This window comes from Pelobates fuscus, chromosome 8 (genome assembly GCF_036172605.1).
Source record: "Pelobates fuscus isolate aPelFus1 chromosome 8, aPelFus1.pri, whole genome shotgun sequence".
In the NCBI taxonomy this organism is placed as follows: domain Eukaryota; kingdom Metazoa; phylum Chordata; class Amphibia; order Anura; family Pelobatidae; genus Pelobates; species Pelobates fuscus.
In genome coordinates this window covers 60,590,776-60,710,765 of record NC_086324.1, presented here as the reverse complement: position 1 = coordinate 60,710,765, position 119,990 = coordinate 60,590,776, and the positions used below count along the sequence as shown (strand labels likewise).

Genomic DNA, 119,990 nt, shown 5'->3' with positions numbered 1-119,990 from the left:
TAACAGAGATAAGCAGAGTAAGGTAAACAAGCCGGGTCAAAACCAAAAGGGATAATAGAATACACAAGCACTGAGTGACTAGAACAAGCTAGAACCACGACAGGGCAATGAGCTAATGAAAGAAGCTCTGTTAAATACCCTGTTCAGAGCAGTAACCACGCCTCCGAGGCGTCCTGATTGGTCCTGCAGCAATTGACTGACAGGTCGTTCCGGGGGAGTGTCCTGATGACTACTTCCTGCCTAGATGCTGTAAAAGGCAGTCACTCCCTCGCGGCCGGCCTAGCATGACCGGATAGACCGCGGGGAAGGGAGCCATCAGACCGTCTGGATGGAGGAACAGCTAAGTCTCTACCTCTTTCGGAGGTAGAGACCACAGGTACCCTGACACTCTGCCTGTCATTTTTTTGGGGGTTAGTGGTACTATGCGTGCAAGCTACTGTGAGACCAGATATGAGTGGCAATGTGCACTTGCAGAGGTTGGCAGAGTACACACTGTAGGCCTGACACACCCGCTTGAAGACAAGTAACTGCTATTCAATCTATAACAGTGAAAAAAGTTTTTGGGTTTTAATTGCACGCTATTGTGACACCAGATTTGAGTGGCAATGTGCACTTGCAGAGGTTAGCAGAGTACACGCTGTAGGCCTGACACACCCGTTTGAAGACAACTAACTGCTATTCAATCTATAACAGTGAAAAAAGTTTTTGGGTTTTAAATGCACGCTATTGTGACACCAGATATGAGTGGCAATGTGCACTTGCAGAGGTTGGCAGAGTACACACTGTAGGCCTGACACACCCGCTTGAAGACAAGTAACTGCTATTCAATCTATAACAGTGAAAAAAGTTTTTTGGTTTTAAATGCACGCTATTGTGACACCAGATATGAGTGTCAATGTGCACTTGCAGAGGTTGGCAGAGTACACGCTGTAGGCCTGACACCCGCTTGTGAACAACTAACTGCTATTCTATCTATAACAGTGAAAAACGTTTTGGGGTTTTAAATGCACGCTATTGTGACACCAGATATGAGTGGCAATGTGCACTTGCAGAGGTTGGCAGAGTACACGCTGTAGGCCTGACACTCCCGCTTGAAGACAAGTAACTGCTATTCAATCTATAACAGTGAAAAAAGTTTTTGGGTTTTAATTGCACGCTATTGTGACACCAGATTTGAGTGGCAATGTGCACTTGCAGAGGTTAGCAGAGTACACGCTGTAGGCCTGACACACCCGTTTGAAGACAACTAACTGCTATTCAATCTATAACAGTGAAAAAAGTTTTTGGGTTTTAAATGCACGCTATTGTGACACCAGATATGAGTGGCAATGTGCACTTGCAGAGGTTGGCAGAGTACACGCTGTAGGCCTGACACCCGCTTGCAGACAAGTAACTGCTATTCAATCTATAACTGTGAAAAAAGTGTTTTGGTTTTAAATGCACGCTATTGTGACACCAGATATTAGTGGCAATGTGCACTTGCAGAGGTTGGCAGAGTACACGCTGTAGGCCTGACACACCTGTTTGAAGACAACTAACTGCTATTCAATCTATAACAGTGAAAAAAGTTTTTTGGTTTTAAATGCACGCTATTGTGACACCAGATATGAGTGGCAATGTGCACTTGCAGAGGTTGGCAGAGTACACGCTGTAGGCCTGACACACCCGCTTGAAGACAAGTAACTGCTATTCAATCTATAACAGTGAAAAAAGTTTTTGGGTTTTAAATGCACGCTATTGTGACACCAGATATGAGTGGCAATGTGCACTTGCAGAGGTTGGCAGAGTACACGCTGTAGGCCTGACACACCCGCTTGAAGACAAGTAACTGCTATTCAATCTATAACAGTGAAAAAAGTTTTTTGGTTTTAAATGCACGCTATTGTGACACCAGATATTAGTGGCAATGTGCACTTGCAGAGGTTGGCAGAGTACACGCTGTAGGCCTGACACCCGCTTGCAGACAAGTAACTGCTATTCAATCTATAACAGTGAAAAAAAATTTTGGGTTTTTTTAAATGCACGCTATTGTGCCACCAGATATGAGTGGCACTGTGCACTGGCAGAGTACACGCTGTTGGCCTGACACACAGACTCTTGCAGACAACTAACTCCTATTCAATCTATAACAGTGAAAAAAATGTTTTGTTTTTAAATGCAAGCTATTGTGACACCAGATATGAGTGATGGCACTGGGAAAGTGGGCACAGTATCCACTGTGAGCCTGACACAGAAGCTGGCAGGCAACTGCAATTGGATTACACACAAAAAAAAAGCAGACTGATGTTCTAGCCCTAAAAATGGCTTTTTGGGGTGCTGTCCTTACAGCAGAGTTCAGATGAGTCCTTCAGGACTGTAGTGGACACTGAATACACTAGCCTAGCTATCCATTTCCCTATCAAAAGAGCAGCAGTTACACTTTCCCTCCTCTATCTAAGAATGCAGCTTCAGAATGAATCTAAAATGGATGCTGTACAGGAGGTGGGAGGGTCTGGAAGGGAGTGTCTGCTGCTGATTGGCTGGAATGTGTCTGCTGACTGTGAGGCACAGGGTCAAAGTTTAGTCAATGATGACGAATAGGGGGCGGATCAAACCGCGCATGTGTTCGCCCGCCGTGGCGAACGCGAACACGCTATGTTCGCCGGGAACTATTCGTCAGCGAACAGTTCGGTACATCACTAGTTGAAGCAATTGCTTGTAAGATTATTGTAACGGAACCGCTGGCATCCCGACCGGGTACCCTCCGCTGACGGATGCTCCTAGTGCTTTCCGAGGTCTCCAAGCACTCCACCAGACACCATAACCACTGCAGACTCCCACGAACCGCCGCAGCTTGGTTGGGGTCTCGCCACGCTACCCACTCTGGACCCAAGACCAGGGTCTAGCTTCCAGTAGATGGACCTCTCCAAATTCCAGAGAGCAGGCACAGGAACAACTCTTAGCAGAGCTCAGCGATAATACCCTGGGGAGTATAGTGATTATAGCAATCCCCAGAGTGTAGTTCTCCAATCCCCCAAACATGAGCCGAAACTTCATGAAGGTACAAGATGATCTGAGGTGCTAGCACACCCAGTCTGCTTTTATTTCCATCTTACACATAAAAGACCGCCCACAGGGGCGGGGTAAAACAGCCAATAGCATAACGGTTACAACCCACAAGTTCCCTCCCCTCAGATAACCAGTTAACATAATTATTACAGCCAGGGAAAATACAGTTTTTATACATGTGCTATAACTTTAAAACCGTACATCCAATCTTCCCAAAAACCATATATTTAGAATCAGCACACTTTAAACATACACCCTTCCAAAATTCAGCCAAATCCCTCCAGCGGATCAAAAGTTAGCTGGAGGTCCCTTTATGACCGACCGCAAGCATGTTTTCCTGCCCAAAACAGTTCCATAGATTTGGGCTGTGCGGCCGGTCAATTTCATGCGAAAAAACGAACGGGACTTAGTCTCTGGAGCTGCAAGTTCAGTATGGAAGAAGGTAAGGGTCAGCGGTGTTCGGTAAAATGTGTAGCCGATTTTAGTTCCACAGAATCTTTAGCATACACCGCTGACCACATTCGACTGAACAAAGATGGCCGCCGCCACGTGCAATTAACCTGCAGTAACCTCACAGCCTGGGAGGTAAATTGCCTGCACACTTTAACTTCTGGGTGGTCCGCCTGTGTGGTACATGGTTCAGTAAGCCCTATTTACTGAACCAAGTGGGAGAAAGCCAGGAACAAGTTATTTTACAGGTCTGGGGACATAGTCTTAAAGGGACATTGTTCACCAAAGTTACAAGATGTCCCCAGACGGTTCTTAAAGGGCCATACACACACAATAAAAGTTCATACTTTTCAGGGGCCATAGTCTTAAAGGGTATTGTTACCCAAAGTCTCAATATGTCCCCAGACAGTTCTTAAAGGGCCAGCAGCAGTACAATAAAATACCATTCACTGTGCTTAAAGGGCCAGCAGTCGCACAATAAAATACAATATGCCCAAATATAGTTCTCTAAACGTACCAATTTTCAAGGGGCCATAGTCAGCAGGTAGGAGGCGGGCAAACAGGCTTCTCCAATGCCCAGTGGCGAGGTTGGTTTCGTCACAATTATCATTGCTCATGCATTATCATTTCCAATTCGTATTGCTGCAGAAGATTGTCAAAGCTAAATTGCTTTATTTCAATAAATCATATTTTCTTAAATTGACAGTATCAAATCTCTTCATTCACTTGCGGTTGAGTTCCAAATAAAGTTTCCGTAAAGTATTACATCTAGGGACAACACTCCCTAAAATGTGATTTACGGCCCCGGCAAATGTGAGTGTTTTTTAACCCTAATTAAAGTATATTGTTTTAACAGATAACACTTTAGTATCCAGTTTTTTTGCTTTTACGATACTGCACTTAAGACGTCCCCTGTGTGATATTTTGTCACTACCTATTCTGTGGTTAAAAGTAAAAAAATTTATTTTAAACATTGGATATTCATGTACTGTTCTTCTCCCTTACTAACTAAGTACTATAACTACGATATAGAGCTACAATGTGTCTGCAATGGATTTCTAGTTTGCAATGGATTTCTAGTTTGTAGCACTAGGCAGTATATTGAATCAGCATTAAACTATCTCTGCTGCTAAATAAAGGACTTCACTTTGGAACTTATCTGAATTGGACTTATCATAGCAAGACTGGTTTATATATTTGTTTATCGTATATAGGCGTGTGCAGCCTGTTGCCTTAGGGAGTGCACCCTAAAGCACAAACACACACGCCGCATGTATATGTATTTTTATATACACATACACACACATACATATACATACATACATACATACACACACATATATATATGCAAATACAAATATACATAGGTGCAGTGTGTGTCATTGTGAGCGGAGCAGCGTGTAAGGGGTGCAGTGTGTGTGATTGTGAGGGGTACAGTGTGTGTGTGTAATTGTGAAAGGTACAGTGTGGTGTAATTGTGAAGGGTGCAGTGTGTGTGATTGTGAGGGGTACAGTGTGTGTTGGGTACAGTGTGTATGATTGTGAGGGGTGCACTGTGTGGGCGACAGGGGTTAGGAGGGTGGAGAGGCAGCGACAGGGGCTAGGGGGGGGTGGAGGGGCAGCGACAGGGGTTGGTGGGGTAGACGATTAGTGACAGGGGTTAGGGGAGTAGAGGAGCAGTGACAGGGGTTAGGGGTGGTAGAGGGGTAGTTACAGGGGTTAGGGGGTAGAGGGGTAGTAACAGGGTTTAGGGGTGGTATAGGGGTAGTGACAGGTGTTAGGGGGGTAGAGGGGTAGTGACAGGGGTTAGGGGGGTAGAGAGGTAGCCACAGGGGTTGGGGGTAGAGGGGCAGTGACAGGGGGTGGGGGAGTGGAGGGGCAGTAACAGGGGTGGAGAGGCAGTGACATGGGTTAGGGGGGTAGAGGGGCAGTGACAGGGGTTAGGGGGTAGATGGGTAGTGACAGGGGTTAGAGGGGTAGAGGGGTAGTGACAAGGGTTAGGGGGGTAGAGGGGTAGTGACAGGGGTTAGAAGGTTAGAGGGGTAGTGACAGGAGTTAGGGGGTAGAGGGGTAGTGACAGGGATTACAGGGGTAGTGACAGGGGTTAGAGGGATAGTGACAGAGATTAGGGGGGTAGAGGGGCAGTGGCAGGGTGGGGGGGCAGTGAGTGACAGGGGGCAGAGGGGGTTTTTAAATACCTTCCCTGGTGGTCCAGTGGGTGCCCTCTCTCTTCAGTCTGCAGCTCTGCCGGGAGTGAGCTGCAGACCACATGGTGAGTCTCGCGATCTCCAGGCAGAGCGTTGCCACGGCAATGCTCTGACAGGCTGGAGATGGCGAGACACCTCAGTCTGCAGCTCACTCCCGGCGGAGCTGCAGACTGAGGCTGGATCTCCGTCAGGACAGACTGACAGGAGGGGCCTCTCACCCGGCGGCATTTTGGGCAAGCCGCCGGGCCCCCTCCTGTGTCGGGTCCTCGGTCATAGACCGTGGACCCGACATGTTAGTCTGCCCAAAGGTAGTGCAGCACGGAGGTGTGATTAGGGTGTGCCCAGGCACACCCCGTGCGCAAGCCTATGCTTATATTTAGTTTTATTTGTTTCTGGTCTTTTTTTTTTTAATTCTTTATTTAGATTGTGTATGGATGAACACATAGATTTACACTGCCACAATAGCTGGTGCAATCATATCAATAAACAATGGTGAACAACAGTGTGGTTTCATATACAGTGCACATTTTCTTTTTTATAGTAGAGGAGTATCTTATAAGCTATAGATGCAGGTCTAGACTAAGCATGTCATACATATTTACCCACGGGTTTGTTATCTAGACTGACAGTAGATAATAACAGATAAAAGGGTACCGTAGTTTAAATACAGTGTGCTTGAGTATGAGTAATACTATGTTTGGGTGCAAGTCGTGTTTAGTTATGTTAAGACAGGATTATACTGCTCGCTTTTGGGAGTAACCAAGATGGTGGTATAGGTGCCTGAGGGTGCTGAAGTAGGGTTGCTAGTTTCAACAGAGGCAATATAAAGAAAAGAAAAAAAAAAGAAAAGAGAGGAATGCAATCAACATTAAATCGCACATGTTTGGTACACTTAAGCTTATAGCAAAACCCATAGGTCATAAGATGGGAAATAATAGGTTGAGCGAGCTTGTAGGGCGTGTTTGAAACTGAAGCTTAATACATAAAAGTAGTGTCAACAAGAAAAGATTGTACTTTAGCACTTAAAATTACCACCCCGTGTTAACCCTGAGTCGGTCTGGTGAGAGTCCTTGTCGGCATTTATGGCGATCCTTCATTATGCAGCATAAGTTCCCGTTGTGTGGGGGGATGTTTAATGGCTGCCGCAGTACTTATAGTCCCATATAGTGGTGATGGAAGGGGGGGTCTAAGTTCCCCTCTTGGGTCCCTTTCTGGTTAGCCGGGTGCCTGTCTGAGAGAGTCTCTGCATTGTGGTTGTGGGTGGGCAGCTCTTCTGGTTCAGGCCCTTTGCAGGAGGCCGGGTGATGTGGCAGGTTAGTCCTGTTTGTTATGACGCTTTCCCTCTTCAGGGTCTGCACCCACCGTTGTGTCGGGCTCTTGTTCGCTGGCGTAATCAGTGATCCGTCCGTGTGGGAGCAGGGGAGGAGGATGCGTCCGGCGGCTCTCTCAGAGTTGCCATGCGGTCTCCGCCATCTTGCGATCGGACTCTCGCTGTTGGTATGGCTCTTCATTGGGTCTCAGGGTGGGGACTGGGATCTCCCCCGCCAGCCCAGAGGTGGGGGGGGGGGGGGAAGAGGGCCAGAACCGCCTGGTTCTGCCGTACTGCTGGTGGGCAGGATAGCCGGGCAGTGGCCGTCCACCCCGCTCACCGCCCGGGCGATCTCCATCTTGCAGGGATCACCCCACTGAGGGACTAAAACCTTGTGGCAAGCCTCTCCTCAGGACCAGGGTTGCTTCTAGCGTCGGGGGCTCAGCTGCAGGTTGTCTGGTACGAGTATTGCTGGGTTTTAGGGGCTAAAATTAGATAGCCTTTCAGGAGCTATCCCTCCGTGCATCCGCTTGGCATGGCCGTCCGGCCCCGCCCCCTGTTTCTGGTCTTTTTAATAATATTTTTTAATGTTATTTCTGAAGACTTTTCATATTCTATGGACATTTTCCTAGTATTATACTGTAATGAATTTACAATCATATTCTATTTTATCAGCTTCTGGTCCCCTGAGCAGTTGTTTTAACCGATCATTGCTGTGTGTTGAATGCTATTAGAGGTTTTGTATGATGACTACGTGACCAGTTTTTAGCGCTATATATCAACTTGTATCTTCCTCATGGTAGTGGTTTTATTTTTTCTCTCTTTCTCACTACCCGTTTGTCAGTAATAACAACAATGTGCAATGTAAATCAGCAGTCGCTAAGGCCAGTAAGGTATTGTCATTCATAAAAAGGGAATTAAATTTAGCCTCTTTATAAATCAATGGCAAGTCCTCACCTTGAATATGCTGTGTCGTTTTGGGCAACTTTCTACAAACATAATAAGGGGAATGAAAGATTCTAGTCATAAATAAAGGTAAACAAATCTTTTCATTTTAGAGATACAAACACACCACAAAGGGGATATGTTCAGTTTCAATACAAACCATTGTCTGAAAAATTATTCACTAATAGGACTATATATTGGACATGAGATCACCCTTTTAGACTCGAAGAAAGAAGATTTAGTCTAAAGTAAAGTAAGAACAATAAGGATGCATAATTCTGTGTCTAATGAGGTGGTTTTATTAGAGTCTGTATACATTTTTGAACAGTGACTGGATGAATTCTTGCAAAAGATTAATATTCTGGGATATATATGCAATATGTGACTTAAAGGGACTCTCCAGTGCCAGGAAAACAATCCGTTTTGCTGGCACTGCAGGTCCCCTCTCCCTCCCACCACCCATCCCCGGTTGCTGAAGGGGTGAAAACCCCTTCAGTTACTTACCTGAGACCCCCTCCGATGTCCCTCAGCTGTGGTTTCGGGTCGCCGCCGCTCCTCCCCTTCATCACGTCAGCCGGCGAGGGAGACTAATCCGGCCCACCGGCTGAGGAGACCTAATGTGCATGCGCGGCAATGCAGCGCATGCGCATTAGAGCTCTCCATAGGAAAGCATTGAAAATGCTTTTCAATGCTTTCCTATGGGGAATTGAGCGACGCTGGAGGTCCTCACACAGCGTGAGGACGTCCAGCGAAGCTCTAGCACAGAAAACCTGTGCTATGAAGCAGGAAGTGCCCTCTAGTGGCTGTCTAGTAGACAGCCACTAGAGGTGGAGTTAACCCTACAAGGTAATTATTGCAGTTTATGAAAACTGGAATAATTACAGTTGCAGGGTTAAGGGTAGTGGGAGTTGGCACCTAGACCACTCCAATGGGCAGAAGTGGTCTAGGTGCCTGGAGTGTCCCTTTAACAGCGTCTTGATTCAAGGAGAGATTTGACTGCCATTCTGGGCTCAAGAAGACTTTTTTCCCTAGTTTGTTTGCTAAATTGGAAAGCGTTTCAAACTGTTTTTTGTTCTCCCTTCAACAGCAGAAACAGATATAAGAAAGACAGAACTTGATGGAGTAATTTTTTATCCTATGTAACTATGAACTATGTATATAATGTAACCATGGGTTGGCCCAATGGCTAATTTATGTCCAGCTGTATGTTTCCCAGAATCCCATATAACCCATATAATGTCTAAGTACTGCTCTCTGTGAAGACTCAGTGACGGACAGAGTGTGCAACCATTTAATTTCCCCCCACCCCCCAGATAAATTAATAAATAAATACAAAATATAGCATTTTTATTCATTTTGTTCGAACATGTTAAATGATAGTTGTAGCAAAATAGTACATGCCCGAGCTTGCAAACTAATTCAGCCAGTTCCTTTTTTAAAATCAGATTTCATCATAAAGTCAATGAAAGTTCCTGCTGAGGAACCTACAGCTCTTGGGAGATTATAGTAGAGACAGACAGCAGTTAAACATTGTGGACAGGGGGAAAAACATATGCTCAGACAAATAGCGTAGTCAGTGCAGGAGTGGAGAACCATGGGAGTTGTTCTGAGGAGAAGAACAACCATTGGATTATTGGGTAATTGTTAATTAAATTATTTTATATTTCTATAACCTGAGATTGAGATTAAAGGGCCATTAAACGTACTCTTTCACTACAATTATACAAAATATATATCCATATTATATCTCTGTAACACCACACAGTTTATCTTTCACTCAAAGTATGTATTGGCGAGGCGTAAAAAATTCAATAACATTTTTAAATTTACACCTATTTAATTACTGTTATAAACTCTGCATGTTGCACCTGTCAGTCAGTGTAGAGAATGCAGGCAGAGAAGAGGAAAGAAGAGATGAAACTATGTTTCTATTTACAATGTGTTTGCAATGCCAGTACCTGGACTGAATGGAAAGGTGATTATTTGTTACTTTGAAGAATTATGTAAGAAAACGATAACACAAATTCTAAGTGATTTTCTTTCTTTCTTTCTTTCTTTTTTTTTGTCATTCATTATTTTTGTTGTGCATAGAAAATACATTCATGCCTGCAATGCCACGACAGGCAAAGCAAGCTTAGTTAACTCGAACAATGTATAATATAGGTATGGCATTTGAAGTATCAGCACAGTTTTGCCAAATTAAAATTGTTGAAGAACAAACATGCCTAAGTATTAAGCTGATGTGGAAGAGTAAATAGAGAGATACACATACACATGAGATTGATATAGATAAGAAACCACTAAATCATGTTGCACTTAATGCACTATATTGATACTATGCACATTAAGGCCTAAAATGCAATAAGGTATTTCAAAAAAGAATTAACACAGGTATAAGGTACACAAAGAATTCGAACAATCCAAGTTTAAAGGAGCCAAAGTGGACCATAGACGGCACAATGTTGCCAGCTATAGACAACTGGAGGCCTGTAACATAAGCAGTTGGAGCATTGCCCACATTATAAAACACTAAAAAGCACAACCTAAAAAAAAAAAGTACAAAAGGGAGACCAATAGTGCAGACTGAAAATAAAAAAAATTCGTGTATAAAAAGCTAAAAAACACACTCACAAACAAATGTAAAAAGTAGGCAGGGTATAGTTGGTCCTCTTCAAATATTTCTTCGCTTCTCAGTGTAGAAACGGGTACTAGAATAGAGCACAGAGACGGACCATAGTGCAAAATGTATAGTATAAAGAAAACAGCTTTATTGGACACACTTACAAAATTATGGTAGTAAAAAGGCACTTCAAATCAAACATCGATGTCTTCCATCAGAGGAACGGTTTTATCATCAGACAGTCCCAAAGACATCCGAGATGAAGAAATTGCACAGTGAAATAAATAAATAAATAGTAAAATAAAGCTTGCCACCCTACGCGTTTCGTCTGTTCAGACTTCGTCAGGGGCTTGTGGCATCAAAATATACATCATACATACATTACAATACTTAAATACCCTGCCTTACACACAAAAACAACCAATCCTGGACGTTTCTTCAATCGGAGCCAGCTGTAGAAAATTCCTTCCATCCGATTTCCTCATTTTCGCGCTCGAAACGGGCGCGTGCGTTCCAAGCCTCTTTTTCGTAAACCCGGAAATCCCATTACGTCTCTGCGTGGAACGCGAATGCGTTCCACTTCGTACAAAAAACAGGAAGTGATTCTTAGTTCATGCGCAGAAGTCTCTACCTGGAACGCAAATGCGTTCCACTTCACTGGTAATCGGCAAATTCTTCCTTCAGGCGCAAATGTGACTCAGTCTCTCTATATCCAGGAAACATAAAATAAAAAATGGAACGCATATGCGTTCCAAATACCGTGATGCTCAATTCTATAAGGTGCAAATGTACTCCAGAGGAAAAATATAATCATAGAATCCATAAGGAAAAACACATAAAAATAACACATAAAAGACTAAGAACACATCTAACATCTCCAATTTTCAAAAAATAAAAATGATATCAAAGGTAAAAAATAATAAATAAAAATACAGAATATAAGTATAAAATTTGGAAAAAGATATTCATTTACAGAAAACATGCCATATCAAAATCTACATTCATACCTTCTGGTTGCATTGTTTTTAAGGTATGGATCCAAAAGCCTTCTCTTTGTCTTAATTTTAAAACTAGGTCCCCACCTCTCCCGTCTAGAGACACCTTTTCGATCCCAATACAAGAGAAATTATTAAAATTAAAATTCTGACATCTGTTGCAGTGAACGGGGACTGAGTGAGTAAGCAATTGATTTTTGATATTATTAAAATGCTCTAAAAATCTTTTTTTCACTGATCTAACTGTTCGTCCAACATACTGGATACCGCAACCACATGTTAGTAGATAAACCACATGTGTGGAATTACATGTGATATATTCTTTAATTTTAAAATTCTTTTTCGTCTGTGTACTAGAAAAATATTGGGTTTTAAAGTTTCTGTGATTACAGCTCTTACATGAACCACACGTGAAAAAGCCTGCAGGTTTTTTAGCTTCTTGTTTATCTCCTTTTCTAAAAGTGCTTGGTGCCAACACGTTCTTGAAACTTTTCCCTTTCCTAAAAATAATTTGTGGGACAGAAGGGAGTTCTGTTCTTAAAAAATCATCCTCTAATAAAAGTGGCCAATGTTTTGTTAAAATTTTCTTAATTTTTTTAGCATGCGTGTTGTATTGAGTGTTAAAAGAGAAGGCGAATTTGTTATTAATCAATGAGGTTTGTTTCTCCTTATTTCGTAATAGATCTCCTCTTTTTTTATTATAGGAGTGTAGAATCTCCTTGTTAATAAAATTATTTGCATATCCTTTTTCTAGGAACTTATTTTTTAAAACCGAGGCCTGATCCAAAAAAGTTTTTTCATCCGTACAATTTCTCCTAATCCTTGTAAATTGACTCCGTGGAACACCCCGGAGCCAATTTGGGTGATGGTTGCTCTCTGTATTAATATAACTGTTAGCATCAGTGGGCTTAAAAAAAGTTTTCGTCTTTATCTTTCCTTCTTCGATAAAAATGGTCAAATCTAAAAAATTAATCTCGTTTTGACTAAAAATTGGAGAAAAAATTAAATTAACTTGATTAGAATTAATATACTTGATAAAATCCAGGAGAGTACTCTCGGAGCCATTCCATATAAAAAGAATATCATCTATATACCTTCTCCAAAATACCAAGTTCGCGCCGAATGGGTTGTTTGTCCAAATGAAATTCCTTTCCCAATAATCTAAAAAAATATTTGCATAACTCGGCGCGAACTTGGTACCCATGGCTGTCCCCTGTAATTGTAGATAAAACTCTTCATTAAAAGAAAAAAAGTTGTGTGTGAGAATAAAATGAATACTATCTAGTAAAAATTGTTTAAAATCTTGGGATATCTCTACATCTAAATCCAGTGCTGCCTTAATTGCTGTAAGCCCTAAATCGTGTCTAATGATTGTATATAATGAGGTAACATCAACTGTTACCCAGAGAAAATCTTTTTCCCATTCAAGACATTCTAATTCTTGCAAAAGACTTTTTGTATCTTTTAGGTAGGATCTAGCCCCCTGAGCATATTTTTGAAGGTAGAAATCTATAAATTCCGATAATTTTGATGTTAAAGAATCTATTCCGCTAATAATTGGTCTACCTGGGGGGCTAGTTATTGATTTATGCACCTTAGGCAAAAAATAGAAAGTTGGAATTCTAGGGGTGTCTGAATAAAGAAATGAGAAGTTTTTTCCATCAATAGTGCCTTCTTCTTTGTACTTAGTAAGTAACAGCTTAAGCTCTCCATTAAAGGTTGCGTTAGGGTTAGAGGATAATTTTTTATAAGTGGCGCTGTCATCCAAAAGTCTATTCGATTCTTTTAGATAGTAATCAGTGGACATGACCACAGTACCTCCTCCCTTATCCGCACTCTTAATAGTGATATCTCTTCGATCTTTAAGGCATTTGAGGGTTCTATTCTCTTCCCTAGTTAAATTAAAATTTCTCATTTTGAAGTCCAATTTATTCATATCTTTATTAACCATTTTAAAAAAAAAGCCTCTATCTGGTGTCCTCTTTCATTGGGGAAAAAATTTGATTTTGGTTTAAAATTAGATTTAGGGGAACTGTTTTGTTTATCATTCCTATTAGTCCGCCTGTGTTTAACCTATACCCAAGTCAGGAACACAAGCTGAACATATTGAGGGCATTGGAAGTAGCAGTAGTACGGGCACAAAACAGGGCACCCCTCCAGCCCCAGGCCGGTTTACCGTTCTGCATGTTTGATCCACAGACTCGGAGGCTCATGGAGACCCAGTCCATCCCCGATGGGGAGAAACAGAAGAACTTGATGTTAAAATGCCACAGCGTGGATGATGCAATGGGATCTTATCCCTTTTGGCACTCGGCCTAGGTGGGTGAACAACAGAAGGTACTTGCGCTTGATCAAAAGGGAGGCCCACTCATCACTATCTGAGGCTTAAGCGACACCTTTGCTTGGCAAGCTGCCAAAGAGGCACAAAAACTGTCAAAAAGTGTATCCAAGTGCTGCAAAAAGGTCTCAACGTGAGCATGGTATTCCTCCCCGGTTTGCATTAACTCTGTACCACGAGGAAGAAGCTTAGTTACCATCTTGTAGGACAAGGTTGTGTTCCGAGTTAGAACAGGCAACAGGTTGGCAATGCATGCAGTCATCACTTGTTTCGATGACCATATGCCAATGTTGAATACCCATGTTAATTAAAAATGTCAACTAGGGTACTCACCACTTTGTTAGAGAATCCTTTAAAAAAAATATAAAAAAATATTTTGATGATGAAGACGTTAAAGGGACACTACAGGTACCAAAACAACTTTAGCTTCATTAAGCAGTTTTGGTGTATAGATCATGCCCCTGCAGTCTCACTGCTCAATTATCTGCTATTTAGTAGTTAAATGACTTACAGCCCTAGTCACACCTCCCTGCATGTGACTTCCACAGTCTTCCTAAACACTTCCTGTAAAGAGTCATCTAATATTTACACTTCCTTTATTGCAAAACCTGTTTAATTTAGTATTTATTATCTCCTGCACTGTTACTAGCCTTCAAAACCCTGCAGGAGCCTCATGTGTGTGATTAAAGTTCAAATTACAGAACAAGAGATGAAATCTAAAGTAAGTTAACATCTGACTTACAATTAAACAATATTTTCATGCAGGCTGTGTCAGTCACAGCCAGGGGAGATGTGGCTAGGGCTTCATAAACAGAAACAAAAATGATTTAACTCCTAAATGGCAGAGAAGCGAGCAGTGAGAGTTCAGAGCATGAACTTTAAATGTTCAAAAACACTGCATTACTTTACTACTTTTTTCAGGTTTCCTTTGTGGTCCTTTTATGGTTTGTGCATTTGTGTGTGGGCATATGGCATAGGTGGAGCGGGAAGTTCACTTGACTTTAAGAGAAGATAACCCCCACAAACGGAATTGTAATTTTTCGCAGTGCTTGAGACACACCTCCGGTTCTGAGGTGTTGCATTGAGAGGAAATCAGAAAGAGGAAGATTTGTTAACTGCAACCACGAATGTTACCGAGTAAGTCACATTGTACTTGCAGGAACTTATTTTTCAGGCAAGGATCATCCAGAATTGTGAGGTTCTTTTATCGAGAATAAGTTTCAGATGGGCAGACTGACAAAGTAAAGGTAAGGCTTGATCATCAATAGAATTTGTAGTTCTCTTGCTACAGTTAAAATTTCTCCTCCATTCATTCTGTACACATTCAGGTCTGTGCTATGCCTGTATTTATTCATATTGTTCTTTAGGTAGAGTTGTTCAATGTTAGTATCTTCATATGTGACGCCAAATGGGGACAAATGCAAAACAACCAACAAATTAGAGAGTATTATGAAATAAATTTTCAGAGTAATTCAGCAAAGTCCAAAATGTTGTAAACTGAAATCCAAATTGCAAATTTGAGGCTAAAATATCCAGGATGTCACCATAGCTAAATTAGAGAATTCCTATAAATGACATGTTTTTGCATAATTTTGCCATTTGGACTTCAAATAATTACATTTAAGAGTTTAGGCAATAAGCCCGACTATTCACTAAATTGAAGTTTTGTGGATATTTGCAAATAAATTGCATATTTTGGACTATCTTTTGTTGAGAAGAAAGAACCGCTGAGTTATAGATTTTTCCCCGATTAATTTGATGTAAAGATTGCGAATCTCCAGACGTTTACAGTTTAGGGATTATAACTGAACATACCTACCATTTACTTTTTTTTTAAATTCTTTAATTTTCTTGTGCGTGTAATTACAACATGCTTGCAGCGCCACGACAGCATGTACAAGCTTTTCAGTGTCATACAATCATACAATGTCATGGCAGTTTAAACAGCACATTTAAGTTTTTTAAGATATAACAGGCTTGGTACAAGTGAATAAAACTGTGCTACCATTTACTTTTTAATGCACTGAATGGGTGTACAGAGTTGAGAGAATATATTTCATAACACAGTTTTAGCACTTTAAAAATATATATATATGTACACTTGTCTAATGTGAAACACAATTTCCCACATTTTAAATGATAGTTTATTCACTAAGCAATATATTGCAGTGAATTAAAAAAATTGCAAAAAAAACCATTGTTTGATTAGATCTGCTGATGAATTCAGAAGATACACCTCTGCAATGAACATACAAAAAAACACATTAATTGTACTTTCCTTTGTGGAATGAGTGAGATAGTAGATGGGTAATGACTCTCCTAGAAGTAAGTGTAACAGCGTGTATAGATATTGTAAATGCAACATTAAAGGATCCCTATAGTGTCATGAAAACAAACTCGTTTTCCTGACACTATATAACTCTTAGGTCCCCCCACCCTCAGGGACCCCCTCCCTTGGTGCTGAAGGGGTTAAATCCCCTTCAGTTACTTACTTTAATCCCGCGCCGAGCTCCCTCTCCTCCCATTCCAACGTCAGCTCCCGAACGGAGCCGAATGCGCATGTGCGGCCAGAGGCGTGTGCGCATTAAAAGCGCCCATAGGAAAGGGTTTCTCAATGCTTTCCTATGGACGTTCTGCATGCTGAATACGATTTTCGCATTCAGCGTCGCAGAAGTGCCTCTAGCGGCTGTCAGGAAGACAGTCACTAAAGGCTGGATTAACCCTGCTATGTAAACATGAAACTGCTATCTTTACATCTGAAGGGTTAAAACCTGGAGGACCTGGCACCCTTCATTGAGCTGAAGTGGTCTGGGTGACTATAGTGTCCCTTTAACTTGGGAGATTTCTCTCACATTGAGGAAAGGGTGTTATAACAACTAGAGTTGTAGACATTTTAGACACAGGTTTTATAGACATTTAAGGAGTCACTTACTACAGACATAAATGTAATCACAATAAAAAAAATGAAAAAAAGAAAAATTTTACTTTTCTGTAACATTGTAAAATACTGTGGAATAGGTTAGCAACTGCTTTTGTTTTTTTTTTTAGAAATTGCTAGCCTCCCGACTTGCTTGTTCTTGGATCTGGTTGGGTCATCAAAAGGGTTCAGTAGTAGCTATAGGAGCAGGAGTCTTTTGGGGACATGTTTGGGGCTCACAAAGGTGCTGAAATGCAAAATACTTTAAAGCTCTAATTGCCAGGATATTATTATTATTTATAAAGCGCTAACAAATTCCGCAGCGCTGTACAATAGATGTACTAGCAAGTGTTTGCAACAAGACAAGTTGGACATACACTAGTAAAGGGTGTTGAGGGCCCTGCTCAAATGAGCTATGTGCTTCTGGCACTAAAGTCCTATTAAAAGAACACTGCATGCAGGTGCCATGTCCCCCTGTCACAACCCTACCCTAGTGTTTTTTTTTTAAACTGAGCTTTATTATATGTAATGTCATGACTCTATGCTTATTTGAATTATTTCACCATCGCACAAAATATATAATTTTAAAACATGCTATTTCACTGGTTATGTTATATGTGGATACTGGATGATAAGTACCTATTTAATAATCAATACAATGAGAGCAGGTACATTAAAAATGGTATCTAGGAGTGATAAATTCATTCTATATGAAGTTAGACCATTCTATACACTTACAGAATATACCGTAATTGTTAAAGTGGCACTGTTAATCTGCCCTGAAAAATGAGTATTTCATAAAGACAGAATCTTCACTGGAATTCCAACCTGGTCAAGAGACATACAGAGAAAAAGTAGGGACTACTTTTTCTCTATATTTCTCCTCCGTCTGACTTTCTTTGACATAAGGCAGAGCCTAAGTGATGGCTGCAGGGAATTTGCTGTGTCTATGGAGGATCCCGCGGCCTCCTCTTTGGCCACTGGACCCCGAATGGGGATGTCGCCCCATACGGTGAGAGTGCCGCTTTAATTTATTCAAAAGAATAATTCCATCAGAAGCTGACTAAAACATTTCCATCAAAAAGGAGGAACAGAAAATGGGCATAAAACTGTCTTGCATGCTTTGGTTACTCATAGTGAGTAAGTAAGAGAACTTCCTCTTAACCTTTGGAATGCACAAGATGTCTTTGTATTCATTACTTTGTGTCACTGCAAAAAATATATATCTGTACAGTACTGACAAACTTTTACTGAATGTATGGATGTTGTATCTTACCACATAACTGCTCCGATCCGTTTATGGACTGTAATGAGTGTTAAAGGCTATAATGGTGGGGTAGGGGCTGTAATAGTGGGGTAGTAGATACAGGAGTTATGGTTAGGAGAGAGTGGCTGTAGTGTGGAGACATAAACTGTAGTTGGGTTTTAAGGGCTGTAGTTAGAGGTTAAGGGCTGTAGTGGGGGAATTGGGGCTTTAATAGGGGGATCGGGTAGTAGTGAAGTTTAGGGGCTGTGACAGGGAGAGGATCTGTAATGGGGAATGGGGCTGTAATGGTGGATAGGGGCTTTAATGGCCGAGTTAGGAGCTATATTAGGGAAACAAGGGCTTTAATAGGAGGATAGAGGCAATAATGGAGATTGGGGGCTATAATGGGAGACAGGGCTGTAATGGGATTAGAGGCTCTAGTGGGGATACATGAGCTGTAGAGAGTAGACATGAGTTGTAGTGAGGAGACAGGAGTTTTAGTTAGGGGGTAGGGGCTGGAATAGGGAGACAGAAGCTGTAGCTGAGGTTCAGGGGCTGTAATGTAGGTAATAGGGGCAATAATGGGAGGTAGAGGCAGTAGTAGGGAGACAAAAGCTTTATTTTAAAAAGAAAAAGAAAAAAAAAAGAAAACAACACTTATTCCTCTTTCCCCGTGGCTTACCTTGGACCAGAGAAGGGGTAATCTTTATCCCTGGTGGGATATGCACAATGAAGACTTCCCTGGTGGTCCAGTGTATATGCTCTTGAGAGCTTTGGTGTTCACCGCAGCTAACAGCAGACATGCTGGCCCAGGCACTTTCTAGACTTAAAGATGGCTGCTGCAATGTGCCCACAACAGGTGGCATGATGGGGCCCCTCACACAAGGGATAACTGCTGTGGGCCTGGGTGCAATGGTTCTGTCCTTTAAACCATGCAATGGAAACAAAACTTGCTCACATAACGTGGAAACCCCCATAGGAAAGCATTAATTCAAAGTTTTACTATGTGGAAGCATTGCTAAACTCTACACTTTTTGTCATAATTAAAAAGTAGAACACACTCTTCACATATAAAGATTTTCAGCAAGCTAAAGCATTTTAGGGGTCTGGAGTGTCCCTTTAATTTCCTGGAAGTCGCATAGTGAAACACAGTAAGCCTTGACACCACTATGGCAAATAAAAGGCACACAGACAATGATAAAAAAAACAAAACAAATGTATTCTGTGTAAAAGGTGCTTCTTATTAAGTCAAATATCAAGAATTAGCAGCTATCACACAGTGTGAGTATCTCCTTAACTGCACACAAAAATATATGAATAAACACAAGTGCACTGCATGGATACAAATTACCACCAGTGACAGTAGTGGAGCGCTTTTTTAAAACCACTTACGTGATAAGTGAGGATTATACAGCAATATGCTAGATAAAAATAAATACAATATAGTGTAGTATATTGAGTATTCCAGCGTGTGTATTAATACGTTCTTTATACACTCACATTAATAAACACACTGGAATACTCAATATACTACACTATATTGTATTTCTTTTTATCTAGCATATTGCTGTATATTCTTCACTTATCACGTAAGTGGTTTTAAAAAAGCGCTCCACTACTGTCACTGGTGGTAATTTGTATCCACTCAGTTCACTTGTATTTATTCACAGAGTCAATGAAATTTTTTCAGTGAGACAGCTGAAATGTTACAGCTCTTGATCTATGTAGCATTACACATATATATGTCATTGGAGTGGGAGATAGCTGAGATAAGTCAAATCTAAAAATACTATTGTTCCTAAATAGGTTATGGTGCAAGGAGATCGCTGTTGTCACTGAGTCCCAATACACAGTTGCTCATAACTGTAGAAATCTGCAAAAAATGATATATATCAATAAGTTTCCTGGGCTGAGTTCACGATATATACTCTCCTTACTAATGAATCATAATGGGAATACCAGGGTTGGTTAAAAGATGTTTATCTTCTTCTTTGGTTTTTGTAGAGCTCACTGCAGCAGCAACAAATTCTAACATGTTCCAGAAAACACAGTAACTTTTTAGTTACGTGAAAATCTTACATAGCTTCATCAAAATATTTTCGCAAATAAATGAAAAATCACACGATTTTATTCACCCGTTTGAAAAATGTATATACCAAAGGTACACAAGAGAGCAACATACAAAACTATAAACACCAAAAGCAGATATTAAGCAAATCTACTGCATAGTATGCCCTCCAGAACACTCAAAAAGACAGTGAACCATACAAATGAGTAGGAATGCAAAGGACCGGAGTGACACCTCCCAAAATACAAATAAAAAGATAAATACAACCTTGATCAGAGAATAAATATCTCGCAAAAACACAGACTCAACATAGTGTGATCGGTACGTAGAGTAAATCGACACGCAATATATTAAGGAAAACTCACAAGAGGATGGAAAATATCAGGCATATCATCCTAAGCCAAATCTGGAGTGTGATGTCTTCAAAGAGTAGTAATATTCTTACACTTGAAAGTCAAAAAAAAATGAAAATAGTGCAGATGGAAGTAAAAACACAAATAATTTATTACAAATGCACTTACAAAATAAAGGTTAAAAGGGCATCTCTCCACTTCCTAGTGGACCTGGTTAACACATAGGTATAGTCCCCAACGTCCGTATCCTACGCGTTTCCTCCTGTGGACTTCCTCAAGGATACATGCTTTCCATGTGCAAATAGGCAAATATTTTTCCTGATTGTTTGTAACTCACTCACGTACTTTAGAGTTAATGGTTCTCCTCTAGCACATCAGAATATACATTATTGCACCACCCATTTCCCCTGGAATTTGGTTAACATAGGAATTCTATTTATAGATTCTGATCATAGTCTTCCATATATATATATATATATATATATATATATATATATATATATATATATATATATATTGTAGACAATTTCTCCGAAAACCAAGATATTGTGTGTGATTTTTACTGTGCGCTGTGGGGAGGAGGAATGGCAGGCAGTCCACCCATAGCAAGGAGCAGGCCCGGACTGGCCACCGGGCACACCGGGCAAATGCCCGGTGGGCCGCGATGGCCGTGGGGCCGAGGCCGGCAGGGGAAGTCCCAGGATCTCCCCTGCCGGTCTATGCAGCGCCGGCACTATCCGAGCGCCGGCCCCGCTGTTTTCAATGATGGGCCGGTGGGGAGATCAAAGATCTCCCTCACCGGCCCACATACAGTATATTCCGGCCGCCAGCGGGGAGAGAGGGAGGGAGCCAGGAGAGGACCAGGCGGAGCTCTATCTTGCAGCTCCGCTGGGTTCCTGTCGCGAGATCCGGCGCATTGCCATGGCAACGACCGGATCTCGCGAGAGTGAACTCTAGCCCGCATGCTAGAGTTCACTCACCCACTGGACCACCAGGTATAGTGCCTGAACCCCCCTCCCAGGTACCACCATGCCGGTCCCCCCCTCCCAGGCTAAAAGTTAAGAAGGGAGGGGGGGACATAATGCATACTTGTTTTTTGTTTTTATCTACCCCCCCCAACACACACACACACCACTCTCACACCCATCATCCACAGCACTCTCACACACAGCACTCTAACATACACATCACACACAGCACTCTCACACCCATCATCCACATCACTCTCACACAGCACTCTAACATACACACCACACACAGCACTCTCACACACAGCACTCTAACATACACATCACACACAGCACTCTCACACACAGCACTCTAACATACACATCACACACAGCACTCTCACACCCATCATCCACAGCACTCTCACACACAGCACTCTAAACATACACATCACACACAGCACTCTCACACTCATCATCCACAGCACTCACACACACAGCACTCTAACATACACATCACACACAGCACTCCCACACACAGCACTCCCACACACAGCACTCTCACACACAGCATTTTCACACACAGCACTCTCACACACACAGCACTCTCACACACAGCACTCTCACACACAACACTCTCACACACAGCACTCTCACACACAGCACTCTCACACACAGCACTCTCACACACACAGCACTCTCTCACACACAGCACTCTCTCACAAACAGCACTCTCTCACACACAGCACTCTCACACACACATCACACACAGCACTCTCACACACATCATACACAGCACCCACACACACAAATCACCCACAGCACCCTTACACACATCACACAGCATCCTCACACAAATCAATCACACACAGCACCCTCACACTCAGCACCCTCACACACATCACACCTCACATACACATACTGCACCCCTCACATACACACAGAACCCCCCGACACACTGCACCACACACATACACAATACTTCCAAACATATTTATATAATATATATACATATATATATAAATATTCACACACACACACTATAGCCTGTATGCACACTCTTGCTACATCCCCTATACACACATTCTCTTCAGCCCCTAGCCACATATGCATTACATTACACCACAAACACAACACGACTAAAACCGACCTTATAACACAATACCACACCACAATCAGCTCACTCTGCACACACACAATGGCAGGCTCCAAAAACATGCACAATACTCTTTCCTGGCATTTTGTCTCCATTTATAGAGACACCAGAGACAAGTTGCAAGGAAACACAGTGCAAGCATGTTATTAAATTTGCTTGCGCTGTGCAGAACAAATACAGGGCTTTTTTCTCATGCTAGAGCTCTTCAGCAGAGCTCTGCGCATGGTCTGCCCTGTAAGAGCATTGAACCAACATGCTCACTTTGAGAGGGGGCGTGTTTGTCATTAATGATGACAAAACACACTCTCTCTGCCCCGCCCCCTTCTTAGTGGGCCGCTGTGATAAAAAAATGCCCAGTCTGGCCCTGGCAAGGAGTAATGGAGATCACTGCAAGGAGTTCTGGGTGACAGACGAGGGGACTAAGTCTCAAAAGCAGCAGTAAGAGGTGTATCCAGCTGTGTGATTGACACACCTTCTGCTGTACCGTCTGTAACCCAAGTAAACAGTAAGTGACAGAATTACTATCAGTTATGGTTTTATCTGCTTTCCTCATCTCGAATCTGTCTAAAAAGCCACAATTCCCACTATCACACCACTGACTACTGTCCTCCAACTCCCACTATCCTTCCAATGCCCACTGTACTCCAACTTCCACTATCCTTCTACTGCCCACACTACCCCTTCTCCCACTATCATAAGACTGCCTACTCTTCCCAGATTCCACTATCATACCACTGTCCACTCTACTCCAACTGGCACTCTACCCTGACTTCCACTATCATAACACTGCCTACTCTTTTCCAACTTCCACTATCATACCATTGCCCAGTCTACTCCAACTGCTGACTCTACCCTGATTTCCACTACCATACCACAGGCCCACTCTATCCAACTATCCTTCCACTGCCCACTCTACTCCAACTGCCTATTCTACCCCGACTTCTACTATCATACTACTGCCCACTCTATCCAACTGCCCACTCTACCGCAACTTCCACTATCCTATCCTTTCCTTCCCAGCTCCCACTATCCACTCTCTTGCTATAGTCCACAATTTGCTCTACCCTCCCCATTTTCCTACCATTGTAATTTTTTTCTCTAATGCAACTCCGATTTTCTATAGCATCCACTGCATGTTCTTCCCAATATTGAAAAGGGAGAAGTAAACATCTGTGAGCAGTCACAGAACTAATACAGATCTTCAGCTGTCAAAACTCCCACAATGGAGAGCTACCATTTGCCCATCATAGCAGAGTTGTGTCTGTGTGTCTGAATGCAAGCATGTTATTGTATGGAGTGGGTTTTTGTGAATGTAGGTGTGTATTTGCGTATAGTGTTGGTTTTTGGATTACAATGCCAATGCAGGAATGTATTGGCATTGTAATGCAGGCGTGTATTTGTTTTTAGTATTGGCGTTTCAAGGCAGTTTGTGTTTTTGTAGTAGTGTTGGCATTTGAATGCTCATATGTTCACACACATACACATATAGTGCCACACACACACTGACACACAAACACAGATATACATACACATACGGACATATACAGATACACACATGCACTGACACACATATGCAAACACACATACAAACACATATACAGATACACACAAACATACATATACAAACAGATGCACACTGACATGCACACACACATATAGAAGCCATAATTGACATATTTTACCCCCATCTTGTTTCCATACATTGTTTCTATGAGACCATCTGATTGGATAGCAGAGTTTAACTCGGCTATTGGGGTGGAATTGCATCTTTATACACTCACATTAATAAACACACTGGAATACTCAATATACTACACTATATTGTATTTCTTTTTATCTAGCATATTGCTGTTTATTCTTCACTTATCACGTAAGTGGTTTTAAAAAAGCGCTCCACTACTGTCACTGGTGGTAATTTGTATCCACTCAGTTCACTTGTATTTATTCACAGAGACAATGAATTTTTTTCAGTGAGACAGCTGAAATGTTGCAGCTCTTGATCTATGTAGCATTACACATATATATGTCATTGGAGTGGGAGATAGCTGAGATAAGTCAAATCTAAAAATACTATTGTTCCTAAATAGGTTATGGTGCAAGGAGATCGCTGTTGTCACTGAGTCCCAATACACAGTTGCTCATAACTGTAGAAATCAGCAAAAAATGATATATATCAATAAGTTTCCTGGGCTGAGTTCACGTTATATACTCACCTTACTAATGAATCATAATGGGAATACCAGGGTTGGTTAAAAGATGTTTATCTTCTTCTTTGGTTTTTGTAGAGCTCACTGCAGCAGCAACAAATTCTAACATGTTCCAGAAAGCACAGTAACTTTTTAGTTACGTGAAAATCTTACATAGCTTCATCAAAATATTTTCGCAAATACCGGTAAATGAAAAATCACACGATTTTATTCACCCGTTTGAAAAATGTATATACCAAAGGTACACAAGAGAGCAACATACAAAACTATAACCACCAAAAGCAGATATTAAGCAAATCTACTGCATAGTGTGCCCTCCAGAACACTCAAAAAGACAGTGAACCATACAAATGAGTAGGAATGCAAAGGACCGGAGTGACACCTCCCAAAATACAAATAAAAAGATAAATACAACCTTGATCAGAGAATAAATATCTCGCAAAAACACAGACTCAACATAGTGTGATCGGTACGTAGAGTAAATCGACACGCAATATATTAAGGAAAACTCACAAGAGGATGGAAAATATCAGGCATATCATCCTAAGCCAAATCTGGAGTGTGATGTCTTCAAAGAGTAGTAATATTCTTACCTTTGAAAGTAAAAAAAAAATGAAAATAGTGCAGATGGAAGTAAAAACACAAATAATTTATTACAAATGCACTTACAAAATGCACTTACAAAATAAAGGTTAAAAGGGCATCTCTCCACTTCCTAATGGACCTGGTTAACACATAGGTATAGTCCCCAACGTCCGTATCCTACGCGTTTCGTCCTGTGGACTTCCTCAAGGATACATGCTTTCCATGTGCAAATAGGCAAATATTTTTCCTGATTATTTGTAACTCACTCACGTACTTTAGAGTTAATGGTTCTCCTCTAGCACATCAGAATATACATTATTGCACCACCCATTTCCCCTGGAATTTGGTTAACATAGGAATTCTATTTATAGATTCTGATCATAGTCTTCCATATATATATATATATATATATATATATATTTGTAGACAATTTCTCAGAAAACCAAGATATTGTGTGTGATTTTTACTGTGCGCTGTGGGGAGGAGGAATGGCAGGCAGTCCACCCATAGCAAGGAGCAGGCCCGGACTGGCCATCGGGCACCCCCGGGCAAATGCCCGGTGGGCCGCGATGGCCGTGGGGCCGAGGCCGGCAGGGGAAGTCCCAGGATCTCCCCTGCCGGTCTATGCAGCGCCGGCACTATCCGAGCGCCGGCCCCGCTGTTTTCAATGATGGGCCGGTGGGGAGATCAAAGATCTCCCTCACCGGCCCACATACAGTATATTCCGGCCGCCAGCGGGGAGAGAGGGAGGGAGTCAGGAGAGGACCAGGCGAGCTCTATCTTGCAGCTCCGCTGGGTTCCTGTCGCGAGATCCGGCGCATTGCCATGGCAACGACCGGATCTCGCGAGAGTGAACTCTAGCCCGCAGGCTAGAGTTCACTCACCCACTGGACCACCAGGGATAGTGCCTGAACCCCCCTCCCAGGTACCACCATGCCGGTCCCCCCCTCCCAGGCTAAAAGGTAAGAAGGCAGGGGGGACATAATGCATACTTGTTTTTTGTTTTTATTTACCCCCCCCCAACACACACACACACCACTCTCACACCCATCATCCACAGCACTCTCACACACAGCACTCTAACATACACATCACACACAGCACTCTCACACCCATCATCCACATCACTCTCACACAGCACTCTAACATACACACCACACACAGCACTCTCACACACAGCACTCTAACATACACATCACACACAGCACACTCTCACACTCATCATCCACAGCACTCACACACACAGCACTCTAACATACACATCACACACAGCACTCCCACACACAGCACTCCCACACACAGCACTCTCACACACAGCACTTTCACACACAGCACTCTCACACACACAGCACTCTCACACACAGCACTCTCACACACAACACTCTCACACACAGCACTCTCACACACAGCACTCTCACACACACACAGCACTCTCTCACACACAGCACTCTCTCACACACAGCACTCTCACACACACATCACACACAGCACTCTCACACACATCATACACAGCACCCACACACACAAATCACCCACAGCACCCTTACACACATCACACAGCATCCTCACACAAATCAATCACACACAGCACCCTCACACACATAACACCTCACATACACATACTGCACCCCTCACATACACACAGAACCCCCCGACACACTGCACCACACACATACACAATACTTCCAAACATATTTATATAATATATATACATATATATATAAATATTCACACACACACACTATAGCCTGTATGCACACTCTTGCTACATCCCCTATACACACATTCTCTTCAGCCCCTAGCCACATATGCATTACATTACACCACAAACACAACACGACTAAAACCGACCTTATAACACAATACCACACCACAATCAGCTCATTCTGCACACACACAATGGCAGGCTCCAAAAACATGCACAATACTCTTTCCTGGCATTTTTGTCTCCATTTATAGAGACACCAGAGACAAGTTGCAAGGAAACACAGTGCAAGCATGTTATTAAATTTGCTTGCGCTGTGCAGAACAAATACAGGGCTTTTTTCTCATGCTAGAGCTCTTCAGCAGAGCTCTGCGCATGGTCTGCCCTGTAAGAGCATTGAACCAACATGCTCACTTTGAGAGGGGGCGTGTTTGTCATTAATGATGACAAAACACACTCTCTCTGCCCCGCACCCTTCTTAGTGGGCCGCTGTGATAAAAAAATGCCCAGTCCGGCCCTGGCAAGGAGTAATGGAGATCACTGCAAGGAGTTCTGGGTGACAGACGAGGGGACTAAGTCTCAAAAGCAGCAGTAAGAGGTGTATCCAGCTGTGTAATTGACACACCTTCTGCTGTACCGTCTGTAACCCAAGTAAACAGTAAGTGACAGAATTACTATCAGTTATGGTTTTATCTGCTTTCCTCATCTCGAATCGGTCTAAAAAGCCACAATTCCCACTATCACACCACTGACTACTGTCCTCCAACTCCCACTATCCTTCCAATGCCCACTGTACTCCAACTTCCACTATCCTTCTACTGCCCACACTACCCCTTCTCCCACTATCATAAGACTGCCTACTCTTCCCAGATTCCACTATCATACCACTGTCCACTCTACTCCAACTGGCACTCTACCCTGACTTCCACTATCATAACACTGCCTACTCTTTTCCAACTTCCACTATCATACCATTGCCCAGTCTACTCCAACTGCTGACTCTACCCTGATTTCCACTACCATACCACAGGCCCATTCTATCCAACTATCCTTCCACTGCCCACTCTACTCCAACTGCCTATTCTACCCCAACTTCTACTATCATACTACTGCCCACTCTATCCAACTGCCCACTCTACCCCAACTTCCACTATCCTATCCTTTCCTTCCCAGCTCCCACTATCCACTCTCTTGCTATAGTCCACAATTTGCTCTACCCTCCCCATTTTCCTACCATTGTAATTTTTTTCTCTAATGCAACTCCGATTTTCTATAGCATCCACTGCATGTTCTTCCCAATATTGAAAAGGGAGAAGTAAACATCTGTGAGCAGTCACAGAACTAATACAGATCTTCAGCTGTCAAAACTCCCACAATGGAGAGCTACCATTTGCCCATCATAGCAGAGTTGTGTCTGTGTGTCTGAATGCAAGCATGTTATTGTATGGAGTGGGTTTTTGTGAATGTAGGTGTGTATTTGCGTATAGTGTTGGTTTTTGGATTACAATGCCAATGCAGGAATGTATTGGCATTGTAATGCAGGCGTGTATTTGTTTTTAGTATTGGCGTTTCAAGGCAGTTTGTGTTTTTGTAGTAGTGTTGGCATTTGAATGCTCATATGTTAACACACATACACATATAGTGCCACACACACACTGACACACAAACACAGATATACATACACATACGGACATATACAGATACACACATGCACTGACACACATATGCAAACACACATACAAACACATATACAGATACACACAAACATACATATACAAACAGATGCACACTGACATGCACACACACATATAGAAGCCATAATTGACATATTTTACCCCCATCTTGTTTCCATACATTGTTTCTATGAGACCATCTGATTGGATAGCAGAGTTTAACTCGGCTATTGGGGTGGAATTGCATCTAGTGGCACTCAGGAAGACAACCACTAGGAGCCTGTCAATAATTTATACTGGCCAGATGCTGCTTATTAAAATGCCTGCTGTTACTTTTAGTGAGTAGTGGCTGTTTGCCGACTGCAAAATTTTTAAAGTATGAGTTATTGTCTATACCGTAACTGAGATGCTACTAGATGAGATGCTAAGATGCTACTAAGTAGCTAACAGCTCTCATTATTTTCTGGAAAGATGGTGTCCTCTACTTAGTTACTGATTTCCAATGTTACTACCAACTTCCGCTACCCTTTAAAAAGTGAACTCCAGCCTCTGGCCTAGTATAAAAATGTATCAAAAGTAGTGATGTCGCGAACATAAAATTTTCCGTTCGCAAACAGCGAACGCGAACTTCCGCAAATGTTCGCGAACGGGCGAACCCGGCGAACCACCATAGACTTCAATAGGCAGGCAAATTTTAAAACCCACAGGGACTCTTTCTGGCCACAATACTGATGGAAAAGTTGTTTCAAGAGGACTAACACCTGGACTGTGGCATGCCGGAGGGGGATCCATGGCAAAACTCCCATGGAAGATTACATAGTTGATGCAGAGTCTGGTTTTAATCCATAAAGGGCATAAATCACCTAACATTCCTAAATTGTTTGGAATAACATGCTTTAAAACATCAGGTATGATGTTGTATCGATCAGGTAGTGTAAGGGTTACGCCCGCTTCACAGTGACAGACCAAACTCCCCATTTAACGCACTGCAAACAACCGCAAACAGTCCATTTGCACAACCGCAAACTCCCCATTTGCACAAGGTTGGATACCAAGCTAGCCATGTCCCGTTCCTTGTCCTCACTGATGTCATTGAAGGTCTCTTCCTCCACCCAGCCACGTACAACACCAAGGGTCCCCGAAAGGTGACAACAAGCCCCCTGTATTTTTTTTTTAAATGTACACTACTGTTACACCAGATATGAGTTGCACTGGTGTGACACTGTGCCCTGGCAGGCCCTGAAACGCACACGTGTGAAGGAAACTGACTGCTATTATATTACAGTCAAAAAAGTTCGTTTTTTTTTTAAATGCAAGTTATTGTGACACCAGATATGAGTGGTGGCACTGAGACCACCTTAAAAATATTGGATATCGCTAAAAATCATGATCACTATATACTTTCTCTACAAACCTCTAAAACGAACCAAACTACTCATCCATCCGCTATACCACTTTATCCCACCTAGAACTAGTGCCCAGTTAAAATACTTGACTCTTACTTACCCACACTCAGTCATGCCACACACATTTCACCACTACTCTCACTGAATCCCTCTGACTATGGCTAAATTCATCTTCTACATCAGAACACTACTCCTAAGATTGGATTGTATCCATGTCTCGGGTCTTTCATTTAGAATAGGGGCAGCTTCGGTCTCCTTCAACACTGACACTCCAGTGCATATTATTAAAAGATTGGGCAGATGGAAATCCTCAGTCTACAACCGATATATTCCTCATCCCGAGAAAGAAATGAGGAAAGCTTTTAAAAGTTTGGCTTTGTAAATTTGATGCAATAAGTGTGTTTTTCTTTAATACCTTTTCACCCTCTTTGCATGAACCCGATTTACATATATTACTAATATGTTTCTGAACATATATATTATATTATTCACTCACTCACTCACTCACTCACTCTCTGGGCCGGCCTAAGACATCATGCTGCCTAGGCCCAACGATAAATGACTATGGGGGATAATGTATAATAAAACAGGTTACTGGCTATGGGAGGATAATGTATAATAAACACAGGTTACTGGCTATGGGGGATAATGTATAATAAACACAGGTTACTGGCTATGGGGGGGGATAATGTATAATAAAAAAAAAAAAGAGGCGCAGTGGATATATAATTTAAAAACACTAAAGAATGGATTAAATCAAGACATAGATCTTACAGGATTATTATGATGCCTCCCCCCCCCCCCCTTCTCTTTTTTTTACTGAGTGGGTTCATTGGAATTTGTAGTAAAACATATATAATGTATGTACATTGACTTTATATTAATTCCTATTTTCTCTTCTTCATAGAACATCTAAGAAGGTTCTGTCAATTTTAATTATTATATGTATATCTGCTAGTTGGATAAATATCACCATATTTTGCTACACTCTGAATGTCCCTAGTTGGGTTTTGCTTGTTTGTTCTTATGACTTACATGTACATATTTGCGGATCTACATGAAACTTTACTACATTTTGTAATTTTAATTTAGTTTTTTAATTCATTTCCATTATATTATATATTTTTTATATCTCATTTTTTGAGATGATAGAGGGGTATTACACATCTTATATCTCCTACAGAGTTTGAGTTTTCTTTATATCCGCAAATATAAATATATTTTTATTCATTATGTTTGGATTTTTCTTTGTTTATATTTACAATTTTATATTGTTATATATATATGCTGATTGATTGTGCATGTGCAGATGTCTCTTCTGTAAGCTCGGGCCACCAGTGGGTGGTTTTTCTCCTCCCACTGCTGTCCTAATCTCTCAGTCTCTTCGTTCTTTCTCTCTGTTGTATGCGTTCCACGGTTGGAACGCAGGAATACATACGACGTCATGCGTTCCACCGTTGGAATACGGAAGCATTAGCTCGCCCGGAAGTACGCACGACGCATGACGTCCGCTTAAATCGACCGCCAATGAGAGAGCATATAGAAAAACCCGGAAGTGTCCGTTTCCGCGTTTTTTTCGAAAGGACTTAACAGAAATCACCTGGATCAACTGATATAAAACAAGGACTGTTTGGAACAGTACTCACATCCCTGAAGAAGTCTCCACAAGACGAAACGCGTTGGATTGAGTATTTATACCTATTTATTTTATTATTGTATTTGTTTTTATTTGTTCCTGTATTTTTATGGTACGATCAGCTATATTCCATCTGCATTGTTCATCCATTTAACATCTTGGTCCACGAATTAGTGGAGACATGCTCGCTGATTGCTACCTTGATGTAAGTACAATCAGTGAAATAAATTTTTGATATTTTTATACAGTACTACTCTATGTATCTCTCTTTTTTGCCTATTTTGAGGATTTAACATTTGGAGGAATTTCAACGTGTATGCCACATAGCGAATCGCTACAAACACCCTTAAAGGGAGATAAGCGCAGAACGACTATACCTGTTGTAAGTTCTCTACCTCCTGGATACTTGTGTTTTTGTCCATTCATACTTCACCATATTATTATATTTATGTTTTAGATCTGATACAAGATCCCACCCTATCATAAGGTTGTATCCTCCATTTTTTACGTGCTATCCCTTTTATATAGCGTATATTGCTTGTTTAGCCATATCTGCTATCTTTTGTTTCTAATGTATAATAAACACAGGTTACTGGCAATGGGAGGGATAATGTATAATAAACACAGGTTACTGGCTATGGGAGGATAATGTATAATAAACACAGGTTACTGGCTATGGGGGGATAATGTGTAATAAACACAGGTTACTGGCTATGGGGGGATAATGTATAATAAACACAAGTTACTGGCTATGGGAGGGATAATGTATAATAAACACAGGTTACTGGCTATGGGGGGATAATGTATAATAAACACAGGTTACTGGTTGTGGGGGGATAATGTATAATAAACACAGGTTACTGGTTGTGGGGGGATAATGTATAATAAACACAGGTTACTGGCTATGGGAGGATAATGTATAATAAACATAGGTTACTGGCTATGGGAGGGATAATGTATAATAAACACAGGTTACTGGCTATGGGAGGGATAATGTATAATAAACACAGGTTACTGGTTGTGGGGGGGATAATGTATAATAAACACAGGTTACTGGTTGTGGGGGGATAATGTATAATAAACACAGGTTACTGGCTATGGGGGAGATAATGTATAATAAACACAGTTTACTGGCTATGGGAGGATAATGTATAATAAACACAGGTTACTGGCTATGGGAGGATAATGTATAATAAACACAGGTTACTGGCTATGGGAGGATAATGTATAATAAACACAGGTTACTGGCTATGGGGGGATAATGTGTAATAAACACAGGTTACTGGCTATGGGGGGATAATGTATAATAAACACAAGTTACTGGCTATGGGAGGATAATGTATAATAAACACAGGTTACTGGCTATGGGGGGATAATGTATAATAAACACAGGTTACTGGCTATGGGAGGGATAATGTATAATAAACACAGGTTACTGGCTATGGGGGGATAATGTATAATAAACACAGGTTACTGGTTGTGGGGGGATAATGTATAATAAACACAGGTTACTGGTTGTGGGGGGATAATGTATAATAAACACAGGTTACTGGCTATGGGAGGATAATGTATAATAAACATAGGTTACTGGCTATGGGGGGATAATGTATAATAAACACAGGTTACTGGCTATGGGAGGGATAATGTATAATAAACACAGGTTACTGGCTATGGGGGGATAATGTATAATAAACACAGGTTACTGGTTGTGGGGGGATAATGTATAATAAACACAGGTTACTGGTTGTGGGGGGATAATGTATAATAAACACAGGTTACTGGCTATGGGAGGATAATGTATAATAAACACAGGTTACTGGCTATGGAGGGATAATGTATAATAAACACAGGTTACTGGCTATGGAGGATAATGTATAATAAACACAAACACACAAAAAATAATAATAAAATAAAAAATAAAAAAAATGAATGCAGCTTCAGAATTAATCTAAATTGTATGCTGTCTAGGAGGTGGGAGGATCTGGGAGGGAGGGTCTGCTGCTGATTGGCTGGAATGTGTCTGCTGACTGTGAGGTACAGGCTCAAAGTTTACTCAATGATGACAAATAGGGGGCGGACTGAACATCGCATATGTTCGCCGTGCGTGGCGAACGCGAACACGCTATGTTCGCCAGGAACTATTCACCAGCGAACCGTTCGGGACATCACTAATCAAAAGCTAACTCCCCATGCATTCCATAGGAAATATATGTGATGGGGAATTACTCTGGAAAGCATTTATAGCCTCTCTGCACCATAACTACTGCCATGTGTTTGTATCATAATTCTATCAAGGTGTCTCAGTCTTTTTCCTCTCTCAGATCTGTGTACAGTATGTTTCTCAGAGATTCACAGAATTAAATAGACATAGTGAATCGTAATATAATTGCTTGTGAAACTTCACGAGTTTGCCATTGACAAAACATATACTCAGGGTCAGCCCATTCACGAGTGCTACAACAGCTCTCTGTACATGAGCATACCGAAAGGGGATATGGGGATATAAGACAAGGAAAAGACTGAGAAACACCCAAAGAAAATTACAATGTTTGATGGAATAAAGACAGAATGAGGGGGTGGTTGTTCACTGTTGAATATTATTTTCTTGCTAATTGTACACCAAGTAGATCTAGAAGCCCTCAGTATTAGACACAAGATTCATTGTTATAGAATGCATGTCTTTTCTTTTGTAAACTAAATAAATAATTGTTTTATGTAATGAATACCAAAATGAAATAGTGACCGCTGTTGATCCAAACCTCTTGCCTTGTTTCATCAAGTTGGAAAAGGATGGATTAGTGGGAGCTTGGAACCCTCAAGACCCAAGACACCCAAACAGTAGACTTGGCTGGCCATATAGACTTGTCTAGCAAGAGTCTTTCACCAGACAAGTTCATGCTTTTCATCTCTCTCAGCATATGTTTGAGAGCTCATAATTTTGGACATTGAAGTCACAAAAGAGTTTGCCATAAGGCTTGGGGGCTCGCTTTGATGTCTGTAGATGTTATGGGAGATGACATGATACCTGCCAAGCAGAGTTTCTAGTCCTGCAAATGAGTTTTTATTCCTGATATGAAGAGGGGACATAAATAAAATTCATTTTAATTTTCCCACACTGATAGCTATTCTCTGTAAAGTGTTGAGGAAGGCAAGGCGTTGTGTGGGAAAGTTCTCACAAGAAATACAGTTGCAAAATTCACAAACAGGATATAAAGTTCACACAATATATTTGTCTGATATAAAAAAAATAATTATGCAAAAATCCACAGAGAGGTATAAATGCATATACTGTTACTGTGTTGGTTAAACGGATGTTCTAACACCATAAATATTACACCTCAGATAAGTGTAGTGATTACGATCTAGACCAGTCTAGAATAGTCTAATCTACTTGACTGTGTCTTATGTCATGTTGTCAAACCATTTTTAAAAATATTTACTAAAAGCAGGGCCATTCATTTAACAGTGAATGGCACAGTACAATTCCTTTGTCGTAATCTTGATCCTTAAACTATACCTCTTAAAATATTGGTAAGGGAATTCGAGACGGGGTGCGAGGGTACTGATGGGGTACTGCCTATGACATGAGTTGCATCACTAGAGATGCCAACAATGGGTGATACTACACAGAAAATGATGGGCTCACTCACTGGTACAGTTGGGAAATACGCTTAAAAATGATACTTCTCAAAACAATCTTTAACAAATTAAACAAATATTTGTATTAGCTGGCATTTGCATGGCCCCCAAGTTCCATTTCCATTCTTTATTTCGGGGCCAAATACCTCTGTTCCTCTTTTCTGTCATAATGTCCGTCTTTTCTAGGAGCTCCGTATTGTTGATGTGTCTGAGTGTATAACAGAGCTCCGCAGCAATAATACTCACATTAATGTATCTTTAAACTACAAATTAACTTGTTTAGAAATCAGTCTGTGTAAATAAGATATATTGTTCTTGTTCTAAATTACATTTTAATTGTAAAAAAAATTTTTATTAGTAATTCACCAACAATTTAGCAGAACAGCCCGCCCCTGGCCACACCTACACTCACATCCCTAAAATGAAAAAGTAATTCTTTGTTAATTTGAGATGTTGGGAAGTGTGCATTAGTATTGAATTCTATGATTTACATAAAGTGTTTTTCAACTGGTCACTGATAGGACCTAAACTGTGATCATAGTAAACCTTACTAGGATAATGTCTCTAAGAATCTTGGTCTGTGCCTTGGGGGAAATGTAAACCATAGCGCATGTGCTATGAGTACCACATGCTTACTATCTATATGAGAAATTAGTGAAGTGAAGAGTATAATCATAGAGGAAGCACTTGGGGAAATTAAAAGTTGTTTAATTTTTTCAGCAACTTTGTGTCATACTTATTTGGGAGGGGGTGACAGAACTGCCTTAAAGACCCACAAATGTGAGTATCATTGCTATGGAGTTTAGTTACAGTCAGACACACCAAAAATATAGAGCTTCTTAAAAAGAGTGGCAGAGTGATTTGATCCCAATGGGACTTTTAGGGAATGTTCCTCCTAAATAGGTACAATTGGGAGGTAGGTAACTTCATCAATTCCTAGTGATTTTATTTGGGAATATATAGTGGGTTAGACCTATCTGTCTATACTGTGTTGTCTTGGCACTGGGATATAACCTCATATTAGAGTGCTCTCTAACCCAAACCAGATGTATTTTTGACTCTTAAAGGGATTCTCCAGTGCCAGGAAAACAAACCCCATTTCCCTGGCACTAGAGAATCCTGGAGTGCCCCTCTCCCTCCTGCCCCCCATCCCACACCTGAATCCAGCGCCAATGTCCCTCGGCGTGGGGTCAGGCTCCGCCCATGCTCCTCCCCCACCGGCGTCAGCTGGCAGGGAAGACCTTATGCGCATGCGCGGCAATGGCCGCACGCACATATTAGACCTCCCTATAGACCTCCCTATTATTTAATGCTTTCCTATGGGGAAAATCTGACGCTGAGGGCAGACTTAGAGCTGCAATGTAAATATTGCAGTTTCTCTGCAACTGTAATGCTTTACATTGCGGCACTAAGTGCAAAAAGGTCACAGCACCCAGACTACTTAAATTAGCTGAAGTGGTCTGGGTGACTACAGTGTCCCTTTAAGGGGTTTATCCACTGGACAAAAACATGTAGTGAATTGAAAACAAAACTTCAAACGTTCAGCTAAAATATCCAAAGCTGTAACTAACTATAGCTGAGATCAAGAACTTTTTAAAATCAGTTATTTTGACCTAAATGTTGCATTTTGTTTTTCCGTTCAGTGTTTAGACAATAAAGCTCTATGTCTAAATCATTTAGTAACTTTCGATTGCAAGGGTCGGGCAACTTAGACCTGTTTGTAAAAAAAAAATCTAAATAATATTAGTTTCTTTATGTTTCAGGAAATGTCCTGGAGTACAGTTTTATTGTTGATTCAAGCTGGGATCCTCATTTCCAATCATGGTGAGTAAATGTTTATATTTTTCCTGTTTAGGTGGGGACATGTTCTTACTAGTGGGAGAGTTCTCTTCTAGTATCAAAGAAAATGGAATTAATTGCAATAATATATTGATCAGATGAAAGGACAAAAGGTGATAGAGATACATTGATTATTTAGAATGGCTTATGCGTTTTCCTATGGTGGTTATAAGTTCTAGGTAATAAAGTTAATGAAACATTTGTAGGGCTTTATTTACTCTACTACCTATTAGTCGTGCTGCTTACAATCTCTTGCTTCCAAACTAAGGAATTGTTTTGAATAAATTTATCCTAGATGTGGAATTAACCACATTTATTTTGTGGAGCTAATAGTTGCACATTACAAATGTCTGTTTTGTCTAACTTGTTTGAAGGCATCTGAGGGGCCGTCCCTGGGTGTTGAGAAAAGACCGGGGTTATATCAAACCATTCCTAAATTATTTGATAGGAGGCAGCATGGCAGAGGTGGCCGTGTTGCCTTAGGTGAACTTACGCCTCCAGCAACAAAGTGTTACATATCTGCATATGCAGGTAGTGATTATGATGCTCGCTGTTTAAAGGGGCAGTCAAGAATAATAATTTGTTATATCTAATATAAAGAAATAGTTATTTACATTTCTATAAGCATGTGTCAAATTGATTATTGTGGTCGTTAAAGCATATCACGGATTTCATGAACTGATTAGCAATGATGAGTCCAGAAGAGTTTCCTGTTCAGAATAACACAGCTTATCTTCTCTGGATGCACTGTACACTTAGGGATCTTGGGAAAAGGCTTGGGAACTCTGTGACACATTTAGCAGAATCATTATATAGAGAGGTATAACAAAAATCGAAAGCATCAGATTGTCATTTATGAGAACATTTTTATTATTTTACAAATTATCACAATTTCACAAATCAATCTATCTATCTATCTATCTATCTATCATTGTTTTGTCTGTCTATCGGTAAATTCTGCATATAAAGCAATAATCAGTAGCAATACTGTGATTTTACCTGACTTCTTCACTTGTCACGTAAAAGAAAAAAAAAATCTGGTTAAACCATATTACAATTTTGTGTGCTAGATTGATTACACCGCGAACCAGAAAATAGGTCACCGATTCCCAGATATGTTATTAAGTAAACTGTTGTTGTGAACCTTAATTTCCTGTTTTCGTTTTCTTCTGGGCTAAGCCGCACAGAAACAAAATTATACAATGGATTTGTTAAACACAGAAACAAAATGATACAATGGATTTGTTAAACAGGAAATCTTGGTCGTTGCATCCACAGAAAATCTGATATCACTATAAGACATTCCGATAAGAATGCAGGAAGTCTGTTAAATGATGCTGTCAGATAGCTACCTTTACACATCTCTTAGTTCTTAAAGTGAAGCAGTCATCCTGGAAACACAGACACACATTTATCAGGAACACACAGTTGATGCTTCAGGAGCTTACTTCCTGTATTTGCAAAAATTGCAAACCACTGCTAACTGATATGAATCTCAGATTGCAGAAGAGCGCAGTGACCTGAAGATCTCAAACTTCCCTATTCATGTAGGGCAAGCAAAGGCCAATGCCAACACTACATTTATAGCAACAATTATCTGTTAGAGGTTAAATATACTGAACATTTTCTATCTATGTATATTTTGCCAATATTGCTCACCTATAAATGATCAATTCTTAAAATACTAACATGTGTTTTGTTTTGTTTTGTTGCAGTTGGTGCTGTTGATGTATGCAATAAACTTAAAGTGAGCAATTGCCAGGAATGTATTCAGTCAGGCCCAGCCTGTGCCTGGTGCAAGAAGGTGGTAAGTTACTCCCATTTTAATGCTTGGTTTAAAAGGAAACTTTTTACTTTTCCAATATAGTAGGGATGCACATTCTATTTAGACAGTGGGCCAGATGTCTAACTGAAATTGTTACTGGGGACCACTGCCATATGATCTCAATGAGACACACACAGATACACACTCATGCACTGACAGGCACAGACACATAGGCACAAGCACACACACAAACACAAGCACATACAGACTCAGGTATAGACAGCCTCAGACAAACACACAAAGGCAGACACTGACCCATGCATGCAAACAGACACACATAGTCACACACTGACCCATACATACACACAGACACTGACCCATGCATAAACATACTGATACACATACACTAACCATACATACACACAGACACTGACCCATACACACACATAAATTACATTCAGACACTGATCCATACACACACATACACGGACCTATACACACATATACTGACATACAGACATTGAGCAATATATATACACAGATACTGATCCATGCATGCATGCACTGATACACACACACTGTCCCACACATACACTTACTGACAAAAACTGACACAGATTGATATTAATATACTGACACACACTGACAGCATTCACACACACACAAACGGCCATATACCTTGGGAAGAGTGGGGTTACCATACTGCCAGGTGCCATAGTCACATTAAGGGTAAGCATGAGTCAGTGCCTCATTTTGGCTCCAACGACTCATAAGTCACTGATCGAATCTAAAAGGGTTTGATTATATCGATATTTATATCTTTACAGTGGCACATGTCAAGGGGTGGGATATTCTAGGCAGCAAATGTGCAGTCAGTTCTTACATTTCACGATTGGAAGCAAGAAAAATAGGCAAGCGAAAACATCTGAGTGACTTTGATAAAGGCCAAATAGTGATGGTTAGAGGACTGGGTCAAACATCTCCAAAACAGGAAGTCCTGTGGGCTATTCCTGTTATGCAATGCAGTGGTTAGTACCTCCCAAAAGTGTTGCAAGGAAGGACAATTGGTGAACTATCATCAGGGTCATGAGCACCCAAGGCTTACTGATGCACATGGGGAGCAAAGGCTAGCCTGTCTGATCCATTCACACAGAAGAGCTGCTGTAGTTTAAATTGCTGAAAAACTTAATGGAAGCCATGAGAAAAAAGTGTCAGAGTGCACAGAGCATTGCAGTTTACTGCGAATGGGGTAGGGTGAGACAAGGCAGACTGGTCAGAGCGCCCATGATGACCCCTGTCCACTGCCAAAAGCTCCTATAATGGGGAGGCGAGTATCAGAACTGGACGATGGAGAAATGGAAGAAGATTGCCTGGTCTGATGAATCAAATTTTCCTATAGATCAAATGGATGGCCAGTTGCATTGTTTAGCTGGGGAAGAGATGGAAGCAGGATGCACTATGGGAAGAAGGCAGGCTGGAGGACGCAGTGTAATGCCCTGCTGGGAAACATTGGATCCTGACCTTCATGTGGATGTTACTTTGACACGTACCACCTAACTAGAGATTGTTGCAGTGGTGTAACCCCTTAATGCACCCTATACAAACAAGAAAAGAATGTAGCGCTTTTATGATAAGTAAATCTTTTGGTTCAATTAAGAGGAGTTTTTCACTTGAGTGTCTATAAAAGACAATCAAACATAGTGTAGACAGTATATAACTAGATAATATCTAAAATAGTAATATATTCCATGCACTCACAAACAGAGAGCTATAGACCCAGATCTGGTATGAATCACTTCTGGGTCCGTATAGGCTATCCACCCCTATTGCCAATATGGATCTTGTCAAGAAAGGGGGAATAAAAGCACAAACAATTGCGCAGTATTGCTAGTGATGTTCTTAATTTAATATAAAAAATTCCCAAGTGGGTACTCACAAGCCTGGAGTCAAAATAAATGACTCAATCCATAAGTGTTGTGCAGATTTGGGACTGCACTCCCATCCGTAAAAGATAAATCCAGGAACCAGGATCAAAGAATAAAATAAAAACTAAATTTATTAGAACAATGTATAAAATAAAAAGGCAACAATGTCCTCAAACCGGAACGTGTTTCACCACTTCCACCGTGGCTTCTTCAACCGGATAAATGAATTCAATGTTCCCTGGTTCCTTGTTCGTGTTTAAATACCGCTATAATCAGCAGGTGAAGGTTCAATGCACGTGTACCGTAACACGTTGTTACCACCCACAGGTAAAACGTGTGCGGTCCATGCCTCCCTCTCACCCCGCAATCGGTAGCAGTCGGCAGGTATTCTTGTCTGCGGTTACATCGGCTGAATCTGTTTCATACCGCATTCTTTCAAGAGTGTCTTATCTATTAATCCCAACACCATTTATATATTTCGAAGTCCAAATCTTTCTTGTTCTTGTTAAATACTGCATGTAGTCCAATATTCAAATTCTTAGTGATGGATAATAAAATAAAAAGTCCGTCCAAAATTTCCATTCTTTATAATGTGTGGTGTAATAAAAGTCCATATAAGGCACATTAACTCATTGGTTGCCACAGTCCATATCAATCAATTGGTACATGCAAAAAGAAAAGGGAAAGAAAAAAGAGGATTCATATCTGTTCTTTGATATTTTATATACAGCCAGATACATCTAACCATCACATATCTCTTCTTTATGCCATAATGATACATCTGTCTACATACCTTATAACAATCTAATAACAAAAACTGAGTGCAATGAACTATAAAAAATACATTTACTATGAAGGGCTAGTGAAATTCAGCTTTCCACTTGTCTCATACTACAAAGATGGCCACTCTTTGTTAGACTCCAGAGCAGAGAGTACTCACAAATTGTTTCCTCTGTAATCAAGCCGTGAAATCCAGTTAGTGTGTTTGTGCAAACCTATTCAGGAAGAATTAACTGCTAGAATCTTCGGAGTTGTTTCTTTCTTGAGAATTACAGAGAAATGTGCAGATTGGATAGCTCCCCTTTAAAAAGAGAAAAGGGGGAACGCTCCCAATCAACCTGGTGTTTGGAAAAGAACACTAATTGTTGTGGACATGTACCTTAGGATATGTCCAAAAAGAAAAAAGGTATCACTGAGGAAAAGCATATAGATATTGGAAACACTAGATAAACATGTATCCTAACATAGGCAGTGATACACTGTAACTTTATTAAACAAACTGTAGAGAGGATACGATGTGTCAGTGTCCAAAAAATGCTTAATCTTGAAAAAAATCCTAAGTGGATATATCTCAATACCCAAATAACAATTAAGGCAAATTAAATGCTAAAATATGAATTGTATTGTAGTAGAGTAATCCACAGAGGAAAAGAAAAGGAAAATGTGATACCTTTGAATCTTAATGGAAGTTGGACAGATGGAACGTTAGAAGCAGTGTAGCATAATATAAGGAAGGACACAAGCTGTCCGTTAAACAGTAGCTTTAAAGTTGCTTAGAGTAGTTTGTTACATACTTGGGAGTAATAGGATAAAGTGGTAAATGAAATAAAGGACGAAATTCCCTGGTAGTCCACTATTCTAAACTCCTATAAACTCCCCCCAACACCTTCATGGGTGTTCTATCCTTGGTAGAACGCTATGCTCTGTCCCCTTGAACTGCTATCATTAAACTAGTCCAGCTTCTAAAGAAAAGTACACAGACATTCTGCTAACGAAAATAGGAAAAAATAAATAAATAAGTGTCAATAGAGGATTCCCTCGTGCATCGTGATGTGCTTGGTGAGTGAGGGAGATCCAAAAGAAAAACCCAACGCGCGTTTCAGAGTACAAGAATCCTTCATCATGGGCTGAGCCCCCTTACAATCCGCATCCATCGGGTGGCCCTGACAGTATGGGCCACCCGATGGACACTTTGGAAGGCGGCCCCGGCGGTTTACCGCGTGGGCCGGAGCCGCAAATGGTCACAGCGGTACCCAGTCGCACGGGTACCGCCGGCTCGCACCAGCCCGATCAACCTGGAAATCCCTACCGCCCACCTGGAATCCTAAAACGCCCACTAGTGGGCGGTAGGGACCAGGTTGACGACCCATGATCTAGTGTTTCCAATATCTATATGCTTTTCCTCAGTGATACCTTTTTTCTTTTTGGACATATCCTAAGGTACATGTCCACAACAATTAGTGTTCTTTTCCAAACACCAGGTTGATTGGGAGCGTTCCCCCTTTTCTCTTTTTAAAGGGGAGCTATCCAATCTGCACATTTCTCTGTAATTCTCATGTAAATATCGGGGTCCAAGCCCACATTTAGGTGGAACTGGTACCACCACTCTGACCCCTTTTCCCAAGTCTCTAATCCAACAGTTTGTGGATCAGGGACGACGGGATTCAATACTTAGCTTTCCTATTTGAGTTGTTTCTTTCTTCCTGCAGCACAGGAAATATAATCAACCTAGCTTTTATTTTGCTTTATTTTCTGTGGAGTTGAGGGAGACGTCATAAAATGGTGGACACGCACTTACTGTACCATACCTCCTAACATCTCAAACGTACAGGTGGGGCTGTTTTGAGAAATTTTAGGTGAATTACTAATAACAGTTTATACAACCAAAATGTAATTTAGAATACGAACATTATATCTAATGCACACATAGTGATTTCTAAATATTTTAGTAGTTTAAAGATACATTACTGTGAATATTATTGCTGTGGGCCTCTTCTGTACATTCTCACAAACCAACAATATGAATTTCCTAGAAAAGAGGGACATTAGGACAGAAAAGAGGGACCAAGGGATTTGGGTCCAAAATAGGAATTGTCACTCCTAAATAGGTACATTTGGGATGCATGCTTCCATATGCTTCCATATGATATATTGCAAATTATGCACAGAAATCCCTTCATGCAGGTTGTAATGACTAAACCACAGCAGTCACAGAGAGATCTTATAGTTTTATCTAGTAACATAACACGTTTGCCACAGCACGAAAATGTATTTATTTGTCTATGGACAAATTTGATCTAAATACTAGTCCACATGCCAATAACTAGACACTCATGTATGCCCAAAACACTGTGAAAATTAATCAACATGTGTTCTTTTTATAGAATTTCACTAAAGCTGGTGAGCAAGACTCTGCGCGGTGTGACACCACCGAGGTATTAGTCAGCCGAAACTGCAGTAATGCAGACATCATCCATCCCAGGAGTCGAATTTCGGAACAGACGCAAAGACCATTGGATGATAACACCCAACTGACACCTCGTGATATTCATCTTCAGCTAAGACCAGGTAATCATACATCAGACGTTACTTAATTTTTTTAAGTAAATTTTGAAAGTTCAAGTGTACAATAGGCACATGCATGTGAATAGCTGAGATATTTCAAATGACATCAGTTCAATAAATTATGGGCTATGTTATTTTTCTTTTTTTCCATTTTTATATCATCCCAAAAGATTGCTACAGGTAACATTTTGATACTTAAGATACTTAAGAATGACACTACCTGTGAGATTGTGGGTGTACTACAAAATCTTTGAAGGAATGTATCTTTTTTTCCTTTTTCTTTTTTATATATTTTTTTTATTTATTTATTTTTTTGCATTATTTTAATGCTATACCAATATGATTCTTTAAATGAATCAGGAATAGGTTTGTTTCCCTTTAATACCATTAACAAAAACCTTTTTTTTTTTTATGTGTCGTAAAGTTGAATATCAAGGAATGCATAATGAATGTTAGATCTTGAAGAAATACATCAATAAATCATACAGAGTTATTCACTAAAGTAAAAATTCTAAGTAAATGTCAAATTTAAGGTCAAAATAGCAGAACTGGAAAAATAATCTAAGTCAGATCTGCTTTCAGTTCAGCTACCATTGCCTTAAATTTAAAATTCACCTACTTTAGTAGATAACCTTGATAAATATTAAATGTGTTGGGTGTAAAATCATGTTTATTTAATTCTATACTGATTTGTTTAACTCTTTACCAGGTGAAACACAGGAGTTTCAAGTGAAATTCAGACGAGCAGAGGGCTACCCAGTAGATCTCTACTATCTTATGGATCTCTCTTACTCCATGGTGGATGACTTGCAGAATGTGAAAAAACTGGGAAGTGAACTCATTAAAGCTTTGAATTCTATTACAAAATCAGCACGGATAGGTAGGTGAAAGAGAAAGTATGTGCCCCTTTTCGTCCTCTAGCTGCGTATGTGTTACTGTGCAATGTGGTGGCTGAGCCTCCAGTGGTGTCTCCTTGAGTTTCCTCTTTAAAACATTGAATTATTGTCACACGAGAGAATATCATGCCATGCTTATATGTAGTGTTGACAGCCAAAGAGACCAGCGGCCAGTGAGAATATCTGCCCAGAATCATGTGCTACGAGGTTAAATGCAACTTGTGACTCCAGCAGAGACAAACCACTTTCTGTGCAGAAGACAGAGGAGCAGATAACTGTTGGACATCATAAACAACAACAATAATAAACAAGGGAACGAGGTGGGGAGCAACAAGGTCAAATTGACCAGGTTAGCGAAATGGAGAAAAAATGCGACTAAATGGGAAAACTCTAAAGGGTAGAAATATACAGTGGGGATTAGGTGGCATGATAAGATTCAACAGGTGAAGAAGAGAGAGGTAATAATTATTGACAGAAGTCACGATATAAGACTGGAGGAGAAGGGGGAAACTGTGTTAAAGATGGAATAAAACACTCTGATAATCAAAGTCTTAAAAAATGGAGAGTTTCAGTATTGTTGTTTCTAGGTGTGAGAGGTGAGGCCTAAAGATCAGAGATAGAGATGAAACAGTTATATGAAGGTATTTACAGCCAGGAGGAGCAAAGGAAGGAGAAAGGGGAAGGGTAGAGTAAACATTTGTTCTATATCATTGAAAAGTTTACCAACCAAACACTACCACCCAAAACATTAATAACTGTGTATTATTATTATTGCCATTTATATAGCGCCAACAGATTCCGTAGCGCTTTACAATATAATTAGAGGGGGGATTTAACAATAAATAGGACAATTACAAGAAAACTTACAGGAACGATAGGTTGAAGAGGGCCCTGCTCAAACGCGCTTACAGTCTATAGGAGGTGGTGTATAAAACACATTAGGACAGAAAATCGCAATCAAAAAGGTGGGATTTTAGCAAAGCTGGAGGAGAGAGTAGAGTGCTGCCCTTCAGGAGAGAGCAAGAGACAGGTATGTGAGGTAGAGGTTAGTCTGGAATGCCATAAGCTTTCCTAAAGAAATGGGTTTCAAGGCGCTTCTTAAATGATTGAAGACTAGGGGAGAGCCCGTAAGAAGTTCTGCAAGCACGAGTTGGCCGTACGGGTGTGAGCAGCGGACAGGAGAAGGTCACAGGCAGAGCGGAGAGATCGAGAAGGGGAATACCTATGGATCTGTGAAGAGATATAAGAGGGACTAGAATCGTTCAGTGCTTTATAGGTATGGGTTAGCACTTTGAATTGACTCCTATAGGATACAGGAAGCCAATGTAAGGACTGACAGAGGGGTGAGGTGTGAGAGGACCGACTAGAGAGGAAAATCAGTGTGGCGGCAGCATTCATTACAGATTGTAGTGGGGCCGTACGGCTATTGGGAAGACCAATTAGGAGAGAATTACAATAGTCCATGCAAGAGATTACTAGAGCATGGACAAGCTCTTTAGTAGCATCTTGTGTAAGAAAGGGGTGGATGCGTGCGATGTTTTTAAGGTGGAATTGGCATGATTTGACAACAGACTGGATGTGAGGCTCAAAGGTGAGGCCAGAATAAAAAGTAACACCAAGACAACGTGCTTGTAAGGATGGGCTGATATGAGTACCACCAATCTGAAGGGAGAGTGAGAGAGGATGATTAATATTAGGAGGAGGAAAGACAAGAAGTTCTGTTTTGGAAAGATTGAGTTTCAGAAAGCGGGATGACATCCAATCAGGGATAGAAAAAAAGGCAAGAGGTGACAAGTTGCAGGACATTAGGGGAGAGGTCAGCGTACAGGTGGTATTGGAATCCAAATGAGGTAATAAGATTGCCAAGAGAGGCAGTGCAAAGAGAAAATATAAGGGGACCAAGGACAGAGCCTTGGGGGATTCCAACTGAGACAGGACGAAGGGTGGAGGTATCATTAGAAAAGGAGACACTGAATGAGCATTGGGTGAGATAGGAGGAAAACCATGAGAGGACAGTCACATAGACCGAGTGATTGAAGAGTTTGGAGAAGGAGAACATGATCAACGGTGTCAAAGGCAGCAGAGAGATCAATAAGAATTAGCTGTGATAAGAGAAGTCTCAGTAAAGTGGAGGGGGTGGAAGCTGGACTGAAGAGGGTCAAGGAGAGGGTTGGAGTTAAGGAAGCAGGCCAGACGGGTAAAGACTAGTCTTTCCAGAAGCTTTGAGGAAAAAGGGAGCAGGGATATAGGACAATAGTTAGAATGGAAGGATAGGTCAAGACCTTTTTTTTTTTTTTTTAAATGGGTACTACAGTAGCATGTTTAAGGACAGCAGGGACAGTGCCAGAAAAAAGAGAGCAGTTGAATATGTGTGTTAAGGAGGGCACAAGACAAGAGGAGAGAGATCTGATAAGGTGAGACGGGACAGGATCAAGCGGGCAAGTGGCGAGAGGAAAAGATAAGCACAGCCACCTCTTGTTTAGTAGCCTGGGAGAAGGTCGGAAGGGTTGGAGAGGCATGATCCAGGTGTGGTTCAGAAAGTGAGTGGCAAGGTGGTGAGAATTCTTTCCTTAGTTGTTCAATCTTGTCAGTAAAGTAGCATGCAAAACTATCAGCTGTAAGGTTAGTTTGGGGTGTGGCCGCAGCAGGGCAAAGAAGAGAGTTAAAGGTATCAAAGAGAAGCCTGGGATTGCGAGAGCATGAGCTAATATGAGAAGAAAAGTATGACTGTTTGGCAAGGGCTGCATGAACACAAGATGAATTTGTGGTGTAGAAAGTCTGACTCGGTGTGAGACTTCCTCCAGCAGCATTCAGCAGAATAGTAAAATCTCTGCAGGTAGCGTGTTGATTTAGTGTGCCACGGTTGGGGACGTATCCTCCTTGAGGTGCGTATTTGGAGAGGGGCTGCAGCGTCCAGGGCTGAGGTGAGGGTAGAGTTATATGAGGAGATGGCCAGTGAAGGACATGAGTAAGCAGGGATGGATAATAGTTGGGAATCAATATCAGCTGACAGCTGCTGGAGGTTCATAGAACTCAGATTCCTTCTGAGTTGAGGGGGGTTAGGCTGAGGTTGTTGGGGGAGGGGGCTTTTGAGAGCAAATTATAAAAGATGATGATCTGAGAGAGGAAATGGAGTGTTGCAGATGTTAGAGACTGTACATTCATGAGTGAAAATAAGGTCTAGAGTATTGCCCGCTACATGTGTGGGGGAATTAGCCCACTGTGATAGCCCAAGGGAGGAGGTAATAGAAAGTAGTTTTGAGGCTGCTGGGGTCAAGGGTGGGTTAATGGGAATGTTGAAGTCCCCAAGAATTACAGATGGAATGTTAGAGGAGAGGAAGTAAGGAAGCCAGGTAGCAAAGTGGTCAAGGAAGAGAAGTAAAGGACCAGGGGAACGATAGATAACATCAATGTTAGCAGAGATGGGTTTGAAAAGGCAGATTAAATGAATCTCAAATGATGAGAAAGAGAGGGAAGGAGACATGGGTAGAGGTTTGTAGGAGCTGTGAGGTGAGAGCAGAATCCCTACCCCACCACCTTTATTTTCAGAGTTTCTTAGGTTTTGGGAAAATTGGATACCAAAGGATAAAGAGGCAGGGGTAGCAGTGTCAGAGAGCCATGTTTCAGTTAATGCTAGTAATTGCAGGGAACGAGAAATGAAAAGATCATGCACAGCTGTGGATTTAGTAACACTGCAAACAGAGTGTGCATTCCAGAGGGCAGTGTGGAAGGAGGATTTAATGGAAGAGTAGCGTGAGATAGGTATGAGATTGGAGTGATTGTTGGAGTTAGCACGTGATGGGTTTGCAAGGGAGGGACCGGTGTACATTAAATATTTGTCAAAAACATTAAATGACAATAATAAAAAACTGCATGCACAGAAAAATACAGTGGCAAACTATAGGTATAAATTGTGATATAGTAACAAATGATACTATAGTAACAAAGTAAGAATAAATGAGGTGGAGTACCTTCCAAGCTTTAGTCAGTACCTGGGGGTTGCTGGAAGTTGCAGGGAGATGGAAAATGGAGAGCTTCAGTATTGATTTTTCTGGGTGTGAGAGGTGAGGCCTGGGGGTTGCTGGATGCAGCAAGTAGTGATACAGGAAGTAGTGAGGACAATGTGAGCAAACAGATCGAACGTTTATAGAATTATATACTTATTTTAGACACCGCGATATGGTTTCATTATGTGGTGTAAAAGGGTTTTACTGTACTACATCTGAGTACGCTAATTCTTTTCACTACAGCAATGTGTAGGAGGTGTTATGTGATGGTTAGATTGTTGCTTCATTTTCTTAGAATAATGCCATGTACTCATGTAGAATTCGAGCAGCATTTCACAAAATATTAATTTCTTCAACCCCAAATGTATTTTAGTTATTTTACATTCTTCCAAATCTTTAATCGAGTAAGACATGAACTCTAGCCTTGGACACTTCAGTTGCATCTGTCTTGGTAATCATTGTGGACAATGGCGTTTCACAAATTAGCTTCCTGTTTTAGAACAAAATAAAACAAATAGCCATACAAAGAAAGTACTTATGACTCAATGACTACCTGAAAAATGGCATTAGAACTGTAAGACAGATAATTACAATATGACTGGAACAGTCCATTATGTTCTGCTTCAGAAGCAATGCAACAGTTTAAAATGTATTTTTTTTTCTACTTTGTGCAATGTTTTTATTTAGTTATTTATTTATTTAGCTTTAGGATTTAACTATTCAACAAGTTTTTTATTTATATTAATTTAACATTTTTTTTAATCAGTTTTTTAGTTTGGGGATAATTGCATAGACGATGGATCATAGATGGGCTTTTCAGTACATTTCAATTAATAGGGAATTTAGTGAATATTCGTTGAATGTCTACCTCAAATAATAATTATATAAATGTTAAAGATGCAGCTGAGGCTAATGGTAACTCTAGAGAAAATTACATTGCCGGTGTTTTGCAAAGTAGGACTTGGAGAGTAGAAAGGTTCCATCTATAGTTAGACACAGGTAACATGTGGAAAACGCTTCTCTTGTGAACACCAGACCCATAATGAAACATGGTGGTGACAGTACAGTGATATGATAATATTATAGAACGATCTTCAACACTGGGATAGGACTCTTGGCAGGATTAAGATCAAGATGATGGAGCCAAATATGGGGCAATTCTAGATGAAAATGTATTCCAGACTGGGACAGTGGAAGATTTTTACCTACAGGGGAAGAATAATGTCCTCAAAACCAAATCCTCACTCCCCCCGAAAAAATCAGGGTTTCATTTGTAAACTATAATACAAGACATATTTGAAAACAGCAAAAAGGAGTGAACACTAATTGAAGGTACTGTACATTTACAAGATATGCTTGTATGGATGTGTTGAGATGTGGAGTTGCTTTGCTGGTGATGAGGTTGGAGATCTTTACCAAATCTAATTTTTAACCAGTGTAACTATTATGTAAGATATTTTTACATAGGTTTGAGATGAGCCTAATCCAATCAAATCCATCCAACACAAATTGTGAGGTCTAGAGTCATAGGAGGCGAGGTCATTAGATTGAGTTATATTAACTATGTTGGCACGATTGGCACAATATCTGTAATAGACTTGTGTAAATTGTTTTTTTTTCACTATAAAACGATAACATTTGTGTATGTTTTAGGTTTTGGCTCATTTGTGGATAAAACCGTGCTGCCATTTGTGAGCACACATCCAGAAAATCTGAAACATCCGTGCCCAGAAAAAAAGGAAAATGTTGTGTGCCACCCTCCCTTCTCCTTCAAGCACATACTTACCCTTACTCCTGATGGAAAAAGGTTTGAAGAAGAAGTTGGAAAGCAGGAAATTTCTGGAAACCTGGATGCCCCAGAAGGTGGCCTTGATGCAATGATGCAGGTGGCAGTTTGTGGGGTGAGTCAACTGTCTTAATTTTTGTTACTGCCATGATATTTACCCGATCACCACGACTAATTCTGGCTTCCTCACAGGTTGTACACCTCGAATGCACTGTTTAGTTGAGCAGCCTGCTTCCACATAGCAGTTAGGATGCTGCCCACTTAAATGACGCGTCCTTAAGGGGTTCCTATTCGGAATTGCTCGCGTTACCCAGGCAACTTCATTTCTACACTCTTACTTTTTGGAGTTGCAGGAGGTGGCGTGGACCAATCAGAGCCTAGGCAACCATATCTAATCCTGTCTGTCCCTAGTTCGCTGCCCATCATGGTTTCTGCCTTAGTACCCGATCAGTGCTTTCCTTGAGTCTCTTCTGTATTTCTCAATTTTGACCTAGGCTAGTAAATAGAAAATTTGAGTACCTTATTTTGACCCAGCTTGTTGTATCGATTTTGATTTATCTGTATTCTTTACCTTGTTAATTGACTTTGTCTCTCTCACTGTTTATTATGTTAAGTCCAGCCACTCTAAGGTCCAGTAATAGGTCTACCTCTGTTTCTTCTGTTGGGGATCTCATATGGGTATATTGCTTGTGACACTTACTTTATAAGTTAGAGAGTTCATTTGATTATTTTAAAATAAAGGATCCATTGTGACACATTGTCTATTTATTTATTTTAATATTTCAGACCTGTACCTTTTATAAGTTTGATGGTGCTACTCTGGTTCAGGCTTTGTTACTCTTATCATCATAAATATTTCATGATATTCTACTAAACATCCTAATCCTTCCCACCCGGATCCCCCCTCCTTCCCCAACCCTATTGATTATTTGTGTTGTAAATTCTTGTCTGTTACATTTGCTTTACTCATATGCTTTTGGAGAAGGACAGAACCTCTTACATACCGTATAGTTTCACTGTTTTATTATTCTATTTGTCAGCCCCTTTTGGGGTTGCATTCTTTTCCCTCCTCCCTTCCTCTCCCCTTCTCTTGTCTGGTCCTTTACCTCTCTGAGACTGGGCTCTCTACCTGTGTTAATTTTTGCCTACTAAGGTCATAAGGGAGGGGAATAAGAGAAGCGGTGCTATAGCAGTGATACCTCCTGTTAAAAAAAAAAAAAAAAAAAAGAGGAGGAACGCCTGAAAAGCAGGGGAAACTTGGAGTGGAGAGGAGTCACAAGAGGGATTTTAACTCTGCAATGATATTTGTTGGGTTATTGTTTCCATTTTGTTTATACATATATCCCAGTCTTTTATTTGAGTATATCTACTTCCTAGGTTCACCAAGATACCCCTTTCCATTCTTGCTTGCCATATAACTTGTGTTATTAGTTCTTGAGTGCATGGAATAATCCCTGTTCTCCAATTCCATGCTAAGAGTAGTTTAGCTGCCGTGATTATATGTAATGTTCACATTTGTGTTTTTTTTTTTTTCATTTTTGGCCAGTTCAAGTTAAGCAAGACCACTACAGGCTTAAGAACTAATTTTATTTCCGTTAATTGATGTATTACCTTAATTACTTCTTTCCAGAATTGATTTATGGGTGTGCATTGCCACCAAATGTGGACCAGATTGCCTTCATAAATATTGCATTTCCAGAATCTGTCTGATAACTCTGGGAAAATTTTCTTTAATCGTCTTGGTACTATCTTTTGGAAAGTTTGAATTGGTTTTCTGTAAGGTTTAGGCAATATATATATTTATTTAGTTTATTTGGAGAGCTAATCCACTCTTCTTCTTCTGTATGTACTTGTAATTCTTTTTCCCATTTATTAATCAATTCTATTGTTTTTTTGTGTCTCCATCTATATATGTGGCACATTTTGGTAGTAGATTTTTTATAACTTTTTAGTTCAAGTAGGTGTAAAAGGTTTATGATTTTCTCCTCCTTGTTTTTTTTTTTAATTCTTTATTTTTGAAGTGCAGATAATTACATACAACTTGTCACGCCCCAACAGCTTGTGACAGGAAACAAAATACACAGCTTGTAGGCAGTAAGGCAGTGAGTGAACATGCACAATTTTTAAAGTTACTAAAACAAGAGTAGGTACATGCAGCGTTTCACATTGTATTACACAGGGGTATGTGAGAGACATGCACAGTTTTGTTATCATTTAGTCGTACATGAAAATTGACAAGCGCTTTTACAAGTGCGTTATTACATGCTGACAATTCTAGGTAATTCAGGCTGAGTATGCCACTGGGCTGGCCATGTGAAAAAGAATATAAGTCATGCTACCACAAAAAGGAACATATTATTTAAGTGAAGCAAGAGAGTGCACATATTGAAAACATTAGTTATAGCATAACATGGTCTGCAGTTGCCTGTGGGGGGGGGGGGGAGATGGCATCCAGTATCTGCTAGGCAGTACCAGCGGTGGTAAGGCTGCACAGTTGGAGTTACCCTATGCCCAGACTTGGGAGGCGTTCACTGGGAGCAAGGTAGGTGCTGTACGTAGTGTCACAGTGTGAGCGGGCCCAGCTAATCCTCTGTCCCCAGGGATGTGCGACTGACCACTGCAGCGAGCCACAAGCTCTGGATCTCTGAGAGTCCCGTTCTGACCCCTTTTGGGAGTAGTGGGGGGTCCCGGTAGGTTGTCGCTGTCGGTGACGGGCTGCCCTCTGTTTGCGTGGGTGATGTTTCAGGGTTATGCTCTTGGCAGCCCTTTTTTCTTGGTCAGGCTTGCGGTTGGCAATGTAAGTTTGTGAGTAGGGGTTCTGTCTGAGGGCGACCCTCTTACCAGGCTGTCGTCTTGAGCTTGGCGGGATGCTGGTGCTGTGCGGCTTTCAAGGTTTGCCCAAAAGCGATTAAATATCTCCTCCAGCCGCTTCATGGATCGCTGCCATGTGTCAGGAGGGTCTCCTTCTTGCTGCCACGCGGCGCGCGTATGGAGTAGGCATGACTGCCATCTTACTTCTCCGAGCTCACCATACGGCTGTAGTATCTCGGGTGTACAATCCCACAGGGTTTGCAGTGTGCTGGTGCGTCAGATCAGCATGCCAGTGGGGACCGGGATAACCCCCACCGGTCCAAAGGGGGGGGAAACAGGGCCCAAAACGCTAGGATAGTGAGGTGAAGTGAAGGAGCGGCCGTCCCCTCCACTTGACACTGTAGGCCTCTGGGGCAGCTGGCGTTGTGTGCCTGATATTTTCTCCAAGACTTGGTCAGACTGCTGGCACGGTAAGTGCAGGTATATTGGGCGATTTTGTAGGTGAAAATCGGGTGAAATCCCCCTTCAATCTGTATAATTTCAGGTTTTGTCGAGGAGCCCCTGCAACACACGTCTGCCTCAGTCGGCTGCCAGGCCCCGCCCCCCTCCTCCTTGTTTTTAAGGAGGTATTCTGCTGAGAAACTCTTGATTTGCAGATAACTAAAAGTTTCTCTGGGGTGAATGTTAAATTCGTCCATAATTTGGTTTAAGGGTTTGATTTTATATTCCACTAATATATTTTTAAATTCCCGTATCCCCCCAGATATCCAGGTGCCTGTTTTTATATTGTCTAACATATCTGAGATGCTGGATAATGAGAGTGAGTCTATTATTCTATTTCTGAGTTCTATGTTGGTTGTGAATTTGTCCCACCAGCTCGTTAACTCTTTGAGTATCTGAGATTTGGTTCGTGCCTCTTTAATACATTTTTTATTTACGTTTAGAACCCAGAATACTGAGGATAGATTTCCATCCCAGTTTTAGCTCTTTCCATTTGGTACCATGTTTCTTGAGTTGCCTCAATGTTTTGTGAGAGCATTATATGAAAAAGTCTGCTGGCCTGCTCAGCCAGGATAAAACAGCAACATATAAAGTAAATGTACTAACCAAAGGTAAGTGGTAGTCACAAAATACTTTAATTAAAAACAAAGTAAAAATACACAACGCGTTTCGCCAAACAGTAGGCTTTTTCAAAAACAAAGTAAAAATACACAACGCGTTTCGCCAAACAGTAGGCTTTTTCAAGTGTAGTGTACCTGTAGTGTGCCCTTGTGGAAGATTTCATTCAATTTAATATATATGTTAGGTGGTCCTAGATTGGAGTATAGAGCAGAAATTGCCCTTCTCCAGTGTCTTTTTTTGTAGCCATTTGTATTTTAGTTTGTTTACTCTTTTTTTCTGGAGGTTATATGCTCTTTGCTTTTAGTGTAGTACCTTTTTGTATCTTGTGTTTCTTGCTCCCCAAAGTCTTCTCCTCCTCACCTTCACTCCCACCTTCACCTCTCTATCCTGGTGCACAATTATGTTTTACTTTTCCTTCCTATTCTGTTGTTTGTTCCCCCACTCCTGCTTTTATGAAATAGTGATGGAAAATTGCGCTAAGTAGCAGGAATAGGAGAGAAGTGCAGGTGGTGTGATAACAAAGAAAAAGGATAAAAAGGATAAAAAAGAAAAAGGAAATAATAGTTCCGACAATAACTAAAAGGAAAAACACTAGGAGTAACAAAAGCCCTCTGGGCAGGTCAACTACAGACATTTTTAGCAATCTGTTCCACGCTATAAATCGTATATTGTCTTCTGTATGCTGCTCTCTATGTTGTCCCTTATTTTCACCTCTTTCTTATGGGTCCACTAATCTTCAGGAGACCCAATGTTTATACTAACCCCTACCATGTAGACATACAGTGTGAACAGACAGATTAGTAGCAATTGGCACTTAGCTTGTGGAGGTGTACTCCCACTTGCTGTTTTCTCCTGTTATCCGTGTTTTATATGGATGTGCTTGCATGGGTTAGGCTCCATTTATCCATTGGGGTAGCTAGCTGTGGCTTTATCTGGCATAAGGAGTAGCTTCCTGCATTCCCCTACTTCTCCGCGCGACATCAATTCCTCTTTGTCCGTTTTGTGCGGCTTTGATAGGCACCCCAGGTGACACACCAAGTAAGTCGGTTTGTCTCCTCCACTTTTAGTCTGCTCCCTCGATCGCTCCCTCAGCCGCGTTCCTTGAGGATGCATCAACGCATGATACGTCATCTCGCTCTGCCCCATTGTCTAATTATTAATCTGTTAAGAAATTTGCGGCAAAAATACACACATCGCATACGGTAACCTTTAAAGAAATCAGGATTTGATAAATATTGTGATTTTCCATTGATTGAATCCAGCATTTTTTTAATGTTTAGTATAGCAAATAGCAAAAAAAATCATCAAATAAGCATCTATTCAGACGTGTAATATGACCACCATTTCTGTATTTGTTTTTCTTCTGTTCCTCCATTCCCTCATGTGATGTGTGGATAATTGTAATTTTTGGAACCATACCTGAATGGACACTGCCATGTTGGTATGCAGTTTGTTTAAATAAGTCACCACCTTCATAGAACTGCATGAATTAATAGAGTCACTACAGTACAGTCTACTTTAAGTTTGGATGATGTTATCGCAAACTTCCTGGCAACCTTCTAAATTTAGTAATGGATATATTAAGAGGTCTATAGGCAATACACATATATATTCCATCTACTTTGTGGTGGGAACCATAGAAGAAATATATGTCATCATCTTTTTTCTGTTTTGTTGCATAGGATAAGATTGGCTGGAGAAATGTTACCAGGCTCCTGGTCTATGCCACAGATGACGGTTTCCATATTGCCGGAGATGGAAAACTGGCAGCGATTCTTACCCCAAACGATGGCAAATGTCACCTGGAAGATAATATGTACGCCGAGAGCAACCAGTTTGTAAGTGTGTAGCAAGCCAAAATCTGAATAGAGATGACTGATAGGCTCTCTACCAAATGTAAAGTTATACATTTTCTATGAAGTTAGAACAGTGACCTATAGCTGACAAAACACAAACTAGCTTTAAAAAACAGTTATATGGAACATAGTTTCACACATTCAATGATGGTTTTTGAAGAGAACTGCAACTTCCTCACTTTAACCACTAACAAATAGCTAACTAAAGTTTAGCATCTGGATGTGCTAAAAATATTTTTCAATTCCTTTTATTTCTCAATATTTTACCTTACATACTAATGCCAGCCAAAGCAGGCCTAGTGTGTACTGTATGTAAGATTCCAAACACACTTGTGCCTATACAGAATTTCTGTGTGAGATGCCCAAGTGTGCATGTGGGTGGTGAAGCCACCAAAACGCTGAAGCAAGGTGGAGTATTTTTTACTTACTTACATTGCTTTATTCATCCCCAATTTGAAGCCTAAACGTATACCCCGCTTTCCCTTAAATGGGAAGAGATTCCTGTTGGCTCAGTATCTCGTAACTGTATAAGTGTGCACCTTATATTTTATAAGGTGCACATGGAATTCAATTATGTATATTTACAGAACACAATGATTAGACCAGGTTTGCTGCTCTCAAAGGTTATTCAAATAGCTCTTGCTCTTTGATATGTGAGGGCAGTTCCATAAGCCGATTTGCATGGGAGATTAGAATGTGAGATGCCTCCTGCAACTCCAGACTGCACAATTAGCAATCAAGGTGTGCAGTGGCACCTCCTCTCACACACTGTGCAACTGTGAGTTATTATTCTTATTTATATAGCCCCAAGAAATTCTGCAGCGCTATAGAATGGGTCCACAAACAATCAATAATTTCAATAATTATGCCAAAATAGCACAAAAAAAATATTTAAAAAATTAACCTAATCTCCAAATACTTTTTCTTAAAATGACACATGCTTGTTTAGTAAATAAATGACTAGTAAATTATCTCTTAAAGACCAATGCCTTTTTGTTTTGTGCTTTAAATACCAGAGCTGTCGTTTAACTGTGGTTTCTGACTTTTCATTTGCTGCACCCAGACATATTAGGTGTTATTTTTTTAATGGACAGATAGAACTATATGTATAATATACTGCAACATACAGCGCACTCCAGCGCACTCACTCACTAAACAACAGCTTCAAAACTCACAAAAGTTTATATATTTTTTTTAAAACACCTGACTTGAGAAAAATAATGGGGATTTAGTTACAATATATGATTATAATCTGCATAAGCCTGCCACAATGCAAATGCACACCATTTTTGTCAGGTGTATAAATATGTATACCCTTTAAGAATAAACTATAGAAATATCACCAAAATAATGAACAAACTGCTGAGTCCACACACACACACAGACTGCTGAGTCCATACACACACACACACACACACTGCTGAGTCCATACACACACACCTACACACTGCTGAGTCCATACACACATACACTCCTGAGTCCATACACACACACACACACTGCTGAGTCCATACACACACACACACACACACACACTGCTGAGTCCATATACACACACACACACACAGCAGGAGGCTGTTGCTGGGGGTCAGGCAGCCATCTTTTATCCTTTCCAACAGCAGCATGGGCTGCTGCTTAACGGCAGGGGCGGGGCTTATGTGCAGGAGGTGGGGCTTCATTTGGGGGCGGGGCCTGTGCCGGGGAAGCTGCTGAGTGCTGAAAACACCCAGCACTGTTCCAGCTGCTCTGCCCTGCATTCCCTCGGGCTGTCACACACTGTTACAGTCTGAGGGAATATAATGTAAGCACATGGCCAGCAATTTGCTGGCATTTGGGGGGGCCCAAGAAGGGGCACAGCATGATGTAGGGGGGGCCATGGCCCCCTCTGCCCCCCCCTAGCGACGCTACTGGTCAGCATACCAATTGCACGCTGCCTCAAAACTTGCAACATTTGTGGCATTGTGCTGTGTGATAAAACTGCACATTTTAGAGTGGCCTTTTATCGTGGCCAGCCTGAGGCACACCTTTGCAATAATCATGCTGTCTAATCCAGTGGTGTATCCTGGTTTTGTGCTGCCCTAGGCAGGACAAAACTCAGACACCCCCCTGATCCCCCCGCCACTCCCACCCAACCCTTCCCCCCGCCCTGCCTTCTAAATACACACACACACATTCAATGACAGATACGCATACACTAGCTAACAGAAACACACACACTAACAGACACACTCACTAACAGACACACTCACTAACAGACACACTCACTAACAGACACACTCACTAACAGACACACTCACTAACAGACACACTCACTAACAGACACACTCACTAACAGACACACACACTCACTCACTCACATTAATACTTTTTTTTATTTAACCCCCCCTCCAGCCTCCTTACCTTTGTGAATGCTGGGGGGTTCTCGTTCTCCCTGGGGTCTAGTGGGGCTGCTGGGCGGGCGGGCGGGCAGCTGGCAAGGGAGCACTTCCTCTGAGCTGTCTGCTCAGCTCCCTCACGCGCCGCCCGCAGAGTGAGGCTGGGAGCCGGAATATGACATCATATTCCGGCTACCAGCCTCACTCTGCGGGCGGCGAGGGAGCTGAGCAGACAGCTCAGAGGAAGTGCTCCCTCGCCAGCCGCCCGCCAGCCGCCCCCCAGCGGCGCCCGCCCAGCAATCAGCCCAACATGTCAGTTAGCTGCAAGGCTAACAAGGCATTTGCCCTGGGCATTTGGGGACGGCGTTTTTTGCCGCCCCCTGGAAAATGCCGCCCACGGCAAATGCCTTGTTTGCCTCGCGGCTAAAACGGCCCTGGTCTAATCAGCATTTTGATATGCCACGATATAGAATAGGGGACAATCTGCTAAATGCAAATAAAATAAAGAAACATAGCGTATAACTGTGTGGAGACTGGCACTAATGTGAAATCACAATTGGTCACTCACAGATTTGTAGAATAAAAAGAGCCTTGAGTGGTGTCTTTTCTTTCAGTGTCCAGTCTGTTGTCACTTCTCACATATTCATCAACCAATAGGTGTATATATCTCAAAGAGAAGAATATATACAAAAATGTAGTGCACTTCCAGAGTGTAATAAAAAATATATTTTAATAACTTACATTCAAGTATCAAATAAACAGCATGTCACCATAAAGCGTCCTACGCGTTTCGTCCTCTAGGTTGGACTTCCTCAGGGACTTGGTGAAGTAAAGTGCAGTAAGAATCACAGTAACAGCAATAAAAACTAACCCTCCCTCAGTCCTTTTTATATACATCCCCATTCAATGTTAAAGATCTTTCAGCTGTTCAATTTCCATTTTGGCGGTTCGGAGCCGGATGACGTCATCGCGTACGTCACGTGCGTTTCACTTTGCGTTCCACGGATCCGGGACCGGATGACGTCATTACGTGTGTCGCGTGTATTCCACCTTGCGTTCTACAGACCCGGAAGTGGGTCGCGGTCGCCGGTCTATCATCATTGTTCTAATACATTGACTCAAAGCATGGATAAAACGGGGAAGGGGAGGGAATAGCAATTTAAAATTAATTCTCTGGATGGCACTACAATAGCAAATTAAAATAAAATCAGATCGAAATGTTTGTATATTCGCCATGTGGTTCATGATAATAGGCATGTGTTAATATATCTCATTTGCAAAGCGAGTTCCACTGAACACACATTTTTACATATTTAACTTATGCATTCTATTAACGCTGTCCATACAACATATATGGAAAAGGAATTTTCACAAGGTGTATAGGTGGTAATGTCTATTTACATCTTATATTATTCTAATTCAATAAACATTATATCAAAATGTGCAGATATTGAAACCCATTTGTATTGCACTTTTGTCTCATTCTCCTTGGAGATAAGTATATAACTTTAGATCGAATATATATTTATAAAATATTTATAAAAATAAAATGGACATAAAAATAAAAAATGGACATAAAAATAAAAATAAAAAAGAGAAAAAAGAGAAAAATATAATTGGAACAAATAGAGAGGAGAAAAAATAATTTTAAATATAAATATAAATAAAAATAAAAATAAGAATAAAATGAAAATAAAAATAAAATTAAAATTAAAATAAAAATAAAAATGGAAATAAAAATAAAATTAAAAATGAGAAAAAGAATAAAAATAGAACTAAAAATCATAATAAGGTAGAAAAAAATGGATGCCACACTTGATATGCCACACCTGTGAGGTGGATGTATTATCTCAGCAAAGGAGAAGTGCTCACTGACACAGATTTAGACAGATTTGTGAACAATATTTGACAGAAATAGGCCTTTTGTGTACATAGAAAAAGTCTTAGATCTTTGAGTTCAGCTAATGAAAAAGGGGGTCAAAAACAAAAGTGTTGCGTTTATAATTTTGTTCAGTGTATATACAGACCATGAAAATAAAGATATTGTTGACTTATCTCCTATATAGGATTATCCATCCGTTGGGCAGTTGGCCCAGAAACTTTCAGAGAATAATATCCAAGCTGTATTTGCCGTCACATCCAAGATGGTAAACACATATACGGTAAGGAGTTTGTGAGTCTTTTAACATTTTCCCCGAAAAAATTAGACTAGTGAAAAAAAGGAGAACTGCCGCTTTTTTGCAAATTACACCATTTCATAAAACACTGGAAATCACGTATGAAAGGTGTTAAATGGATACTCTATGCACCATAACAAACCATAATGTGATGTAGTGGTTATGGTGCAAGGAGTCTCCTAGTGCGACATTAAACTCTTACATTCAAGAATTGTTTGAAACGCACCCGTGTCTGCTGGGTGTGTGCACTGCTTCCAGTCTGAGCTTCTATGGTGAAACAAAAGCTCATATTACTGCATTATCTTACAAAATCATTCCAAGTCAGAGCATTTGTTATATTGCAGCTCAGCCCCATCCTTCTTCCTTTATAAGCATCTCCCTTTGATTCCCATTGACTAAGTGATCCCTGTTTTTCATTTTACCTTCTAATGATATAACCCCATACCTTATCCATCTGCTACATAGGACTATATTGACTTTTTTTCCATAAGCCTTTCTATAATCTAACATTTAAAATATGCAATATAATATAAATAAATAATTCTGTAAGCTTATAAGTGGTCACGTCAGATGTTTGTCTATTTTACAGGCCCTTAAGGAATTGATTCCCAAGTCGGTGGTCGGAGTACTATCACAAGATTCCAATAATGTTGTACAGCTGATAACGGATGCCTATCAGGTACAGCAAACATTGCCTACCTACTAGTTAAAATACTCGTATCTATAACTCTGAACTGCTGTTCTACTCAAAATGTTGTTAGGGTATTAAGTACATGTCTATAGACCTTCAGAGGTTCTCTGCGTACGTGCTGCCTTGCGTGAGCCAGTCAGGTTGGCTGTCAGCCAACATTCACATCAGGCTGACCCTCAGCTTCTTTGGATGTCTTACCCTCTTTCCAAGTAGGACCTCTCCTCTTGGGCATTGCCAGTGACACAAGTGGCATCACTGTCATGCCTCAACTTGCCCACCCACCCCCTGTCCCAATTTCCTACCTCCCAAAGTTAAGAGTTATACAGCTATAATCACATATTGGATATTTAAGCCTGAACTTTACCTTTGGGATTTTAACTCGCTATAATTCAGAATATAGTAAGTAAACCACAAAGTGTTGCAATTTATAAGAACTGTAGCGTTTGATCAGTGCTTGTGAACCTTTTGTGACACAGGGCATTAGCTTAGCAACCCATTCTTGAATTTTAAAAATAACTGCTACAGTAAACAATTTGTAAATGCCGGGGATGTGAATAATACAATATGGTATTAAAATCATTGTGGATCCTATTAAAAAGTATGAGGACAAATCTTTAGTTCCAGACTCAGGGGCTAGTTTCTGCATTTCTCTATTTCTGAATCATTCATTTACTCACCATTCTTTCCAAATGTGCCAATGATTGACGTGTTACATTTCATTGAGTAAGATGTTTAGTGTCTTGTGCAAGTTCCTTTTCCTCGATAAGTAGGCGCTCTTAAATATACAGGAAACAAAAGGAAATTTATACACATCCTTGTGCAAACCAATATATATTTTTTTACAAAAAAGAATACCTAGGTCTATAACCGTGAACATGAACATTATTAAAAGTTTGTTGATGGACTGGAGTCTTTCTGTTGAAATTTTAATAACAAGAAAGATCATTAGCAATTGAACAGTGGTCTTTACATTCAAGCTACATCCGCCACTCCATTGGTGGTGAGATATAAGAATTAGGGAAAAGAGGGAGAAAGGTAAATGAATGGAAGAGTTCAACAAGGAAAAGAACAAAGGCAGAGGTGGATGGAAGGGAAACAATGGAAAGAAATGAGGCAACAATGGAGATATAGGAGACATATCTGGCAACTGAGGGGAGAGTCCATGAGGAAATGCGGTGAAGGCTAGGGGAACACTGGAGAGGATTGAGTGAGAGATTCAGAAAAAGGAGCTTACATAATAGGCAGTGTAGAGCGACCGGTGGAAACAGAGTAAGAAACAGGAGATAGAATCAGAATCTAGAGTCTATGGGAAGACAGTCTGTCACAGGAACCGATAACTAGGAAACACAACCATGTACAATCCAATTTTAATAAACATAGTTGAAAAGCTACCGAGAAAGTGATAAAACTTAGTCCAGAATCGATATTACCCGCGAAAACAGAGTTGCTACATTTGTAAACAGAGGAACACAGAGTGAAAAAAAGTTTAAGAGTAAAGATAAGCAATGAGAATTTCTTTTCATTTGTGCAGTAAAAATGTAAGTATCTCTCCATCATTTATAGAAAAGATAGGTTAGGAATCTGGATATTCTTTGGCGTAAGTAGTGGCTTTACGTACTACATGTTCCTATATCTAGAACGAAATCCCCAATATTTCTAATAGGTGGATTCAAGCACTTGATTCAGATTGTTAGCTTGTCAAACTTTGCACACTAACTCTATTTTGTTTTCTGTATAATTATTTTGATCATTGTCTCGGTTGCTACTCATTTAAACAAAACATGTTTGTTCAGGCTTATTCTTTGAAATTATCAGGTAGCTCCTAATTAAGTCTGTCTACCTTCTAAACACGCAAACACAACATTTGTTAGATTCCAATCTACATATCACGTTTACCTGTGGATTGTTATTTTCTCATGTAGGGTAATATTATATTATATTGGGTGGTTTTCAAATGCTACAAAATGGAAATACTTGGGTAAGGTAAGGAGTAATTTTACTACTTACTATAGGATATTATTCTATTCATATTATTGACTTGAAATCGTTCCCAGTAAATGTATTTACAACTCATCTATGCTATTACGCCTTGTTCAATTACAGAACCTGAGTTCAGAGGTCATTCTGAATCATGGATCTACACCAGAATTTCTAGAAATTCTATATGATTCCTTTTGTGCTGATGGAAAAACAGTTGATCAGCCTGAAGGGAGGTGTAACAATGTGAAAATCAAAGAAGAGGTAAGTGATTAGAACAAAGATAAAGCAGGTATTGTTAAGAGAAAAACTGTTTTTTGTTGGATTGAAGCAAAGTGTCATTCCCTCAAACAGAACAAGATAAAAAACAGAGTGGTAAACAGAGGTTATTCTAGATCCACAAACCATGGATTTAAAAAAAAACACTAAAAGCAGTGCATATATGTATAATTCTGTGCATTAAAACATTTAAAAAATAGTGAGGGGATACAGGTGTAAATTACAATCTATCGGTTGATCATTAATACATTAATGGGTGCTGATGAGTAGTTAATAATGTCAATGTGACATTAAATTCAACACCAAAAGGACATGATAAATTACAGTAAACACTATACCTCATTGCGAGTGGTTGGAACTGCTTCTCCTGAGCTGATGACTAGTGGACGCAACATCACTAATTGCATACTAATTCCTTGTCAAAAGAACACTCCAGGGGGGCGTGACTAACCGCTAACAGGACTAACAGGACTAACAGGATGGCCGCATAAAAATCTGCTCTGGCGCCTGGGCACACAATCTGCAATAATCAAAGCCTGCAAAACCCCATCTAGACCCAGAAATAGATAATGTCCCAACACAAAACCAAAAGGAGCACTGCTAAGGCAGAAAAGCTGATTTTTTTTGGCCAGAAACATACCCCTGCGACCCTGGTTGTGCAGGCATCGATCAAAGATGGCGGAGAGGAATCGGAGGACAGCAATCATATGCCTGATCTGGAAATGCAAGACTTCACAGATCAAATCACTAAAAAAGATCTGACAGAAGCATCTTATATGCTATAAGAATGGGCGACATCATACCTACACTAATACATGAAGATCAAGTGTGGTTTGTTAAGGGTAGGCAAGGCGCTGACGGCACAAGGAAATTGCTAAACCTCATGCAGGTGTTGAAGAAAACAGGGGGACCCAGCGTACTCCTCTCGCTAGATGCTGAGAAAGCCTTTGATAGGCTGCACTGGGGCTTCGTCGCATCAGTTCGATGCAAATTAGAATTCCCGGAGAAATGTTTGTCCTTAATCTCAGTGTTATACTAAGAACCGACAGCACGGGTGGTGAATGGTGGATTTACACCTCACACACTAGCACCAGGCAGGACTGCCTTCTGTCACCACTGCTGTATATATTGGCATTGCAACCTCTCATGCAACTCAACAAATACCATACACGGGGTGAGAGTAGGGGAGAGGGAGTACAAGGTTACAGTGTTTGCGGACGATGTGATGGTAATGATGACAGAACCCAAAATCTCCATACCCACAGATCTGACAGCTGTGTCTATACCAGGGAACAGGTGATAATGCACTGCAGAACAAACGATCCTGTAAAATGAGGGCTATATATCAGATAGAAGTGTATGAACAGATCTGAGTGAAAGAGTCCACTAAAGAGACATTAATACTCAAAAACAATTGTACAAAGCTGGACAAGCAGGGAGAACCGGGTGGACAAAGCTAAAAGAGATAGGATAAAGTCCCCATATGCCAATTGTTCCCCTTTAGCTCGTAACTATCTGGTATGTCGAAAGACACAGTACAGAAAAGAAAGTCATGACACAAAATGATTAACAAAATCTCGAATAAAATATGCCCACTGGATAGTCTGGATTAGCAGTTAGCTATCATGCCATCACTGCTTGTTACATATTGTGTACCTATGAACCTTCCCCTATCCCCTTCCCCCCTACCTAAGTTTTATGTCACCATGTTATACAGTTAAAGTTACTTAACTCATCCCTCTTATAATAGTACACTGGGTAAAGATGCAGAGACACATAGTAGACACGAACTGTTATAAACATTGATTGTTTGTTCAAAGATTCTTGTTTCAAAATATTCTACTAAACAATATCTGTGAAGATTATATTGTATGCAAAAATGTACAGTGTACTTTGAAAATGCAAATAAAAATAATGGAAAAAAAGGAAAACTCTAAACACCATAACCACTACAGCTTGCTCCTCAAAAACGTAAAGAATAAATCTCGAGATCAATGTATTAACCATGACAACTGAAGTTAATTCCAGGTTTTAATTTAGAATGATATCTACTATTGGCAACATTACCGACAGAACAAAGTCATAACATTTTTGAATTGTGATTTCATTAAAACCACTCAAATTAAAAGTCATAATTTAAGCTCTTGCAAATTATTCAGATTGCATACAGTGCTCTGGCAAAGTTTGTAACAAAACACAATTGAGAAAATAAATATATTTGACTCATTTGCCTTTCAGATAAGCTTTAATGTGAAGGTCAAAGCCATGAAGTGCCAACCAGGTCAGAGCTTTGTCATTCGTCCCCTGGGGTTCACTGACACACTTACTGTAAGCGTCTCAACCATATGTGATTGTCAATGTAATGACTCCAGTCAACCTGGGGAGTGCAGCTCAAATGGGAAAGCTGTGTGCGGAATCTGCAGGTAAAGTGTTTTATGTTTCTGTCCAATAGGGATTTGTCCACTGGCAAATGCATACAAATACTCAAGGTGTCGAAACAGAGTGAGAAATATCAGGAACTCAGAGTGAATTCAAAGTAGATTTCAAATTTTATCTAAAAAAAAGCAAAAATTAAAATAGAATTGACCTAACTTTGGAAATTCACTGTTTATTTATTACTGGTATATACTTAGAGCGCCAACATATTCCGCAGCGCTGAAAATAGAATTGACCTAACTTTGGAAATTCACTATTTATTTATTACTGGTACTTTTAAAGCACCAACATATTGCGTCCTATGAATTTACTTTGAATTCCCACTAGTTTTCACTTTAGTGAATAATCCTGAGAGTTCAGACTAACTTGTATGTTAGAAATAAATGAATTCAGGGAATTTGTCCTATTGTTTTTCGTGTGTAGCTTCTAACTTTAATATTTTAGGCAAGGCTTTTAAGCAGCTGCTGCTATTTTAATTCTGCTCTCTCCCAATAATGATATGGCATGGAAGGGGCTGAGAAGACAGGCACAGTGTGATTCTGCTTCCCCAGCTCCTCTGCCAGCATATCATTATTGGTAGAGGGCTATATTAAAATAGCAGCAGCTGCAGCAACCTAAGAAAAAGAAAAATCGTGTAAGATAAGATACATAATGGTGATGTGAGCATTAAAGGAAAATACTGCCATCTTGTGGTTTACTATGATATCTCCAGAACCTTTTAATTGAATGGTTAAAGCCATTATTTCACCAGAATAAATGTTTCACTGTTTTGAATAAATCTCAGCATTTACGCATACATACTATGTACAAAGACATGCTTACATTTAAACACAGAGATCAATGACGGACAAATGGCAGATCGCCAGCTGGCAAAGCATTGTGAGATTTGTACAACACTCATATATCTATATCTATGTCTATATATATATATATTACCCTTAGCAATTGAATACTGTTTTAACCCCTTAAGGACCAAACTTCTTGAATAAAAGGGAATCATGACATGTCACACACGTCATGTGTCCTTAAGGGGTTAAACATAGCTTTTTTTTAATCAAAACATGGTCCAAAATGATTAATAATTAATCTGGAGCTTCCTAAAACCCAAAGTAATTAATGTTTTTTTCCTGCATTATGAACTTCTGCATTTGACTCTGTATAAATGTAAAGAATGAGCTGCATTTGTTCACAAGACAAAATAAACTGACAAACTAAAAATTTCAAATAATTGTTTACATTAATAATGAAAAAATATTTTATTGGGTTTAAAATTTAGTTTTAAATTTAATCGTTAGAGATATATCGATCTAGAGGCGGACTTGCTATATGCAGGAGATTCACAACATAAATTGTTCTATCTCCATGAAACTGTGTTAAGTTTCATCACCATTTATTTGGTACTTAGCTGTACACTCACAGAGAGACTTAAATCTCCAGACCATTACTGGCACCTATGGGCGCCTGCAGGCATTTTTCAGGGGGGGAGGGGTAAGCATAATTGTAATGACATCCCTGCTTGGCCAATTTTGGCAGGGCTGGACTGGGGATACAACGCAGCCCTGGGCAAAAATGTATGCCAGCCCCATAAGTCATTATGCCATGTAGTGTGTATGAGTATATATATTATTGGCATGTTTCTTTTTCTAATTTTTCTAATTCAAAATTATGGTTCTGTTAGTGTAAAAAAAATCAATTATATAATAACCTCCTCATATACAGACACAGACAATTTCATGGACACAAGTATACAAGCTCATTAATACATTGATACAGATAAGCTGATTGCCATAAAACACACTCTCACTGATACACACAAATAAGCTCACTGACAGACAATCTAACTGACACACACACACCAAGCTTACTGGTACACACACACAAACTCAGTACAAACTCTGACACTCACACAAGCTTACTACAGACAACTCATTGGTATACAAACACAAACTTACTACAGACAAGCTTACTGACACACACATACACACTCACTCACTCACTCAGTACAGACAAGCTCACTGACACACACATGCTCACTACAGACAGGTTTACTGACACACATATGCTCCCTACAGATAAGCTCATTGACCCACACATACACACACAAGCTCAATGATACACACATGCTCACTTTAGAAAAGCTCACTGGCACACATATGCTCATTACAGACAAGCTCACTGGCACACATACACATGCTCACTACAGACAAACTCACTGACACACATAAATGCTCACTTACAGACACAAGCATACAAAACAGTAGTAGAAAAATGGTATACATAGTGATAGGCCACTCTCATACCAAGTCCCAGTATAATAATCAGCACCTCCCATCATACTTCCTCTTTCTTTGGAGATGCGACCACAATAAACAAACATCAAACAGGAACCGATTAATCAGTCCAACCACAGAATAACCACTGTCAGAGTCCAACCAGGTAACAATGCAATGAACTGGGACAAATCCATCACAAATAACTAGAAATTGCCAACAAAGAGGATTCCGTTATACAATGATCAGTCAGAATTCTTCACACGAGTCCGAATTAGGCTGTGAAAACATAAATAAACAGGAGCCACACGGTTATTTCGGTCCTTGCAACTTATTGCAAATATAAGGTAGAGACATACCCTTCTTATCAGACAATCATGAAACCCAAGAACAGTCCTATATTCAAAATATATTGACCAACAAGCCTAGTGTTATACTAACCCTACTTACCGTAATACCAACCTTACCCAATTATAAACCTACCAGGGAGGGAAGATGTAAACCAATTCACGGGTGTATCACGGGTGGGACAATAATCGCCTCTGTGTCTTTAATAAAATCATGACTTTTCGTCATGTAATAGCAAAATCATGTAATTTTATTACAAGACACAGAGGCTCATATTGCAAAAACATGATTAACTGGTTGGAAATAAAATTCACGGAAAGTAGACTCCAGAGACCTGTCCGATGTCCTCATCAGGTCCTCCAACTGTGCCGCCGAGGTAATCATCGACGAGGCCGGACAAAGTGGGCTCCAAACACCGAAGTGTCCACTCCCGCCTGCTCCAATACCCATTTTGACCAATGAGCCACGGTAGTACTCATTCTCATGTAAACAAGCCACCGGGCACAACACCGGATCCTACTCCTAATCCTAACCCTACCAATAATCCTACCCCTATCCCTAACCCTAGCCCTACCTCTAACCCCAACCCTACCCCTAACCCTGCCACTACCCTAACCCTACCCTTAACCCTACCTCTACCCGTAACCCTACCCCTTCTGTTGACCTTAACCCTACCTCTAACCCTACCCTAACCCTACAAGGGTTAGGGGTAGAGGTAGGGTTAGAGTTGGGGTTAGGGTTGGGGTTAGATTCCTGTCATCATTCCATTAATTTTTCCTCCCTCTCCTGTTTTGCCACTTTTCAGAAATCCGAAGCACTTTGGCATTTCCAAAATTCGTCACTTTGGCAATTTGGTTCAGTTCGGCATTTCCAAAATTCAGCACTTTGGTTCGGTTCGGCACTTCTGAAATTCGGCACTTCAGCAATTCGGCACTTCGGACATTTGGAAGCATCCGAATGTCGGAGTTTCCGAAATTCATCCGAATTTAAATTTGGACCGAAATGAATTGCACATGTCTACAAATGGCCCTTTGGATCCAACCGCGGAGTTCCTCCGGGTCGACCTGCCTGTTATCGGCCCTGGCGTCCTCTGCCAGATCAAAAAGCTTGGCCAGGGGCCCAAAGATATCGAGGTGCTTGTCCTGGCATGATCTGAGTGCCGAGTGCAGACCCTTTTGTGGGTACCAACCCAACTTAGATTTTAATTGTGACATTTTGGGGTCAACTTCAGGGGTGTCACACACCTTGTTAGGTACCACCAGTCTAGGAAACTTAGCTCGAAGCTTATTATATGCCACCTTGCTAAGGGGTCGCCGCACCCAGGTCTCCAGTTAGCGGGCCACATGGCCTGCAGGAAGCCAGTCGGCCAACTGCGGATGATGAAGGTCATCTGGGTTGAACAAGGGTTCGCCCAGTGGGACCATGAGGGCAGTCCCTGTGGGTGCGGGAGGATCAGCCCCAGGGTTGCCTACCGTCATCCCCGCAGCGGTGGAGGTAAAGAGATCACGACCCAAGTCCCCATTATCATTCTCCAAGTCACTATAAGACTCTAACCCAGCCTCATTGCTAGACCAGATTGAGTCGGAGTCGCTCTCATTCTGTGCTCTCGCACATTTCCATCACCGTGCCCGTTCTGCCTGGCATGGAAAGGCTCTTTTGCATGAATTGGACATGCATTGAACAATCGCATTGTTTCTGGAGGCAGATGGGGAGACATGCCTGGATTTATGGCTAGCCTTTTAAGGTGGGACCCCAAGGAAATCCAACTCAGGATGCGGAGCATGCGTTGAGGGATCCGTGGGCCCTGTGCCTGAAAGGCGTGCCAGTAATGCCTGCAAAATAGTTTGGGACAAAGCCGAGGACATATGGCCCATAGCGGCCATAATGGCGTCAGTCACAGACCTCCGGAGCACCAAGGACAGCGGGGATCAGGGTCCTCTGCCATGGAGGGGAGCCAGCTGTAGATGGGGCATCACCCAACAGTAGTGGGGTATCCAATTGCCCTGAGGTAGGGGGGTAAACAAGCACCTTAGGCATGTTAGATGACCCACAAATTATCGGTACTGCAATATAGGGTAATAGGAATGCTTTAAGGAATCAATAAGTAAACAGTGAGGGTTAGTCACCCAGACTAGTACTCTAGAAGGGACAAGGGGGAGCTCACCAGGTCCCAGACCCACAGCTAGAGACACAAGGCAGAAAGAGGCAGGCACAGGCAGAAAAACAGAAGGAATCGCTGGGTAAATTGCGAGATTGTGGTGAAAAAGCCGCAAATTTGCAAGGAAAAATTCCAGAATGGGTGAATTTGTCTCGTGACCAAGGTGTATTCATGTGCTGAAAGCGTCTATTGAGACAAAGCATGAAAATGGCCGCTAAAACCACCAAACGGTCGGGCACGAAAAACCGAATACAATGGGAGATATACAAATGCGAATACCCGGCCCTAAAACCACACGAAAAAAAAACGGAGGTGTGAAACGTTGCAAAAAGGGTGCCAAAACAGAACCGAGACAGCAGGCAGAGATAAGCAGAAAACGGGGGAATAAAGTACCCCCAGAGGGATAAACAAACCGAGCGAAAGAACAAAGAGAAAAAAGGGGGAGAAAAAGAAGACACACCACCCCAAGTGAAGACAGGGAAGAGAACCCCCCCAGCTGGTTTGGGACCCTGGGCACAGAACCAAAAACACAAAAAAACCCAGCTATAATAAACAATGCTATAAGGTAAACCCAAAGCTTAATTTAAACTAAACTCCGCAAACATACAATTAGAAATCACCAAAAAAAATAAATACAACCAAATCTCAAGAGACAAATAAATGTTACTTAATTTACTGTGAAGCAGCAAAGAAAGAAGAAGTATGATGGGAGGTGCTGACTATTATACTGGGACTTGGCATGTGAGTGTGGCCTATAACTATGTATCCATTTTTTTCTTGTTTTGTATTCTGTGCTGCTATTGATGGACAGTAAAGAAAGGGATATGCAATATGAGCCTCCGTGTCTTGTAATAAAATTGTAATTTTATCACATGACAGGAGGCTTCGTATTTTGCATAATCTTTCTTTACTATCTCCATAGCAGCAAAGAAAAGAGTGACAAAACTTTGAACCAATCACAATGTAGTATAGGGTATAAGAGGTGTGACATATGACATAATTTCCTCTTTCTTTGCTGCTCCATCACAAGCTAAGTACAAATTTTGAGTTCTCAATATTCAGTATATATTTATTCTCTATCCTACATTTAGTTCTATCACTGTGTCTTTATATACTTACCCTAGTATTTTTCTCACCTTATCTGTATACCCTGGGACCTTGCCTCTGGCTGCCCAGGTGTCTCTCACGGCTTCACCGCCGTCTGTACTTTCTCCGTACCCTTGTCTTCTGTCAACGTTTTTTTCTGTGTGCTCGTGCACAACCGTTTTCATTTTTTTTCTACCGGACGCTTTCGTTCGGTAGTTTTGCGCGATCGCCATTTTGACGCGAATGCCCGCGGTCGTTTTCTGTGCGACCGCACATTGACTATTCGTTTTTTCTACCGAACGCTTCTCGTTCGGCAGTTTGACGCAATCGCCTTTTAGGCGTTCGCGACCATTTTACTATACGCGCGTTCGGCAGTTTAATTACATGAACGGCAAGCATCTAGTTTTGCCGCCCAAACTGGGGAAGGTACTATCCTCCCCATACTAACGGCTGTCAGTCCGGCGGCCATCTTAAAGAGATAGACACTGCCTGTTTTTCTGCTCCATCTAATCCTCTGCAAGCAACTGGAAATCCTCTTGTATCCTGCCTTTTTCACTCAGTGGGACCAAGTCAGGTTAGTGCCTAGCACTTGGGGTTGGTTTTAGCCAGTTGGTCTGTACCTTATTCTGGCCGGGGTGAGCCCCCATTCTGTGCTGCTAAACGGACCTGTTCATGCAGGGAAAGCCCCTGCTAAGCGCAGAAGAGCCATGGTTCGTGCTACCCACGACCTCACACAACTTTCCTCAGGTGAGGAAGACGTAGAACCCACTCATGCACTAGCTGTGCTGGATGAATGGCAGGCGGTAGTCTCCGACCAGGAGGACTCCGACAGGGCTTCCGCGGCCAACTCTGACCCTTACTTCATAAGGGAACAGTGTCTGGGTGAGCCCCAAGAATCCTGGGCGACATCCATGGATAACCCACAGGAGATTTTCCTTGACAATTCGAGCCTCCAAATGTTTGACCCACGAAACATCCGGCATCCCCATTCGGAAGAATGGTCACCATCCGAGCATTTGGCAAGGTTTATGCACTTCTGGCTCAGGAAATCTCTGGACAAAGAAGTGAGGAAACGGATGAGATCCGAATGCCCTCGGCCTAGCCTACCAGATAAAGTGACGCACACCCCGAGTTTTACCCGCTCATGACTACATTCATGTCCCGAGGGGGTCGGGACCCGTGCAAGGGCATAGAGCGCAGTTTTAAAGGAGCGCAGGACAAACTGCTAGACGCCATTGGGCCACTAGCTAGAATCATGGATATGGCGGATGACGCCTATGAAAGGGCTGACACTTTTACCCCAGATACGGTGCGTGAATGGGCACGAGATACCCGGGAATGGGCACAGAGGTGTTTCTGTTTCCTAGGGAACACCTATGTAGCCCTCTCTTCGAGAGGCGCCGAGCAGCACTTTACCGTATCGACGAAAAACTGGTCGAACTGGGGGATAAAGAATTAGGACCCTTGGCACAGGGTAAATTGTTTGGAGAGGCCTTAAATTAAATAAAATAGAATTAAATAAAAGGGTCAATATATTCACGTCCCTTAAAAAGGCACAAACTTCAATGCGGAAAGTCTTCCGCGGTTCTCACACCCGTGGTGTTTTTGGAAAGGCTGGACGGCAGAGGGGCCGTGCCGCCAGCCGTTTTTGTCCATCCGGCCCCCGTACAGCAAGGACTCAACCGTTCTACCCAGACTCATCTACCCGACATAGATTCCACCAATTCAGGGGATCTGATCGTGGCCGAGGCAGCCGAGGACGCTCACGGGCAAGATTCTCCAACGGTAAGTCGAAGTCATACTCTGCCTCTAACCTCCTGTCATATCACAGGTCATGTTTCTCTGTTTTTCCAGAACAGGGCAGAACTATCTTCAGACGCGTGGATACTCTGAACGGTGCAGGGCTATCGAATAGAGTTCTACTCGACCCCGCTCCAGCTGGCCCCTCCACGTCCGATCCAGACTACACGGGCAGACGCCCGCCTTATAGACGTGGAGCTACGAGAACTTCGCTCCAAGGGTGCCATCCAACCAGCTCCGGATTCCACCGGTTTCTACAGCAATATCTTCCTGGTCAGGAAGAAAACCGGCGAATTTCGCCCCGTTATCAATCTCATGCAGCTCAATTCTCACGTTGTATACCGACATTTCAAAATGGAAGGTATCCATCTTCTCCGGGACTTACTTCGACGCAACGACTGGTTCACTCGTCTGGACCTCAAAGACGCGTACCTTACCATTCCGGTACACAGAAGCAGCCATCCCTACCTCCGTTTCTTCTGGCACGGGACCCCCTGGCAGTTCACCTGCCTCCCGTTTGGCCTCAGTTCAGCCCCTTGGTGCTTCACCAAGATTATGAAGCCGGTAGTGGCGAAGCTCAGAGCCCAAGGCATAAGATGCATCATCTACCTCGATGACATCCTGATCTTCGACGAGGATGCAGAGACTCTGCGGAGACTCACAAATCACACAGTACACCTTTTGGAGTCTCTAGGTTTCGTCGTCAATCGCCCCAAGTCCGCAATGACCCCGGCTCAATCAGTTCAATTCCTCGGATTCGTAATAGACTCCACATCATGCACTCTCCACCTTCCGGCTACCAAAATTACGGCCATCCGCAGGGAGATCCGGAAAGTCCTTCGTCGGACAACCATACCCCTACGATTACTGGCACGGATCGTAGGCCTTCTCTCCGCATCCATCCAGGCCATTTTCCCCGGACCCCTGCACTACAGGGCCATGCAACGCCTCAAGGCAAGATTCCTTCGCAGACAACCGACGTACGACCAACCGGTTCCAATGTCGGCCGAAGTTCGGGAGGAGCTACACTGGTGGCTGAACTGCATGCAGGCTTGGAATGGCAGGGCCATATTCGGGAACCAGCCAGACTTCGTGCTGGAATCGGATGCCAGTCGTTCAGGCTGGGGAGCAACAGACAGAACCACGTCCACAGGAGGAGTCTGGACTTCCGAAGAGCTCTCGATGCACATCAATTGCCTGGAACTCTTGGCCGGTTCATTCGCCATTCGCAGCCTGGCAAAGGACCAATCCAACTACTGCATCCTACTCCGCATGGACAACGTCTCAGCGGTAAGATACATCAACCGCCTTGGAGGCACTCGTTCTCAAGCACTAGTGGATCTCACGAAAGAGATCTTCGATTACTGCCTACCACGCAACATCACCTTGCTGGCAGAGCACTTACCAGGAGACTCCAACACGACGGCGGATTGGTATTCACGCCACTGGCGGGACGCCAGCGATTGGCAACTAGACATTCATATTTTCGCACTACTGGATGTACAGAGGGGACCTCTCTCCATAGACCTATTCGCGTCCCGCAACAATCGACAGACAGATGCTTACTTCAGCTGGCTCCCAGACCCGGAGAGCCTCGCAACGGACGCTTTCCTCAAACAATGGCCACGGGACGGTGCTCACGCATTCCCACCTTTCACAATGATAACAAGGGTCCTTCACCGGATCCGTCTACAGGGAGTGAGAATAATTCTCATCACGCAGCTCTGGCAGAGCCAGCCATGGTACCCGGACCTTCTGGAACTTTCAATCAAGGATCCCCTCCTCCTACCAGATGCCCCAACCATCCTCAGGAACCCATTGGGCCTACCTCACCCGCTAGTCCTGCAGGAACGCTTGCCCTTTGTTGCCTGGACTCTTTCCGGGGCTCCTGGCGAACCGAGGAATTATCGCAGGAAACTAAGGACCTTCTATGGGATTCATGGGCACCAGGAACAAGGAGGTGCTACTTATCAGCATGGCACTCCTGGACAAGTTGGTGTGTGGGACGGGACCTCAATCCCTTTACTGCACCTACCCACTCCAGCATGAATTTCCTGACCTCACTTTTCACTGCCGTAAAATCATACCAGTCCATCAATGTGGTACTGTCAGCCATCTCAGCGGCCCATACTCAGGGGACACCTGTTGGTAAGGACCCGCTCATCTGCAGACTTCTCCGCGGCATGCGCATGCGGCGCCCCCCGGAACCCAAATACTCTAGACTTTGGGACGTTGCCATGGTCCTACAATTCTTAAGAAATTGGCCTCCCAACGAGGAACTGTCACCCCACCAGCTTAGCGCAAAATTCACCTTCCTGCTCTGTCTGGATTCTTTTCGACGGGTATCGGACGTACGCGCCTTTGACGCCGACGCGTTTACCTTCTGTCCGGCGGGTGTAAGTCCAACTCTCACTCGGTCTTCTACCCTTTCTTCCCTTCTGACCCTCAACTCTGCGTGGTCTCAACTCTCCGTCAATACGTGGAAGCCACCGCGAGGTTGCGGCAGTCTTCCACTCATCAACTTCTCATCTCTTACGTCCGCCCTTACGGTCCGGTTTCAGTTACTACACTGGCCAGATGGGTTAGATAGCTACTATCCCTTGCCGGTATTGACCAAACTTTTGGAGCACACTCCGTACGTGGGGCAGCGGCCTCTTCCGCTTATGCGGCAGGCGCGTCCCTTTCGGACATTTTACGAGCAGCGGACTGGACCAGAGAATCTACCTTTAGGACATTCTACTTTCGTCCTCTTGATAATCCAGCGTTTTCTCTTCTTTCACAGCATTGAAATTGCAAAATACGAAGCCTCCTGTCATGTGATAAAATTGAAGATTATGCTAGCTTTAGTGTACAGATAATCTTAATTTTAATAATGACAGGAGGCGAGTATTTTCCCTGCCTGCTCTATTTCGCTCTTCCCTCCCTATTAATTTCATATCTACCCATAGCACTTTGCTATCTCATATTGTTGTATAAATACCTAACTTGGTAGCACTTGTTTGAATGCCTTATTTACATTCATTTGAAGATTTATATATATATACGCCTTATGGGTGGGATATTTATTTAACACCATTAGTCGGGAGGACGTTTAGTTATTATTATCATTATACTAGACGATATTAAGTTAAATTAAGGGACAGACACTCATTGGTTTTAAACAATCATTTCTGTACTCTAACACACTTTATACTCTCGTTTCAGCTTAATCAGAAGCCACACGGAATCATTAAGGTCTCCATACAAGATGTCGTCATCATCGCGGTAACAGAACCTTACAGTTCGCTGATGCATGTGGAATAATCAGGGGAATTGTACTTTATACCATCTGTTCGGTAGTAATCCAACCTATAAATAAATGAATCAGACTACCGAACACCAGACCACCCTGCTGGTAATTAAGGGACATTTTACCTCCCAGTTCTATTTCAGCCGTTCGTATGGGTCAGCACGAATCCTTTGTGTTAAGTATAGGTGGCCGCCATTTCGGGACTTTGCATGTGTTCGCGGCCATCTTACGCACGAACAGCGGTGTTTTCCAGCAATTGTCTGGAACTAAAAACGGCTACGCAAACAGGCGAACACCGCTGAGACCTCCATAGCACCGGGGATTCGTGCCAAAGCTACCGAAGCTACCGAACACCCTGCTATTCGGTAGAAAGACTTAACAGACTATGGGGATTCTAGCAACCACCCAGATTCGAATGGATGGCAAGATTTTTGTGCCTTTTTACCGTACGAACGAGGACCGACCGCAAGGCCAAAACTTATGGAACTATTTTCAGCTAGTTTGTCTGTGTGGTCGGTCAATACTTTGGAACTCCATAACTCCCGAACTGTTCATCCGAATGGGCTGATATTTGGATATGTTGTTCCCCTGAATGAGAGCTATCCGCGGTACTTTAAAGGTGAACCCCCTGTTTTTGGGGTACATCCAGAACTTGAGTAAAATTGTGTAGGTTTTCATTGTGTTACATGTTATCTGAGGGGAGGAGACGTGGGGGTTGAACCATGTATGTGATTGGCTATTTTATACCTCCCTCTGGGTGTGTTCTGTTTGTACTTTACTGTAATAAAAACCAGGCTGGGTGTTCCAGCACTCAGTTCTTCTTGACCCTTCAAAACGTAGCCTCGTCTCCTTCTTGAAAGGGAATTATATTGGATTATTACTCTTTTTACAGCTGAACCTGACTCTCCCTCTGGATCTCGCGGATGGGATTATACCAGCTTTACTTTGATACAGCAGCTTGCCAGGGAAAAGGACATATCCAACGGATGATACCCTCTCACTATCTGGGTAGCCGTTACATTGGTTGGCAGCGGTGGGATGGTCCTTTTATCCAAAGAGCAAGTGCTGAATGGAGTCTCAGTACACCAAGCTGAAAAGACCCACACTAAAAGATTTATTGGAGAGTCATGGTAGAAGTGCCAGTAAGTCAGTAACAGACCACGGAGGGAGCTGATAGCTGATCTGCTGGAGCTGGACGAAATGGATAGATCCATGGAAGTAACCGAGTCCCTTGCACCTGTCAGCGAGGAAGATGTAATTACCGATATTGTACAGCGGAAATTATCTATGTATCCAACAATGTCCATGGAACTAATAAACCAGCTGTTCCGGGAAGCAAGGGAGGAGATACAAACTAAGAGGGGACAAGAACTGGAACTGGTAAGAGCTAGACAGCCCATTACACATGCAGTTCCTACCCCTCCACCCGCTGCTACAGGGAAGAAAATACCGTTCACTGTATTTAAAGCTTTTGTAGAAAGTGAGGAAGAAATAGATGGATATTTGGCTGATTTTGAGAGGCAGTGCTCACTACACCAGGTACCACCAGACCAATGGGTCACTATTTTGTCTGGAAAATTGTCGGGCAAAGCCAATGAAGCCTTTCGGGCTCTTGCTCCAGGGGATATTTTACAGTACCAGCAAGTTAAAGAGGCGCTGCTAACCCGATATGCCGCAACCCTAGAAACCTACCGCCGTCACTTCCGGGAGTCCAAGAAAAAGGTTGTGGACTCCCACATGGAATGGGCTAATAAGTTACAGCGGGTGGCCTCACACTGGGTACGAGGGTGCAACGCCAACACCGGGGAAGAAGTACTGCAGCTATTCTTATTAGAACACTTTTTCCAAGGTTTATCTGCTGACTTACAGGATTGGATAAGGGACCGGCGACCCAACAACCTAAGTGAGGCAGCTCGGCTGGCGGACGAGTACGCCGAAACCAGGAGAGTGAGCCAAAGTACCCCCAGGCCATCTAGCAAAGTGGAACCGCGTACCTCAGCTGCCACCCCTCGCCCGGAGTTCTGTGCTCCCATACCCCCAGGGCCAGCTCGTCCTCAAGGGTCCAACAACTACCCCGGGACTCACTTAGAATAACTTGTCACCGGTGCAACAACCCTGGACATATTGCACGTTACTGCCCTTTGGGGTCGGCCGCTAATAACTGGAGGCGCACCCCACCCACTGCAGAGAACAACACCCCACGTACCTCTGCTGCACACTGTCTAGAGACCGAGATGGGCCCAGAGGAATGCTTGGGCATCTTATATGAGGCAGATCCGATACAAGCCGCATCCCCAGATAATCGTCAGCATCATCGTCAGGAAGTACGAGTAAATGGACAAGTAGCTCAAGGCTTGAGAGATACCGGAGCTACCATTACCTTGATGCAACGACATTTGGCAAAACTGGAGCATCTGTCCAAACACACAGTTGCTGTCCGTGTCGCAGGGGGAGCTGTATTCCGTTTACCCACAGCCCGGGTGCACTTGGACTGAGGGGTCGGGTCGGGAAAGACCACTGTGGGCATCATGGACAACCTGCCCGCTGAAGTCTTTTGGGCAACGATATTGCCCCCCTGACTTCGGCCTACTTACCCACCACAGATGCAGCTTGCCCTGTGACCACCCGAGCCCAGAGCCGTCTTGCAGATGACCCCACAACAGGACGGGAGACCCAGGAAAGCCAAACACAGACACTTAGAGCACCTATGATGGAAAAACCTTTAGCTTGGGACACCCCAGAAGAGTTTGGGAGGGAAACCAGAGAGGACCCAACCCTCCAGAAATACCGTGAGATAGCTGACAGTGGGGGAGATGAGCAGGAACGTTTTGTATGGGAGAATGACAGGTTATACCGACTGACTGTAGGTAGGAAACAAGGCTGTGCCCCTTCACAGAAGCGCCAACTAGTGGTACCCAGAAAGTACAGGTTGGACCTTCTTCGAATTGGCCATGATATCCCTCTGGCGGGACATTTGGGGGGTAACCGCACCGCCTACTGGATCACCCAGACCTTCTTTTGGGCGGGGTTCTCAAAGGATGTGCGGCGCTACTGCAGTACATGCGACATATGCCAACGAGTAGGGAAAAGAGGGGATCACCCTAAAACTCGACTGTCACCTATGCCCGTGATCGAGGAACTGTTTAGCAGGGTGGCAGTTGACCTGGTAGGACCCCTACCTAACCCCAGTCCATCCGGTAAGAAATATATCCTTACTGTGGTGGACTACGCTACCCGCTACCCGGAAGCCGTCGCTCTGACGAATATCCAGGCTGACACTGTCGCCGGTGCCCTAGTGGGGATATTCACCAGAGTGGGATTTCCACAAGAAATATTGTCTGACAGAGGGACTCAATTTACCGCAGATCTAACCCAACAGTTATGGAAGGTCTGCGGTATTCAAAACCTCCTCAGCTCGCCATACCACCCCCAGACTAACTGTCTCTGTGAACGTTTTAATGGTACCCTGAAGCAGTTACTAAGGACCTCTTGGCAGGGCCCTTACAAAGTAGTAGCGCAGGTCTGCGACACTACTTATGTGATTGCCAGCAACAAGGATGAGAGGATTCAGAAAACCTTCCATATTAACCTACTTAAAGAGTACCAAGAGAGGTCAGAGGATATTGCCGCTATATGCATTCCTGCTACAGAGGACCCCGATAACGTACCCATCCCAGACCTTTTAGCACCCAGAGAACCCCATAGCTTGCTTGACACAGTACAACTAGGGGAGCGACGAACCGCAGCAGAAAAGGGTCAGCTTAGGCAGTTAATAACAGAAAAGATGAAAACAAAAGGGTAAGGTCCAAAAGAATGGACATAGGGTAAAAAGAATAAAACACTCTAAAAGGTTAACCCCTCAACTGAAAAAAAAAAGGACTCCACTAAAAAATCCTTATAGGTGCAATAGAAAACTGTATTAGATGGATAATCTAATGTGGTTTCAGGAGTGGTATATACCTTTAAATGTTAAAATAACATGCAGCAATGCTATAATGACATAAACTGTCTTGAATTATCAAAATAAATGCAATATAAGTGTGCTTAATAACAATGAGTCCAGTAGTATGAAAAATGTCTCTACATGGATACAATTGTATCACTTAAAATAGAAGTTTTACACAGTCCGTGAATATTGTAAGCGATAGCCGCCTATACCAGCTATAGATAAAACTGGTTAATATAAAGCTGATTTAGCTAAAATAGTATGGTACAATACTATATAAATCTGCATTAATAACAGTGATGATTTATATGTGACTTTGTACTTTGAAGAAATAAATAAAGAATGACTAACAGGTCATAAGTAATGACCTGCAGTTTAATGGGAAAAAAACCCTCCGTTCTTGCCAAAGCTGTAGTGAAGAATTCAATAGTGCTTACTTATTAAAATTGAATTTATTATCCACATAAAAAACGGAAAAAGCACTTACATATTGTAAAGTTCTGATAGTGCTGTACTGGAATCAGAAAAGTCCGGTGTTAGCAGCTGTTAGGAACTTGTCCTGTCGGCAGATCCTCCGCTCACTTCATCCTCTGCTTTATATTAACCAGTTTTATCTATAGCTGGTATAGGCTGCTATAGCTTACAATATTCACGGACTGTGTAAAACTTCTATTTTAAGTGATACAATTGTATCCATGTAGAGACATTTTTCATACTACTGGACTCATTGTTATTAAGCACACTTATATTGCATTTATTTTGATAATTCAAGACAGTTTATGTCATTATAGCATTGCTGCATGTTATTTTAACATTTAAAGGTATATACCACTCCTGAAACCACATTAGATTATCCATCTAATACAGTTTTCTAATAACAGAAAAGAGACTAACGTTCTCCCAGGAAAAAGGATACACCATGCTAGCGACCCACTACGTAGCAACCCCAGGGCAAACCCCTCTTAGACAGACCCCCTACAGAATCCCTGAGGCAGTCAAGGAGGAAATGAAAAAGGAAGTACAGGAGATGTTGAGACTAGGAGTCATAAAGCCATCTGACAGCCCCTGGGCTTCACCAGTAGTCCTAGTGCCCAAAAAGGACGGAGCTACCAGATTTTGTGTGGACTATAGGCGACTCAATGACCGTACAGTGACAGATGCGTACCCCATGCCCAGAGTGGATGAACTATTAGACCGCATTGCCAGGGGGCGATATCTGACCACCATTGATCTATGCAAGGGATACTGGCAGATTCCCCTGGCCAAGGAGGCTATCCCCAAGTCGGCGTTCGTCACCCCGTTTGGCTTGTACCAATTTAGGGTCATGCCATTTGGGATGAAGAACGCCCCAGCTACCTTTCAGCGCTTGGTAGATAGACTCCTTGATGGCTTCCAGGACTTCGCTTGCGCGTACCTGGACGACATTGCGATCTATAGCGAAACGTGGGGGGAACACTTGAGACATGTAGAGGCTGTACTGGATCAGATTCGGGCAGCGGGCCTGACTCTGAAGCCAGAAAAGTGTAACTTCGGCATGGCCGAAGTCCAGTACTTGGGACACAGGGTAGCGTGTGGGAAACAGCGCCCAGAACCAGCTGGCCCACACCCCACACCAAGACTCAGGTACTGGCATTCTTAGGGACGGCAGGATACTACAGGAAGTTTGTACCTGACTATAGCGCCATCGCCAAACCCCTGACAGACCTAACTAAAAAGAACTTGCCTAGGATAGTCCTGTGGGCTCCCGCCTGTGAAACCGCCTTCCAAGCCTTGAAAAATGCTCTGATTCACGCACCTGTTCTATCTGCCCCCATCCCTAACAAAAGATTTGTCGTCCATACAGATGCCTCCATGTATGGACTGGGGGCAGTTTTGAGCCAGATCGGAGAAGATGGGGAAGAACACCCTGTCGCGTATCTCCGCAGAAAACTGTTGCCTAGAGAAGTGAGTTACGCGGCAGTGGAAAAAGGGTGTTTAGCCCTGGTCTGGGCCCTAAAGCAACTTACACCATATTTGTATGGGCAGGAATTTACCCTGATTACAGACCATAATCCCCTGGTATGGTTGAACAGAGTAGCTGGAGACAATGGACGCTTGCTGAGATGGAGCCTAGCACTACAACCATATAATTTCTCCATCCAATACCGCCCTGGCAAGTTTAATGGAAATGCCGATGGACTGTCCAGACAAACGGAACTTTTGCCCTAGCAGTTGGTCGGACAGCCCCAAGTTGACCCAAAAAGGATCAATCCGGGTCTGCCGGAGTGTTCCACAAAAGGGGAGCAGTGTAACAGAACCTTACAGTTCCCTGATGCATGTGGAATAATCAGGGGAATTGTACTTTATACCATCTGTTCGGTAGTAATCCAACCTATAAATAAATGAATCAGACTACCGAACACCGGACCACCCTGCTGGTAATTAAGGGACATTTTACCTCCCAGTTCTATTTCAGCCGTTCGTATGGGTCAGCACGAATCCTTTGTGTTAAGTATAGGTGTCCACCATTTCGGAATTTGCACGTGTTCGTGGCCATCTTGCACGTGTTCGCAGCAATCGTCTGGAACTAAAAACGGCTACGCAAACAGGCGAACACCGCTGAGACCTCCATAGCACCGGGGATTTGTGCCAAAGCTACCGAACACCCTGCTGTTCGGTAGAAAGACTTAACAGACTATGGGGATTCTAGCGACCACCCAGATTCGAATGGATACTGTAATAAAAACCAGGCTGGGTGTTCCAGCACTCAGTTCTTCTTGACCCTTCAAAACATAGCCTTGTCTCGTTCTTGAAAGGGAATTATATTGGATTATTACTCTGCTCTTTTTACAGCTGAACCTGACTCTCCCTCTGGATCTCGTGGATGGGATTATACCAGCTTTACTTTAATACAGCAGCTTGCCAGGGAAAAGGACGTCTCCAACGGCTGATACCCTCTCACTACCTGGGTAGCCGTTACAGTTGCATCATGGACCTTATCATCAGGTCTTGGGAGATCATCGTTTGAAAACAGGATGCCTTCGTCTGCATTCTACCTGTCCCTGTTCAATTTATTCTGATTAGTTTCCATTCTCTTGTTCTATGGACTTTTTTCAGTTGTTCTGTTATTTTTCTGCATTTATGACCTTGTGATGTCACAATTTTAAAGAGGAAGTGATGTCATATGTCACACCTCTTATACCCTATACTACATTGTGATTGTTTCAAAGTTTTGTCACTCTTTTCTTTGCTGCTATGGAGATAGTAAAGTAAAGATTATGCAAAATACTCGCCTCCTGTCATTATTAAAATTAAGATTATCTGTACACTAAAGCTAGCATAATCTTCAATTGTAATGTAAAATATAAACAGACCAGTACATAACAGTGAGCTGAGTTCCAGCCACTTACATAACAAACACCATGCTTTGAATTCTAGCTGCAATGAAGGTCACGTGGGCAAGAACTGTGAGTGTCGTACCGGAGGAAAGACAAGCCAGGAGCTGGAACAGAGCTGCCGAAAGGATAATAACTCAGACGTATGCACCGGATTGGGGGACTGCATATGTGGACAATGTTACTGCCATCAATATTTGGAAGATCCCACTAAAGTGGACAGTGGCCAGTACTGTGAATGTGGCAACTACGGATGTGAACTTTCTGGTGGGAAAATATGTGGAGGAGAAGGTGGGTTTATGTCAAACATACATTATTCAAATATTCTCATCAGATCACTGCTGTAGCGATCCAACTAGAATAGTAGATGACCATATAATGTATTTTGCTGCCACCTAATGGTAAAAAAAAAAAAAGCAAGACAGTCTTTCATGATGTATAGGTTTTTCAGTGTAGTTTAAATAACAAAAGTGTAGACAGATTAACACAATGAGAATAGTCAGGAATTTTAAAGTAAATTTTAAATGTAAGTTGTCTTGAAGAATCTTTCCAGTTCGGCTGAAAACCACACAGTTCTCACATTAGTAAATAGTCCTGTTAGAGTTTTTATGAGCTGGATAATTGTAGGTCTGTAGGTGTAAGGGACTGGGCAATCTGCAAATAAAAAAGGGTGCACCCACTCAGAAAGAAGAATCGTGGCCCTTGTAAGGAGCACTTTTTCAGCGCTCGTTGAAGAAATCTAGTGCCCCGAACATACAGCAAACTCCTCTAATGATGTGCTTGTACAAACTTTTTTGGGGGACAGTTGCCTGGACATCAGAGAACAAAGTTGGGGTGGTAGAGCAGGACTATGAAATCAGGAATATTGTTGTGGTCGTGACTTAAATATGAATATTAATCTCTTAATACATAATAATTAAGCAATACGGAACAACATTAATATTTTTATAGTTCATGATATTATGGTCCAATATGTGGATAGAAAATACACAAAACGTTGTAATATTAAATGTATATTTAATATAACTATAATAAATAAACAGATGCTAGCAGAATGTCAATTTACCACAATAATTATACAATACAAAAACTACAACATATTACTTACAAAAGATTGCTAAATGTTATACAAAAGGCTATTACAGTTGCTAAATGTTACAATGGATTCATATTACTTGGGGTTAAGTCAGAGCTGATACTACATCTTAGGTTCAGTCAGGTACAGGCAAAGAGACAGAGTTTCTCCTACATCTGGTTTTTATTCAGTGTATTCCTAAATAGGCTGGCCTGTGATGTCACTGCCAGAAGCACATGTCTTCCTACACACTGCCCTTAGTGGTGCCTCCAAAGCATTACACTAAATATGCTTTCTTTATGATGTAAAGTCATTAATTAATAAATACCATTACAAATGTGCTCTCAAAATCTCAAATGTTGAATTCACTTTTTTTTTTCTTTAGTGAATATCCCTTCTTTACTTTTATATAGCCAAGAAGTAACTACCATGGTCACAGGGGTCACAGCTGCAACCGGGCCAGTCACTCCAGGTGGTCTGGCTGCAGCTGTGACCCCTGCAACTGTGAGCCGCCAGCATACCTTCAGGGCTGGTGCACAGCAGCACTGGTCCGGGGCCTGCAGTTGCCGAGTTACCGGCAGGAGGGGAGCACTGTGCTGCTCCCCTCCTGCCACTGTGTGTATGTGAGGGAATGAAACACATGGAGGGACTGGAAGGGGAAATTAGACACATTGAGGAGCTGGGGGGGGGGGGGAGAGGGAATGATGCACAAGGAGGGGCTGGGGATGGAGAGGGAATGAGACACATGGATGGGCTGTGGAGGGAATGAGACAAATGGAGGGACTGTAGGGGAGGAAATGAAACACATGGAGGGGCTGGGAGGGAAAATGAGACACATTGAGGGGCTGTGGGGAGAGAATGTGACAAATGGAGGGGCTAGAGGGGAGGTAATTAGACACATGGAACAGCTGGGAGGGAAAATTAGACACATTGAGGGGCTGGGGAGAGAGGGAATGATACTCATGGAAGGGTAGGGGGCTAACGGGACAAATGGAGGAGCTGGAGGGGAGGGAATGAGACACATTGAGGGTCTGGGGGAGATGAAACATGGTGGTGGGGGGGGGGGTGTCCAGTACAATTTTTTGCACCAGGATCCGGTGGTTTCTAGTTACCCCTCTGGGGGAGATGAAACTTTAGAAACCAAGAAGTTATTGGTTGGCTAGTAAAGCTAGTCCTATTCAACTTACTCATCGGTATCACAGAAAGAACTTTGTAGGAGCAGTGGGATAGAGATAAAGATGAATTATTCAGGCAAGATGCTATGGATATCCTGTGATCTGTTTTCTCTGTTACCCTTAGGTTTTTGTAAATGTGGTGAATGCATATGTAATCCAGGATTTGAAGGCACTGCTTGTCAGTGTAGAAGATCCACAAGAAACTGTTTGAACCAAAGGGAATCTCTGTGCAGCGGGCGAGGGAAGTGCAACTGCAACATCTGTGAGTGCAAATCCGGATATCTCCTACCTTTCTGTGAACTGTGTCCAGGCTGTCCTTCACAATGCCAAAGGTTTGGGTAAGCAATGCATCCTTTGTTACTAAGCAATGTTCCTACACATGATTATATGAATGTCTCTTTCTCAGCTAGTGTTTCAGAATGCAATAAGTTATATGAACTTCACTTTCCTTCAACTAAAAGAGTGGTGAATTTGCCAACAGAGCTGGGCAGGGAGCCGGATGCCTACCCGTCTGATAGAACAAAGCAAACATGAAAAAATTCAGGAAAGACGCTGGAAGAATTATTCGCTAATGTGTGTCTGTCAAAAATTGAACGTGAATTTCACAATTTTAGTCCAAAATAAGTAAACTACAAAAATTCTCTTAGTCAACTATGCTTCGAATGTGGCTAGTTTAACATTAAATTTGAATTCACTCTGAATTTACTCTGAAATCTATCTGGATTTGACAATCACCAAATTTCCCCTACATTTGTCAATGCAAGGACAGATTCTAGGATTTCAGGTTGACACAGTCTATAGGTGTTGACAGCCGATTTGACTGTAATTGGCTACTCTCGTTAGAGTTACTTGCAGAGTGGCACACATGCCAAGTGCTGTCTGTTTGTAACAGAGTGGGGGGAGGGGGGGAGAGGAACATGCCTATTTCTGATCTTTACCAGGACTTTGCCTGCCATCTCTTCTAAGTGCGCTGAGGATAGGCATGGTGCTGTCAGATGTCAACAGTTTGTCATACCTCACACATCTATTTTATGAGTACCACTGGTCCGTGGCATGTTCCAGCATACTCAAACCTTGGGAAATGGTCAAACCCAGGGAAATTATTAAACACTGCATTGAACCCAGGCCAGACCTCAAGCCCACTAGCCCAGCTCTTTTTTTCAGAGACAGAATGCAAAGTTAGATCAACAGAGTTTCTTTGATAGTGGAAGCTCATCCATAATGGCAAGTGGGCAGTATGTTTAATGCAAAATACTAAACACACACAATATAATATTGATTTTGTTTCTCTGGAATATGTTTTTTTATTTAAACTTACACCGTAGAATTATGTGTATGTTTGAATTTGTGTGTTAGGTCTGTTTCTGTAACTATGGGTTCTGCAGCCCCTCTCCCACCACTGATGGATTTCGACTGGCTGATGCTGAAAGGTTTGAGACAGCACACTAAGCATGTCCAGCTTTTTGGTCATTTTGAAAAAACAACAAAATTAGGGAAAGGGAATGCTTAAGTCACTTGGAATGCCTGTCTGACAATCTCCAAATGCCAGATAATGCTTCTCTTTTGGTTGGCACACCTTGCACAAAGGCCTGCCTACTAGCCTGTCCTCTGGGGTAGTCAGTGGCTAAGGACACTGGGGGATAAAGTATCAGAAATTCTTCTCTTTCCATGGTGCTTCATAACTGCCCACAATCATAGGCGTGCGCAGCCTATTGCATTAGGGAGTACACCCTAAAGCACAAGCACACGCCGCGTATATGTATGTATGTATGTATATATATGTGTATATATACATATACACATATATACACACACACACATACACTGCTGTGTGTGTGTGTGTGTGTGTGTGTGTGCTGTTAGTGTGATGTGTGTGTGAGGGTGCTGGTAGTGTACTATGTGGGTGAGGGTGTTTGTGTGTGCGCGCTTGTGAGGGTGCTGTTAATGTACTGTGTGTGAGGGTGCTGTTTGTGTGTGTGTGTGTGTGTGTGCACTTGTAAGGGTGCTGTTAATGTACTGTGTGTGAGGGTACTGGTAGTGAGCTGTGTGTGTTTGTTAGGGTCCTGTTTGTGTTTGTGAGGGTACTGTTTGTGTGCTGTGTGTTAGGGTGCTGTTTGTGTAATGTGTGTAAGGGTGCTGTGTGTTTTTGTGAGGGTGCTGTATGTGTGGGTGCTGTATGTGTGTAGGTGCTGTGTGTCTGTGGGTGCTGTGTATGTCTGTGGGTGCTGTATGTGCTGTGTATGTCTGTGGGTGCTGTATGTGTGTTGGTGCTGTGTATGTGTGTGGGTGCTGTGTATGTGTGTAGGTGCTGTGTATGTGTGGATGCTGTATGTGTGTAGGTGCTGTGTATGTGTGTAGGTGCTGTGTATGTGTAGGTGCTGTGTATGTCTGTGGGTGCTGTATGTGTGTGGGTGCTGTATGTGTGTGGGTGCTGTATGTGTGTGGGTGCTGTATGTGTGTAGGTGCTGTGTATGTCTGTGGGTGCTGTATGTCTGTGCTGTGTGTGGGTGCTGTGTATGTCTGTGGGTGCTGTATGTGTGTAGGTGCTTTATGTGTGTGGGTGCTGTATGTGTGTGGGTGATTGTGGGGGGTGGAGGTGGGGGTACATTACTCAATATCCCCCCTCCCTTCTTACTTTATGTGGGGAGGGGGGATTCTTGTTCCTTGCTACATTCCCTGGTGGTCCAGTGGAGGTGGGGCAGATCACTTAATATCCCCCCTCCCTTGTTACCCTGTGCCTGGGAGGGGGGATCCTTGTTCTGCCATCCTTCCCTGGTGGTCCAGTGGTGAGTGAACTCTAGCCTGCGGGGCTAGAGTTCACTCTGGCGAGATCTGAGCGTTGCCGCGGCAACGCTCAGATCTCGCGAGAGGAACCCGACGGAGCTGCTGGCAAGAGCTCCGCCGGTCCTCTCCTGCCTCCCTCACTGCCTGTGGGTCGGTGGGGAGGGAGGCTGAGAGCAGAGCCGGCGTTTGGATAGCGCCGGCTCTGCATGAGCCAACAGGGGGGATCCTGAGATCTCCCTTGCCGGTCTCAATACATAGGCGTGCCGCGGGGATTAGGGTGTGCCCAGGCACACCCGGCACACCCCGTGCGCACGCCTATGCCCACAATGCTGGTCTGTTATAGGTCCTGTGTATAGAAGGACTGGCTGGGACTGATAGGTGTACTGCATTGAGGTAATTCAGTAAAATGGTTATCTCATGCAGTGTTCACAGACAGCCTGATCCAGTCCCTATCCGAGAGGAGTTATTGCTCACAATGGCTTTATCCTGGCTGCAACAGTAGTCACCTGCCTTCATCTACTTACTTCAGCTCCCTCTCAATCTGAGGTCTATGTCACCTCTGAGGCAGTATGGCAGCCCAGGAATGAAAATTACCATATGATGGCCATGGGCGTCCACAGGAATTTTTCCAGGGGAAGGGGCATAATTGTAATGACATCCATGCTTGGTCCCTTTTTGACAGTGTCATGAAGGGGAGGAGCCTAGTCATTATCCTATAAAGCCAGGGTGAATAGCATTTTCACAACTATGGTGTCAGAAATACATGTTTGTATTCCTGACACTATAGTGTTCCTTTAAGCAAATTAAAGAAACATTCTGGTCACCATAACAACTTCATGTAAATGAAAATGCTGTGATGCCAGGAAGCCCCTGAAGCCCCCGCTCTCAAATGGTTTAACCCCAAAGGCTTCCTCCAGCTCCAGATTTCCAGGTCGCTCAGTGGTATTCGGCTTCTGAAACAGAGTGTCAGGAAGTGCAGATTGAGGTCAGGCATGGGTGCTACAGATTGGCTAGAGTGGTCAGTTGATGCTCTAAGCCAATCGCTAGATCCCGGTTCATAAAAATGTTTAACTTTTTTATGAATGGGGAGCTACTGATTGGCTTAGAGTGGCAGCTGACTGCTCTAGCCAATCAGCGACACCCCTCCCTAGCGGCCCTCTGTGCTTCCTGAAACTCAGTAAATAAAAGTGAACACATTAACACTGATATTTTTTTACCTTGGGAGATGAGAAGGTCCAAAGTTTCCCTGCAAGGCCCAGGTACCAAAGCCTTATGATGTGGTGTCCAGAATAAAGTGGAGGGTTCACTTCACTTGTCCTTCCTGCTCCAATCTCCTTTTCTTCTCCTTCATTTGACAAAGTCATCTTTTTCTTCTGACACTGTCTCCTTGGCTCCTTCTGCTCCTTTACCTTTCTGCTACTTTCTGCTTATTGTGCTCCCCCTTCTGCTCCTGTCTCTCAATGATCTTTCTGCTCCTTGCAGACCCTTTCTGCTCCTTCTCCTACTTTACCTTTGTGCTCCTTGCTGTCATTTTCTGCTCCTTGCTACCCTTTTCTGCTCCTTCTCCTACTTTACCTTTGTGCTCCTTCTGATTATTTCTGCTCCTTTACCTTTGTGCTCCTAATGTCCCTTTCTGCTCTTTGCAGACCCTTCCTTTTCCTTGCAGACCCTTCCTACTCCTTGCTGCCCATTGCAGACCCTTCCTTCTCCTTGCAGATCCTTCCTGCTCATTTCTGTTCCTTCGCCTACTTCACCTTTGTGCTCCTTCTGTCCCTTCCTGCTCCTTGATGACCCTTCCTGCTCCTTGATGACCCTTCATGCTCCTTGCAGACCCTTCCTTCTCCTTGCAGACCCTTCCTTCTCCTTGCTGCCCCTTCATGCCCTTGCAGACCCTTCCTGCTCCTCGCTGCCCCTTCCTACTCATTTGTGTTCCTTTGTGCTCCTTCCCCTCCTTTACCTGTTGTGGTCCTTGCTGTCCATTCCAGATCCTTGCTGCCCCTTTCTCCTCATTTCTATTGCTTCTCTTTTCTGCTCCTTCTCTTACTTTACCTCCCCCATCCCTTACTTACCTGATCTATAGTCTGTCTCTCCCCCCCCCATCCCTCACTTACCTGATCTATGGGCTGCCCCCCCATCCTTCACTTCCCTGATTTGTAGGCTATCTCTGCCCCCCCCCCATATGCCTCACTTCACTGATCTATAGGCTATCTCTGCCCCCCCATATGCTTCACTTCACTGATCTCTAGGCTATCTCTGCCCCCCCCCCATATGCCTCACTTCACTGATCTCTAGGCTATCTCTGCCCCCTCCCTATATGCCTCACTTCACTGATCTCTAGGCTATCTCTGCCCCCTCCCTATATGCCTCACTTCACTGATCTCTAGGCTATCTCTGCCCCCTCCCTATATGCCTCACTTCACTGATCTCTAGGCTATCTCTGCCCCCCCCCCATATACCTCACTTCACTGATCTCTAGGCTATCTCTGCCCCCCCCCCATATACCTCACTTCACTGATCTCTAGGCTATCTCTGCCCCCCCCCCCCCATATACCTCACTTCACTGATCTCTAGGCTATCTCTGTCCCCCTCTCCCCCCATATGCCTCACTTCACTGATCTGTAGGCTATCTCCCCCCCCCCCATATGCCTCACTTCACTGATCTCTAGGCTATCTCTGCTCCTCCCATATGCCTCACTTCCATGATCTCTAGGCTATCTCTGCCCCCCCCATATGCCTCACTTCACTGATCTCTAGGCTTTCTCTGCCCCCCCCCCCATATGCCTCACTTCACTGATCTCTAGGCTTTCTCTGCCCCCCCCCCCCCATATGCCTCACTTCACTGATATCTAGGCTATCCCTGCCCCCCCCTATGCCTCACTTCTCTGATCTCTAGGCTATCTCTGCCCCCCCCCCCCATATGCCTCACTTCCATGATCTCTAGGCTATCTCTGCCCCCTCCCTATATGCCTCACTTCACTGATCTCTAGGCTATCTATGCCCCCCCCCCATATGCCTCACTTCACTGATCTCTAGGTTATCTCTGTCCCCCCCCTCCCCCCCATATGCCTCACTTCACTGATCTGTAGGCTATCTCTGCCCCCCCCCCATATGCCTCACTTCACTGATCTCTAGGCTATCTCTGCCCCCCCCCCATATGCCTCACTTCACTGATCTCTAGGCCATCTTTGCCCCCCACCATATGCCTCACTTCACTGATCTCTAGGCCATCTTTGCCCCCCACCATATGCCTCACTTCACTGATCTCTAGGCTATCTCTGCCCCCCCATATACCTCACTTCACTGATCTCTAGGCTATCCCCCCCCCCCTCTCCCCCCCATATGCCTCACTTCACTGATCTCTAGGCTATCTCTGCCCCCCCCCATATGCCTCACTTCACTGATCTCTAGGCCATCTTTGCCCCCCACCATATGCCTCACTTCACTGATCTCTAGGCTATCTCTGCCCCCCCATATACCTCACTTCACTGATCTCTAGGCTATCCCCCCCCCTCTCCCCCCCATATGCCTCACTTCACTGATCTCTAGGCTATCTCTGCCCCCCCCATATGCCTCACTTCACTGATCTCTAGGCCATCTTTGCCCCCCACCATATGCCTCACTTCACTGATCTCTAGGCTATCTCTGCCCCCCCATATACCTCACTTCACTGATCTCTAGGCTATCTCCCCCCCCTCTCCCCCCCCATATGCCTCACTTCACTGATCTCTAGGCTTTCACTGCCCCCCCCATATGCCTCACTTCACTGATATCTAGGCTATCTCTGCCCCCCCCCCATGCCTCACTTCTCTGATCTCTAGGCTATCTCTGCCCCCCCCCTCCATATGCCTCACTTCCATGATCTCTAGGCTATCTCTGCCCCCTCCCTATATGCCTCACTTCACTGATCTCTAGGCTATCTATGCCCCCCTCCCCCATATGCCTCACTTCACTGATCTCTAGGTTATCTCTGTCCCCCACCATATGCCTCACTTCACTGATCTCTAGGCTATCTCTGCCCCACCATATGCCTCACTTCACTGATCTCTAGGCTATCTCTGCCCCCCCATATACCTCACTTCACTGATCTCTAGGCTATCCCCCCCCCCTCTCCCCCCCATATACCTCACTTCACTGATCTCTAGGCTATCTCTGCTCCCCCCATATGCCTCACTTCCATGATCTCTAGGCTATCTCTGCCCCCCCCATATGCCTCACTTCCCTGATCTCTAGGCTTTCTCTCCCCCCCCCATATGCCTCACTTCACTGATATCTAGGCTATCTCTGCCCCCCCCCCATGCCTCACTTCTCTGATCTCTAGGCTATCTCTGCCCCCCATATGCCTCACTTCACTGATCTCTAGGCTATCTCTGCCCCCCCCCATATGCCTCACTTCACTGATCTCTAGGCTATCTCTGCCCCCCCCCCCCCATATGCCTCACTTCACTGATCTCTAGGCTATCTCTGCCCCCCCCCATATGCCTCACTTCACTGATCTCTAGGCTATCTCTGCCCCCCCCCATATGCCTCACTTCACTGATCTCTAGGCTATCTCTGCCCCCCCCCCATATGCCTCACTTCCATGATCTCTAGGCTATCTCTGCCCCCCCCCCCATATGCCTCACTTCCATGATCTCTAGGCTATCTCTGCCCCCTCCCTATATGCCTCACTTCACTGATCTCTAGGCCATCTTTGCCCCCCACCATATGCCTCACTTCACTGATCTCTAGGCCATCTTTGCCCCCCACCATATGCCTCACTTCACTGATCTCTAGGCTATCTCTGCCCCCCCATATACCTCACTGATCTCTAGGCTATCTCTGCCCCCCCCATATACCTCACTGATCTCTAGGCTATCTCTGCCCCCCCATATACCTCACTGATCTCTAGGCTATCTCTGTCCCCCTCTCCCCCCCATATGCCTCACTTCACTGATCTGTAGGCTATCTCTGCTCCCCCCATATGCCTCACTTCCATGATCTCTAGGCTATCTCTGCCCCCCCCATATGCCTCACTTCCCTGATCTCTAGGCTATCTATGCCCCCCCCCCATATGCCTCACTTCACTGATCTCTAGGCTATCTATGCCCCCCCCCCATATGCCTCACTTCACTGATCTCTAGGCTATCTATGCCCCCCCCCCCATATGCCTCACTTCACTGATCTCTAGGTTATCTCTGTCCCCCCCCCCATATGCCTCACTTCACTGATCTGTAGGCTATCTCTGCCCCCCCCCATATGCCTCACTTCACTGATCTCTAGGCTATCTCTGCCCCCCCCCCCATATGCCTCACTTCACTGATCTCTAGGCTATCTCTGCCCCCCCCCCATATGCCTCACTTCACTGATCTCTAGGCTATCTCTGCCCCCCCCCATATGCCTCACTTCACTGATCTCTAGGCTATCTCTGCACCCCCCATGCCTCACTTTCCTGATCTCTAGGCTATTTCTGCCCCCCCCCCCCCCCATATGCTTCACTTCACTGATCTCTAAGCTATCTCTGCCCCCACGACCCATATGCCTCACTTCACTGATCTCTAGGCTATCTCTGCCCTCCCTCACTTACCTAATCTGTAGGCTGTCTCTGGCTGCATGTGTCCCCCTTGCCCCCCCCCCCCCCCTGGGGACGCCCATGATGATGGCATACCATTTGCAAATGTAGACAAACCAGGTTATTCAAAATGGGGTATTTTTAATTGGTTGATGTAGCCAATCTTTCACAAATGCTCGCCACATTATACTTTTACGTGTGTTTTTTCACACACCTGTATTCCATTTTCAAAGGAAATGTCATAATCCTGATGTTAGTGCAAAAAAAGCCACAGTATTTTTTATTTATCACTGTCTCACAAACAATGTACCCATGTACTGGTTGAGAACTCACAGGCCCAAATATGTTACATGCTATTTGGCAAATTGATTTTCAGGGCTTCTGTCGCCTTTGAGACAGTATTGCAGCATAGAACAATAGACAATTCCCACCACTGATCAGAACAGGTCATTTTAAAACGTAGGTGGCCAGGGTATTGGAAATGTTGTATTTTTAGTTGTTTGGCATACCCATTTCATATTGACTGCTATAACAAGTTATAGATAATTGACAAAGAGTAATCAGGACAGGCCGAGGCAAGAATCCAAAATAACCAATAAATCAAGTCACGCAGAGTCATTCAACTCAATAGCATTGCTCTGTATGGTAGACTTAGTTTGTAATGCAAAGGCCAAGCAGAGCTGGGCAGGAAGGGCATTAATAGCTCGAGTCCTTTCTTTTTTGTAGCATACTTGACAATTTGTCTGAAAGGACACAGGACACTGAAGAAGTGATCTCTCTGCCTCTCTTCAAAGTGAGGAAGGAGAGAGTAATGTCTCAGTCAAGGTTTGAATTCATTGGTTGAGTCATTGTATCAGTAATAGTGGTGAAAAGCTATTAGTGAGATCTCGTGACTTGGATCACCGCAATTGGCTGCGGGTGTTCCTGCCTGGGTTGCCTGAATGGTACCTATTGCTGGTGGGAGGGGGGACAAGATCGTTAGATTGTGCTATGCCAACCGAACGCCTTTTAAAGCCCACCTTTTGGAGGACGACATAACAGCCCCAAATGGCAGGAAGGGGTTAAATTAATGGGCCTTTTTAAATTTTTAATGCCTGTCATTGTTGATAAATAGAAATTTACATTAATTTTATTTATGCAATTCTGATTCTGATTTACTTTGGGGATGATGCAAAAAAGAAAAGTAAAGTAATGCTTTGATAACATCTAGTGGTTAAAGTTTGTATTACACCCATAATATGACAACTTTTAAATAATGTCCCATTGTCTTGACCAATGAGTAGGAATAGTGGTTATGGTGCCAGGGATATGTAGTGGTTGTGGTGCCAAGAGACCTCTGACGCAATCCCACAGTAAGTAGGCACAAGGTTAGGTTTTCGAGGCATGCAGTTTCCTTTTCAATTATCACAAAAGTTATGTCCACTCTCTCTCTCTATTACTCTTTCTTGAATTCCTTCCAAATAAGGGTAAATATAACCCCTTTACTGCTTGTAGAAAGAAACATACTACGTTACTCATCACATCCACTACTGAATTGGTTAAAGGCTATTGTTGAATGTTAAATGTTATTTTTCATTTTATTTGCAAGGCACCAATATATTCTACAGAGCTGTGAAGACTTGTAAATGTAAAATAAGTAAAATATAAATATAAAGTAACAGAGGATGATGTGGGCCCTGATTAAACAAGCTTACAGTCTGCAACAATTTGACATTTACATGTTCTTCCCTTTCAGTCCCTGTGTGGAATGTCTAATATCTCAAGAAACAGGGAATTCTCTGAACTGCTCCAGTAGTTGTATTGGTGTAACCCCCACGAGAACGGTCAAGATAGAAGAGGAAACATTCTGCAGGGAAAAGGATTCAAATAATTGTTGGATGCAATATGTTATAAAGGAGGAGGACGGAGTGGACAAGTACTCAATAACTTATAGTGAAAAGATAGGTAAGACAACAGTAGAATCTGTGAATCTCAAAATCTGAAAATGGCATTATTAATTTCCATGTTGTAGAATTGTCTTCAATCATTCCCATACCATCCACCACTTGGATGTGTGAAACTGAGAGGTGTAGGCAGGCTTATTTTTCAGGGGTTGGGGGGCGGGGGTGCTAGTGATACTGAAAGGGTCGGGGACAACCATAATAAGGGTCAGGTGCCACCATAATAAGGGGAGAGGCTCATCTGAAAAAAGAGTGTGACCGTCCCCACATGCACAATTGCAGTTTGCAACCTCGCTCCAGTACTGTACCCACTTCCCAATACACCTAAAGTTGCTTTGAATTAGCAGAAGAATAGTGCTATTAGACGCAAAACCATGAATTTCCAGGGTCATGTGGGGGAAGAGTTGAAGAGTTTCCTTGAAAAGTCCTCAGGATGTAGCCTCATCAGTAAGGCTTCCAAGTGGGAAAGGGTGAGAGACAAACCTTAAAAATCAGAGATCAAATCCATCAAGTGGTGAACATCTCCTCCAGACTACAACACATTTAGTGCGAAAGATCAAAACATATAAGATGATGTCCAGACATAGTGTAACTCTTATCCAATATGGGAAGATACTCAAGTCCTAGAAATGGTGATGAGGACAGAATCCAGGTCTTTGTGTGTCCCAGGTCTATACACAGTCTCATTCATTATGTTAATTATATTTATTTAAGTTACTCTGTGTCACACAAATCTGTTATACTGGAACTTCCATTGGTTAAGTACATGTTTTATAAACAGAATTTGCACAGTGACGTAGCATTAATTAAAGGACAGCAATACTTGCATTATATTATAGTAAAATCAACATTGTGTCACAGCGTTTAGCGTTTACTGCTGCTTTTTTTAGTAACTGTTTGTTCACTAATATAATGTAATATAAGAGTTAAGTAGAAGGTTTTTATACAACACATATATAAGACTAACAGTTGAATACTTTGAGCCATTATTTAATCTCGTGCAACCTGTATATAGTGTTCTATTTCTACCCAGATTTTTTTACTCTTATCACAGAATGCCCTGAGGCTCCTAATGTAATTGCAATAGTAGGCGGCACCATTGCTGGAGTGATTGCGATTGGTCTGTTATGTCTAATCCTATGGAAGATCGTGGTGGAAGTAAATGACCGAAAAGCATATCAAATATTTGAACAGGAGAAAGCAAAGGCGAAATGGAACAAGGTGAGACATTTTTTTTTGCATGGTTTGTTTCCCAAGAAACAAGATTTATATATTTCTAATACTTTTAAGAAACATGTATAATACAAGCCTTTAGCTGATATAAGCACGACACTCCCTGATGGATTTTACCCCTTTCCCATGTTTTTAACACATTAATCAAGTATGTTTTCATTAATTAATTAATTTGTACTGACCAGGGAATGTCTAGAAGATGATTGCTGTAAGGCAATATTCTAACCAGAACTTATCTGACAAAAGCAACGTAAAAGAGGGAGAAGAGAATAAGGGTATTAAGGGCTCTGTTACTTGAAACACATAAGAAACCGGTGTACTTCCATTTCTTGCTGTCTGGTGTTGGTATGGCTAAACCCCCTCAGCAGTGGTATTTGCCAGATCTGCCAAGGTAGACTGCTCATGCCCTGCTCCTCAGTGCAGGGCTCTGGACCTTGTTGTCCTCCACAATATGGTGTGGTCTTCACAGTGTCCCCTGGTGTTTCTGCATAGAGGTGGACTCGGACAGATCCATTCCTGAGCATGGCAAGGAAGTGCGTGACCAATGAAGCCCCCACTACTGACCTCGACTGGGGCAGTTCTCAACAATGTTGAGAATGATATCTGACGTCCCCTCCCTATTTAAACCCCTTTTCAGCACACATACACCACTCAGGCATTCTTGTGCCCTTTCAGTGCCTGTTTAAGGATCACTATAGTATCAGGAAAACAAACTCCTTTTCCTGACACTATAGCATCCATGGGGGACCCTCAGAGTCCCCCTCACGCTGGGCTCAAGGGGTTAAAACCCCTTCAGCAGCTTACCTTAATCCAGCGCCCTCTGCGCTGGCACCTCTCCTCCCACGCCGTCAGCTCACGAGTGGAGCGGAATGCGCATGTGCGGCAAGAGCGCGCGCACGCATTCAAACAGTCCATAGGAAAGCATTTCTCAATGCTTTCCTATGGAGGTTCTGTGCGTTGGATACGAATTTTGCATCCAACGTCGCAGAAGTGCCTCTGTCAGGAAGACAGCCACTAGAGGTTGGATTAACCCTGCTATGTAATATATAGCAGTTTCTCTGAAACTGCTATGTTTACATGTGAAACGGTTAAAACCTGAGGGATTTGGCACTCAGACCACTTAATTGAGCTGAAGTGGTTTGGGTGACTATAGTGTCCCTTTATATAATCATCATATCATCTATTGGCTATTTTTTATGCTATGGATTGTGTATTTTCCTGCTTCGTTAAAAGTAAAAAAAAGAAGACCTGCGTTCCTCAAGAGGATAATTCCCTCTAGTGTCTATACAGGTGATACTCGAAAAATTAGAATATTGTGCAAAAGTTAATTTATTTCAGTAATGCAACGTTAAAGGGGAAATATATGAGATAGACGCATTACATGCAAAGCAAGATAGTTCAAGCTGTGATTTGTCATACGTGCGATGATTATGGCTTACAGCTCATGAAAACCCCAAATCCACAATCTCAGTAAATAAGAATATTACATGCAATCAATAAAACAAGAATTGTACATAGAACAATATCGGACCTCTGAAAAGTATAAGCATGCATATGGACTCTGTACTTGGTTTGGCCCCCTTTTGCAGCAATTACTGCCTCAATGCGACGTGGCATGGAAGCGATCAACCTGTGGCACTGCTGAGGTGTTATGGAAGACCAGGATGCTTCAATAGCGGCCTTCAGCTCTTCTGCATTCTTCGGTCTCATGTCTCTCATCTTTCTCTTGGCAATGCCCCATAGATTCTCTATGGGGTTCGGGTCAGGCGAGTTTGTTGGCCAATCAAGCACAGTAATCCCACAGTCATTGAACCAGGCTTTGGTGCTTTTGGTAGTGTGGGCAGGTGCCAAGTCCTGCTGGAAAATAAAGTCAGCATCCCCATAAAGCTTGTCTGCGGAAGGAAGCATGAAGTGCTCCATAATCTCCTGGTAGACGGCTGCGTTGACCCTGGACTTAATGAAGCACAGTGGACCAACACCAGCAGATGACATGGCTCCCCAAATCAACACAGACTGTGGAAACTTCACACTGGACTTCAAGCATCTTGCAGTGTGTGCCTCTCAATTCTTCCTCCAGACTCTGGGTCCTTGGTTTCCAAATGAGATGCAAAAGTTACTCTCATCAGAAAATAGGACTTTGGACCACTGAGCAATAGACCAGGTCTGTTTTGCTTTAGCCCAGGTAAGACGCTTCTGACGTTGTTTGTTGTTCTGGAGCGGCTTGACAAGAGGAATACGACATCTGAAGCCCATGTCCAGGATCCGTCTGTGTGTGGTGGCTCTTGATGCACTGACTCCAGCCTCAGTCCACTCCTTGTGAAAGTCCCCAACACTTTTGAATGGCCTTTTCCTGACAATCCTCTCCAGGCTGCGGTCATCCCTGCTGCTTGTGCACCTTTTTCTTCCACACTTTTCCTTTCCACATAACTTTTTATTAATGTGCTTTGATACAGCACTTTGAGAACATCCAACTTCCTTCGCAATTACCTTGTGAGGCTTTCCCTCCTTATGGAGGGTGTCAATGATGGTTTTCTGCACAACTGTGTGGTCAGCAGTCTTCCCCATGATTGTGATTCCTACTGAACCAGACTAAGAGACCGTTTAAAGGCTCAGAAACCCTTTGCAGGTGTTATGGCATACTTAGCTGATTAGAGTGGTACACTGTGAGCCTAGAATATTGCACCTTTTCACAATATTCTAATTTACTGAGATTGTGGATTTGGAGTTTTCATGAGCTGTAAGCCTTAATCATCTTCATCGCACTTATGACAAATCACGGCTTGAACTATCTTGCTTTGCATGTAATGCATCTATCTCATATATTAGTTTCCCCTTTTACGTTGCATTACTGAATTTAATTTAATTTTGCACGATATTCTACTTTTTCGAGTATCACCTGTATACAATATTTAATGTCATGGTTCACAAATCATTTGTCACAAAAAATGGTTATCTAAACTGTTATATTACATTTTCTGCTGCCAGAAACCTGTTTTCACTGAATTGATGAATGTCTTCACAAATATTCCAATTGCATTTCATCAAAATATATTGTAGCTTGAGTGTACAATTCCACCCTCTCCTCTCAACTAGACATCATGACACCTTCTACATTTAAATGCCGCAGGCGCCCCCAACACCAACCCTGGCACACCAAGCTCACTCAATACCTCCAAAAATGCTCCAGAACTGCTGAACGCTGTTGGAGAAAGTCTCACTGTGCGTCTGGCTTTCTCCACTATAAATTTATGCTGAGCTCATACAGCTTGGCTCTTTCCTCTGCAAAAGTAAATTACTTCAATACCCTCATAACCACACTCTCCCGCGAACCCAAGGGACTATTTCGCCCATTTAACTCTCTTCTTCGCCCTGTTGTTCATCCTTCACCTACTAACTTGACCGCCTCAGACTTTGCAACTTACTTCACTGACAAGATCTCTACAATCAGGGAAGAGATCGCTCATCTTTCTTCTTCCCCTTACAATACTTCCCCTAACTTCACTCCCTCTGCTGTTCTATGTTCATTCGCACCCGCTACATTGGAAGAGGTTTCTGCTCTGCTCCAGTCCTCCCGCCCCACCACCTGCTCCCTAGATCCAATTCCCTCGCATCTCATCTGTACTCTGTCTTCTTCTCTTTCTCCACCTCTCACTAAAATGCTCAATCTCTCTCTCTCCTCTGGCATATTTCCATCACTCTTCAAACATGCAACTGTAACCCCAATTCTAAAGAAGCCCAACCTTGACCTTAACTCCCCATCCAACTACCGTCCTATCTCGCTACTGCCTTTTGCATCCAAGATCCTTGAAAGAATTGTGTATGCGAGATTGACAGACTTCCTCGGGTCCAACTCTCTGCTAGACCCGCTTCAGTCTGGTTTCCGCACTAAGCACTCTGTGGAAACGGCACTGACCAAAGTATCCAATGAGCTACTTGCTGCAAAATCTTGTGGTCACTACTCTATCCTAATTGTCCTTGACCTGTCTGCAGCTTTTGACACTGTTGATCATCAACAGCTTCTTCTCATCCTCAGCAATATCGATCTACAAAATATTGCTCTCTCCTGGTGCTCCTCCTACCTCTCCCAGCGCTCTGTCAGTGTTTCTTTCTCTGGCTCTGCTTCTTCTCACCAACTCCTCTCTGTTGGTGTCCCCCAAGGTTCAGTCCTTGGTCCCCTACTGTTCTCCATCTATACTGCCTCCCTTGGTAAACTCATTAGCTCCTTTGGCTTCCAATATCATTTCTATGCAGATGACACGCAAATCTACCTGTCCTCTCCTGATCTCTCCCCGTCCCTCTTGACTAGTGTCACTGACTGCCTCTCTGCTATTTCTAACTTAATGGCTGACCACTTCCTTAAAATAAACTTGACCAAAACTGAAATTCTGGTCTTTCCTCCCTCAAGTGTTGTTACTCCTGTGTCTGTCTCCCTCCAAGTCAACGGTGCTACCATCAGCTCCACCACGCAGGCTCGCTGCCTATGTGTTCTCTTTGACTCCGACCTCTCCTTCAAGCCTCATGTTCAGTCTATCACCAAATCCTTTAATTTCCATCTCAAAAAATTGCGCACATCCGCCCCTACTTAACGTCAGACGCGACTAAGGAGCTGGTCCATTCCACTGTCCTTTCTCGCCTTGACTACTGTAATCCACTTCTCAGTGGTTTTACGTGCTCCCAACTTGCGCCATTACAGTCCATGATGAATGCGGGGGCGAAGCTCATTTTCCTGTCCGCCCGCACCTCCCACGCCTCACCCTTCTGTCAGTCCCTACATTGGCTTCCTATAAGATATAGGGCTCAATTTAAAATTCTGATTCTTGCTTTCAAATCTCTACATAATCTATACAGCTATCTATCCTCCCTTATACACAAGTATGTCCCGTCTAGGCCCTTACGATCTGCTGATGACTTACATCTATCTTCTGTCCGTACTCCCACCTCTGATGCTCGCCTTCAAGATTTCTCGAGGGCTGTACCGTTCCTGTGGAACTCGCTTCCCTTCTCCGCTAGATGCTCACCCAGTCTCCACTCCTTCCAAAAATCATTAAAAACCCACTTTTTCATAAAAGCGGATCAATTAAACTGTTTATAGCTCCCAAATGATTCCTCTTCTGCAACTGTCACTAGTCTAATACTATCCTTACTTTTTTGTGTCATTTTACCCCACTCCCTCTAGCATGTAAGCTCAGGGCCCCCAACCCCACTGTTCCTGTGTGTCCAACTTGTCTGGTTACAACTACATGTCTGTTCGTACACCCATTGTAGAAGCGCTGCGGAATTTGATGGCGCTATAAAAATAACATCATAATAATAATAATATCTAGTTTACAACTAGTTATACCTTGCTAAGAAAATACAAAACAATCAGGGTTGATTATTTATGTTATTTAACATGTGCTTTGTTTTATTTGTTTAGGATGGAAATCCGCTATTCCAGCCATCCACTACTACGGTGACGAACCCACTATTTCAAGAATGAATGATCAATTCTTACAAGACAAGTCATGAATCCAAATGTTTTATTGTTATATCTTCACTTATTGGGTACATAACACCGTCTTAACCCTGAAGCACTTCAGCAAGCTGGGGTATGGTGTGTTTCTTTAAGTGGTGATGTGAGTTTTCTACCTACTTGCTAAATTAATAATACATTTATATAATTTTTTTATTTTTTTTGTAGAATTCCATTTTCAGATGGTTCTGTTGCACACCTTGTTAATTTTGAAGCTTGTACAGCTATTTTGTGTTTTCTAAATGAAGGTCATTCTTTTAATGCAGAATAATTATATATGATGCTGATTTTGTAAATAATGTATTTTTTAAACAGCTCAGGAAGTAGTTAAAGGGACACTCCAGGCACCCAGACCACTTCAGCTCATTGGAGTGGTCTGGGTGCCAACTCCCACTACCCTTAACCCTGCAAGTGTAATTATTGCAGTTTTTTTAAAACTGCAATATTTACCTTGCAGGGTTAAGTCCTCCCCTAGTGGCTGTCTATTAGACAGCCACTAGAGGACACTTCCTGCTTCATAGCACAGGTTTTCTGTGCTAGAGCGTCGCTGGACGTCCTCACGCTGTGTGAGGACCTCCAGCGTCGCTCTATTCCCCATAGGGAAGCATTGAAATTCATTTTCAATGCTTTCCTATGGGGTGCGCTAATGCGCATGCGCGGCATTGCCGCGCATGCGCATTAGGTCTCCTCGGCCGGCGGGCGAGATCAGTCTCGCCCACCGGCCGACGTAACCAGAAGGAGGAGCGGCGGGGGAGGAGGAAGCAGCGACGTGGGACCTGTCGCTGCCCCTGGTAAGTCACTGAAGGGGTTTTCACCCCTTCAGTAACCGGGGATTGGTGGGTGGGAGGGAGAGGGACCCTCCAGTGCCAGAAAAACGGATCGTTTTTCTGGCACTGGAGTTTCCCTTTAATTTTCATTGTTCATAATTGCACATTATGGACAAAATGTATCAGACAATCTTGAATTGAATGTTCTTTGTGTCTTATTAACAGCCCTGGTAGAATGTATTATAGCGCCAGCAATTTTTACAAATCACTGCCGCTTAATGCCTGTATCACAAATAACAGTAGGCTCAGGGAGCTCCAATCATCATACAAAGTGGTTATGGTACTTAGACTGAACATTTAGTATTAAAAGTCATTAAGTAATAATTTATTTTGCTTTGGAAGCATAAACTGGAGGGCATATTTTTTTTCACTATTGCGTACATTATGTTTTTTGTACGGACAACTAAATAACATTACAAAAAAAATCTATGCAGCATCATCAAACATAACAAAATGTTCTTATATGTGAAACAAAATGGAAGATAAACTACTGGGAACATGCTTGAAGCGGCTCTATTACCAAAAATAAACTTTATTGCATCTGCTTCTATATATAGTTTCCTGTGTCCGAATCTATTTTTTTTATTTTTTTACCTCAGCGTTCTAGTTCATAAAATAAATAAGGAAAGAAAGGGACTACTTTTCATTATGTATAGCAGCCAAGCTGACTAAACATGAGCATAGGCGCAGCTTAGCAAAGTTTGTTTCACTTGCCAATTAAATTTATCCGCAATCCATCAGTAAAATGGATCCCACAGAAGGGCAGACAGAAGACAGCATTGGCAGAGAAGAACAAAATGGCTGCACCCACATATTAATGATAGGAACAAGGAATAAAAAATAATAAATATAAAGGCAAGTAGTAAAGGGAGAATTGTAATCATTAACCCTTTAAGGACACAGCTTCAGATGTACATTTGTATCATGTGTGCTTGAGAGGTTGATTAAAAAACAGGGGCACTTTAAAAAGAGTATGGACACTAAATGGGAAATCAGTTGACATTACAGAAAAAGGATCTGCTGTAGATGGAGGAAAGTATTTAAAATAGTGTCCGTAGCAAAAATGTTTATGCCACATGATTTATATGTTGAATTTTAATATTATAACTAATAGCAGTGTTTCTTGTTTTTCATAATGCAAACAGAATGCTTGACAGGATTTTTAACCCATGTATTTAAGAAATATGCATATATGAAGTATAAAAAAAAGAAAGAAAATGTAGAAATCCACACATTATTCTCCTACACCTCGGTGCCTCCATATTGAATCCCTGTCAAACATTATTATAAACTCTGTCCTTTTCACCTGGCATTCAGCAAAGATAAAAATACTGAATCGTAGCAAATGAAGTCCAAATGGCAAAACTGGGGTTAAACTAGCTGATCTGAAAACAAATCTCTAACTCAGCTCTAGTCATAGCTTGACTATTTTAGACTTAGTTTTGCAATTCATATTTATTTAGCTAAATTCCAGTGTTTTGTGAGTAACCCTGACTGTCTTTCTATTTCTCCACCTCATTTGCAATGACTGGCCTGCCTTTGCTAGAACTGAACCGAATTGTTGTGTAATTTGATCCATCTTTAACATTACTTTAAAAGAACATGGAGCAACACATCGAAAAGCTCTGTAATAGGTGCAAAACTTTGTATTAAAACAATAAAGATAAGTAATGTTTTTACCAAACAACTTTTCTGCTAGTCTTTTTTTTGTGTGTTTGCTATATGGCCACTGTGAACCCTACATGAATAAAATAAGGCTTTCCGGGGCGAAAAGTGGATTAAAAGGAAAAGAACGATGACAACATTTCAGGATACATAAAACACGGAACAGATCATGACTGTGGATTTAGGGAATCATGGACCTGGAGCAAAAGATTTTTGGAGGCCTGTTTATGGGACCATATAGAAAATTCTCAAACTATATTCTATGTCTACTAATATAATTCATATAATAAAAATTACACGGAGAGAGAGCCCTGATGCATGGCAAAGATCAGGATGCTGCTCATACCCATCTTTTCATCTGACAAAAAAAACCCTGATGAATAACAGCTTTGTCGAGTGCCAATTGCCATTTCAGTCCTTGAATGGATACCAGCTGAATGCCACACTATATATATGCCACTTACAGCCTCATACCCATGCCCTGTTGTGGTTTATAGCCCTATAGCACATTGTTTGTCCTTTTTTAAGTATATTTGTGTAAGACAACAATGTTATCACTTACCCTGTTTTTTATGACCTTTGAACTCACTAGCTGATCTGTATCTGTATGTCTGTCACTGTTTGTATATGTGTGTCTGTGCAGATACATGTGTGTCAGTGTTTGTATATTTGTGCCTGTGCATCTGCATGTGTCAGTGCTTGTATATATTTCTATTTATTTTTATTTTTTTTGGAGCATACTTTGCATATGTTTATTTATTTATTCTTTTATTGACGTGCAGGTGATTACAAAGCATAAACATACGCCACAACAGCGTGCTTTTATATTTAGACATAGGCTAAACAGTGGCATGAAGGGTTTGCACAGTTTTTGTTTTAAAAGAAGCATAGTAAGCTAGGCACATGTGTCTAATCAATTATAAACTATTTACATTAACTGCAATGGGTTATCGACAGTGTAGTAAGCTAGTCAGCTTTGTCTAAACAGCTATCTATTGACTACATTGGGTTGTCTACAACATAGAAAACTGAGCAGTCATGTCTAAACGATTTTATACTAATTGCATAAACTACATTGAGTTATCAACAGGCTGTAAATAGAAAGTCGTTGGTACAGTGAGCGTCACACATTGTGATAAAGCCCCCCAATGGGCCCCCGGGTATGTCATAAATGTTCCCTTAACCCCTTAAGGACCAAACTTCTGGAATAAAAGGGAATCATGACGTGTCACACACGTCATGTGTCCTTAAGGGGTTAAAGGGAGAATATAACCACAGAGAACATCAGAAATATACTCATCAAGTAACGGTAGGGGTAGTGGTATGATGCCAGTCAAGGAAATTTGCAACGCTCTGCCCCCTGGTCAGCCAATTCCCCGCTGGGGTGCTTCTGAGTCCAGCTTTGAGAGACTTGTTGTCCGAAGACAGCCAGGCAAGCGGGGTGAGCACTGCTGGTTTGGTGGTTTCTGTGAGGCTATTCCCTGGGACCTCTGAACCCAGAGTGTGTCGGCGTGTCGGCTCGTTGGATGCCTCGATGCTGCTTGTGTTACTGTGCCGGGCGGGAGTGCGCTCAGGGAGAAGCTTGAGATCCTTCCTGCGGGTTCTTTTGCCTGGCACGCCTCGTGGCACTGTTGCGGTCTGCCCGATTTCTGGGAAGGCCTGCCGTGTTCTGCCGCACGTTTGGGCCTTGCGCTTGTCCGCCCCTCAGGCCGACTCGGGTCAGCCTCGCCCCGCCGGGGCTCCTGCTGCTCCCAGGCTCGAGGATGAGGAGGTCTGCGGCGCTTTTTGTTAGGCCGGTTCCGGGAGCGTGCTCCAGAAGTGGCCCCTTGTGGGTGCTTGTCTGCCGTAATGGTGTTATTAAACCTCCCCAAGCAGTGGACCACCAACCTCCACAAAAAATTAATATTTCATTTTCAAACAAATCTTTAAAGCATTTTGTCAGCTTTGGATTCTGCCACCACTGAATATGGTTGCTGTGTGTTAATGCATTACACATTTCTCAAGCATCATTTTACTTACTCTCACACTAGAAAGTATATGTATATGAATAGTAAGGTTTTGTAAAATTTAAGGGCAAATACTGGGGAGCTCAGGGTGGAGCTGCCCTTTATAAGGCTATGTACAAAAATAGGGGATGATCTGCTAAATCAATGATGAAAAAAAGAACATAGCGTATAACTGTGTATATGAGTAAACCATAGGTGTAAAATTCACACTTTCACTGGAGTTAAAAAGCCTTTAGCACAGATGTCTTTATTTTCCTCTTGGCATAAAAGCATTTTCCAAATCAATTTCTTTCTTCTATGTTCAATGTCTCATAGACCAGCTGAGAAGTATGTGCTCAGGAAAAAAGATGCAATAAAATTGTAGTGCACATTCAAAGATATAATAAAAAGTATATTTAATAACTTACATCACCGTATAAAACAAAGGGTGTAATCTCTCTGTCACCACCAGGGGTCCTACGCGTTTCGTCCGTGTATGGGACTTCCTCAGGGACTTCAGCAGTATACAATGACAGGATACAAGTAAATAATAAAAAACCCTTCCCTCCTCCTCCTCCCTTTATACCTCCCCCAAGACTTTATTTTTCCTTCAATAGAGCACACACCCTTTCAGGTGAACAAGCTTGTGAGATCCCACTATATGTTGCATTTCATCCATTTTTCATAAAATATGGAATATCCATAATAACTCTCAAGCAATTGTTTCCATGATTTGGGATTGAGACAACAAAATAAATGAATAATAATTATATATATATATATATATATATATATATATATATATATATATATATATATATATATATATATATAAAGGATAATCAGCACTCCCAGGTTTTGTAGAAAAACAAACTTCTATTTATTCCGAAATGTCAACGTTTCAGTTCCTCTGGGGAACTTTCATCAGGACAGCAAGCAACAAACAAATGATGCACAAACTGAGTTTAAATAAGAACAACAATCAAAATAAACTTACAGATCAGCTGTGTATGGGGGCCGGCCATTCCAATCAACGAACACATGGGCAAACACCATCTGAAGTCCATGTCCCATTGCGCGCTGTGTACTTCCGTATGTGGGCTGGTTGCCAAGGTGATTATGACGCTAAGCGCCTGACTTTCACTCATTGGCTTACTCCCCAAGCGCCAGCGTTACTTGTAACCACGGAGATTCAAGCGCATGCGCATGAAACAGAATTCCGATATAGTGTTAATTCCCGGAACGGATCAGAAATATAGCCTGTTGCCCTACCAAATACCTAATCGCATCATAAAAACAAGGATACATAACAGCCTTGAGCCCTTCTCCCATCTCTGGCTAAGTGTTGTGGTACTATATACATAATCAAACTAACATGACTGATCTATTTCGTGAAAACAGTGAATTATCGAAACTGTGACACCGAAAAGTCTACTGGGCATAAGATAAAGCCTGACCTCTCTATGGGCAGGGGTGTTTCTATAAGTGTACCATGGTGTACCTAGAATACATTATACGATCAGGTAAAGCCTGACCCATCACTGGTAAAGGTAATCAAAAGAGTGTAATACCAGACAACCTGTCTCTGGTATTGCTTAAGAGGAAAAAAAAAACTAAGTGAATTAATGTGAATTAAATTTGAACAATAACAAATATGTCTATGATAGACTGCTGGTGCTATAAAATGTGCCAAAAATATTGGCCAAAAGTCAGTGCTATAAATGCTATAATATTCATCATCTAGTAGTCTAATATAGTGGAGAGTGTCTATAGTGACCATAATCTCCATCCCTATCAGTCAAAATAATGATATAGTACGAAATCAGTGAAAGGATAAGGGAAAAAAGGGCAACAATATACCCCAATTGAAATATAGATAAGTCAGCATCTGTCTAGCAGTCTATAGTGAAAAAGATGTATATGTATATTGTATACTCAAAATTATTAAAAACTTAATTATATAGTAATGTAAGCTTAAAAGTCCGGCACCTGGACTAAAGAGTAATATTAATGAAGAAATTCATATAAATTCCTCCAGTCTGATACTTAATATTTAAAGAAAAGAAATGTATGATAATTTTTCATTAAGTCCAGCAGGAGCAAGCGTTCCCAATTTTTTAATCCACCATGTTTCCTTCTGCAACAATTTCTCCTGTCTGTTGCCTCCTCTTCTTGAAAGGGGAAGATGGTCAATCGCTACACATTTCAATGATGTTAAAGGGTGACCTTCCTCTAAGAAGTGGCGTGCCACTGGTTTGTCCGACTTATTATCCCTGTAGGCAAGCCGAATGCTCGACCTATGGCCCCTTATTCGTTCACATAGGGCAGTTTCAGTCTTGCCAACATAGTTCAGCCCACATGGGCATGATAATTTGTATATAACGAACTCTGTTCGGCAGCTTATCCTGTGTTGAATTTTGAACAGCTGGCCCGTGTGTGGATGATTAAAACTTTTACAGGGAATGAGGTGTCCACAAGTGACACACCTCACACATCCATTATTCACGGTATTCTTGTTGGTCGGCATATAACTTTGAGTCGGATCTGTGTGGACCAGAAGGTCTCTCAGACTCCTGCTGTTTTTGTAAGAAAACATCGGTTTCTTTCGAAGGCTATCAGGAAGACTAGGGTCACTTTCCATGATGTGCCAATTCTTGGTCACTGTTTGGCAAAATCTAGTGGTAGAAGTATTATATGTCATCGGGAAAGGAATCCTTGATTTGCTCTCACGCGGTTGCTTCTCTTTCCCTGCTGTGTGGTCCCTCACTTTCTTGAGTGCTCTATCCAAAACTTTCCGTGTGTAGCCCCTAACCATAAATTTATTGTACATTTGTTGTAGCTGTATTTCCCGCTGGGCTACTTTGGAGTTGTTCCTGATAACTCTCAGAAATTGTGAATATGGCAAAGAGTCCCTCACATGCTTGGGATGAGCACTCTCGTAATGAAGTAAAGTGTTCCGGTCCGTTGGTTTTGTATATAACTGATATTCAATTATTCCTTGGTCGAGCATGATCTCTAGATCTCTAGATCTCTAGACTGAACATTATCAAGGTCCTCCTATAGAGTTTCCGTTGGATCTTTTGGCCTTGGCCTTGGAAAATAACTATTTTAGGTTTGAGACCAAGTGGTACCTACAAAGAGCGGGGACGTCCATGGGGGCGGCTACGGCCCCTATGTACGCGAACTCATATATGTACCAGTATGAGAAAGAACATATCCTCAAAAAGTACTCAGGACACATTTTAAAATATTTTCGGTACATAGATGATATTTTAATCCTATGGAAAGGCGGTCCAGAAGATGCAACAAGATTTGTTGAAGACATCAATGGTTTGGATTCAACTATCAGAGTTACATCAAACATTAATAGTGAGAAAATCCAATTCCTGGATCTAGAGATCATGCTCGACCAAGGAATAATTGAATATCAGTTATATACAAAACCAACGGACCGGAACACTTTACTTCATTACGAGAGTGCTCATCCCAAGCATGTGAGGGACTCTTTGCCATATTCACAATTTCTGAGAGTTATCAGGAACAACTCCAAAGTAGCCCAGCGGGAAATACAGCTACAACAAATGTACAATAAATTTATGGTTAGGGGCTACACACGGAAAGTTTTGGATAGAGCACTCAAGAAAGTGAGGGACCACACAGCAGGGAAAGAGAAGCAACCGCGTGAGAGTAAACCAAGGATTCCTTTCCCGATGACATATAATACTTCTACCACTAGATTTTGCCAAACAGTGACCAAGAATTGGCACATTGGGGGCGGGGCCGGGCGGCCATGCCAGCAGGCTGCAAGTCACCACGGCTCCCGAGGAAAATGGCTATTTCTGGCTAGAAACCGGCCTTTTAAAGCTGGTAACACCCTGGAAACCCGTGGAACAAGACCCTGAAGTGTCCCAGTGCAGCTGGAGCTCCTGATACCGGGTGACTCTGGGTCCTGGTGAGATGCTCGGGGACTGGGGACTGAGGCCTACCTGGGAGGGGAGTGGGGCGGACGGCCGCTGCCTCGCTTTCCGTCCCGGCCACTACTACCAAGCGACTGACCTGAGGCCTGCACGGCTCCGTTCACCCCCCCCTTTGGACCGGGGGGGATATCCCGGTCCCCACAGGGGAGACGGCTACCTGGCTGATCCGGAGTTGCAACACCGGAGCGAACCGGCTCACCCTCTAAGATGGCCACCGACACAACTGCCCCACATGGCACGGGAGAAAGGGGAACTAAACTAAGTTCCCGCTCGCGGCTACAAAACAGACCGGTGGGCTGAAAACCACACAAGGCACATGCATTCATGGAAGCGACCCCCTGCAATGGGTCGGGGGCGAAATGGAAACTCACCTCTCCGGGTACTCCATCACAGCATTCAGCTACACCAGCCTCCCGCTGCTCCGCTGGGCCAGGGGCCCACCTGGACTGTAAACCAAGCTGCTGTCCATACCCATCAAACGGGCCCACACACATATGCACACAAACGGAGAGGACGGCCTGCAGATACTGGGAGACGGTCCACACTGACGCGGTGAGCCGAAGAGGCATACGGGAAGAAACACACTATCCTGCAAATGGGTCTGGACTGTGCCCGACAGCTGTGGGCATAGGCTGAGTGTGAGAGGCACTGGGGGTCACTAGACATGCCAGAGCATTAGCCTGTTGTCCCCTCTCGCAAACACCACTGCTCTCTAGCTACTACATGAGATTTTCATGCCTAAACTCATAAGTCTCCATTTCCATCTGATCCCACTTACCCCCAGCGCCCAGTTACTAAAATGTCTAATGGCCTCTTTTCCTTAAGAGATGTATAGTACCCGTGTATAACTAGCATGTGCAGTCTTAACATTCAATTTAAGCACCAAATAGCTAGGAAACCATGTTTAGAGATCTTTGTACTTCCACTGTTGTGCCCTAAATTTGAAATTTAGTTGTTTTAACTCAACCCACTATTCAGTAGATAAACCCTTTGTAGTTTGGTAGGACCAGTGAATGTGCAGGCTGTGCTGCCCAATCCTCTCCTTGTAAGGCACCTAACTAACGCTATAAATCCAAATCTTGCCTAGCATAGACACTAATGCATGTTTTAACCCTGTACTGGTTTCTGTGCATAATAATTCGCACGCGCTCACGACTTATAGCCGATTATACTTTATGCTTGCTAAGCGATAATTATAGTTAAAAACGTGCAGTTAATCAATTATATGCATCTCATAACTAGATCTGTTTTATGCATGTCTAGCTTAGCATGTTCTATTAAAAAAACGTTGTTTAAGAGCTTGCCATCTTCATATAATATAAAAAATGTGCCGTCTAAAATGCCACACTGTACAATGTTATGGAATTGCTTGTAGATGCTGTTGTGGCTCTACACGCTTGTTGTCAATCTATGCACAAGAAAAATAAAGAATTTATAAAAAGAATTGGAGCAGCGGAGCGGAATGGCTGCCTAATCTCTGAGCTCCTCCGTACTCGCCCTGCAAATCGCTAGAAAGCTGCCCCAAACGCAAATATGGGGAAACACACTAAGGCTGGGGGTACCCCCAAACCAGCGGGCACCCGCCCACCTGCAATCCAGGCATCGGTCAGGCAATACATGACCACATAGCCGGACCCATCATCCCAGGCCTCCGCTGAGGCCTTCCTATACTCGGAAGCCTCATCCATGAGCCCGAACTCCCAGGCCGGCGAAGCGAGCGGAGAAACCACAGATCACCCACCGGCAGACTGGATGGCCCTGCTGAGAGCACTGCCCACCAGAGCTGACCTGACCCAAGCCACATCAGCCCTCCATGCCTCGATCCGGGCCGACCTCCAACTGATGAGAGCAGACATGCAGGGTATGGCGGACCGCATGGCGCAGCTGGAAGAGGAACAAGACAACCTCACTGTGGCCCACACAACCACAGAGTCCACGCTTCACGGCCACACTGCCCACTTGCAAGCCATGGCGCGCCATGTCGAAGATCTCGACAACAGGGGCCGCAGAAACAACCTGCGGATCCGAGGCCTACCTGAAGGCGAAGAACCCTCAACCCGGCTCACTGACACACTTACCATCCTATTTAACGACCTTCTAGGCCGTCCTACGGACACGCCGATCGACTTTGTCCGCGCACACAGGGCACTAAGACCCAGAGGCCCTGAAGGAGCGCCGCCAAGAGATGTAATATGCTGCTTAACTATCTTCTCCCTCAAAGAAGACATACTACAGGCGGCTCGCAATGCGGGATCCATCACCCATGAGGATCACCCTATCCAGATATTTCCTGATCTTTGCCCGGCCACATTGGGCTACCGCAGGGCTCTGAAACCCCTCACTCGAGCCCTGACAGCTCAGAAGGTGAGATACCGATGGACTTTCCCGACCGGCCTAATTGCTCACACTCCTAACGGTCCCATGCCGGTACGCAATCAACAGGACCTGCGAGATCTCACTGTCGAGCTCCAGCTACCACCCTTAAACATGTCTTGGCCGGACCCGCTAGACTTCTACGTTGGCCCACCAAGGCCGGCACGAGACGACCCGCTGCCACAAAGAAGAACCAGATCCAGAATGGAGACGGCACGACCAGCCGGCAACCCCCGTTGAGTTCCGCGGCTCCTGAGAGACTCTGAGACCCACCGATTGAGGTATCTGCCTATGAACTATGACCCGCTGGGGAGCTTGCCATAAGGTACCTCACTAACCACATTGAACTGCCGGACTCCCTCTCTTGTTTCACTATTGGGTGGGGGGCTTAAACGGGGGATTTGACGACCCTGCGGCTTACGCTATGCTCCGACTACCACTCCGATAGGGAACACTCTCTTAACTAACTGAGCTGCCGTAAAGGGACTGACTCTGCCACACTACCAAACACAAGCCACAGAGACGTGGAGACTCGGTGTCACCGACACATTTTGTGAATACTGGTAACGGAGATATAGGGTCTTTGTCGGAGGGCCCAACCTCTCCCTTTATTGAAGTGGACGGGTATATAACATGAGGAAGGGTAGGCAGGAAGGGGACACAGCCACCACACACACACTTGCCGCTAGAGCTCAGGGCCACACCACGACACGCCACCTAATTAGACACACCATGAAGCTCACACACACACACGACTCATAAGCCTTGAAGCCTGGTCCACACGACACACATAATTTTTAAGATACCCCACTCGCAAGATCACGGATAACCTAGGGGCTAGAGTACTCTTTGGGCGGGGCGGGTAGGAGGAAGCTAGAGGGGCCTTCCACGTGGGAGTTTTCCTTTTTTCGTTGCCACCGCCATAGGTGACCCCGCGGGGAAACACCCCGTTCTTTTCCCTTTTTTCTTCTTTCCTCTCCCCTCTCTGAACCGGGACCCCGGAGAGGGACCGGGTATACCCGAGAGGCATTTGGTAGCCAGTAGGCCACGTTCCTACCTGGCCGGGGTGTCAGGAAGAAAGGCAAGGGGACTCGACCGAACCGCTTGTACGGACGGGACGACTCCACCTCGGCCTACACCCGAGCCATTACTTTGTATATTGTTGTTTATTGTTTACATAGTGTTTATTTTATTTTGTCTCTGTACCTACTCCTAGGCACTCAAAGTCCGGCTGCGGTGTCCGCGAGGGGACTCGAGAAGGGGCCTCATCAAGGACCATCCGTCCAGGTAACACCCTCTCCCTACACCCCCGAAACGCACCTCCCCTGAACACACCCAACACCTGGGTAGTAACACAGCCCGTAGGCCCACCACTTATCTGCCCACATTACCCCTGACAGAGAGGTCAACCGGAGTTCCGTCATGCAGACCCCGAAACCGCTAGCCAGAGCGGACATCAACATTATCTCTATTAACGCCAAGGGCCTTAACCAACCTGAGAAACGATCACAGGCGCTCCGCCACTTTCACAGCCAAAGAGCCCACATAGTATTTATACAGGAGACCCATTTCAAGGAAGGTCTGACACCTAGAATGACTGACAAAAGGTTCGCCCAATGCTATCTCAGCAACAACCCCTTAGGGAAATCCAAAGGCACGGCCATCCTCCTTCATAAATCCCTACACTTCACACCCACAGCAACCCTGAAAGATGACTGGGGAAGGTTTATATGCGTTAAGGGAACGATAGCCGACCGTACGTACACGCTAGCCAACCTGTATGCTCCTAACACTGCTCAACACCGTTTTATGACTAAATCGCTGAAAGCCATCATGGCCTTCACGGAGGGTTGTCTGATCATGGGAGGAGACCTTAATGTGGCCCTACAACCAAGCCTAGACACATCTGCGGGCACCTCGACGATACCCAGACATGTGTTGACTACTATCAACAAAACCCTTAGAGACCAACGCCTGACAGACTGTTGGAGGGCGACACACCCTGACGACAGAGACTTCACCTTCTATTCTAATCCAAACAAGACGTACTCCAGACTGGACTACTTTTTCCTACAACACTACTACCTGACAGATGTTAAGTCTGTGACGATTGGAACCGCGACATGGTCAGACCACGCACCACTCACCATGACGCTGACATCTCCCCTCTATAAGCCGACGTGCAGCAACTGGCGACTGAACGAAGCCCTACTTAATGACCTAACAGTAACCACGGAATCCCGAACCAAACTTACTCAATACTTCACTGACAATGTTACCCCAGATGTGACACCCCTCTGCGTGTGGGAGGCCCACAAATGCGTTATACGAGGCTACTTCATAGCTAAAAGCGCAGCCATGAAAAAAGCAAAGGCTGCTAGAATGGCGACCATAATCGCGGAGATACAGGTGGTGGAGGCCAGGCACAAACTAACACGGCTCCAGAGCGATGGTGCCAAACTACTGACACTACGCAGGGAACTGGCATCCATCATGAACGCCAACCACCAAAGGGCGCACCTGCGCACCAAAGCCTTCTTTCATACACACGCCAACAAATGCGGGACCTTGTTGGCCCGTATGATCGCCAAAAAGAGAGCAGAATCCTACATACCTAAAATTCGCGACAAAGACGGACGACTGAAACAACTCCTGGGAGACATGGCGGAGGCTATACGGGAATACTACGCGGAGCTTTATGCCATACACCCCGACAGGGAGCCACCGCGCCAGGGTGACGTCCTACCAGAGACTAGACAATACCTACACACACGTATACAAAAACGACTTCCCCGGGAAGCCACGAATGCCCTTGACGAACCGATCACACCTCATGAGCTAGCCTGGGCCATAAAAGAGTCGAAATTGGGCAAATGCCCGGGCCCTGACGGTCTTCCCACTAGATACTATAAAAAGTTTGCTGACGTACTATCCCCACACCTCCTGACTGCCCTTAACACCCTACGTGACGGAGCCAGCCTACCCACACAGACTCTAGCGGCCAACATCTCCCTAATCCCAAAGGAAGGTAAAAACCAGGAACTCTGTGCAAGCTACAGACCTATCTCCCTACTAAATTGTGACCTTAAACTCTTCACAAAAATACTAGCCCGCAGACTACAAACCTACCTCCCTGATCTCATACATAGGGACCAGGCAGGGTTCACGCCCCAGAGAGAAGCGAGAGACAACACCATCAGGACACTCGATCTCATTCACAGGGCACAAGACGGTCGGGAAGGCCTCCTCTTGCTCTCCACAGATGCGGAGAAGGCCTTCGACCGCATAGATTGGGGCTACATGCTAGCGGTATTAGAAGCGATAGGTCTAGGCCCGCATATGATGAGCTGGATACGAGCACTGTACTCTAAACCCACAGCAAGGGTATGTGTGAACGGGTTGTTCACGAACCCGTTCCCCATCCGGAACGGCACAAGACAGGGATGCCCCTTGTCCCCATTGCTGTTTGTACTGGCACTGGAGCCCTTTCTTAACTCTGTCCGGGACAACCAAGCCATAAGAGGGATACAGATAGGACGGACGAGACACGTAGTGGCTGCCTTTGCAGATGATCTGCTGTTTTATGTCACTCAGCCTGAAACATCAATGCCAGCAATCATGGCAGAGTTCCAGCTCTACGGCCAATTATCGAACTTCAAAGTTAACCTCGCCAAATCCTCGGTTCTGAATGTCTCGATCCCACCCAATAGAGTAGAAGCCCTGAAACACACACTCCCATTCCAATGGTCTGACACCACTATAAGATACTTAGGCACCTCCATACCAAGAGACCTGTCACAAATATACACCGCTAATTTTCAACCCCTCCTGACCACAATACGCAGAGACCTGGAGGAATGGACTAAAGTCCGTCTTTCCTGGTTTGGACGCATTGGAGTATTGAAAATGAACATTCTACCCAGGCTGCTCTACTTGTTCCAGACACTACCAATCTACATACCTGAGGCATATTTCTCAACGCTGCGCTCCATGGCACTAAGATTTACATGGCACAACCTACAGGCACGGGTCAAACACGACACTCTCACGCTACCAAAACGGAAGGGTGGCCTGGCCCTCCCAGACTTCCAGGTCTATTACAAAGCAACCCATCTCCAGAGGGTGATGGAATGGTCCAAATCGGAGGTCCACAAGTTGTGGAAAGAAATAGAGTCAGACCAGATATCCAGACCAATAGGGCTCTTACCGTGGCTAGACCACCACCAGGGCAGTCAGCTGGCTAACCCACACCCGCTAATTAGAGCGACCTTAATGGTTTGGCATAAAGTGGGGACACCCTCCTCCCTCACCACACCCATTTCCCCACTCTTACCCCTGACTCATAATGACGCCTTCCCACCTGGACTAGACGCAGGCCCGTTTCAACAAATGTTAGGGAACTCGCTACCTAGACTCTGCCACGCTACCACCAATGGCACGATACGGACTCTTGAGTCCCTGTTGCCCGTGGAGAGACCGACGTTCATGATGCAGTTCAGATACAAACAACTATTTGCCTACCTACTAATAATCACCAAAGACGTCCACGCACACAGGCCGCTCACAGACTTTGAAAGGCTCTGCCATGACCCAAGCCCACTGGCCAGGGGGCTGTCCACACTCTATAGCCTCCTCATGGACGCAAAGAGACTTCCCCCACCGAGCTTCATGAGTAAATGGGAAACTGACCTGGGAACTACACTCACGCCAACCCAATGGGAAAAGATCTGTACCCTGTCCCTTCACTGTTCAACATCCAGTAGCATACAAGAAACGGCCTATAAGGTACTATCTCGCTGGTACCGCACGCCACTGGTCACCCATTCCTACGACCCAACCGCCACCAACAACTGTTGGAGATGTGAGAAAGCCCTAGGCACTCTCCTCC

General features: G+C 43.0%; 1 protein-coding gene across 2 annotated transcripts; it reads left to right on the top strand.

Annotated features, from left to right (window-relative positions):
- Positions 1 to 14,954: 14,954 nt before the first annotated feature.
- ITGB2 (integrin subunit beta 2) lies at positions 14,955 to 104,423 on the top strand. Of its 2 annotated transcripts, none has more exons than XM_063429915.1 (16): positions 14,955 to 15,049; positions 37,214 to 37,274; positions 39,005 to 39,096; positions 44,144 to 44,327; positions 45,034 to 45,204; positions 50,881 to 51,128; positions 56,629 to 56,784; positions 61,244 to 61,339; positions 61,944 to 62,033; positions 64,149 to 64,286; positions 66,540 to 66,724; positions 85,052 to 85,299; positions 87,383 to 87,596; positions 97,326 to 97,534; positions 98,585 to 98,751; positions 104,180 to 104,423. In XM_063429915.1, exons 2-16 carry the CDS (start codon positions 37,217 to 37,219, stop codon positions 104,240 to 104,242), a joined length of 2,319 nt encoding a protein of 772 aa, XP_063285985.1. In that variant the 5' UTR covers positions 14,955 to 15,049; positions 37,214 to 37,216; the 3' UTR covers positions 104,243 to 104,423. The 2 variants fall into 2 exon arrangements, with proteins under 2 accessions (XP_063285985.1, XP_063285983.1); XM_063429913.1 differs by lacking the exon at positions 14,955 to 15,049 and adding an exon at positions 15,056 to 15,159.
- The last annotated feature ends 15,567 nt before the right edge of the window (positions 104,424 to 119,990 follow it).

Bases quoted from the DNA above. Each gene is read 5' to 3' on its own strand.
- ITGB2 (XM_063429915.1), top strand. From the start codon at position 37,217: ATGTCCTGGAGTACAGTTTTATTGTTGATTCAAGCTGGGATCCTCATT. The intron at 45,205-50,880 runs GTAGGTGAAAGA...TGTATGTTTTAG, and splicing joins TACAAAATCAGCACGGATAG to GTTTTGGCTCATTTGTGGAT. The intron at 66,725-85,051 runs GTAAAGTGTTTT...TTTGAATTCTAG, and splicing joins GCTGTGTGCGGAATCTGCAG to CTGCAATGAAGGTCACGTGG.